The sequence below is a fragment of the Cnephaeus nilssonii genome (genome assembly GCF_951640355.1).
Source record: "Cnephaeus nilssonii genome assembly, chromosome: 2".
Classification (NCBI taxonomy): domain Eukaryota; kingdom Metazoa; phylum Chordata; class Mammalia; order Chiroptera; family Vespertilionidae; genus Cnephaeus; species Cnephaeus nilssonii.
The window spans coordinates 26,209,555-26,353,733 of record NC_137073.1 but is presented as its reverse complement, the minus strand read 5'-3'; the positions used below and the strand labels follow the sequence as shown (position 1 = coordinate 26,353,733).

At 45.5% G+C, this 144,179-nt stretch overlaps 1 pseudogene across 1 annotated transcript; it reads left to right on the top strand.

Annotated features, from left to right (window-relative positions):
- Positions 1-42,119: 42,119 nt before the first annotated feature.
- LOC307110438 (small ribosomal subunit protein uS5m-like) lies at positions 42,120-96,019 on the top strand (annotated as a pseudogene). Its single transcript has 4 exons — positions 42,120-42,218; positions 94,260-95,068; positions 95,795-95,864; positions 95,959-96,019. The product of its transcript is annotated as a small ribosomal subunit protein uS5m-like (transcript).
- The last annotated feature ends 48,160 nt before the right edge of the window (positions 96,020-144,179 follow it).

Here is a 144,179-nt window from a genome sequence, read left to right as displayed (position 1 = left end):
TAATGAACCAATATTAGCTTAACTACATGTTAATCACAAGCTGAGTTCTATGCAAACTTTTTTTCTGGGAGGGCGGGAGAGGAAGGAGGACTGGGGGAAAGAAAAAGAATATTGTACTTGCAAAGTTCCTGAAACAGATAGTAGTTCTAGAATTTATGTTCCTCCTAATGGATGTGGTAAAATATCTTTCAAGGGTGTCTTACCCTTAGGGCTCTGATTCTCCTTCCCAGTAAGATCTGACCACAGATAACTCTCAGTGCCCAGGTCATGCAGCTTCCATGCCTGGGAGAAAACCTTTCATCCGAGGTTCAATCCTTTTCCTTTTCAATACCAAACCATTTTCTTGACAAGTCAACATGAATTGTGTGCACAAGCAAACAAAAGCCACATCTCCTGGTGGTTCCAGCTGAAGATTTAGGGAAGTGTGTTTGTGTGGGTTCCTCCAGAAGTAAACCCTGAAATAAGGATTCAAGTCAAGTAATTTATCAGGAGGTGATCCAAGGGCAGGTGAGTAGAGTGAAGACAGTGAGGCAGGGAAGGAAAAGAAACCAATAAAAGGGTGTCATAAGTCCCTACTGTGGGCCACTGGGGCTTAGCCACACTGTCCCACTCTGGGACCAGTGCCAAATATGCACTTTGGATTCACCCAGCAGAGAAACCCAACTGTCAATCATCATAGGTTGGTGGCTACTCCTGGGAGTGTTATGTTCCCAGGACTTCAAGGCTCCCATGAGCATGGGCAAAGTGGGCTTGAGTGACTACAGAGAGCTTTCAAGCAGAGACACAAGGGCTAGCAGCTGAAAGTTAGGATGACTTCCACGGAAATGGTGAGAGCTGCAGGGATGTGGGCAGGGCACCTGCAGGAACAGTGGGTCAGAGCAGAGATGGGGATGGAGACCAGCCTTCAAACTGTGTTGGGTAAACCCCATCTCTTTCTTTGGCAGCAAGAGAAGAAAGCCTGCTGCCATTTTCAAATATGTGGTAGTTAGTCTGGCTCCAGGTGCCTGCTGGGGAACTCGGGGTGCAGTGCCCCGGCTTTCCCTCTTCTTCCCTATGGTCCTCAGAAATGGCACAGTAGACAGATGACTGAGCCACCAGGGCAGGTTCTGCCACTGATGGTGACCTTGGAAAAGGCTCTCACCCTCCCTGGACTCACTTCCCTCCATCTGCAGGGTGCGAATAGTAAGAGCTATCTCATTAGTACGTATCCTATCTAATAAAGATGGAATATGCTAACTGACTGTCATGCCCTCACAAGATGATGGCACCCAGTCCCCTCAGCACCTCCTCATCCAGCCAGAGTCCCCCAGTCCCCTCAGCCCTGCCTCATCCAGCTGGAGTCCCCCAGTCCCCTTAGCCCTGCCTCATCCAGCTGGAGTCTCCCAGTTCCCTCAGCCCCACCTTATCCAGCCTCAGTCCCCCAGTTCCCTCAGCCCCACAGGGAAGGGCAGTTGGAGACGATCGGGCCGGCAGGGGAGGGCAGTTGGGGACGATCATGCTGGCAGGGGAGCAGTTAGGTGTCAATCAGGCCAGCAGGGGAGGGTTAGGGGGCTATAAGGCTGGCAGGCAGAGTGGTTAGGGGCAATCAGGCAGGCAGGCAGGTGGGTGATTAGGAGCCAGCAGTCCTGGATTGTGAGAGGGATGTCCCAGTTTGGAGAGGGTGCAGGCTGGGCTGAGGGACCACCCCCCCCACCCCACCCCCGCATGAATTTCATGCACCAGGCCTCTAGTTTTGAATAAAAGCTAAATATTATCTCGAGTCTGTAATTGAGGAAACTGGGGTGCTCAGTGTTGCTGGGAGAATCAAATGAGACAATATACTCATAAGGAAATAGCATCCTAAAAAGATAAGTTAGTGTTAATGAGAACACCAGGAGAGAAGCCTTTTCACGACAGTATTTTGGAGCCAAGTTGGTAAAAATATAGCCATCCCCAGGCTGTCCTTGGGTTATTAAGAATTTTGTAATTGCCCTAACCAGTTTTCTCAGTGGATAGAGCATCAGCCTGTAGACTGAAGAGTCCCGGGTTCAATTCCAGTCAAGGACACAGGCCCAGGTTGCGAACTCAATCCCCAGTGGAGGGCATGTAGGAGGCAGCCGATCAATGATTCTCATCATTGCTGTTTCTATCTCTCTCTCTCTCTCCCTTCCTCTCTGAAATCAATAAAAGTAAAAAATAAAAAGAATATTGCAATTGATGTATGAAAATGGACAATAGTTTTAAAGATTATAAGACACATAAAAACCAAATGCAACCCATTATTCTTGTTTGGATCCTGGCTTCAAAAAATAGTTATGAGACAAATGGAGAAATCTGAATATAGACTAATTTATTAGATGATATTAAGAAATTATTATTAATTTTTGTTGTGTGTGATAACTATATGGTGATTATGTAGAAAAATAATCTTATTCTTTGGAAATGCCAATTTGCATACTTAGGTGTGAAGTGTATGTGTCTGTATTTACTTTTAAATGAGTGAAAAATGGCAAAATGTTAACAAATGCCAGGTGACAACTCTATGGGTGTTCATTATACTATCTTTACTATGTGTTTGAAATGTTTCATAATCAAAACTTCACAATGTTTTTAAGAAATGTTTAAATAAATACTTCAAACATCAGAAAAATAGAGAATACAACTGGATTTTTACTTAGTTGTTATATTGAACCCTAGTTCATATATTTTGTTATTGAAATTCTTATTGATATAATTGTAGATTCACATACACTTGTAAGAAATAACACAGAGAGTTCCTGTATAGATTTTTCCCAGTTTTCCCTAATGTTAACATTTCGCAAAACTATAGTATACAGTTGGCCCTCTATATCCATGGATTCTGCACCCACTAATTAACCTACTGTAAATAAAACAAATATTTTTAAACTCCCAGAAAGTTCCAAAAAGCAAAACTTGAACTTGCCATGCACTAAAGCACTAACTACACTGAATCCACATGAATGAAGCAATGTGTACCAACCACGCTGTAGCCTATCTGCAAATAGAGGTTATATGCAAATACTACACCATTTTATCTGAGACCTGAGCATCCCTAGATTTTGGTGTCCACAGGGGTCCTGGAATCAATTCCCCTTTGATACAGAGGGACAAATGTCATATCATAACCAGGACATGGATAGTATAAAATCTATTGATCTTATTCAGATTTCCCCATTTATATCTATGCCCATTTTTGTGTGTATTTTTAGTTGTATACAATTTTCTCACATGTGTAGGTACATGTGTCAACTATCATATCAAGCTACACAATATTTTTTAAATATATTTTTATTGATTTCAGAGAGGAAGAGAGAGGGAGAGAGACACCAGTGATGAGAATCATTTATTGGCTATCTCCTGCATGCCTCCTACTGGGGATTGAGCCAGCAACCTGGGTGTGTGCCCTGACTGGGAATCAAACCATGATCTCCTGGCTCATAGGTCAACAATCAACTACTGAGCCACACCAGCCAGTCAAGCTACACAATAATTTCATGACCACAAGTATCCTGTTGGCCTTTTATATAATTGCACCCACCTCGTTCTCTACCTGCACCCCTCCCCATCTCTAAACCTTGGCTCATCTCTTTCTAAAACTATATTATAAGAGTCATATTGCATGTAACCTAAAAAGTCAGCATGCAGTGATGGGTAAGATGAGACTACGAACCAGAAGACCTATGTTTGAGCCCAAGCTCACTGATGTGGAAAATTTCTGAGCGTGGGAGGTCCTGGACCATGATAAATCTATCCCCACAATACAGGCCCCTGTCAATTAAAACTCTCCTGATCACATCCTGACTTGACTGCTAACTTATTTTACGTTTCAGCAGATGGTCTGACCTTCTCAGGGTCTGCCTTACACTCATAAAAACAGTCTGTGCAACTATTAGAATTCCGCACCACCAGAAGAGGACTGATACCGCCGCAAGAGGGTGCTTTGCACTCTTAGCGTCTAAGTCGTGACACATGCACCTGTCTTCAGCCAAAGCGGCTCCAACATTGCTCAATTTATGTCCAATTATTTATTACGCGGTAATGTCTTCTCCAATTACTAATAGATAATTGCATAAGAGGAAATGAAACCCAGCATGCCGGGCTAATGTGACATCATTTTATGGGCCCATTCCTGCCTTATAAACACTTGCTGAAAAGGGGCCCAAGTGATTTAGTACAGTGAATGCAGGTAGACAGGGCCCCCCTTTAATTAGTTTCTGAACTTATTTAATGAGGCATCGTGGGTCCTGAAGGCTGTTATTGCTTAAGAATTCAATGTGCCATACAATTCAGGGAAAGGACCTAGGAAGGAAAAAAGGCAAACTGCTGACTGATGGCTCAAGTTCCTGGTGTGACTGGCTCAGCACCACAGGCATTCATCTAGGGTAAAAGTCAGAACCAAAACCGATGGGCAAGAAATGTGATTATTTTCTAAAACTGAACTTACTTCGCATTTCCAGAGCCCCTGTCACAGGGAGGGTAGAAACATAGTCCCAGTGGCTGTGGGGTTGTTCTCCGCTGGGGGTTACCTGGCTACCGTTAAGCAAGTATGGCTTCACCTCTCCATGCATTGCCAACCTGGTTCCAGTCTCTGCTTTTCTGGGTGAGGCCTGGGATGAAATACAGCCCTCCCATCAGCACGTGCATCGATTCTCAGTAAGCGGCACCTGGATTCAGGGGTCTCCCTTTCTCCTCTCTCCAGGGAAACCTCCGTCACCAGCAATGTCCCAGTCAGTTTCCCCTGCCTAAGCTCAGCTGCTCCTTGTGTTTCTCCTCTCACTCAAGTTATGCACCTTTTGTGGCCTTTTCCACAGCAGCCAAACACTGGGGATCACAGATCAGAGAGTTTGAAAGCTGACAGAGAACTCATAAATAACTTAATACGATGCCCTTTACAAGGAGGTCAGGCAGGAGTGGGGGTGGAGTAGGACTTTAAAACAACAGGATGAGAGAATTGTCTGGCGTGATAGAACTTGCCCGTGTCCCGACTTTGGTTGTGGTTATATGACTATATAACTGTGTTAGAGTATACAGAACTAGACACAAAAAATCACTTTTACTATATGATAACTTAATGGAAATTTAACTAAAAAAACCCAACAACATAGAACCAGCATGGTTGAGGGTTGGGATCCAAATCTTGAACCCTATAAAACTACTTCCTAAAACAACTACAACTTAGTTGACAAAGCATATATACTTATATATGTCCCTGAAATCTTGACTTGTTAAATACTTATATCATATCCATGTCTATCTACCTATCTATAAGCATATAGGTAGGTAGGTAGGTAGGTAGGTAGATGATAGATAGATAGATAGATAGATAGATAGATAGATAGATAGATAGAAAGAAATGGAGATGGAGATGGTGATGGTGATGGTGATGGTGATGGTGATGGTGATGGTGATGGAGATAGAGAGATATATTCTTCTCCCAAGAGCTTAGCATAATGTCTGGTACATAGTAAGTGCTCAAAAAACATTTGTTGAATGGAAATAAATTAGCAATCTGCATAAGAAAACACCATGAAAGAATATCAGTGAGAGACCAGGTACACAGTGGGGATAGCTTGAACTTTTGGCCTCCCGTGCTGTTTGCTTACTTGCTCAAAGCCCTACCAGGTGGGGACTCCTCTAATCATCTGTTCTAATAAAAAGTCAGTGCTAACAGCAGCTGTCACATTCTGTCGTCAGCTGAGAGACTTTCAAGTGACCCGCAATGGTTTTTACACCGACCTGTTTCTTAAGCTCCGGGCTCATATTGACCTGCAGTTTCAACAGCCCAATTTCAATGATTTCTAGTCACCGTGAACTCCGCAAAACCCAAACAAACTGTTGAATTCCTAGTCCCTAGATAAAACTCCAAGAAAAACCAAATTGTGTCTTTCCCATTTCAGAAAATGACACTACTAGGCACCTAGTTGCTCGAGCCAAAACAAAACTGTCTCTCTCGATTCCTGCCATCCCATCAGCCATCCCAATGCCAGTCCTTCCACTGCATCGGATCCTCATCCTCTCTCCATCCTCACTCCACCCCTCTCATCCTGGTCGTCATCTCTCACTTGGAAAACTGCTAGTCTTCGAGCTGACCTCCAGCTTCCAGGCCTGCCCTGCTGCAGGGCATCCTCTGCAGAACGCACTGGTCTTTTAAATGAAAATCACATCTTGCCCAGAAAAGCTTACAGGGCTTCCTTTCATGCACAGAATACAATCCATCGCCGGGCCCTCTGTGTGTTGACCCTTGCCCCTCTCTCCAATCTCATCTCTTTGTACTGTCCCTCCTGCTCATACTTCAGCCACTTTTGCCTTTTTTTTTTTTTTTTTTTTTTTACTGTGGATCAAATAACACCAATCTCATTCTTAGGGCCCCTCTCCTTGTTTTCCTTGCCCTGGACTGTGGCTGGATGCTTCTTTTCATGAAGGTCTCGCTTCAGGTTTGAACTCTTCCGATGAGACTTCTTTGACCACCCAACCCAAAAGAGCCTCTTTCCCATTAAAGAGTATTTGTTCTTGTCATCACAGGACCTGATATTTTTATTTATAAAAATAAGTTGTCTATTGTCCTCCTCTGGAACAGAAGTCTCATAAGTGTAAGGTTCTTTCTACCTTATTCTCTGCTACAGGTACAAGCCAAGAACAGTGCACCTAGTCGGGATGCAGCAAATGCTTGATGAATGAATTAACTGGAGAGGAATCGCAGGCACTGCATGCAAGGAAAAGTGATGGGTTATCCTTGGAGAAACTCTGAAAACTGCACAAATGGGCTGATAGATTCCAGAACACGTTTACAGGAACCATCTCTAAAGTACCAAAGAGTTCAGTGAAGAAAAAAAACTACAGCCCAGGGGCAAGAACGTCCTTCTCTTTGTGTTAAAACGTTAACACTCAACACTCAGGAAAGTCTTCCCTCAGCCAGAAGGGCACTTTCTCCAGGGTAAAGAGCATGGCCAGTATTCAGAGCATGAATTAGTATGTTTGTTGGGCCACATCCCCAGAGACAGGCCACTTGTCTCCTCAAAGGTACAGCTGTCTCCAAAACATGGTAAAGCTCTCCCATCGGTAATTTATATGGGCAAACTTAACAGATTGTACAATGTTGATTTATGGTGACAATTAGGAACATATTACCAAAGTCTATTTCACCATTAACATCCCTGGGGACGGGATAAATTTTAAATCTTCAGGCTGCTTCTCCCCTAAAGGCTGGGATCTTGGCTAAGGACTTAGAGATTATAAATTTAACAAAGGATGAAAATTGCAAGAAGAGAGTCTTGATCAGCAAATAATGAGTTTAACCAGCATTGCAAGTTCTCGGCAAGATTTACAACGCCTCCCTGCCTAAGGCCAAGGAATCTTTCATTTTGAAGTTTATAGGCACTATCACTTACTGTGTTTGCTCCAGATGTGAGAGTCTGGCCCTTGGATGGCATTCTTTATGGAAGCCAGTGGTCATTGTCTCAGCAAAACTTCCCTTCTGAGGACCTTTCTGAAGAATCCGTAGCTGTCATTTCCAAAGACCAAAAGGGGCATCTATGGCTTGAACAAGATGCTTAAAATACAGACCATTGGTTGCATAATCATCTGATCAGAAAGCCCAATGGGTAGTCTTCTACCACTCTAGCTTGAAAGAACCCTGGGGCTAACAGAGGTTGATTCTCACCTCTGGTGGTGCTACGTCACCTTTGAGATCTCCAATCACAGCAAAAGAACACTGGCAAAAACCAATCACTGTCTACCTGTGGTTGAACTGACACAGTCTGAAAGCCAACCATACTTACTTAAGTCAAACTTTCCCAAAGTTCAATCCAAAGGTCGCCTCTATCGGAATCACCTGAGGTCCTTTTAAAGAAAGTAAAAGTCCCTAGAGAAGAAAACACCACACCTACAGAACCAGAATCTTTGGGGTTGAGGTCTAGAAATCTTTATTCTTTGCCTGCTCTTTAGATTATTCTTATACACGCTAAATTCCAGAGAACTCTGATCAAGCTTTTTGGGAATAGATGACAGCTGGACTGGAGGAATCCCAGGCAAGCTCTCACAGTAAGCACTTCTCTTGCCTTTGTTTATTTTCCTCTGAAAATGCAAACATCATCAGGGCCTTGTGGGGAGAAAAGGAAGAAGATTCCTGAGGAACGTCCACCTCTTCTGAGACATTTGCCCTTCACTGGACCACCCACTAGCATGACAATATTTCTATATAATCCTGCTCACTTGTCACTTGAAATATGAATCTACAATATACTTGGCACTCCAATAGGAACTAGAATATTTTTAAGACTAAAATAACTTGAGTACTCAAGTAATGACTATCCAATAGAAGAATTTCAGGTAGCATGAAGGCTAATGGGGGAAAATAGTTTAACTATGACTATAGTCAAAACTACCTTATTCCTACCCTCACTCCCTCCCAAGAGAGCCATATAAAGATTGGCTCCCTCAATTATATATTGGAGACTGGAACCTAGAGCCATTTAGGAGTCAAAATTCCCAATGTTGTTTGGTCCTGATGCTTTCAAATCATGGCATTTTTATTTATTTTTTCTTTTTCAAATCATGGCATTTTAAAAGGGAGAATCATCCATCAAATGCAATGAGTATTATGTACACACACACACACACACACACACACACAAATAAGCCTAGAAAATATAGTGTTCTGCTTGGCAGAGAATGGTGGCTCAGTGAGTATAAAGTTTACCCATTCTTGTCACCAGAATCTTAACTACAATAATCAAAAAGTATCCAGAAATACCAGATAGCCATCTATAATAAATAAATATTTCTCTCACAGAATACATTTTCATAACACGAAGTGAATATGATATGGCCTAGTAGGATGATAACTGTGATAACCAGCATTTGTTAGGAACTCACTTTGTGCTTAAGAATTTTACATGCGTGAGAACTGGAATGCATACAGTCTTATGCCAGGGGCAACTTTTCTACAAAACTCTAGATAGTAAATGCGTTAGGCTTTGCAGGCCATATGGTCTTTGTCGCAGCTCCTGAACTCTGCCACTGTGGCATGAAAGCGGCCATCAGACAATAGGTGGCTTATGCAAATGAGCATGACTGTGTGAGAATAAAACTTTATTTATGGGCACAGAAATTTGAAAAAACAATATATATATATTGTTTTTTCCAACCATCTAAAAATGTAAAAAACTTTTGTTATCACATGGCTCATACAAAAATGGGTGATGAGCTGGATTCGGCTGGCAAGCTGTAGTCTGCAGATCCCTGGTCTATACCACTTTCAGTTCCTCACTCTTAGTCACTAGGCTATGACACCTTGATTAACAGTGTGCAGTCCGTCATTTGCTCATTCACACGTTCTTATTTTCATTTCAGAAATATGTACGGAACCACACACTTGGCTAGATGCTAACTAACAATGCCAGATTCGGTCCCTGCCCTCACTAAGCTTGTATCTCAGTGGGAGGAATAATAGACAGACAAGCAAGTGTTCTACTCTGTGACAAGTGTCTGAGGGCAATACACAGAGTGTACTGGGATAACTAGCTTGAGAATGAGGAGCTCAGAATGTCTCAACTTGTCATGGGAAACATAGAGACTTTTTGGACGTAGGGAGTCCCATTCTGGAAAGAGTCCTCTACTCATACTTTCACTTGCCCTTCTTGGGTTTGGCCCTTGGAAGACTGATGAATTGTCTTAATCATAGAATCTAGTCCATTGCTCTAATTCCTCCACAAAAGGTATATTTGTTTTTTTTAATTTCTGTATAACAAATTACTATACAGTTAGTAGCTTAAAATCACATGCATTTATTATCTCACAGTTTCCATGGGTCAGGCATCTGGACATGGCTTAGCTGGCCCCTCTGTTCAGGGTCTCACTAGGCTGCAATTAAGGTATCAGCTCAGCTACATTCTCATCTAGAGGTCTGAACGGAAAAGAATCAGCTTCCAAGCATATTCCTATTATTGGCAGAATTTATTTTTATGAGCTGTAGAACTTGTGGTAGCTTGCCTCTTCAAGGATAGCAGGAGAATGAAATTGTCTTCTCAGAATCATAGAAATGTAAACATTTATAAGTGCATATATGATAACATAATGAAGGGAATTGCTGGGGTGTTTCTCAGTATCTAGAAGGGTTCAGGAATCTGGAGAAGGGGCTGCGTGTAAATTAATAAAGAGACTAGACATGAAACATAAATTTGGAAGGCATTTTGGGGAGCCAGAGGAGACCTAGCTTCAGTAACCAAGTTCTCTCAATCTCTGGACCCCTAGCTTTTTATTAACACAAATTGCCCTAAGATAAAGCAGATATACATATCAAAGGTTAAGGTTTGGTATGCAGTAGGCATTGTCAGTCTGGGGGAACTGCCCTCGGCTGCTCCAGTAGCAGGCAATAATATATGCAGACTTTCAGGTTTGGGGAAATGCTTTCGGCCATTCCAGCAGGCAACCATATGATTCAGCCCTGCTGAATATAGAAGCCCATCAACCTTTTGAGGACTTCTTGCATTTATTATGACATGCTGGAGTTAGCTTCCAGCAGGGAGTGACATCACCCTTGCCACATAACATAGCTTTATCAAAGGTGTGACACTCCACCCTTCACTCCTGCTATATTCTATTGGCTGGAAGCACTTCACAGTACCAGTAAAAGGGGAAGGATCATCCACGATATTGTACCAGAGATTCCGGGGTCATTTTAGCATTCTGCTGCCACAAAAGACGTCATCTGAAACATAGGGCTGAGAGTGGTCCTTGAGTTATGGGGTTGTCTGTACAGTTAAAGAGCTTACAACACTGCCTGGCACACAGGAAAGGCTCATTATCATTATCCTTATCATTTGCCACTGTCGTTATCAAGAAGGTCCCAGCCATACTTCATGCAGCTCAGAGCATCACTCAGTCACTTCCAGGTGACCTGGGATATTACTATGCAGAAAGCAATGTCTCTTCTTTATCTCCAGGGACTTCCATCCTGAGTCCACATTCCCTTTGACGTCTCGGCATCTTCGAGCTGGACCTAATGGCTCTGTGCCATCTCATTTTCTAGGTAGAAATGTTTCTGTCAGAGATGGGTTATGTCAACTTTTGTCCATAACCTCTGAGCTCCCGGATTCCAAATTCTAATTTGCTTTGATTCAACGAATTCATCTCGCAGTCTATTATTGCATGCCTTCTGAATGCCAAGCATCATGCTTTCTCCTCAGTGGCTTTGCTCCAACTCATATCCCCAGAACTTTCTCATTTTGCCTGTTTTAATTTGGATTCAGTGTCACTTTTCCCTCCATTCTATTTAAGATTGAGCCAGTTTTTAAAAGCAATATCTACAGCTTTGAGGTACTGGAGAAATAGTGCACCACACTGACCCTCTCTTATACTGCATAGCAATGCATTAACTAAGCTTTTCTCTCTGCCTCTCTTTTCCTACACCTTTTCCTATTGAGATTCAAAATTGCTCCTTGCCTCCTCAAAAAAAATTTTTTTACCCTCTGGTACTTTAATTGACTGCCCTTTATTTTCTTTCTTTCTTCACTCCCTGCCCTCTGATTTCCTAGGAGTCCTTTCTGAAAGATTTCCGAAATCTTTCAAAATAAAAGATCCAAGCGGTTATTACTATATCATTAGTAATTATAATAATGTTATTAACAACAACTAAGATTGATAAAGCCCTAATTATATTCCAGGCTCTGTTCTAAAAGTAGCCCATTAAGCCCTCACCTCAGAAGTCAGAACGCTAAAGCACAAAGAACTTAAGTAACTTGCCAAAGGTCACGCAGCACATAAGTGGCAGCAGGATTCATGCCCAGGCTGTCTAATTTCAAACTCTCCACTTTTGACTGGTATGCTATTCCGCCCCTCTGCATAGACTATGGGGAAATTTTTGCGGAAATGGAATTCCATTTTCCAGAAATAAACTTGGACTACAAATGAGAGGCTGAGTTGATAAGAAAACAAGAGGGGTACGGGGAGTATACGTCTGCACTCCTGTGAAATGCGAGTGAGGGCCCTTTCTCTAACACCTCAAAGCTCTAGAGATTGCTTTTAAAAAATCAGTTCAAATGAAATTGAATGGGACAAAAGGTCACACTGAATCCAGATTAAAACGATGAGAGAAGGCAAAGATACAGTGGGAAAAGCGTTTGGGGATGAATTCCAGCAGAACTGGTTCAAATCCTGGCTTGAGACTTAATATCCAGCTGAATGTTGGAGGACAAGAAGGTCAGCCCCAAAACTGTTTGATTCAATAAATGTTTATTCTTTAAAGCAAGCTAGTAATCAAAAGTGGATTCCTTGATAGTCATTAAAACATTCATTCCTGCACATTCCAGAAAGTGGCATTTAATTACCTTAGTCCTATTGCTTTATACTTTTCAAGACAACAGAATAAAAATATATAGAGCCATAAATAATATTTGATCATTAAATCTCTATATATAAAAGAGTAAGTGTCCGTCTGACCAGTAGCTATGACGCGCACTGACCACCAGGGGGCAGACGCTCAACACATAAGCTGCCATGACGTGCACTGGCCATCCTATATAATAAAGAGGTAATATGCAAATTGACCATCACTCCAACACACAAGATGGCCACCCCCATGTGGTCAAAGATGGCCGCCCACATGTGGACACAAGATGGCTGCCACAAGATGGCCGGCAGGGGAGCGCAGTTGTGGGTGACCAGACCTGCAGGGGAGGGCAGTTAGGGGTGACCAGGCTGGCAGGGGAGGGCAGTTAGGGGCAACCAGGCCAGCAGGGGAGGGCAGTTGGGGGTGATCAGGCCTGCAGGGGAGGGCAGTTGGGGATGACCAGGCCGGCAGGGGAGGGCAGTTGGGGGTGACCAGACCTGCAGGGGAGGGCATTTAGGGGTGACCAGGCTGGCAGGGGAGGGCAGTTAGGGACAACCAGGCCTGCAGGGGAGGGCAGTTGGGGGGGACCAGGCCTGCAGGGTAGGACAGTTAGGGGTGACCAGGCCAACAGGGGAGGACAGTTAGGGGCAATCGGGCCAGCAGGGGAGCAGTTAGGCATCGATCAGGCTGGCAGGGGAGTGGTTAGGGGGTGATCAGGCTGGCAGACAGAAGCGGTTAGGGGCAATCAGGCAGGCAGGCAGGTGAGCAGTTGGGAGCCAGCAGTCCTGGATTGTGAGAGGGATGTCCCTCGAGGGGTCCCAGATTGGAGAGGGTGCAGGCTGGGCTGAGGGACACACACCCTCCCCATGTGCACAAATTTCGTGCACTGGGCCTCTAGTTTAAAAATAAACAGCACCACGGACCTGGTGCTGACAAACCAAGTGGGACACAGGCCCCGCCACCATCCCGACCACAAAGAGTTGAAGCTGTTTTCTGTGATCCCTGAAGGTTTTTACTCATTGCTTTACCTCACTTAATTCACTTGACACTCTATGAGGTTGACACTGTGATAATCCCCACCTTACAGATGGGTCAGCAGATGCTTAAGAAGGAGTCAGTCAGTCTAAAGGCCCTCAATGAGTAAGTGGCAGATCCAGGACTTGAACCAAGGTAGCATGATTCCAGATTCTGTCCTGCCCTAGCTAGTTTGGCTCAGTGGACAGAGCATCAGTCTGTGGACTGAAGCATCCTGAGTTGAATTCAGGTCAAGGGCACATACCTCAGTTGCAGGCTTGATCCTCCGCCACAGTTAGAGCGCGTGCAGGAGGCAACCAATCAATGTGTCTCTCTCACATCGATGTTTCTAGATACTCTTTCTGACCTTCCCCCTCCTTTCCACTCTCTTTAAAAATCAATGGGAAAATATCCTGGAGTGAGGATTAACAGAATCTGTCCTGTGAGCACTAGTATTAATTAGTGCTCTTGGTATTAACTTCCAAGTTACAAACAACAGAAATGGACTCTTTAATTAAGCAGAAAAAGGATTATCAGAAGAGTCCTCAACAGCCTTACAGGATCAAAGAAGAAATTGAAAATTAGACTATGAAAATGGGAAAAATTCGAGGGAACCTAGATGGTAAAAATTATAGCTAACATCTCACCCCAAGAAGAGTTCACTAAGAGTGCCCGTGCCTCCTCCATAGCCCACGTCTTTGTGTCAGTAGCTCTCAATCCAAGGTCTTAGGAAGGAGCATGGGATTGGCTCCACTTCGGTCTAGAGCTCATACTCTGTCCTCCGGGAGTCGTGGAAAACACATATCTAGCCTTTAGCTTCTGTAGCAGAAGCAGTGACCAGGCATATCTCTGAGATAGCCTGCAGCTGATGCTCAGCCAGGGGGAAGTACCGCCTTCACATTGTCTGTCCTATCAGTGCATCCCATGCCCTATTTGCTTAACAATTCTCTTCAAACTGACTCTACATTTTATTTATGTTAAAGGGAAACTTTATATAATGCTGAGAATATGGTTCAGTGTGCTAGCTATATTTTGTCTCCTAAAAGTCATGCAAATAAACAGAAAACTCTGAAAGTTTCTTAAGTTCACCCAGGAACCACCCAAGAGTACCCTGCATTCCTGGAGATGCTGCTCTAACATAAGCACCACCTCTCATTTGGCATGAGGTTGAGATGATAGAAAAGAAGTGATGGTGTCTTCAGAGACCACAGGAGGCTCACTGTGTGTCACCAGAATTCAGAGCCGGGACCTCTGGGAAATCCACCTTGGCTGTCTCTCTTCTTTCTTATTTGGCTGTAATAATGGAGCCCCTCTGCACCGCTGCTTCTTGGCCCACTCGACACTGGCACTGAGTGAGGAAGAAGAATGCAAGCACAGCCCCTCCTTGGGTGGCAGACGTGAGTGCCCTTCTCTGCATTTCCCAAAATGCTACTTAGGCTTAACATTTACTTTCTTTTAAGAAACAGAATTCAGCGCTATATATCCTATCTAATAAAGAGGGAATATGCTAATTGACCCTCATGTGGTTGCAAAGATGGCGGCGCACACAGCCAATAATGAGGGAATATGTTAATTGACTTCCCCGCCCTCAAAGATGGTAGCACCCACAGCCAATAAGGAGGGAATATGCTAATTGACTGCCCTGCCCTCAAATATGGCAGCATCCACAGCCACAAGATGGTGGCACCCAGTCCCCTCAGCCCTGCTGGGGCATCAGGCACGCAGCAAGGCCTGGCCCGCCCTGACGCGGGCCCGGCCACTCCGCATGCCTGCCTCCGGAGTCCCTGAGTCCCCTCAGCCCCCCAGCCGCCCAGGGCCACCCGAGGCTCAGGAAACCAGGGCTGGCTGAGGCTTGCGCTGCCAGCAGTGGCAGCAGCAGAGGTATGATGGGGCATCGCCTTCCCCTAATTGCTGGATCGCCTCCCGCCCCTGAGGGCTCTCGGACTGTGAGAGGGGGCAGGCCGAGCTGAGGGACCACCCCTCCAGTGCATGAATTTTCATGCACCGGGTCTCTAGTGTGTGTGTATGTGTGTGTGTGTGTATATATATAATGGGAAAATCATTTCATCTTACACCCTCTCTATTTCCTCTTTCCTAGGCCAACACACTGACCAAATAAATAGCAAACACGAACCGTACCAAAAAGGGGGGAGAGGGAATGGGAGATAGAGGCAACTTTGTTCAGGGAATAGATACTCTTTGGCTTGCAGTTAAAGTGATGAGCAAATTTATTTACATGACATATATCCATCCACCGAGGACTACCCTCACACCACAAGAGCATAAATGCTGCATAAAAACTACCTTCCCTCTGCACAGAGAGTCCTGTATACAGATCTGCTGTGAATGCAAAGCAGGCCACCCAGGTGGAAGGAGAAAGGCCTTCAGAGGAATCTGAGGAGGAGACTACATATCCCTGCACATATTCGTTCTCTCTCTCTCTCTCTCTCTCTCTCTCTCTCTTCCTCCTCTTCCTCCTCCTTCTCTTCTTCCTCCTCCTCCTCCTCCTCCTCCTCTTCCTCCTCCTCCTTCTGCTCCCCCCACCCCTTCCCTTCCTTTCTCCCCACCTCCCCTAGAGGAGGCGGATGAGCTGGTGGCCTGGAGAATCCTGAACAGAGAGCCAGAGGGGCAGCCTTGGAAAGAGAGCTGCCTGGCTGGCTCCCCTGCACAGAGGGAGCTCCTCTCGGCATCTCTACTCTTCCTCCAGGAAGCGAGCAGGTCACAGGAACTTATCTCAGAGCAGTTAGTCATGAATCCTCCTCCTTAATATAGTTGATGGAATTAGATAATCAACTAATTAATAAGTCACGCTGCTCTAGACTAATATCTATGCCAACACAGCAAGACACTGGAAAAGCACAAGGGAAACGAAGAAAGCGCAGAGGCTTCCCCTGCAGATACGAGTATTTACTCTGAGAGCGGCATCAGTTCAGCAAACATCTGTTTATTCAGAATACAAGCAACCAGGGAACTCAGCATAAGCAGAAAGGTTTCTTGGAAATTTAAAAGAACAGTAGGCTCTTAACACAAAGATGCTCAGGCCTTGTAAGATCTCAACATGCTCTCTGAACCGAAAGGAGATATTTTCCCCTCTAGAGTTTTATTATAAAACTAGTGGCCCGGTGCACAGATTCGTGCACATTGGAAGGAAATTAATTAGAAGAATCGCAACTTGGCAGTAAACCAGATTCAGAGCCCACAGTGCCCCAACAACAACATAACCCATGGCCGAAGGTGCAATCAATCGCACAGCCCCACGAGGAATCAGGCTCCCTCCTCTCTGGTTCCGGGGTGCATCACCCAAGAACCACTACTGCCAAGTCATCGCAGCTCGGCAGCTCCTGTGTTGAGCGTCTGCTCCCTGGTGGTCAGTGTGTATCATATGTACCAGCCGGTCGGCCGGTCACTTAGCCTTATATAGATGTGTTCCAACTTTCTGAAAATTAGCTGTCTGTGTATTTTCTCAGGGCAGTTCTCAGTTAGTGTGGAGATTCTGTCCATCAAGTGATCTACTTTGCAATGATTCCAGGGCATGAGGGCAGGATGGGGAGGGAAACAGAATGTAAACCATGTCCTGGGTTTATACCAGGAAGGCTGTTACTATTTAAAGAACACTGAACTTGGAGTCTAGAAAAGTGGGTGCGAAACCTGGTTCTTCAGTTTATTGGAAGTGTCACTGCGAGGGCATGAGCCTCAGCTTCCCCATCTGCATAATGGGAAAATCATTTCATCTTCCCCAAAGTGGCTAAAGATGAAATACTAAAGGGTGTGTGTGCATGCTTCACATGTTATAAGCATATTCAAATGCAAGGAATAATGACTGTCATTTATAACTGCAGACTCTCACGTTTGAATTATTCCCTCATTCTCTCTCTCCTTCCCTCCCACTCTCCCTCCTAGGGAGCATAATGATATTTGTGATAACTACTGCTCGTGGAAATTACATCTCTCCATTACTTCTTCCCACAGAATAAATTTCATCGAAATCCATTAAAATATTTTAGGCAATATGCCTGCTTTAAAAGTGTGATTAATCACTATTTTATTTCAAGATGTTGGTCTAAGAACAAAAAAGCTAGACTTTAGACATTTTGTGGTGCAATTTTATAGAATAGAGGTAGATTTCATTAGACTTAGCCACTCCTTTTAAATTGGCAACAAACAGAAAGACAGAGGGAGAGAAAGTTGGACAACCATGAACCATCCAGCAACTAAGCCAAGGTCACGATCTCCAATGTGCTTATAAAGGCTGTAATAAGTTAAGAAGAGAATGTTTTGCCCACAAACTCAGTATCCAACCAAATGACAAATTTATGGTCTGCTTAATGTCAAGGAATGGAAATGTTTTAAAACGATTTCCTATTATTCCTTGAGTCCTTATGGAATTGGCATTGGAGAGATGATTGATTGATTGATTGATAGAAGATGATAGATAGATAGATAGATAGATAGATAGATAGATAGATGCAGAGATGGATTCCACTCAGATTCTTTCTTCTGTACATGAGGAGACACAAGGCAAGGGGACATAAGAAGAAAAATACGTAATATGGCTGACTTAGAAGGAACCTAAAAAATAACCTTTAGCCCACCTTTTAATTTGTAAAAAGTAAGACACACAACAGGTACATGAGAAGGTGCTCAACATCACTAATCATCAGAGAAATACAAGTCAAAGCCACAAGGAGATATCATCTCACACCTGTCAGATGGCTATTGTCAAAAAGGCAAAACATAACAAATCAGATGCAGATGTGGAGAAAAGGGACCCCTGGTGCACTGCGGATGAGAATGTAAACTGGGAGACCCACCATGGGAAACAGTATTGAGATTTCTCAAGAGATTAAAATTAGAACTACCATATGACCCAGCAATTCTACTTTTGTGTATATTTCCAGAGGAAATGAAATCATTACTTCGAAGAGATATCTGCATTCCCATATTCATTACAGCATTATTCACAATAGCCAATGTACAGAAACAACCTGCCTGTCAATGGGTGCATGGGTAAAGAAAGTGTGGTATATACATACAATGGAATATTATTTAGCCTTAAAAAAGGAAATCCTATCATTTGTGATAACATGAATGAACCTGGAGGGTATTCTGCAGAGTGAAATAAGCCAGACAAAGAAAGGCAAATGCTGCATGGTGTCACTTATATGTGAAATCTTTAAAAAAAAAAAAAAAAGTCAAACTCACAGAAATAGAAAAGTGATTGCCAGGGGCTGGGGAGTGGGTGAATAAGGAGAGGTTGGTAAAAGGGTACAAACTTTCAGTTATAAGATGAATAAGATCTGAGATCTAATATAAAACATGGTGACTAGAGTTGATAACACAGTATTGTATAACTGAAATTGGCTGAGAATAGAATGTAAATGTTCTCACACACAAAAAGGCAAAATATGAGATGATAGGGGTGTTAATTCAATGGGGGATTCTTTCACAATGTATATCAGGTCAAGTTGTACACTTTAACTATCTTACAATTTTTTCAATTATGCCTCAATAAAGCTGGAAAAAAAATAAAATCTAAAAAATAAGAAGGAATTCATTTCTCCCAGGTCACAAAGCCAGTCCTGCAACTGTGATTAATAATAGCTAACGTTCCTTAGGCACCTACCACATACCAGGTTTTGCACTAAGCTCTCTATGTGTGATATCTCATTTAATATTCCCAGAACAATCAGAATGACAAGGACACTGAGGCTCAGGAGGAGAAAGCAACTCACTCAAGGTCACTCAGCTGGCAGGACGCAGAGACGGGGTTGGAATCTGAGAGGTACCCTGAGCTACACAGAACTCAAGACTCCTGGTTTCCAATCTAGGACAAGTTCCCTTTATGTAGCTTAATCTGAAATTTTAATTTAAAGTGTTTCTTTCATCCCAGTGGTAACTGGAAAATTCCCTTTTTAAATGAACATATGGAAAAACAATCATTTCCTCCAGTTGCACATTCCCCCTTTTCTAGTAACATCTACGGCAAGCACTGAAGACTGGTTCAGCTGGGGCCGGCTGCCCATAAATAAGTCATGCCCTGGTTGAGTCTGTGTGGCTGTCACTGTAAATATAACAGAGGAGTCAGTGTCAGGAGCAGCCAGCACTCACCTCCATGAGCACCTGTTTCCAAATTGCCCTTGACAGGCTCTGAGCAGAGTGCTTCGAAGGGATGCATTAAATACTGACACAGGTGCCCTGAGAGTCTGCCCTGCCACATCCTGGGGCGGGCACTTTGATTTCTTCCAGTTCCATTAGGTTTTGCCTTCACCACCTGAAGGAAGGAAGCCGGGAGCAGCTCCTGGGGCCGCTGGTCTGGCTGCAGGGCTACTCTCCCGGCCTCTGAATAGGAGGAGAACAGAACTATGAGTTGATAAAATACATGGTCTCCAAGGCTAAGAGATGTGGGTTTGAATCCCAGCTCTACCATTTAACCATTTACCAGCCACAGTGGCCCTAGGCAACTTCCTGAGTGTAGGACGTTTTCAACTACGGAATGGTTGCAGTAAGGATCACGTAAGTGTGTTAATAATAGCTAATGTTTCTTCAGTACTCGCTATATTCCAGGCCCTTCAATAAATACTGAACATGCATGTTTTACTCATACACCAAGAAGCAGGCAATATTATTACCCCATGTCACAGATGAGGAAACCGAGGCATTGAGGTCATATAATCAGCCCACTGTCTCACATCAGGCTTTGCACCAGACCACCTGGCTCCAGGCTAAAATCCTTCAGCAAACACACTGTTCACAGGGTGCCTGGCACATAGAAACTGCTCAATAGATTGCCGTTACATTTTGCCACTGAGCTGCCTCCTAATTGCTCGTCTGTTCAGAAAGGGCAATCATCAGTGTCATAAGGTAAGAACCATAGAATTATCATTTATATACCACAGGTCTGTGCCAGAGGCTTTGCTGATATTTTCTTATTTAATCATCACAGACTACTACATGCTAAGTCCTATTGTCCCCCACTGAATGTATGGGGAAGCCATGGGTCTACATGGCCAAGATTCTTCCAAGGCAAATTGGGGCACTGGGGTCCAAGTCCAAGTCTGTCTAACTCTGAGTCCACACCACCCTGGCAAGCCCTTGTAACATACACCATGTAAATCAAGCAGATCCTGTCCGCCTCCCTACTCCAACCTGGTCTCCTAAGACAGCGCTTCTCAAGTACACTATGCACGCATACCACCTGGAGATCTTGTTAAATGCAGGTTCTGATTCATCTGGTCTGGAGTGGGAACCGAGACTCTCTATCTCTAACAAGCACCCAGGCGATGCCATTGTTCTTGGTGTATGGACAACTCTTTGAATGCCAAGGCGGTAAGAGAGCCCTTCAGCTCCTCCATGTTTTCTCTCTCCTCACCACTTGAGACTCAAGAGGCTTCTAAGGTTGTAGAAGTGCGACAGATCATTAGTTTTGCCTTCCTTAGCTCTACGGAGTCAGATTTTCCAAACCACCCATGCCAGCCTCACCACCATCACTATAATGCACAAACACACACACACACACACTCTCTTAATTCTCTTAAATTTATATGTTTTTTTGTTACATGGTTACTGTATACATTTCACATTAAACCGTGCCAATGTCAGATGAGAACTAAAATTGTTCCTGGGAATATTTAACTCCAAAAAGAGAATTCCACCATAAGGTAAAGGCAGCAGCACCATCAATTTACAAGTAAATAATGACTTTAATGAGGATAATGAGCCTGATGACATTTGGTTGTACTACATGGTTAAACCTCCCACAAAAGACTCCCTTTCCCATCCTCAGAGTTAAACCCAAGAGAAGTATTTACGGGGTTCTTCATAAAGTAGCCCTCCCTTGCCAGCCCATGATTTCATAGCTTGCGGTCCTTCCGGTCCAGCCTTATTTCCCTATATGTTTCCTAAGATCCTCTTTGCCCAACTGTGCAGCTCTTTCAGATCCTTCATTGCCATGCTCATTCCTACTTCGGGGCCTCTGACTCTTTCTAAATTCTCTTCTCCCATCTATAATCCCCTGGGGTTCCCTCTGTCTCCAAGTCCAGACTTTCCTTCCAGAGGGCAGAGTCTGTGTTCAGGACACACTCATTGACCCCGCTCCTCATTCCAAGAGGTTGACTTCATAATCCCTCCAGGTGGAGTAACCCTTTTTGGTGACTTGACAAGAAGCAAAGAAAGCAAGCAATCGAGGTGAGAGAATGCCATAATGGCTAGTAACCCTGGCCAACTCACAAAAGCCACTAAATGACCTCCATCATCACTTAGTCAAGGATTTCCTTCATGAGTCAATGCCAAGAGGTAGGGTGAGTGAAGCCATGTGAACTCACAAGCATTGCATTCGTATATGCTGATGGCAGTGATTCCAGGGGAAGAAATAATAGACTGGTGCCGCCACCAAGAAGACCTTGCACATGACACTGAGTGCATCCCCTTTGGGTCACAGTTCAGACCTATTGGATGATCTCCATATTGTCCTCAAAGAAACGTCTCCTGGATTCCCCTCAATGATTTTCTCTTTCCTGTGATTGTGACAATGTCAAAACTGCGACATTACTGACTCTTCATCGTGCCTGAGTCTCCAAGTATCTCTCTGACAAAGACTTAGTCTAGCTGACCAGACTGTGTTTGCCTAATTCTACTGATTCAATACATGCTGTTTACAGTAACAAAATAAAATATACAAAATGATCCCTAGCACATAGAATCTCTCCCAGTTATAATTTACTTCCCAATCATAATTATTATAAGCAAACACTTACTATGTGGCAGGGGCTGATCTAAGCACTTTACATAGACTAATTCATTGAACTTCAAAATAACTCTAGAGGAAGGTACTATTATCTTCCTCACTTTACAAATTAAGAAGTTGAGACACAAAGAGGTGAAGCAATTCGCCCAATGTCACACAGACAAGAAGTAATAGTGTTTGACTATGAGCGCCAGCTGTCTGGTTCCCACACTCTTAGACCGCTACACAATACTATTGTTGTTTACAGGATACATATCCACACTTATTGCTTAACCTAATAAATTCTCCTTATTTTAATTCATTTCCCTCTCGGGCAGCACATTCTGTCATATATGATTTCAAACACCATGGAAATTTGAAGAAAACCGGACAGTGTGCTATGAGAAAGAGAAACAGCGGGAATCTCATTTCAATCAGGAGAGTAAAGGAGGCGCTCACTGGAGAATAAAACTTGAACTGGGGCCCGAAAGATGAGAAGAGATCAAGAAGGCGAGACCTGGGGGGGTGAAGAATGTCCTCAAAACATGGCCAAACCCCAAAGGCAGGAAAGTGACTGGTGCCTTCAAAGAACCAAATTAAAAACCTTTGGGGTTGGAATAGCGTAAGAGGAAAGTGGTGGGTGTGTGGGCAACTATTTCAACAAATGTGAGAGTGAACAGGGACAAGCGCCAGGAATCGGAGGAACGTGGCATCCGAAACTATTGGGAAGGGGGAGGGGGCATGTGCATGTTTAATGGGTGACTGCATGGAGAAGAGACTTAGATGAAGACCAGAGAAGGAGTGGTGTAGTATTGAGAGCTCCCAGGTGACTCCATTGCCTGTGCTTCAGAGGTGAAATGAGTCCTGGCTGGTGGGATCCTCAGGAAAACCCGCCGAATAATAGAAAGTTAGAATGAAAGGCAGGATAATGGAGAGCAAAAGGAAAATGAGGGATTCCCTCAACCCTAACACCAAACCTGTTGTTTTCTCTCCATATCTTCTTCCCACCTTTTCCTTCCCTCCCTCATCATGGAAGTCCACTGAATGACGGAACCGCAGATAACAAAGCTGCTCATCTGACATTGGAGGAACTCAGGATCCGAATGGATGAGTCACCAGCCAGATGGCCACGTGGTTGGCTGTCCCTGCCCCTTCTCCCCTACAGGACCACCCCTAGGAAACGCTGAAGGGATGTGTGGCAGAGAAACATCACCCATTCAGCCACGGGCCTCAGCTCACACGATCCCTTGAACAGGTCTTACTCGGGCCACCTCGTAAAGCTGCAGAATATAGCTCCTCTTTCTTTTATACTGGAAGTGTCAGGAGTCTCTCGAGCCATTTATTTGATGGAGAGGTTGCTAAATGTTACGGCAAACGGCCACATCAATCTGGGTAATAGCTGAGTGTTGGTGTCTGCTGAACCCTAAGACCTCACCAACCTGCAAGGAAAAGCTTTCCTGACCTCCAGACCATGGTCTGCATACATGCCGGGAACAGCAAGGCCACAGGGCACAATGGGCCCTGGCCTGGAGGTAAGGGGTGTTCTAGCCCTGATGCTGCTGCCAACTTGTGTGGGCTGGAGGAAATCACTTATTCTCTGGGGAAGCTTTTACTAGAAGGGAAAAGAGCCTAATATAAACAGCCCCAAGCATGGGCTTTAGAAGCAAGTGCATCCTTTCAGAACTGGGTGATGCCAGTGCATTCCTTCACTCCTCTAGCAGCTAACGATGGCTACCATACTGCTTATTGCTGTGTAACAACCACAAAATCCCAGGGGCACGTAGCAATAAGAATCTACACAGCGCGTGCATCTGCAATGCTGCTCATGTAGGCTCCGCTGTGCTGGCTGATTTAATCTGGGTTTGGCTGGGGAAGCTGGCTCTGCTCCATGGATGTCTCATCGTCTCCTGGCTCCAGCAGCCCAGCCCAGGTGTCTGCTTCTCGTGGCGATGGCAAAGATGCAAGAGAGCAGGCAGAAATGTTTACACGAGGTCTCGTAAGGCTTAGGTTCAGAACTGGCATGCTGAGATCTTCACAAAGCAGTCGTCTGTGTGGCCAAACCCAAAGTTAAGGGGCAGGGAAATAGACTCCATTCCTTTAATGCAAGGAGCTACAAAGTCATGTGGGACAGGACATGCTCAGAGGAAGGAACCAATGAATTGCTCCACTTGCCTAACCCAGTTGTCGGCAAACTCATTAGTCAACAGAGACAAATATCAACAGTACAACGATTGAAATTTTTTTTGAGAGCCAAATTTTTTAAACTTAAACTTCTTCTAACGCCACTTCTTCAAAATAGACTCACCCAGGCCATGGTATTTTGTGGAAGAGCCACACTCAAGGGGCCAAAGAGCCACGTGTGGCTGGTGAACGGCGGTTTGCCGACCACTGGCCTAACCCAACCTCCAGGCCACTGTTCTCCCAACTACAGTGTGCCTCCACCTGGAATGAGCCACCATCCACCTATCTAAACTCTACCTATTCTACAAGCCCCAGACCCACATCCTCCACCAGGAAGCCTTCTCCAGCCCCACAGTTGGCCACTTGAGCGTGTTCACCCTTAGGTTTTAGGTCCATGCTTCCTATCCCTCTGGCCAGCTAGTGGCTGCCTCCTAGAAGACCATGCGAAATGTGTCTGCCCAAGATGCTAGCCCCTCACCTGCAGCTCACTCAGCAGGTGCCGGCTGGTAGGTTAGGCTTGTGTGAAGGGGATGCGGTGCTGGTTCTTACTTTCCTAAGAAGGAGAGGAAATGTTGATTGTCTCTGCTATAAGCGCCTTACCCGAAACCTCTGGGGTGCAAAGTGGTGTGAATCTCCGCTGGCCTCACTGAGTGGGAACCAACCTGTGGCTCACCTGAAGAGGGCGCTGTGCTTTCTCGCGTGCCCCATAGCAGCACTGCTTGTGCGACGGTTGTCACCAGGCCCCTTTCAGCTTGCACAAAGAACCTTCATCCTCCGGAGCCCAGACCTAGCCCAAGCAGTAGGGCTGAGCAGCAGACCATATAGGGTCCCTCTCGGGGATCCTGAGTGTCTCATGTCAACCACAGTACCTAAATGTTTCTCGTTGAAAACACTTTGCTCCACAAAATCAGCTGCTGCACAAAGACACTGTGGGTTATAAACCCACACACTCAGACCTCAATTTAGATGTATACGATCCATACTCAACTACAAATTTAATTTTGTAAAAGTGAGAAAATTCGGCCGAAGAGAAATCAAATGTAGGACAAAACAAAACAAGATGAAGCCAAGAGCATGACAAACACAATCAATTACATTGCATCCTTAGTAACACCTAGCTTCAAGGTGCTAGGAGGAGTCAGTGATGAAACATGTGTGATGGGACCAGTCCAGTTTCTGCCATATAGCCCAATGAATGAGCTCCTTTCTCCCATTCTATTTTTAAAATATATTTTATTGATTTTTTATAGAGAGGAAGGGAGGATAGAGAGTTAGAAACATCGATGAGAGAGAAACATCAATCAGCTGCCTCCTGCACACCCCCTACTGGGGATGTGCCTGCAACCAAGGTACATGCCCTTGACCGGAATCGAACCCGGGACCCTTCAGTCTGCAGGCCGACGCTCTATCCACTGAACCAAACCAGTTAGGGCTCCCATTCTTTTCATCTTCCTTATCAGGCTCCTTCATTCTATTTTTATTTTTTTAATGTTGTTTTTTTTTAATTTCTTTATTGATTATGGTGTTACATATGTGTCCTTATTCCCCCATTACCCCCCATTACCCCACCTCATTCCCTCACTCCCCTGTTGTCTGTGTCCATTGGTTAGTCTTATATGCATGCATACAAGTCCTTTGGTTGATCTCTCCCCCTTACCCCCACCCTCCCCTACCGACCATTAAACCTCAGAGGGAAGGTAGGCTCCTTCATTCTAAAGATCTCCCTCACCTCTGGCTACAGGATCATGCCCGGTGGGTCTCAAAATAAATACAGTCTGCCCTAGCCAGTTTTTCCCAGTGGATAGAGCATCACCCCATGTACTTAAGGTTCCCAGGTTCGATTCCAGGCCAGAGCACGTACCTAGGTTGCAGGCTTGATCCCCGGCCCTGGTCGGGGCACATGTGGGAGGCAACCAATCCATATGTCTCTCTCACATCGATGTTTCTCTTTCTCTCTGTCTCTCCTTCTCCCTTCCACTCTTTCTAAATATCAATGGAAAAATATCTTTGGGTGAGGATAAAAATAAATAAATAAATAAATACAGTCTGATCCCCACACAGATGCCTTATCATCCTCAAGGGCCACCCAAAGTTCTGTTTTTGCAAAGTCAGTGGGAGCCCCGCCCCCTGCACACCAGGCCGGAGATCCTTCCTCCTCTCTTTACTAAGTGCCTGGGGACTGTTCTACACACACCTCTCAGCAGCAGCTGTAGACGTGCGAACAGAATTCATTAGCTCCATAACTGGTCCTGGTGCTCCCCCTCCCTAGCACTCCTGCTTCGCCAGACATCTGTGGGCTCTGGCAGAGAAAAGAGAGAGTGAATCCCACATCCCCTGATGCCCCGTGGCGGCTCCGTGGTCACCTGGAGCACACCGAAGTGGCTTCCTGCTTTTGCAGGCACGAACCTGAGCCTGGCAGAGGCCCTTCAGGCCTGGCCGTGCCGCTCTGCTCAGAGTGCAATTTAGCACATGTTTTCCACACTGTTCTGGAAAGTGGGGACCTAAAGAGATTAGGTAATTGGCATCCCAAGTCCTAGCAAGCCCTGATTCCCACAGAGCGCCTTGTTACTCTAATTGCTCGGAGACCCATTTTCATATCCCAAGACCAGGAGTCAGACTGTAATGACCTGAAGGCAACATATACTACACTTTCTCATTGCCTCTGCTCTGGCCAGAATGAAGTTTTCTATTTTAGCTGTGGTGGCAGGGCCGGACCATTCTAGGGACACCTGTGATCCAAGAAGGACCCTTAGGTCAGGGTCCACAGGAGGAAGGGATTCATCAGGGTTATCCCAAAGTGGAATAGGCTGGATTTGGGAGGTTATGGGCACTCAAGGGTCCAAACTGACCCCCTTGGTCAAGCTAGAAACCTGGGCATTATGTATAGTTCTTCCTCTCATCCTCACGGACTTATCAAATCTACAAATCCTGACTATGGTAACCTGCTAAATAGCTCTTGAATCTCACCCATCCTCTCTATTTCCCTTACCACAGCCTCAGCTCTTCCCTTACCACAGCCTCAGTTCATCTCTTACCTAGACTATTATCTACACTCACCCCCCTCCCCCACATACACACACATAAACCACCAGATTTGAGTCTCCAGTCCTCTACCCAGGGATCAGCAAACTACAGCTCATGGACCAAATTGGACCTGCCATCTATTTTTGTAACTAAAGTTTTATTGGAATGCAGCCATGCCCATTTGCTTACATATTGTCTTTGGCTGTTTTTAGGCTACAGAGTTGAGTAGTTGCAAGAGACCATGTGGCCCACAAAGTAAAAAATATTTACTATCTGGCCCTTTAAGAAAAAGCCTGCCAAGCCTGCCCTAAACCACCACCAGTGTAAATTCAAGTCACTTAATCAAGATTCACCAACTGTTCGCCCTGCCAAATAGGAAAAAATGTAAATTCCTTGGCATACATAACAGCATCTTTTATGAATCAGTCCTTAGTTAGCTCAGGAATTATAAATTGGCAGCCCACAGGCTTCTTCTAGCATATATTGTGGCCCACACAAAGTTTAAAATATTACATTAATTGCCAACTTTTTAAAGATTATACATAAAATTATACATAAAAACACAGACTCTGACTTATCTTGAAAAATAGGGAACTCTGGCAACAATTGAACCCCGTTTCCAAATGGCACCTATCAGCCAAAATCAATGGGCATCTGCCCCCATTGGATGGTGCCTGTGCTCTGGAGTTACCCAGACTCCACCACTCCCTACTGCCCTACATCAGGCCTGCTTCATTCATATAGGCATGAATCTCACAGCCCCTGGCCTTCCTTCGTTCTTTACCAACCAGCCCTCTTTCTAGAACTATTTCCTGTAGTTACACCAAAAGACTGAGTTCCCAAAGGAGCCATGCTCTCTCCCACCAACACACTTTTGCCCATGCGATCCCCTTGCATTAATCTTCTAGGGCTGCCATAACCAAGTACTGCAGAATGGGTGGTGTAAATAATAGACATTTATTTTCTCACAGTTCTGGAGGCTTGAGGTCCAAGATCAAGGTGGCAACGGGTTGCTTCCTTCTGAGGCCTCTCTCCTTGGCTTGTAGATGGACATTTTCTCCCCACATCTTCGCGTGGTCTTCCCTGTGTATGTCTGTGTCCTGACCTCCTCTTCTTATAAGGACACCAGTCATATTGCATCAGGGCCAACCGATGTCCTCATTTACATTTAATTATTTTTTAAGGACCCTATCTCCAAATACAGTCATATTCTGAGTTACTGGGGCTTAGGACTTAAATATATGAATGGGAGGAGGAGGGCACGATTCAGCCCATAATATCTCTCCTCCAGGAATGCCCAACCCTACTTTGGTCATCTAACAAACGCTCCCTCTTTCTTTAAGAATCTGATCACGCACCGCCTCCCTGGTGAGGCCTCCTCAGAAATCCCTTGCAAAAATCCATCTTATATTTCTCTGCAACTTGTGCACACATTCACTAGAGAACTATCACCTTGCCCTGTAATGATTAAACCCCCTTTTCCCCACAGTGAACGGTGAGAGCCCATCTCTGGGTCAGACAACGGGCAACCAGACCTTGGCTCAGTGGATTTTGAGCCCTTGGCTCTACTTCTAGGGGTAGTAACTATTCCTTTTCACCTCTATTCACTCAATAAACATCTACTGGGGCCTTGCCACATGCCAGGCACTACTCAGCCCTGAACAAGAGGGACAGAGTCCCTGCCTGCATGGAGTTTATGTTAGTGAGGGGAAAGAACAACAAACAAGTGCATGAACAAAAGTGGCAAATCTCACAGCACCAAGCTTATCTCATGTAGGTGTTCAAAAGCATTCAAATGAATGCCATGGAGGGGGGAGGGGGGATGTACGAACAAGGGGTCTGGATATCTTAGAGCAATTCCAGATGTGGAATGCTGTGATTTTTTTTTTTTACTCTGAGTTGCTGAGGCAGTTAACATGTAGAATGTTAGGTGGCCTACCCCTTGTCCTGAAAGCTAGTGTCGCTAGCTAGGTCACTGCATCCCACTATCCCTCCTTAAATCATGGGACCCCAAACCATCCCTAGGAAGAGACATGAGACAAAGCCCACCGACGTTTCCCACGGCCCCTGACTCAAAATCCACTGAGCCAAGGTCTGGTTGCCGGTTGTCTGACCCAGAGATGGGCTCTAGTTTCCTGTGTGCAACTTTTTGGGTAGATTTGTGAAGAAAATGGAAGCAGGGCAGGTGACTAGGCCTAAGATGACCCTCTCCAAGTAAATGATACTCATTTTAGGTGCATCACGGACTTTATCAGCTTGTAAAGAAGTGATGGGCAATTTCTAGAAATTCTCTAGTAATATCTGAGAAGTGGTACAAGCCACACAGGGATCCCCACTCTGATAAAAGCACAAAGCCAGTGGGAACTCAGTATGGCAACCCATAATGTCTGCTCTCTTCCTATTCTCTATGATTTTTTTTTTGAAAATGCTATTTGGACACTTATGGAACAATTTAAGTAGATTAGAATATGGGCACAAAATTTACCCATGGAACTCTGTGTCCTCAGATATTTATTCAGACATAAAATTTAGAATCATTTCTGTCCCATAAAAATTTGTTAAATTTACAGATTAATGTTAAATGTATAGGTTAGTAGGAATTGGCTTAAAATTTGGGGCATCCCATTCTAGAATACACCTGGTGGCCTTTTACAGTATTTAGAACATTTTATAAGTATATTCCAATATGTCCTGCATATCAATTACCTGTTGCTAGGTGTTTTATATTGCTGGTGACCACTCTCAATGAAATCTTTTTAAATTATTTTCTACTAGATTATTGTTGGTAAAGAAAAGGGAAAATTCAAACAAACTAGTGAATTCTCTTATTGCTTCTAACAGTTTTTAGTGGATTCTATTAGATTTTCTATGCAGACATGCCTATGCCTATCATTTTATGTAATGATTCCTTTGCCATGTTCTTGCCAATATTTATCCTTAGTTCATTTTTTCCCATCACTGTATTGGAAAGCAATCCAAAGTGCTTGTAAATAACGACAGAGAGAGTAGTTTCTCCATATTCAGTGGAAATGCCTTTAGTATCTCTCTGCACCAACAGCCATAATGTTGGCTGGCTGTTGGTTTGGTACAGATGATTTGGGGGAAGGGGAGGGTGAGTTATGTTTTAAATATGCATTTTCAGATTCCAATTGTCCTATATCAGTAATAGACATCAGGCTTTATCAAATAGTTTTAGGGATCTACCAAGATGATCTTAAGACTTATATGAAACTCTCTTCTGTGCTATAGATGTCCATAATCCTTTCTTTTCTGGTGTTGCAGGCCCAGCAGTGGAATTACTGGGTCAGTGATACAAACATTTGAAGTCTCCTCGTGCATCTTATTAAACTGTAACCCCAAAGGATGGAGCCAATTGACACTCCAGCAGTGGATGAAAATGCCTGTTATACTAAACTCTCACCAGCACTGTGTTTTATCAACTACAATATCTGTCAACTGATACAACTATTGAATGTTGGCTAGAAGATACACACTCTCCTACTGCAACTACTGGAAGGGCCCTTAAGAAATGCCTAGTGCAATGACTGAGAAACATTTTGAGGTCACAGAACTATAATTATCTGAAAAAGTTATATACCCTCGTCCCCCCTACCACCCCCCAAAAAAAGATGTGCATACACGGAATTTTTTTCTATAAATTTCCAAAGATTCCAAGATCTCCAAAGGCTCCTCAGTGGAGTGTCACAGATGCACAACGCAGACATTTGACTATCCCAACACCTCCATTTTACAGGTAAGGAAAACTGAGGCCAGAAAAGTATGGTTAAAAACTAAAATGAAACCTTTTTTTTTAACTTGTTTTAAAATATTTGAGGAGAAAAGCTTATATTGGTTTTCTACATTTAAATAAAGAAGATATTTTTCACTTTGAAAAAGGAAAACCCTTTGGGAACCAGCAGCATTAGCGAACTAGCTGTGAAGATTCCTGAGGCGACCACTTTAAGGGAGTCCACGTGCATTCTCATGGGGCCAGTGGAAAATGCACCTGAGCGGGAAGGAGAAGACCCAGGGCCTGGTGCCGACAGGCCAGAGAGTGAGGGTCCATCCTCAGGTAACTCATGAACCCTGTGAGCCTCACTTTTTGCATCTGCAAAATAGGGAATAGCATTGTAGGTTTTGGGGGGTTGTGTGTGTGTTTGTGTGTGTCTTGAAGGCTGCACGTGTGTGTGTGTGTGTGTGTGTGTGTGTGTGTGTGTGTGTGTGTTTTCGGTTATGTTGGGGGGGTAGGTTGCATGGGAGGGAGTTGTGGGTTGTTTGTGATTCTGAACTCGGGTTGTGTGTATGAGCTGTGTGTTTGTGTTGGAAATGAAGCTCGAGGCTAGGCTGAGCCGACTGTGGATGGAATAGTAGAGACTGTTGCTGCCCCACTGATAGCCCTTCTTCAATGCAAGACATGAGGCCTCCAAATGCCAGAACGGGTGCCACTTTGCCTGCGGACCTTCTCTGGGGCTAAGTCCCCCTGTGGCCCCTCCCTCAGCAGGCTAGCAGTGCCACTGAAATCATGCTCCCCATCTTCAGAGGTCCCCAATCAACAACTGACGAGGAGTAAATATCCTGCCCCCCTCACCCTGGGGAAGATGACTCCAAAGTTTGTGTTCTGTGCCCTCCCTCCAGCTCCCAGCAGGGTCCCCCTCCAGTTGCCTGTGGTGCTAACTCAGTGCTTGACAATGACCCTCTGTTGGTTGCTTTCCCCTCCTTGAATCACTCCCATGCCCCTATGAGGCTGTTTCCTGAGATCCTGCCCAAACAAATGACCCGTTCTCACTTCCATGACCTCATTGGTCCATGTCTGGGTGAACCCAAGCTACCGTGCTGAACCTGACACTGGGCATCGCACAATCTGGAATGTGTTTGAAAATTTAAATAAATGAGACCAACAGCTCCAGCAACATTTTAGAACTCACAATTCATACCCCAAGGAAGGTGCATGAAGCCCCCCAAACAAGGAAGGGCATCTGCCTCCCTGCCAAGCAGGGGTGGACACCCTCCAGGGGTCCTTGAGATTCAGAGCATATAGGTGATTCATCCTCCCACCATCCAACAGGCAGCTGCAGGTGGACCTGCTTTAAAGGCGAGAATCTAGGCCATTCCCAGCCTCTGGTCCTGCTGGGGTGGTTTTCCTGGGGAGACCATCACTGCCAGGCGGGTGAGGCCGGGGAACTGTCGCCCGCTAAGCATGATGGACAACACGGCCTTCCTGGCTGAGGCGGCTTTGAGATGGTTCTGTGTCAGTCTCGTTCTTTAGCATGAATGAGAAAGGATGGAGCTCGGCCCCAGGATGCCGGGAGGAGGGCCTCAGAGCAGCGCGTGCACAGGTGGGAAGGAAGGAAATTGAAGGAGAAGCCTTTGGGCCCTCAGGATGGATGGGACCCACCCTCTGCTGTTGTTGGGCCCTCAGTCTCTCCAAGGAGCCTGCTTCCTGCGGATCCTGGCGGGCTGGCATCGCCAACATAAAATGGGGCTAATCATACCTTTCTCGTGGCATTGCTGAGAGGGTTAAGTGCGACAATGTATGTGAAAATCCCAACACGATTCCTAACACATCCTGTTAATTACAGACACTCCTCAACTTATGATGGGGTAATATACCGATAAACCCATCATAAGTGGAAAGTATCAGAAGTCAGAAATGAATTTAATACATCTAACCCAGTGGTTGGCAAACTCATTAGTCAACAGAGCCAAATAGCAACAGTACAACGATTGAAATTTCTTTTGAGAGCCAAATTTTTTAAACTTAAACTTCTTCTAACGCCACTTCTTCAAAATAGACTCGCCCAGGCCGTGGTATTTTGTGGAAGAGCCACACTCAAAGGGCCAAAGAGCCGCATGTGTCTCGCGAGCCGCAGTTTGCCGACCACTGATCTAACCTATTGAACATCATAGCTAAGCCTAGCCTACCTTAAAAGTGCTCAGAACACTTACATTAGCCTCCAGTTGGGCAAAATCATCTAACATAAAGCATATTTTATAATGAAGTGTTGAATATCTCGTGTAATTTATTATGCGTATCATTTTTTGCACAATCATAAATGTCGAAAAATTGTAAGTTAAACCATCATAAGTCGGGGACTGGTTGTATTCCTTTCCTCCCCATTATAATAACTAGCACTTGGGGAATACTTACAACAAGCCAGGCACTGTTGAGTGGACGCTGTAAATGTTATCCCCTTTAGCCCTCTACAACCCTAGGAAGAAGGTCCTACAATTCATCCCATTCTATAGATTAGCAAACTGAGTCAGAGAGGTCATTTTAAGTGCCATGAGTTCCCACACTTGCAGGGGTGGCACCAGGGTTGGAACCCAGCAGCTGTGGTTCCAGAGCCCAAGCTCTTCACCATCCCACTTTCTCTCTACTTACAGGAGGGCCGCTTTCCCATGAAGAACACTATTACTAGGCATTGTATCGATTGTATTACTCTCTTGTGTACGCTAGCTTCAAGACACAAGTAAGTCCACAGTAGTGTCATTGGTGTTATATTTTATAACTCTGGCTTTAAAATCAAACAAGCCAAAATAACGATGCTGAGCAGCAGCATCCTTACCCAGGAACTTGTTGGAATGCAAATTCTTGGGTCCCGTCCCAGGCACCTGCGTGTTACCAAGCCCTGCAGATGCTGGTAGACCCTGAAGTCCGAGCACCACATGAAGATGTAAACAAATATACAAAGAAGCAAACAGATCATCCCTGTGGCTTCTAGTTTCCTCTTGATTCCTACTATTGAAGCTCTCCTTTCTTTCTTCCGAGCTCAGCTACATTCCTTTTCTCTTGTTATATTTTGCCTAGACCAGTGGTCGGCAAACTGCGGCTCGCGAGCCACATGAGGCTCTTTGGCCCCTTGAGTGTTGCTCTTCCACAAAATACCACGGCCTGGGCGAGTCTATTTTGAAGTGGCGTTAGAAGAAGTTTAAGTTTAAAAAATTTGGCTCTCAAAAGAAATTTCAATCGTTGTACTCTTGATATTTGGCTCTGTTGACTAATAAGTTTGCCGACCACTGGCCTAGACTTTCTCTGTAATTAAAGAGAAGCAGTAAGAGTGGATTTGCCACATCAACTCCATCCACTCTGGTTACTTTTAAGTCTCCCAGGTCTGCATTAGGTTGCACTGCAGTGCACTTCCTGAGTCTCGTGGGCTCCGCATCGGAACCAGAACCACAGGCGAATGTCATCTCACTGTGATTTCCACGCTCAGCATCTTCCTACCAACCTGCACAGGCCAGGCAGGCACGAGCATTCTGCTTGCTCACCAGTATTCCCGCACCTAACCCAGCCTGCGACATGTAACAGGTGCTCAGTAAATATTTTTGAGTAGATAAATGTGTTCGTTGTTAACCTTCATCCAATCCTACTGGTACAAGACGAATTGCATCGTTCATCTTTTAAAGATGAGGAAACCGAGGATCAGAGTGTTCGGTAGCTCACCCAGGGTGGATCAGAAAGTGAGCTGCAGATTTTGGATTCAAAATCAGAACCGCTGGGTCCCAAAGACCTCTCTTCTCCGTGCCTTATACCGCCGCTTCAAGAGCCCGGGAAGTCCAGAGGGCGAGGTTTTGCAGGTGATGCAACTGGAAGGAAAACGGCGCTGCTGCTTTCTGCGCTGGGTCAGGACGGTGTTGGCATGGCTGGGAATGAAGGGTGTAGCCCAGGGTCAGAAAAAGCAAAGGGATTGCTGAGAGAGTGGGGTAAGGCGCCATCCCTGCACTGCGGCAACTGACAGGCGACGCTGTCATCCTAACAACAAAGGTTAAATCCCTCCTAAAGATCGCATCGCACCTGCCCTGAAATGTAAGGATCTTCCAAGCAGAAAGTCAGCTCAGACGGCCCTCATACCCCCGGAAGCGGGAGCGGGGCTCTGAGACCCTCAAAGCCGGCCCTGAGAGACCGAACTGTCACCAAGAAAATCACAGGAAGAGAGACCAGCAGCTCCCCGTGGCTTCCAGGCCGGGTGACTCCCCTTCACTCTGTGGGACCTTCAGAATGTTGAAACCTTAGCGGATCTGAAATAGTGGTTATTACCTCAACGTCATAAAAGTCGAGTGAAGAAAAGCTGGGCATAAATTGTATTTCACATTGATTTCAACCTTGGTTAAAAGCCAAATAAAAAGAGGTGCAGCATGAAAAAGACAAAAACGAAAGGCAATCCACTAAAAGTTGCAGGGGTAGGACTCAAAGTGGTTTCTTTCCCTTCATTTTCTATTTTGTCCTAATTTTTCACTAAGGGACCTATCTCTTTTGAATAAAACAAAGTTCCACTTTAAAGGACTGTAATGATGCTTGCTGAGTGCTTGTTAGTGGCCTATTTTGTTGCATTTTACATAGCCTGAGTGAGCCTCCTTTTATAGGGGCAGGCATTAGGCGCTGCTGGGCTAACCTGACAAAGCTGTAGCTGGTACGTGCAAAGCCAAGGTTTAAAAATAAAGTGGTACCACCCAACCTTGACTGCACGCTAGCATCATATGGGAAGCTTTTAAAAATCCTGATGTCCAGGCCACACCCCTTTAAATCCAAATCATTCTGTGCAGGACCCAGGCATCCGCACTTTCACAATGTCCTCAGTGACTACAATGCGTAGCAGACTAAGAACTACTAGTATTACTCTCAAGGCTGTGAGTTTAACCAGCATGCTCCATACTTGCTCGGTCTATGGGAACATCTGTCTCCAACAAATGAGAAATATCAACAGCGTTTTAGGAACCCTCAGCACCATGTGGATTTCAGAGCCCTGTCCACGTGACCATGTCAATGCATTGAAAGACCTAGTCATCCGACAGCAGCGACGCTCACCAAGCTCAGTGGGGACGATGATGACAATGATAATAGGCTCCTGAAGGTGGAGCCCTTTTAAGTGGTTTACTGGTGGACCAGACCCTGGAAAGAAGGGGAGGACTTAAGCAACTAGAGAGTCGAAGACTAAAGGGAAGTTCCAATGAACCAAGACCAGAGTGAATTCAGGTCAACAGCACCTACCATTTAAAAGCTAATGTGATGCCCTAACTGGTTTGGCTCAGTGGATAGAGCATCGGCCTGTGGACTGAAGGGTCCCAGGTTCGATTCCGGTCAAGGGCATGTACCTTGATTGCAAGCACATCCCCAGTGGGGGGTGTGCAGGAGGCAGCTGATAGATGTTTCTCTCTCATCGATGTTTCTAACTCTCTATCCCTCTCCCTTCCTCTCTGTAAAAAAAATAAATAAATAAAAATCAATAAAATATATTTTAAAATAAATAAATAAAAGCTAACATGAGCCCTGGCGGATGGCTTAGTTGCATGGAGCATTGTCCTGTACACCCAAAGGTTGTGGGTTTGATTTTGGTCAGGGCACCTACCTAGGTTGTGGGTATGACCCCAGTTGGGGTATGTATGGGAGGCAACCATTCAATGTTTCTCTCTCACATGGATGTTTCTCTCTCTCTTCCTTCCTTTATCTCTAAAATCAATAAACATATTCTCAGGTGAGGATAATTTATTTTAAAAAAGGCTAACATGTACTCCTATAGGGTAGTGATACTGTTTATCATAGGTAGCTAGATATTAATAGAAAGAGAGCAAAGGGAATCACATGACTGTCTCACCAGTAAGCTATAGCTTCATACACTCCAGGGGGTCACAGCATTGCCCACCAAGGAATACATCCCTCCTTACCCCCTTACCCCCCCACCCCCTGCTCTGGAACCGATTGTGGAGGGAGCAGGGGGAGGTGAGCACATATGCAATAGAAGTCAAAATGGCACAGGGGGAGGTGCTTGAACATAGAGACATGACAGTCTAACCTGGGAAAGAGATCAATTGGCTAGGGGGTGGACCCACCAGAAGCCCGAAAGCGTGGGAAGTTGATGGGTTATTTTGAAAAAGATCCTGGTTCTTCCCAAACCCGAGATAATATAATCCCAGGGAAACGAAGAGGAGCTCTCTCTCTCTCCAGCTCCATGACCTGTGCTGGTCCCATTTGTTCTCACATTTTCTCTCCATAGTCATGTGGCCCTAGCAGCCTTGTGGCCGATGGGCGGGCAGAGTCCAAACGCACAGCTTCAGGTCGCAGATGGGAACACAAGCTAAGCTAGTCGGATGGTAAGAGAGGTCAGACGGACTGAGCTTTAACATGGCACAGGAACTTTGGACACGGATGGAGATGGGACACTGGGAACCCAGGAGGGACAGCCTTCTATTTTCACCCAAATAAATCTTACCACCAGACCTCATCCTCCCTGTGGGTCCCCCAAAAAATGCCTTTTCTAGCAACAACGCAAGAACCCCACTTCCATCAGCAAAAACACCAGGAAGTGACAGAGGGTGAGCTGCCTATTTACACAACTGAACACGAAGGCATGGAAGAGAAAACTGAGGCCCCAGGGAGGGCCAAATGAACTGATCTGAGTTGGTTCACAGGCAAGAGGTTTAAGCTGATTCGCACATAGATCCATTGGAGGTCAGAGCACCAGGCTAGGGAACAAAGACTGAGCTAGTGCAGAGTAAGGAATCATAATATCTAGGACAAAAAAAAACACATTTGTGGAGCCCTCACCATGCGTAAGTGGTGGTCTGGATTACTGTTCCTCTCTCCTTGTTACTGTGGGCAGCGTATGCTTCCCAGCCCCACCAACTTGAGGCTCGGCCATGTGACTCACTTTGGTCAGTGTGGTGGAAGCAAATGTTGCTTATGCAAAAGCTTGTACTTGCAAGGCTGGGCTTGCCCTCTCCTGCTCCTGCCTTTCAGCTTGCAAAGAACATATCATGGGTAGCTGCTGGTCCACGGAGGAAGAGAGCTGTGGAATAGGCCTGGGTCAGCCCACAATGTTGGAGGCAAAACTAGTCTAAACAGCCAAATCACAGCACAGCAACCTGCAGGTGCATGGGCAGAAGATGGGTGCTAAATTAATCAGGGTTCACCAGAGAAACAGAACCACTACGATATATATTCCAAAGGTGTGAGAATCAGGAGAGTCAATGATGTAAATTCCAGCCCAAGGACAGAAAACCAATGTCCCAACTCACACAGTCGGGCAGCAAGTTTCCCTGACTCAGCGTTTATGTTCTAACCAGGACTTCAGTTGATAGATGAGGCCCACCCACATTAGGAAGAACAATCTGATTTACTCAGTCCATTCATTCAAATGTTAATCTCATTCAGAAACACCTTCTCAGACACGCCCAGAATAGTGTTAGACCAAATATCTGGGCACTCCACCCATGATCCAGTCAAGTTGACACATAAAATTAATCATCACAGCTCAGACAGTGTGGCTCTGTGGTTAAGTGTTGGCCCATGAACTAGGAGGTTTCGGTTTGATTCCCAGTCAGGGCACATGACTGGGTTGCAGGCTCTATCCCCAATAGAGGGCGTGCAGGAGGCAGCCGATTGATGTTTCTCTCACGTTGTTTTGTTTCTATCTCTCTAGCCCTCTCCTGTCCTCTCTCTAAAATCAATAAAAATATATTTTTAAAAATTAATTATCACAGAAGCTTACCGTGGTATACCACTAAAATTCTGAGGGCATTTGTTATATGGTGTTATTGCAGCAAGAGCTGACTGAGACACATGATTATCTCAATTCATCCTCTTCACAACCCAGGTAGGTAATGTAGAAGGAAGGGCCCCATTCTATAGAGACAGAAACAGAGTTTTAGGGAGGGTCAGTAACTTGTCTGAGAGCAGTAGGTGGCAGAGCTGGGTTTCTAATTTAGGTCCCCCTTTAAAGACCATGCTTCAACCACTATGCTATGCCACCCCCTTGAACCTCCAGGGCAAGAGAGCCAAGGGCTGCCCCAGCAGGGACACTTTTCCAGAGCTTTCATCGAGGTCTGAGTCCTTGTCTGAGCAGGTGCAATTTCAAGGCCAGAGAAGAGAAGCCATCCGGTGGTCACAGTGGCATCGCTCTGGAAAGGACAGCATGAGCCTTGGGGTTATGTTACAAACGGACAAGATTTAAAGAGGGACTGCTGGTCCACGGAGGAAGAGAGCCGTGGAATAGACCTGGGCCAACCCACAACGTTGGAGGCATCTCCAAAGCTCTTAATGGGAACATTCTGTCTGGATGGGAGCATTAACATCTCTGGAAGAATGAGGGTGTAGGGTCTCAGCAAAAATGAGCACCCTCTAACATAGGGTTTCTCAACCTTAGTTCTGTTGATACACAAGGCTTTACAATTATTTGTTAAGGTGGCCTGTCCTACGTACTGTCGGATGTTCAGCAGCATCCCTGGCCTCTACAAATTAGATGCCAATAGTATCGCCTAGATGTGAAAATGAAAAATATCCCCAGATATTGCCAGATGTTCCCTGGGGGACAAAATCACCCTTGGTTGAGAACTACAGCTTTAATATATTATCTCCTTGGGATCTTTTGTGTGTCAGGCGACCTCCACACTCTTGACTCCTGCAGGAAAAATTTGAAGACACACAGTCCAGGTGAACGTGAGAGTAAGTTAATTAAAGCCTGGCACAGTGAGGCGAAGGAAGGGCCCCTGGAAAGAGGATGAGGGTAAGCTTCCCATTGCTCCCCTGGGTGCAGGTCTTGATGGGACCTTTAGTGCTTAGGATAGAAGAAGCAAAGAACATGCCTGAGGAAAGGGGGTGCAGGTGTGCTCAAAGAGGATCCGCGCTGGAGTCCTTTGTCCTGAGGGTTTTATCTATTTTTCTATAGGCAGGAATTTTAGGGGAGGTCCCAGGGGAGGATCTCAACAGAATGCTCATTAGATTTCTGGGTGTGTTGTTTAGTATGCTGAAGTATTAAAATGAGCGTGTAAGAGGTCTGGGGTCATTTTCTGATTAGTTTTACTTTATCTTAGATTAGTCTGACGCTAATTGGGTGTTTTGCTTTGTTTTGTTTTGTTTTTTTTTTTGTTATCTATCTCCCTAAGGTGATTTACTAGTAAACCACCTGCTCTTAGGTATCTTTGGTTAGGTGGGGTAGAGAATTGTGATTTATCAGCTGTCTGTTAATTGCTCAGCCATTCCGGGCCATTTGTTCAACCATTTGTCTCAGTTTCCTCATTCCACTTGCCAGGGAATTTTCCTAGTTTCTTACTAACCTGCCTCATTTCCCACTCTTCCTCCCTCGCAAAATCCATGCTACTATGTCCCTTCTCTGAACCTACATAGCATCTGGCGATCCCCAATGCACGGCTGTGATCTCAGCATTGCATCCTGATGTGTCCTATCTCAACAGCTCCACTGTAGACTTCTCCAGGGCAGGTCTTGGTCAACTTCACTGGGCTGGGCACTTAGGAGGAGAGAAGTGAAAAAAACGAGTCCTATTGAATTCAACAATTCAACAGATGCCAAATCAATGTCGGGTCACAGGAGCAGGGGAACCTGGGCGGGCAATGGAGCCAGGAGTGGGTTCCAGGCAGCCCTGAATTCTGCTCGGTGGAAAGACGCCGAGTCTGTCTGGTAATTTGCATACCGATGACATTCTACAAAATGCAGGTGCCTGCCTTTTCACCACGGAGGCCAATTAAATGCTTTACGTTTTAGAAGCAGACTCTTTAAGAAATGCCTGTGAGAACAATTAAGAACACAAAACACAGTAAATGAAACTGGAAGTTATCAAAAGCTACTGAACAAAGTTGAAGAAAATGGCCTGTGGCCAAATGGGAGGAACCGGAGTCCAGGGGATCAGATTACAGACCACGGAAGCCAATAGTCAAAGGTCCCAGTCCCAGCAGAGCCCCTCTGGGGTCAACAGTAAAACAGCGATAATAATAGTACTTGCCTCAGAGGGGGGTTGTTAAGTTGAATGTATTAATATATGTAAAGTAATTAAAACTGTGCCTAGCACTTAAGTGCTCCATGACTGTTGGCTGCTATGATTATAATGATTATTAATATAGTATTATGTATGCTCCAAAATAGCAGGGACCTTTTCCGCCTTGTTTTCCCAGCACCCCCCACTTCCTGCACACAAGAGGAAACTCGATAAATGTTTGTTGGATGGTTGAATTAAATGGCAAGCTTAGCTGGTGACAAATTATGATCCTGAGCAGCCTACAGACTGCTGCCAAAGTGCTTTTCACCGCGCCTTCCTTCCCACGCAAAGTCTCAGGAGCCCTTTATTACTTCCCATCCTGGTGTGACAGACTCAGGGACCCCCCCCCCCCCCCACTCAGCTCACCCACTCAGTCTCTCCTGGCCCAGGATCCATCTCCTTCACAACAGATCTGGCCCTGCATGTTGCCCAGCCCCCTTTCAACCTGCACATTCTGGCCCTCCCAGGGCTCCCAGCTGGGATTTTGGAATCTTACAGGCCTGGGTTTAAATCCTGACATTCAAGAGTACTCCTGCTGGAGCAGAGCTAAATGCCTGGTATGCTAATTATCAGAGGAATTCTGCTTGAGGCTTGAGTTTTTGTAAGAAAGTGCCTCTCCAGAAAATATGTACAAAATAATGACTGTTTATGAAATATATGCAGGAGTCTATATGCAAACCAGACTCCCATCAGCAGTGGTCAATGACCAGGAACAAAGGGATTTAGAGATGTAGAAATCTAAATCTGCCTTTCCTTGAATCCCTGTTGGCACCCAGAGGTCTTTGGTTATCGATCCCCTCTTGCCCTGCCCGTTCTCTCTTCCCTTGACATAAAAGAAGCCTGAATTCTGGGCTGTCGGAAGATGGGTTTGAGGGACCTCTACGGCCCCCACCTTCTTGAGCTGGCCCCTTCTCAATCAACAAACCTTTCCTTACTCCAAACTCTGACATTCTGAATATTGGCCTTTTGAAGCATTGGGCACATTGACTTTGAACCAGTAACATTGCTAACCCGTATCCTTGGACCATTTGTCATCTCTCTGACCTCAGTCTCTTCACCTGAAAAGTGTAATAACAATACCGCTATGGATGTAAATACCTGTAACAAGCCCCAGCACACCATCTGCACACAAAAGGGATGGCCCAATGCTAATGCCTTCCTGGCCTGCTACTTCCACAATATGGTGAGATCTCTAGAGCCCCATAAAAACACTAGATGAGCCATTTGGCCAGCAAGAGCCTGGTGATTGAAATCATAGGCATCAAGTCTATTTTTCCAAAAGAGAGCAAAACTTTGTAATAAAACTGAGTTGTGGTGGAATGCTAGGAAAAGCTGTTTGCTGCAGCCTTAACGGGCAAGATATAAAGGGCACATCCTCAGAGGCCAGGGGACAGGTTTATTAATAGGATTAAAGCCTGGGGAAGCTGCTGGAGAGTCAGGGTGGCTTATCAGAGTGAAATAGTATGTACTCGCAGATAAGATCACCCACAGAGCAGCCAAGAGGCCACTTCAGAAATAAAAAAATAATGTAATGGGCTACTGGGGTAGGAAATGCCAGTGGTCCCCCAAGCACTGGTCCGTGATCTTCTTCTGCAAAGTTGGCTACATTGGGATCACCAGGGGAGGTTTCCCAGTATAGAATCCAGACCCCATTCCTAGTAGTTTCTATTATAGTGACTGTATGTGGTCCCTGGAAATCTGTTAGCAATTGTTAAAAGGTTCGCAGGTGATGATGCTGAAGAGGCAGCCAAATTTGGATTGAGTTCCCATGCGAGGATTGTTTTATAACTAGTTTAGTAGCAATCCAGACACCTGGATTTATCCATTTATTTATTTAACAAATACTCAATACATGTTTTTGCTAAGAAAGAAACCAGAAGAAAGAATGGTCCCATTCCTCATTGAGCTTACAGTTCACTAGTGGAGATATTGATCAAAGAACCCAACATTCAATCATTCATTCATTCAAATATTAAGTACCATGATGTGCCAGGCTCTGTGCTAATGACCTGGGATTTTGACTGGGCCCTAAAGCTTGGCCCTAAAGCAACCAGAAACTTGGGAGAAAGTCATATTTTAGATCACAACCTACCCAAGGGAGTATCACTGTTTCTTTTTCAGAATTATGTCCTGAGAGGAGAGAAGAACATTTCTTAAAAATTCAGAGGAAAAAATCTGTTTCCTAGATCACAGTCCCTGTGCTTGGCGGAGAGGGTTGCATAATGGAAAGACTGACAGTAGGTTCTCAAATGATACTAATGAGGCAGAAAAAAAGTGAGTAGAGTAAGAGAAAAAAAATAATAATAGCAGCAGTAATAACATCTGACATATTAAGCACTTATTATGTGGCAGGCACTGATCTTGGTGCCAAACAAACATTAAAAACACACACATGCATAGCGTTTTCATTTGCGACAGGAAGGAGCAGCAAGGGTGGCCGTCCTTTGGCAAGGTAATTCCACAATGGCACCGGGGGCTGTAAAAAGGGTTCCTGCCATTTGACCCCGTTCTTTCTTTTCAGACAGAGCATCCTTTGGAACTAGCACAAAAGCTTCGTGCACAAAGACGTGCAGCACTGGCTTATAATGGCTCAAAACCTGCAAACAAACTAAGCGCCCCACAAAAGGGGTTTGCTTCATGATCTCTGGCGCATCCACAGCACAGAGGAAGAAGGCGGCTCTCTCTGAACTGACAGAGAAACCTTTCCAAGACTAACCACTGAGTGGAAAATGCCAGGTGCACCAGAGCCCGCGGTATCTTTTACATCTTATGTCATGTGCATGTATTAACTTTGCAAAAACAATCTGAAGCAATATGCCAAACTACTTGTAGAGTGTAATCCAATCATCTGTGCAAGGACAAGAAAAGTTGGGAGAGAATTTAGGGGAAATGTTAACTAGTTTGGGTCAGATAGGACCTCACTGGATTTTTTTCCCCTCATGTTTTCCTGTATTTCTAAATTTAGATTTCTGGCAAAAGGAAATATTTCAATACACATACACACACACACACACACACACACACACACACACACACACACACACACAAGATTTTTAAGAAGAGAAATCATGGGTCCAGGCTAAATATTTGCTTAGATTTTTGAAACCTTACAGCATATGTAAGAAAGGACTCATGATCAAGAAACAAACATCAGCCCGGCCAGTGTGGCTCCATGGCTGAGTGTCGACCTACAAATCAGGAGGTCATGGTTCCATTCCCAATCAGGGTACATGTCCAGGTTGCGGGCTTGATCCCCAGTAGGGAGCATGCAGGAGGCAGCTGATCAATATTTCTCTCTCATCATTGAAGTTTCTATCTCTCTCTCCCTCTCCCTTCTTCTCTAAAACATTTTTTAAAAAACGTTTATTTAAAAACATTTATTTAAACATTTATTTAAATATTTTTAAAATATTTATTTAAAAACATTTTTTAAATAAATAAACATCAAAGAATAGCAGAAAATGTCAAGAATATGAATCAGAAAGGCATAAACCCTTGAATAATTTGTCCAAAACCAAAACCCCAAGGGCCCCTCAAAATTAAGTTATAAAGCATCATTCAGAGGTTTTTTGTTTTAGAGTTGAACGTGTATTGGTTAGGACTCTATTTGTTGCAATTGATGGGAACCCCAACTCAAAATGGATTAAGCAAAAAAATGAGATTTATTGGCTTACAGAATTTTGAAAAAGCTTGGTTCTGGGGCTCACTTGCATCTTATATATTTTTTTTATTGATTGCTTTTTAGAGAGGGGGAGTGCTCATAGCTGGTGGCTGCTCTATGAGTTGTCAGCATTATCCCAGAAAGAGCCCCAGTGTGGCCAGCAGCCCTGCCTAGTCTCTGCAGCATGCATGTGGCATTACTGTGGACTCCTCTCAGAAACCACACTTACTGCCCCTTTCATGTATTCCTCTACTAGTCAACAAGTGTTTAAGTGCCTACTATGTGCCAGCTGCCATGCGAGGTGCTCAGAATACACCTGTGAACCAGAGAGAACCACAGTGCCCTTCCTGGAAACAAAACCTGGGCTACAGGATGGTGGGTCTAACGCAGTTCCAGAAATGCATTTACCAAGCGCCTTCTGTGCACCAGCCCTTGTGGAGGGTGAGGAGTGTCACAGGGAAATGAGACACGGGCCCTGCTCAGAAGTGCTCATGGACCAGTAGGAGAGACATATCAAAAAATGAGACATGTTATCTTTACTCTTTTATTAGATTTTTATTATTAACTGAATTTATGGAGCACTTACTATGTGTCAGGCACTACACTAAGCATGTTACAGGCATTAACTCATTTAATCCTCACACAAACACCCTTTGAGGTAGGTACACTGACTCTCCCCATATCACAGCTGGTGAGTGACGGGGCTGTGGCGCATGCACGCATGCCCCAAGTTCTCTGTCTCTAAGACTCTTTCCTTTTATTCACCATGCTGCTGCATTCTACAGCATCCACTTCTCCCTCATCAGCAGACTGTTCCAGACCCCACAGGACCCTACTCTGTTCTCATCAATTTGTGCCTGAGTCTCCAAACGTTGGGGAAAACCCTGACTTGAACTACAGTCTATCAATAGCTTCATGGACTGAAAATTGTGTCACGTACAACAAAGAATATCAGTTCCCCGGGCACCCAGTGAGACGGAAATGGGTCTGTTAACAGTCTTGTATTCCCCATTCCACTTGGAAGGTTAATATTCAGGGTCAGATTCCCCGAGCTTAAACCCAGGGGCATCAGAGTAATGAGGGGTGCGAGTACTCCAGGAGTTTTGGACTAATGACTTGTGAGCTTCTGTTCAGCCCTGAGCTCCTGTGATTTTGGTCAAAAGAAGTCACGACCATTTAATGGAAAAGGCTAACTGGTCAATATCCCACTATCAGTTTATTTTTAGACCAAGCTAGGTCATAATTCTACCCATTATTTTATCCCGGCCCCTCCCTGTCCCTGTCACACACCCAGTCACTGTCAGCCCTCCCTGGGATGTAAATCTTCTGCAAATGTCTCCCTGCCCTGTAAGATTCCCTAGACAGTTTTGCCTCGACTGCAGATGTGTCAGTATCTATCTCCACAGAAAGGTCTTTCTGCTTACGGAGCTGACAGCTAGGTGGCTCCATCAGGATCCCTCCTTACCCTGTGACATCCCTTCCCCAGGCTCCTGCTCTCCAACCAGACCCTTCAATTCACTTCAACAATCTTCTCCTGAGCCTCTCCTCTGGGCTGGGCACAGGCTAGGCTGGAATGGGAAGGTGAATGGGACCCAGCCCTTGCATAAGATCCATATACTCACAGTCAGAAAGAAAAGGTAAAAGGACTTATAACCAAATCCAAAATAAAAGCATTAATGTGTTTCCCATGCAGTAATATAAAGAAAAACAAGATAAAGAGGAAGGGTTGTTGTTTTTTTATATTCCCTGTGGGGTAAGTAGGAGATGACAAAAAGAAGTTTTCACAGATGAGGGCTTTAAAGGTTGAATAGGAGTTTTCCAGGAAGAAAAAGAAAAAGAGAAAACAAATGTAAGAAATTGTGAAAAGGCATGTTGGTGAGTTGGGGGGATGGGAAGAAGAGAAGAGGGTTGGTTACACATAATTCAGTCAAGCTTCAGTGTTGAACAGGGAAGAGCAGAGCGGTGAGAAATGAGCATGAAAAATTGTGGTGGCCCCCAACCATTTTGCTGGCTTCGTTTTGTAAAATGTTTAGGTTTCGAAATAATTTCACACTAACCGGAAAGTTGTAAGATTCATATAAAGAATCCTCATATACCTTTTTCATCTAGTTCCCCAAAACAGTGAAGATTTTCCCACACAAGCTATATCATCTTTCCTCTCTCTCTCTCTCTCTCTCTCTCTCTCTCTCTCTCTCTATATATATATATATATATATATATATATATATATATATATATATATATACTTGTATTTTTTTCTGAGCCACTTGAGAGTGAGTTGAGGTCATGATATTCCTTTACAACTAAAAACTTCGTTGTCTATTTTCTAAGACCAAAGTCATTTCCTTGGATAACTACTACATGAAGTCAGAAAATTTATGCTGACTTAATACTATTATCTAATCCATAAACCTTATCCATATTTCACCAATTTTCCCAATAATTTCCTTTGTTACAACAAAAATGTTGACCACCCTATTTTATTACTCTATTAAATTTTTCAATTACAATTGACATTCAATATTATCTTACATTAGTTTCAGGTGCACAGCACAGTGGATAGACAATCATATACTTTACAAAGTGTTTCCCCTGATATTTCCAATACCCCCCGACACCATATAGAGTTATTAAAATATTATTAACTATATTCCCTATGCTGTACTTTACACCCCCGTGACTATTCTGTAACTACCAATTTGTACTTCTTAATCCCGTCCCCTTTTTCACTCAATCCCTCTAACCCCCCTCCCATCTGGCAACCCTCAGTTTGTTCTCTGTATTTATAAGTCTGTTTCTGTTTTGTTTATGTGTTTATTTTGTTCTTTAGATTCCACATATAAGTGAAATCATATAATATTTGTCTTTCTCTGTCTGATTTATTTTACCTTAGCATAATATACTCTGGGTCCATCCAACTTATCACAAGTGGTAAGATTTTTTTCTTTCTTATGGCTGAACAATATTCCATTGTATATATGTACCAAATCTTCTTTATCCAATCATCTTTTACTGAGCACTTAGGTTGCTTTCATATCTTGGCAATTATAAATAATGGGGCAATGAACAGGGGTGCATATACTAGTATCTTTTCAAATTAGTATTTTGCATTTCTTCAGACAAATGTGCAGAAGTGGAATTGCTGGGTCATAGGTAGTTCTATTTTTAATTTTTTGAGAAACCTTCATAGGGGCTGCGCCAATTTGCAATCCCACCAACAGTGAGTTCCCTTTTCTCCCCATCCTCACCAACACTTATTGTTTGTTGATTTATTGATGATAGCCATTCTGACAGGTGTGAGGTGCATCCCTCTCATGATTAGTGATGTTGAGCATCTTTTCATATATCTTTTGGCCGTCAGTGTGTCCTCTTTGAAGAAATGTCTACTTAGGTCTTCTGTCCGTTTTTAAAATGGATTGTTCTGTGGTTTTGTGTTTGTGTGTGTGTGTGAGAGTGTGTGTGTGTGTGTTTTGTTTTGTTTTTGGTGTTCAGATATATGCATTCTTTATAAATTTTGGATATTAACCCTTATCTAACCATCCTATTTTAAATTGGAACCCCACTACTCCCAACATGCCCTGGCCCTGTTTTCTTTTTCTTTTTTTAAATAATTCTTTATTGTTGAAAGCGTTACATATGTCCCCCTTTTTTCCCCCATAAATCCCCTCTGGCCCACCCCATTTTCTTTTTCTTCACAGCTCTTTCTACCATCTAACATATAACATAATTTTATTTTTAAATTGTCTCTTCTTCCCACCACCCTACTAGAATGTAAGCCTATAAGGTCAAGATTTGTATCTATGTTGTTCACTGTCCTATCCTCAACACCCAAAATAGCGTCTGGCACATGATAGTTGTTCGATAAATTTCTTCCCACAACTGAATGGCCAAATTACTGCTCTCCCTCCTTTAAAGTACTTTGGGTTCTTCATACTTTTATATGTATGTAATATACACTGCAAGGGAAAGAGCTATGCCAGAACAGTTAGGGCTTCTCTGAAGGTTAGCCCAAGTAAACTGAATCCCCATGGGGCTGTTCATACAGATGCGTAAGTCTTTGAGGTACAACAGTATCTACTCCTCTGCAAACAGAGTTAGCATCTTTAGATCTAATGGAAAGATTAAAAGAAAACCCCCCAACTGAAAGGTCAATTTATAGATTCAACAGTTAAATCAAGCCATTTCCTTAAGCACATAGGACACAAACCTTGTATTAAATCAAGGACTTAATCTGAGTTAAGCCACCCTGGCTGGGAACCTGAGCTGGAGGCATGTAATACCTGCCAGTCAGCACCAGCTGCTTCAGCTGACAGTGGCCAGACTGGACAACCTTGGACAGTTTCCAGGGGGCTTTGGGGATGCTCACCTTCAAGGTGCAGAGATGGTGGGCTTCTTTCTGTCAGACCTCATCTCTAAGACTCACCCTGGGCTCATGACACTCCAGCCCCACCAGTCTCTTGGTGCTTCTGAAACATGTCAAGGTCGCTTCAAGGTCATTTATACCTGAACTCCACCCAATTTCCCTTTGGACTTTGCTCAAATGTCACCTTCTCGGTGAGAACTTCTCTCCTGCCCTATTTAATTCTATGAACACCTATCCTCTCTGCTATCCCCCAGTACCCTTTCCTGCGTTATCCTTTCCCACAGCACATACCATCTAACATACTGCACATTTTACTTAAACATTTACTCTCTTGCCTGCAGTGATATGCAAGATCTATGATGGCAACATCTTGCTTTTTCATTCAATGCTGCATCCCCAATCACCTAGAACAGTGTGTGATATATATTAGGAACTCAATACCAAATTATTTAACTAATTGTTTAGTTATATGATATATTGATTGATTAAGTAATTAATTAAGTGGTTAGTTAATTAACTCCATTCCTGTGGCTAGCCTGGTGTGATCACCTGGCTAATAAACTCCATCAAAGCCTGTGGTTGGTACTTGGGTTACGAAGTCAAATAAGATCCACATAGAAAAACCCTAACCCTGGTGTCTTCAATATCCCACCTGAGTCATTGATGCAGATTAGTACCCTTAGGATAAAGTTCAAATTCTCTGTCCCTAGAGTCCTTATCTCCTGCACCCCCATCCTCAACCACCCCCAATAATTCCTTTACCCTCCAAAGATCTATTTCTTTCTGCTCCTCAAAGTCATTAGGTTCTTCTCACATGCAATGTCTCTCTTCATAGAACAGTCCTCTTCATCATCCCCTACTCTTCCAGCCTGGCCAAGTCCTACTCACCAGGTTCACCTCCTGTCACAGCACTCATCACATTCTATGGTCATTGTCTCCTTGCAGGTCAGCCAATCTGACTAGACTGTGGGTTCCATGAAGCCAGACCTTTGCCTTCTTCCTCCACACTGTGTCCAATGTCTAGGGCATTGCCCAACTCCAAGTTGAATATTTGCTAATTTGGACAAGTTATCATCCATTTAACAGATGGAGGTTAAATATAGTATAATGATAAGACCATGACTTTGAAGACATGACCTCTGAGTTCAAATCCCAGCTCTCCATTTAATTGATGTGTAATCTTAAGGAAGTTTCTTAAGCTCAACAAATTTCTTTATCCAATAAATGATGAACATGGTAAATTCATAACCCATTTAGCACTGTTCTCATGGCTGTGAATATGGCAGTAAACAATAGGTCTATAATGATAGCTAACCCAAGTCCTAAGTGATAAGAAGGATCTGGCTATCTTGAGCACTAAAGGAAGAACATTTGAGGCAAAATAAACATAATGTGTCACAGCATTGAGGCAGGAACAACCTCATAATGTTCAGGGAAGAGAAAAGAAGGCTAGTGGGGCAACTGGCATTCTCAACAGCAAGCCTCCCAGGCCCTTAAGAAGTGCAGGGCCACTTTCCCTGCCTATTTCAGGCTGCTCACTCAAGGCTCCGATCCACCCAGCTTTGCACTCTGAGGCCATCATGGGCTCTGATGGAGTGCACTGCTTCTCGACTCACAGCTTTCTCATTGCTCCTCAACCGCAGCTGGAATCTCCCTCTGGCTGCCCACCCTGATACTTCCCACTAACCTGGCCTCAGTTCCCTACACCAGTGTCCCCTGCGTGTCACTGTTCACCGGGTTGGCCTGGTTCTCAGGCTGAAAATCTCTAAATCAAAATCAATGGGCACTGGGAGATAAGTAGAATGTGGGGGACAGCAACCCCAGATCTTGATGCCACTGGAATCTAGTTAGGTCAGAGATTCCATATGCCTGTAACCAGATTTCCATCTGCCTCTAACTCTGAATGCTCAACTCTGTGGCCTATACCTTTGGATATTTTACATTTAATTAGTGTCTGCTTCACTCTGGTCCCTTTACAGCACTGATTCTCAACTGGGGGCACTTTTGCTGTCAGAGGACAATGGTCAATGTCTACAAACACCTTTGGTTGTCACAACTAGGGGGAAGGTGCTACTGCTACATAGCCAGGGATGGTGCTAAAAATCCTACATGACCAGGACAGCCTGCCCCCGACACAAATAAGTCAACAGTGTCAAGGTTGAGAAACCCTGATTTAATGGAACCTATGGCTCATACACATAAACATTAAATATACAAAGAGATGCTAAAATGTATTTGTATGCAAAGAAATGCAAATTGAAATATTAATGAGATATTTACACCTACTATGCTGACAAAGTTCAAAAAGGACAAGTATTGGCAGGAATGTGGGATGCAGAACCTTCAGGAACAGCTGGTGGGAGTGGACACTGGTATTGCTATTTATCAGAGTAAGAGGCGCAGACCCAATGACCAATGGTTTTGCAAGAAATTCTCACCAGACTCCTTACCAGGACATTTACGAAGATAATCACTGCAACGTTACTGTGGTTGCAGGAAGTCAGAGGCACAAGGGTGTCCATCACTGGGGAAGAAGGCAAGTAAAGGTGGATGAATGAACACTATGGAATGTTAGAAGTGACATACAGCCGTAGAGATGGACCTACAACTATAATGTGAGGGGGGAGGGTAAGTGAAAAACAATATGCGGTCATTAGTACAATTTCACACAAATCAATTTTTTTTTAAGTGTACACAATAGGAGAGTACATTGATACAAGCACTTTGGAATATTGTTTGGTAGTATATACTAAAGCCAAATATAAAAACTATGACCCAGCAATTCCATTCCTGGAAGTGTATTCAAGAGAAATGAGTGTGTCACCAAGACACATGTACAAGTATGTTCACAGCAGTTTAATTCATAATATCCCCCAAATATGCAACAGCCAGTTGTTAACAAATAGAGGTATATCCATATAATGGAATACTATATAGCAATGAAGATGGAAAAACCACAACTATATGCAACATGGATGACCTCTTAGACAAAATATTCAGCAAAAGAAACCAGAAACAAAGAGAACATACTAGGTGATTTCTTTAATGAAGTTCAAAATCAGACAAAAGTAATCAATAGTTTTAGAGATCATTACAGTAGTTCCCTCTGAGGATGACAGACTTTAAGAGTCCACAAGGAAGATTTCTACAGTGCTGGAAATGTTCTTCATCTTCATCTCGGTGGTGATTAAGCAGGGATCTGCACATATATCAAGCTGTCTATGTGAGATTTGTGCTCTTTATATTATGACTAAAAATAAAACTTGGAGGGGGCACCCTCAAAAGACACAGGCTCCCCTGACAACACTCAGTGCTGGCAAACACGCAGCACAATTAGAAATTCTCACACATTGCTGATGGGAATGAAGAATGGCTCAGCCACTCTGTAAAATAGTGTGGCAATTTCTTATAAAGTTAAACATACATTTATGATATGGCCCAGTAACCCCACTCCTGAGTGTTCTAAAGAAATGAAAACTTATGCTCATACAAAAACCTGTACATAGATACAGAAATGTGTATAGCAGTGTCATTCATAATCACCAAAAACTGGAGACAATCCAAATATCCTTCAGTGAGAGAGTGGATAAACAAACATCCCTTCCACAGAATACTACTCAGCAAAAAGAGAAAAAGAAACAGCTGACATAGGCAACAACCTGGATGAATCTCAAATGTGTTGTCCTGAGTGAAAGAAGCCAATCGCAAATAATACCATATGAACCCATTTATATGACGTTCCTAAAAAAAAAAAAATTATAGTGGGGAAGACAGACAGATCAACAGTTGCCAGGGTTTATGAGTGGGAGAGAGTGTGACAATAAAGGAAGAACTAACACAAAGAAGTTCTTTGGGGTGATGAAAGTGTTCAGTATCCTGATTGTGCCGGTAATAGTTACATGAATCTACAATGTGTTAAAATTCATGGATCCATCTACCAAAACAAAAAGAGAGAGACAACTGTACTGTATGATAATTTAAGATATAGAATAAGTAAGATATTGATTCAAAGTCATATTCCATCCTATATAATAAAAGCCTAATATGCTAAATGTCAGGTCGTCTGTTCAACCAACCAAAGCATAATATGCTAATAATAAGCTAAGGCCGCTCAACTGCTTGCTATGACGTGCACTGACCACTAGGAGGCAGATGCTCAACGCAGGAGCTGCCCCAGTGGTCAGTGCACTCCCACAGTGGGAGCACCGCTCGGTAGACTGGGATGAGCGGCTGCTCCCACAGTGGGCTGATCCCCACAGGCCATGCCCCCGACCAGTGCACGAATCCCGTGCACTGGGCCTCTAATAGCTATACTAATAAAAGGGTAATATGCTAATTAGACCAGACATCTTTGGGACAACCTTCCAGACGTCCTTCCAGACAAAGCCACAGTGGCAGGGCAGAAGCAGAGATGGTTAGGGGCAATCAGGTTGGCAAGGGAGAGCAGTTATGGGGATCAGGCCAGCAGGAGAGAGCAGTTAGGGGATCAGGCCAGCAGGGGAAAGCAGTTAGGGGGATCAGGCAGGCAGGGGAGAGAAGTTAGGGGCATCAGGCAGGCAGGCAGAGTGGTTAGAGGCAATCAGGCAGGCAGGCAGTTGAGTGGTTAGGAGCCAGCGGTCCCGGATTGCGAGAGGGATGTTCAACTGCCGGTTTAGGCCCTAAACCGGCAGTCGGACATCCCCCGAATTGGAGAGGATGCAGACCGGGCTAAGGGACCCCCCACCCGCAATGCATGAATATTGTGCACTGGGCCTCTAATATATATATATATATATATATATATATATATATATATATATATATATGAAAGAAATGGCAATTATGTGACATGATAGAGGTGTTAACTAACACCATGGTGATAATAATTTTGTAATGTGTAAGTGCATCAAATTGATGTGTCCTACCTTACCTTACACAATGTTATATGCCAATTATATCTCAACCAGAGGCCCAGTGGGGTTCCTCGGCCTGGCCAACAGGATCGGGCCGAAACTGGCTCCCAATATCCCCTGAGGGACCCCACTGGTGCACGATTGGGGCCAGAGAGGGATGCAGGAGGTTGGCCAGCCAGGGAGGAACGGTGGGAGGGCTCCAGGGTGTGTCTGGCCCATCTCACTCAGTTCCAATCGGCCGGACCCCAGCAGCAAGCTAACCTAATGGTCAGAGCGTCTGCCCCCTGGTGGTCAGTGCACGTCATAGCGACTGGTCAACCAGTCAACTGTCTGCTCCCTGGTGGTCAGTGCACGTCATAGCAAGCAGTTGAGCGGCCTTAGCATATCATTAACATATTACGCTTTGATTGGTTGAATGGACGACCCGACACTTAGCATATTAGGCTTTAATTACATAGGATAGGATAGAAAAATAGAAATATACATATGTATATATATTGCACCAAAAAAATTACACATGCTGCAAGAACATACACAAACAAAAAGATATATGTTAAGCACAAAATGGTGGCCCCTTTAGTGAATATGAATGAATGGGAGTGAGGTGTGGGGATAAAAGGAGATGAAACTCACAACAAATAAATAAAACAGACAGTCAGTGATGTGCTAGGAAGACCAGCACCTAAGACTGAGAGGCAACTGTACTCACTGTAGTTTATGACAAGGACCAATAAGGGGGAAAGAGCACACCAGCCATGATCGGAGGAATCCATGCACAGGCCTGCAACATCCCCCCGCTCCATCTCCGGGGATCACACTGAACATGCTCTTCCTCCAACAAAACTCAGCGACGTGTGTGCAGTGCTTCTGCTAGGGAAGCCCACTTCAGACTCACAGTGCAGAGGTTTTATTGTGAACTGGTTATGTATGCACAACAACCAGGTGTAACTTTTGAAATTCCAGGCTCCTTTAAAAAGGAAGCCAGTATTCAATGCCTGCTACGTCAACTCTTTCTTGCACTGGAGCCCTGCATAGACCAATGTTGATGTTTGATGAGCCTGACAGTTCAAAAGAAAAAGTAAAATAAAATCAACACTGTGTGAGCCAAACAAAAGGATGGTTTGATCAGATACAGCCGTGGGCACCTGCTGTGTCTCTGCTCTCAGGGCTGCAACCACAGAGAAGGAGCCCCAGGAGGCAGATTACAGCTACCAGTGACTTGAGGTAGAATAGAGACCCCTCCCCATTTCTTACCTTAAACCAGCACTGCCCTTGGCAAATGATCTGAAAGTATTTTTCTCTCGCTTTGCCTCATTGAGTGACAACCAAAAGTCACACACGCACACACACACACACAAACACACACACACAAATCCCTCAGCAAACATTTAAAAATGGAGAAGTGTACAAGGGCAGAAGACAACTCACAGATCTCCTCAGGATGACATAAAGGTGGAATGAATCTTACCCTCCTGCAATGACCCTCCCAGCCCCCCAACTCTAAAGCATCTCAGATTAAAATAAGAAATTCTCTAATGTTCACGGTTTCCGCTTTTTAAAGCTCTAGGCATGAAAGAGTTTTTGCTCCCTAATGATACCTCTCAGATGTAGCAGGACCTGGGCTCTGTCTAGCTGAGGAATTGCCTTTATGTTCACCACAGACTTCCCTCACCTCAAAGATAAACCCTCAGCAAGAATGAGGAGCCTGCAAAGCCACAGATACTCTGATATTAATTGATCTGCTCTGAGTTGTCAGTTCTTCTGGTCATTATTTAAGCCGTACTATGTGTTAAACAGGCAGGCTCACTAGATTGATGGATGGGTAAATGAATGGGTGGGTGGGTGGGTGGGTGGGTGGGTGGGTGGATGGATGGATGGATGGTTGGATGGGTAGATGGATGGATGAGTGGGTGGATGGATGGATGGATGGATGGAAGGGTGATGGATGGATGGATGGATGGATGGATGATTGAACAGATGGATAGATGGATGGCTAGGTGGATGGATGCAAGGATGGATGGATGGTAGATGGATGGATGAGTGGGTGGATGGATGGATGGATGGATGAGTGGATGAATTGGATGAGTGGGTGGATGGATGAGTGGATGCATGCATGCATGCATGCATGAGTGGATGCATGGATGAATGCCTGGATGGAGATAGGCAGATATAGACAAAATAGAGATAGATATGAATAGTTCAAAACAGATAGAAGTGATTTATCCATTCATTTAATACATATTTGTTGAGTTATCTACTATGAGCCAGGCACTTTTCTGGGTGCTGAGTCTATGACAGTAACCCAAACATACAAACACTCCCTACCTTCATGGAGCTTGCATTGTAGAAGAGAAGAGACAGACTATAAACAAGTACAACATATAGAATGCTAGTTGGAGTTAAGTACTATGGAGAGAAAAAATAAAAAGAGGGGGCTGGAACTGGCTGGAGGAATTTAAATTTTAAATAGTAGGGTTAGGGAAGGACTCACTAAGAAAGTGATTTTTTAATAAAGATCTAAAGGCGATTAGAGTACTCGGGTTTAATAATACTTTTTAAATAGATAGACCTAATTACCTGCGGAAAAGCCGGCTAATACCAAAAATACTAAGACATTGAAAAATCATAGAAGTTGGTGTAAGACCAATAGGATCTACAGGAGATCACAGTATGTAAATATTTACCGTATTTTCTGGTGTATAAGACGACTTTTCAACCCAGGAAAATCTTCTTTACGCCCAGTCGTCTTATACGCCGGAAAATACGGTAGTTGTTTGCCAGATGTGGGTTGGAGATGCACAGTATGACTTGGGCACAGTTGGAAGAAACCAAGGGACTATCATGAAGAATGGCCTGCCCAGGACTAAAGTAACCAGGAACTCTATGACACTTGTGTCGTAATAATGTAGTAACACAGAAAGACGGAGAGAGGCAGAGAAATAGGTAGAAGTATAAAAGCAACCAGGGCTAATGCAGACACCCTTGGGACATACCAGCTGGGTCAAAAGAAGGAACAAGGACAACGAGGAGGCTGAATTTCTATATATGCATTATGAAAATGCAAATTAGAGGCACCTGAGAATCTCAGGGGATTTTGCACATCTGTGGCTTCTCCCACTGATCCATCACTAGCCACATAAATAAGCCCATACAGACAAAGTCACTCTTCACACTGTCGCCTGTTCTGCATTGCCACAAGGACTGCCTGTGGACTAGAAAGTAGCAATGATCAGTCTTGAGAGTACTTGTGAGTTACAAGTACGAATTACAGTGATTCATCCCACCCTGACAGGCACACCCCTTTCTAATCCGACTTTGCTGTTCTTCCCAGTAAGGAGTCTATTTCTCCACCCTCTTGAATCTGAGATGGCCATGTAATTGGTTCTGTCCAATACAATCTCAAGGAAGTGATATTCCAGGAGTTCGAGCCTAAGTCTCAATAGGCCGGCAGACTCTGCCTTCCCTGTCTTGAAATGCTTCCCTGCAGGGTGAGTGCAACTTCCATTTTGCATCCCAGGTGCCTGCTTGCCTCAGCACTGCCCCGCCCTGCACCTGCTCCTCCATAGCCCTGAAAGGCGGCAGGGAGAATCCTGAGAAGGAGGATGGCCCAGTCCTCTGGGTGGGCGGCATGATCGGTGCCATCCGTCCGTTCCTGTGCAGGTGGGCTGACTAATGGCACAGTTAAAGAGAGCCAGCTGCTGCCTTCAGCTCCCTCCTGCAGAGATCCTTAATTACTGGGCTTCACCTGTTGAGTCTCCTTAAGCGACATGTGTGTTTTTTAAGTTGGCAAACAATTCATTAGGAAATGCCGGCATCTTAGAGGAGGGATGGATGGTAGATGGATGGATTAAGTTCAGAACAATTAAGTTCAGAACCTCACTGCTTCCGCTGGGTAAGAGCAGGCCAAGGAGGCTCTGCTTTTATCTGAATGCCACCCAGCCTAAAAAAGATGACAGGGACTCAGAAGCCCATGGGGAGGGGCCGTGAGGTCAGGCCATGCCCTTCTTAGTCTGCCTCCATCCTTGAGCCTCCTCCCGAGTCCCCCCTTTAGCTCAGCAGCCTTGTAATGACAGCACTGTACAGGCATTCAGGGACCGCCCCCACAGGGCCAAAACTGCTCGAGCATTTTGTTAAATAAATAAAAGCCTTGCGAAAGGCTAGCCTAAAGTTATTAATAGATATTGTGGCCTAAAATAATGTCTTAAGGTATTAGAACACAGGTCCTCAGACAGTGTTCTCAACCCTCACATTAGGAAAGATTCTTTTTAAACTCAGGTGCCCAGACTCCAGATTCAGATTTAGTTGGTCTGGGGTGTCTCCCACCCCTCCCTGCAAGCCCCCAGCATCAGTAATTGTGTAAAGCTCCCGTGGCAACTCTGATGTGCAGCCAGGAATGAAAACCACACCAGTAGTTTGTATTGCACTTTGATAGATTACAAAGTACTTTCTAAAGGATGGGCCCTGGGTCTCGTCACTGCATCACCCACACCATGCACAGTGCCTGGCACAGAGTTTGTCACTAATACATGTTATGTGAATAAAAATAACATCACTTAATTACCTTATGGGGTTTTTTCAATTATTTACCTTACACATGTGTCCATGCACATGTTAATCCTATCTAATAAAAGAGTAATATGCAAATTGACCATCACTCCAACACACAAGATGGCTGCCCCCATGTGGTCAAAGATGGCTGTCCCCATGTGGACCCAAGATGGCCACCACAAGATGGCCAGCAGGGGAAGGCAGTTGGGAGGGACCAGGCCTGCAAGGGAGGGCAGATGGGGGCAATCAAGCCTGCAGGGGAGGGCAGTTAGGGGTGACCAGGCTGGCAGAGGAGGGAAATTGGGGGTGACCAGGCCTGCAGGGAATGGCAGTTGGGGGGGACCCAGGCCTGCAGGGGAGAGCAGTTGGGGGGGACCAGGCCTGCAGGGGAGGGCAGTTAGGGGTGACCAGGCCTGCAGGTGAGGGCAGTTAGGGTTGACCAGGCCTGCAGGGGAGGGCAGTTAGGGGCAAACAGGCTGGCAGTGGAGCAGTTAGGCATTAATCAGACTGGCAGGGGAGTAGTTAGGGGGTGATCAGGCTGGCAGGCAGAAGCGGTTAGGGGCAATCAGGAAGGCAGGCAGGCGAGCAGTTGGGAGCCAGCAGTCCTGGATGGTGAAAGGGATGTCCGACTGCTCGTTTAGGCCCAATCCTACTGGGATCAGGCCTAAACGGGCAGTCAGACATCCCTCGAGGGGTCCCAGATTGGAAAGGGTGCAGGCTGGGCTGAGGGACACACACCCCCATGCACGAATTTCGTGCACCAGGCCTCTAGTCTATATATAAAAGGCTAATATGCTAAGTGTCCCTCCTACCGTGAGACCAGTCGCTATGATGCACACTGACCATCAGGATGCAGACGCTCAACACAGTGACTTGGCACCGGCGATTCTCGGGTGATGTACCCCAAAACCAGAGAGGAGGGAGCCCAATTCCTCGCACGGCCACGCAATTCCACCTTCAGCCATGGGTTATGTTGTTGCTGGGGCACTGTCGGCCCCGAATCTGGTTTACTGCACACTTGCATTTGAATTCCACACCCTGTATAATAGCAACTTTGCAGAGTGCCCTCTCGCACTCCAGGATCCCTTGGGGGATGTCGGAGAGCTGTTTTTTGGCCCAATCCCCGCAGGCCAGGCTGAGGGACCCCACCTGCCGGGGGGACCCTGCTCACTCCGCAGATACCAGGGAGGGACTGCAGGAGGTTGGCTCCAGGGTGCAGCCTGTCTCGTCCAGTCCCATCTCGCCGACCACCTTCTAATTAATTTCCTTTCAATGTGCACGAATCTGTGTACCAGGTCACTAGTTTTACATAAATGCAAAAAAGTGACCAAATCATGCTGTGTGTGTGTGTGTGTGTGTGTGTGTGTGTGTGAGAGAGAGAGAGAGAGAGAGAGAGAGAGAGAGAGAGCAGTTCCATTTCCTAATCATTTTTACTTGCTTTCCCTGACCCCCTCTCAACCGCAGTGCCCAGTGACCTGTCCTGTCTGAAATCCCATACAAAACAGCCCAGTCTGTGATCCTCCATATATTCTCCATCCTCATTTAATTCTAGACAGACATATAGACATAAGGGGGCATGGTGGTCACTGTCTGTTTTGTAGAAATGGGATCTTATACACATCAATTCCTTGCAGAAAGCCCCCCACGTCACCTGCTGGAACTCGACTTCACTCTCCGTGACAGGCACACACGAGTCCATGAGCAGATGCACTGTAACTGACTCAGGTATTGCCCCTCGGAGAGGCAGGCACTTTGCTTCCCATTCCTCCCACATGAGAAACCAGACAGCAATAAACACAAGGTGGTTTGATGCTCGAAACCGCCCTGCAAACCACAAATACCCACACAGATCTTTCTTCCCATCCCAGAGACCCACCAAGTGTCTGGCAAGCCTGCCCTGACACCCTAAGCTCCATCTCTGGCCGAGGAGGACGGTAATGATTTACACTAGATCATGCACACAAAAAGCACTTTACAATCTGCAGAAGGCTTTGTGTCAGAGTGGGCCATTCACACAGCGTGGCCCGGTTCTCCATGGCCAGCCCATCCACAATGGCGGAGAGCTGCTCAATAGCATCATTAACAGCCCATTGATCCAATTACATTTCTTTCTGTTCCACTTCAGAATTACAATCTCTTGTTCCCCCTCGAAAGAGCCCAGATAGATTCCCGATGACCAGTGGAAGAGGTAGCTGCCATCGGGACTCGCCTGAGGGACCCAGACACTCATCTAATTGTGGCGTGGGATGAATTAATCGGGTTGACACATCAGACTTCCCCATGGGAACTTGTCATGTTCTCCAGCCTCTTTGTTTTCTGGGAGATTTAGGGTGCAGCCAAACTTAGGTCAACTCAGGAGCATCACTGGGCTCTCCCGTCATGTGGTGGGCACTCAATAAGTAACTGTTGGATTGGAAAATGCCCAAGGGATCATAATTGGGGCTCAAAGCAGAGCAGGTTGGCTGAATAAATGGGATTTGTCCAGATGGTCTCTTTGTGGGACTGGCCAGTATGGGAGCTGGAATATGAATCCAAAGGTAATGCACTAAATGAGGATATATTCTAGAATAAGGCAAAGTGAAGACTTTGAGTGACAGCAAAGGGCAAAGTATAAGGAACTAAATACACGTTCTAAGGCCAATGGGCAGGATAATGAAGGAGAGAAATAGACAGTAATAGGACCAGAGTAGGAAGCATTCACTCACTTGACAACCATACATATATCCATACCTACCAAATGCCAGCACTGAGCTACACATTAAAGATACGCTAGGATAGAAGTTATAATGCTAGCCCTCAACTGCTCATGGTCTGATGGAGGAGACCAAGATATAAACCCACAATTACAACAGAGTCATGAAAATACAGGACAGAGAGAAGATCTGCGACAGAGGTAAACCCAGGGAAATCTGAGAGTTCACGGAAGCGCCTACGCCAACCAGGGGAAGTACAGAAGACTTCTTGGAGGAGGAGATGGAGGACAGAATTAGCAAAGATGAAGGGAAAAGAGGAAAGATTGGCAGGTAAATAGTTTATACCATGAAGGGCTGTGGCCTCAGTCCCCTTGTCCCCTCTGTCTTTAACTTCTACAGCTAGACTCCTAGACAATGACAATCTATGCCCATAATCATGTCCCTGGGTGTGACAAGCCCAGTGCTCTCCCACCTTTGTCCATGCTGTTCCTTCTCCCTGGACAGCACTATCCTCTCTCCCCAACCTGCAAAGCCATCACGCTTCCTCCATCAAGGGACAGCCCCAATGTTCCTCCTCCATGAAGCTCTTCCAAATTCCTCTACCTGGAATTAATCTCCATCTCTCTTTCTGAATTCCAGTAACACTTTGCTTGTTCCTCTCTCTTTTTTAAATTTATTTCTTTATTGATTTCAGAGAGGAAGAGAGAAGGAGAGAGAGAGATAGAAAATCAATGATGAGAGAGAATCATTGATAGGCTGCCTCCTGCACACCCCCTACTGGGGATTGAGCCTGCAACCCAGGCATGTGCCCTTGGCTGGAATCGAACCTGGGACCTTTCAGTCCGCAGTCTGACGCTCTATCCACAGAGCCAAGCTGGCTAGGGCAACTTGTTCCTCTCTTATATTACACAGCACTCTTGACATCCTATATAATAAAAGTGTAGCATGCAAATTGTCCCCTTGACCGGGAGTTCAACCAGGGGGCGGGGCTGGCCGGGGGTTGGGGGGAATGGAGGGAGGCTCTGACCAGCGTGGCAGGCGACGGGGGGGGGGGGGGGGGGGGAAGGAAGGGAAGCCCCGGCCAGCAGCTGGCAGCCGAGAGGGACCCTACCAGTGCAAGAATTTCATGCACTCGGCCTCTAGTTGTATTATAATTATTTGTGTATTTGTCTTATCTCTGCTTCTAAACTAAAAACTCCACTGGGGCAGAAAACCTTGTCTTAACCACCTTTGTATTCCCCACAGTGCCTTATCCAAGGCAGGAGCTCAATACATGTTGAATGAAGACTGTGTTTACCAGATTCCAGGTGAATGGGAGAAAGTTAACGGACAGCACAGCTGGAATCGGTGGACTGGGCCAACTTGCTAACAACTGGAATTGGCCGCTTGCTAAAGCAGTGAATTTTCCATGAATAGAGAGGTTCTTAAAAAACAGCAGGACAAGATGATTTTTAAGCTCATCTCATCTTTGCCAGGTTACTAGGATGAAGAATAGTTGATAAATAAGCAAAGACAGCAGAATCCCATTAACAGGTGAGATAGAAATAGATGTAAGTTCGTGTCAATGTTATAGCACTTGGGCTGGCTGACAGGTGCATGGACAGTTATTAGATTATTAAATATTTAATCCATTGAAGTAAAATAACAGATTCGTTCTTGGAGGAATGACAGTGTCTCATGGACAAGGACTATAATTAACCTAAATGTGAACAGCTGAGATCTATTTTAAAAGCTTGACCTATCTGATCCCCAGATCTGATTTGGTGTGTCGGTGGGGTCAAGTGATGGGGGCTCTCTAAAGCACAAATTTCACGTCATCCTGCCACATAAAGCCTTCAGTAGCTCCCTAGTGCCCCAGGACATACTCCTCGGTCCTCAGCATGATGTTTGAGGCCCTGAGTGAGGTAGCTCTTGCCAGCCTCACCTTCCACCACTCCCCTGTCACACTGGATCATGTGTCCCCATCTCAAAGGCCAGAAGGGACACAGTAGAGGGTGCTGGGAGAGGAAACCACAAGTGCACACCCCAACTCCAGACCTGAGCAGTTTCACTGTCCAGCTCCTTTTTCCAAGAGGAATACAGACTCAGTATTGCAAGCACTTCCAAGTTGTCAAAAGAATCAGGAAATCCAGATTTTTTGGGGGAGGATCTGTCATTTTTCAATATTGGCTCAAAAACCTTTATGCACAGGCCAGTAAAACCCCATCTGTGGCCCATGGATCTCTACCTACCGTAGGCTTTACTTAGAATCTTTTTTTTTTAATCTACTTAGTGTTACTATAAAGTGATATGCTCACTCACGTCCGTAATTCCCTCCCTGGTGTTTCCTCTGCCTACATCATTCCTCCCATCTCCTTCTCCCGGACGCACTGCTAACCTTTACAGTTTGCTTCCAGTAGCTGTTACTCTTGCAGAATTCTCCATTTCTTCATACTTTCCTACATTTTAACAATTTTTATAATACACATGAGTAGCAGATGCCGTCACTGCTCTCCCATGTCCCCCAGGATCCCTTTGACATTTTCATGCCTACAAGCCCCCCATGGGCTTCCACTCTCAACAGCCTCAGTCTCTTGGCACCCACTTGCTCTTCACCCTTGGAGAGCCACAAATTCCTGGGAATTTATGTCCCCTAAGAGCAGTACTTAGCCAACGAATGGCAGGTGTGAGGGGGGGGTTATAAATACTCCAGGTCCCTTGCCCCTGATAACTCCAATAATGCTGTCTCCCCATCTCCCCTGCAGACTGAGCCGATGTCTTCCTCTGTAGGACTTGGCTTGTTACCACACACTTGCGTGTGTTATTTCCTGGAAACTCGTCCTAACAGATCAGTTTCAAATGAGTCCGCAGTCCAGGAGCTGCTACCGGGAGCTGTGACAGACAGCTCCGACGTGGCATTCAATGACCTCCGTCTCCTTGTGTTCCTGCCCTTGTGCAGTCCTCTCTGTTGAGTGTGGCTTGCTTCTAAGTTTAAAGCTGATGGGTGTCACTTCCGTGATCAGGTGAGAAATGATGTATAACTCCCATCTTACCAGCAGCCTCTAACAGACTTCCTAGGTGTCTTCCCAGCTTGCATGTTTTGACAATGCAAGCTGCCAAGTGGCACAGATCTCTGTGGCAAGGAGCTGAGGGTGGCCTCTGACCAATGGCCAGGAAATAGCTCAGTGCTGCCAACAACCAGTCAGTGAGCTTGAAATGGATACTTCCCCACTCGAGTCTTCAAATGAGAGCACTGACGTTGGGCCTTTTGCAACACCATGAAACAGAAAACCCAGCTAAGCCACAACCCAGACTCCTGACCCACAAAAATTGTGAGTTAATAAATGTGTGTTGTTTTAAGCTTCTTGGTTTTGGGATAATTTGCTATGAAGCAATAGATAACTAACACAGCATCTCAACTTAACACATTGCGTTCCAGTAGTTTTATTGCTAGCTTTACCCAGTGGCCAGATAAGTTTCTATTGACCAAGTACAAAAAACGTTTTACATAAATGTTAAAGGCATGCTTTAAAGTTAAATACCCATTGCATTTTGAAGTTATTTATTACATGTTCTTACAAGCTAATGTCTTTTTAAAGTATGATACTTTGTATTAAAGTGAGAAGTCTCGTGATCTGTCCGTAATGTGTTAAGAAAACATATACTAAAAATCCCATCCCAGACATCTTCTTCAGAAAGCCACCTCTGAGTCCCCAGGCCAGAGCCCTGTGTCCCCTCTGTCGTGGTCCTCATCACTCTGAACGTCCCAGTAATCATCCATGTCACCTGCCTCTCCCCATTTGTCTTCCCCACTCATCACATTGAGTGCAGGCCTTTGGGAGAGAAAAAGGCCTAATATGTTTCTTTATCTTAACACTTAAGCATAGTATCTGGGATACAGTAAATGCTTAATGAATTTTTATTAAAGTGATTTATTTATTTGTTAACTAGAGGCCTGATACATAAAATTCATGCAAGAGTAGGCTTTCCTTTCCCCATCGGCCGGCACCGGCTTCCCTCTGGCACCCAGGACCCGGACTTCCCTCCAGCCACTGGCAGGCACCTGGGACCCAGGCTTCCCTCGCAGCCCCAGCTTCATCCGGAAGGTCATCTGGAAGGATGTCCAGTCTAATTAGCATATTACGCTTTTATCATTATAGACTAGAGGCCCAATGCATAAAAATTCGTGCAAGAGTAGGCCTTCCTTCCCCCAGCTGCCGGCACTGGCTTCTCTCCAGCACCTGGGACCCAGGCTTCCCGCCTCCAGCTGCCCTCTGGCACCCGGGACCCGGGCTGGCTTCCCTTGGGCCACCCTCAGGGACCCGGGACCCGGGATGGCTTCCCTCAGGCCACCCACAGGCACCCAGGACCCAGGCTGGCTTCCCTCTGGCCCCAGCTTGGTCAGGAAGGAAGTCCGGAAGACATTCGGTCTAATTAGCATATTACCCTTTTATTATTATAGATTGTTTCTGCCATGAGATTTTGGCCAAGTGTCTCCCTATACCTGTCATTCTCTAGATGCCAAATCAAGGGTAAAAGCAGACCTTTGGGATTCAGCAAGATTTCCCCTCTCTGCGCCACCCCCCCTCCCCCACGTCATTTTCCAAGTAGTGTCTTCTTTTCCATCACCAGGGCACATATCAATTTCACACTGACACCTCCTCCCATCTGTTCAATTCATCTGTTGGACAGTCAGTTGCTGCCACTTCAGAGCAACAGGGAGTTCACTCTTCCTTTCACAGCCCTCTGGGAAGTTCAGCGAAATTATCTCTGATTGATGTGATTTCTTCTCTTGGTCCTAATGACAAAATTACAGCAAAATCCAGCTCTATTTTGCACCACACTTGGAAAAAAATCTGCTCAGCTTTTGTCTGCCAACCACAACAAAAATTTGATTAACCGGGGTTCAAGCACACATTGGTTTTATGTTTCTAGAGTGTTTTGGTTTTTTTTTTCTGGTTAGCTGAGGAATAAAACTGAAAATGCCATTTACTTCCCCCCTTATTACCTGGAAAAAGGATCGATAGGTTCGCCCACGTTGCTGCCCACTGGGAATAATTTCCCCCAAAGAAATGGAGTCTCTGACAGATGAGCATCCTGCAGAACTGAGAATCAGGAATTCTGGGGCTAAAAGTGGTGTTAGAAATTAGGCAGACTCAGCAGAGATCTTTGGCATGTGGGATTTTTATTTAAAATTTTATTTGCTATCACTCATTTTATTTGCTATTCCTTGTTTTTACCCTTCTCCTAGAAGCCAAAGACAGAGCCTGTGTTCTGGTTATTTGAGGACGCAGATTCTTAAAGTCCAGCTTGTGTAAGTGGATTGTATTCTAAGGACTATGGTAGAGACTTTTACAGATATGTAAATCCAAGCTTATTAAATGAATGTCTCATGGCCCATCTACTCAGTAGTTACTCGTAGTCTCCTAAGCATCTTGGATTCTCGTCCCCCTCCCTCTGAGATACATTGAACTCCCAGCTGGTACCTTCCCTCGGTCTATGGCCGTGGTCGGCAAACTGCGGCTCGCGAGCCACATGCAGCTCTTTGGCCCCTTGAGTGTGGCTCTTCCACAAAATACCACGGCCTGGGCGAGTCTATTTTGAAGAAGTGGTGTTAGAAGAAGTTTAAGTTTAAAAAATTTGGCTCTCAAAAGAAATTTCAGTCGTTGTACTATTGATATTTGGCTCTGTTGACTAATGAGTTTGCCGACCACTGGTCTATGGCATTGTGAGAAAAGGGAAACTTTCTTGTTACTAAACTAACAGATCCTTTTAGCTCTAGAGGAGGAAGAAGCAGCCAGAATGGTACTTTGATACCTTGACCAAAATTCAACCATACTTTAAGGGAAAGGAATTATAAAGAAAGGAAATAGATTATTGAGCACTATCTCTGTGCCAGGCACTGGATTGAGATTTTTTTAACTGATAGCCTATGAGGCTCTCTACATGATCTGCCCCCTGCCTGCCTTCTTGACTAAATCTCTGCCCAGGCCTTCACATCACTAACCATGCTACAGCCATGCTGGCCATTTCCTGCCTCAGGACCTTTGCACTTACAGCTGTCACTGCTGGCAATGCTCTTCTCCAGATACGTGTGTGCCTCCCTCTTTTCTCGATTCATTGTCATCTCAGAGAGATCCTCCCTTGCTAAGGTGCCCGTCTTCCACACCCAGCTATTCTCTATGAAGTTCCTTTATTGTGTTTTCTTCGTAGGCCATCCCCACTTTTAGTTAACTCATTCAATTACTGCCTGCTCCTCATGAGAACAGAAACTTCATGAAAGCAAGGAACGTTCCTGTCTTGCCATTGTGAGACCAAGAAGCCAGTACATGCCTGCCATGTTACAGAAGCTCAATACATTTTTGTGGAGTAAGTGAATAAACAACTTTCTAATCCTCTGAGATAAATATGTTTATTACCCCATTAATACATGAGGAAGTTGAGGCTCTGAGCAGATAAGGAAACACCGCAGGTTTACAGAGCTGGCAGGTGATAGCCAGACTTTTGAGCATAGCACTGTCTGAACTCCAAAGCCTGAGTCCCCCTCACTACTAGAGACTGTGCTTTCCAACTTCTGTTCATGAAAAATGTCTGAGCAGCTGTGACAGGAAAAGAAAAAGTCTTTGATCAGCCCACAACCAGGAGTATGTCGTACCAGGGATGTATCTTTCAAATCAAGCATTGCTACTCTGTCAAAAACCTGGATAGAATGAAACTTCAAGAAACCATTGTGTCTGGGCTTCTCTCATGCCCTCTCCCCTTTTGGGGGATCTTCAAAATTAGGCAGATGAGTCCAAACAGTGGAATGGGTGATGCGGGCATCTGTCTAGGATAGTTGGAGTGCATGGATCTGATAAACATTTATGTTGGGTGTGGGCTGTCTGCCCTCACGCCAAACCTTTTCACTCAAGTAACCGCTCATGGAAGCCAGTGGTACGAAATCGGGGGACACGGGCCCCATTGGTAGCCATTGTTCTAGGAACCTCTCCTTTTATTAACACCATCACTTACACTCCCATCTTTGTTTCAGTTAATATTCACCCAGGTATCCCACCCTTTACTTCTTGTCTCCAGCTCAAAAGCCTCACAAAAAAAGGACTACATTTTATTTTCTGGATCTTGAACCTTGGGGCACCCTAAAGAAGGGCCTGCATGCCACTCACCCATCTTCCAGTCATCTCTGGGCGTGACTGGTTTAGGAAATTACTCCAACCAGCTTCAGAGCCGCAAACAACGCACCCAACTCTGGATGTTTCCATGCAACAAGTGTCACTTGACCGAAATTCTCTGCCTCGAAGAAAAGAACCCACTGGAGGTGGCCTGGCCATAGAGAGCACTCTCAGCTCCCTGACTAACGCCAGAATCAAAGAGAGGTTAGAGCTCAAAGGCAAAACTTGCACTATCTTCTCGTTCCTGTATTTTCTTACTTTGTCTTTTTTATTAAGAGAATCATAATGTTCCCCATCTACATGACACTCTCCATCTTTTAACGTTAACTAATTAATTGACTGAAATGGTATCTCGGGAGCATTTATCATCCATCCCATTAGCCAGCGAGCCAGGCGACTGTCTATAAAAACTGCCGCACACTCAGCGGAGGCTGTCTTTCCGCTTCCCTTCCCAGAAACGGCTTTTGTGTGTGTCTGTGTCTGGACGTGTAATGGAAAAAATAAAAGGAGAGGATTTTGCTTCCACCAACCGCCATAAAAATCTACCTCTGGGAGACATGGAATTTCAATTGTGAAATCATCCGTCTTGGAAATTGTCCTGTCCTCCAGGAAAAGAAAAAATAAGTAGTTTAACAGCCATTGCCCTTCAAAACAATTACTAATTATAATGTCTATAAAGAAAAATACCCTTGGTACTATTACTCCTAAGAAAGCCAGGCGAATCTATAGCAAGGAATTAGCTAGCATGTCTAAAATCTGACCAGAGCTCTTGGGAGTGGGTCGGAAGGGGGGTATTCCAATTGGTTTATAAACCCCAATCCAACGCTTTAGGAAGCTTACCACCTGGGGCAAGCCCCTTTCAGCAAATCCAGAAGATTAACACAGGCCTCAAGGAAATCAGGCCAGGACCATTACAGCTGAGAACCTGGTCATTTTTCCTGACCTTCCTTTCAGAGCCTCCCACCCCAGGTTCCCTCCCCACCCCCTTCACCGCCTCAAGCAGTTGCCATGGTGCCTGGGATTCATGCTCTGGGGTTCATCATCACACTGTCCACATAGTCCTCTGCAAAATGCAGAGATGCCTGGGGAGGGGTTACATCACATCCCTGTAGCCTTGGAATGAATTGACTATCAGATCCCATCTGACTGGAACAAATGTGCTGTGGGGGAAGAACACTAGAGGAAATAACGTGAGAAAGGGGGCCCCGACAGGAGACCTTAGAGGCAGTACTAAAGGGAGACAAATGAAGAGAGTCAAGTTCTCCATCACTTAGGTGCTCTGAAACTGGAGTCAAGCCATTTGAACTCTGATTCTCAGACCTCAGGCCCTCATCTGTAGAATGAGGCAAGGGGCCAGGGTATGGGAAGCCTACTGTTCAGTTGCAGACAACAGAAACCACTCCAGTTACTTTAAGCAGAAAGGAATCGATGACTAGGTGTAAGGTGACTTAGAAAAACCAATGGAAGGGCTCAAAGAGTTGGGCCTTCCATGAACAACTCCCTGGCCCCCCAAATCTCCCTGCCTCTACAGTGATTAGAAAACAGCCACCACTGCTACAGGAAGTCACCAAGTCAAGGAGGTAGTGGCTGAAGAACCACCCCAACTCTGCCATGACCCGCAGCAGCAAGGTGGGTCGTATTATACCTTTCTCCCGTCTAACTCATTTCTGAATTCAAGACTCAGGGGTGAGTCTGATTTGCAGAACCTAAGTCCTAGCCAGGATCCTAGCTGCAAGAGAGTCTGGGAAGTGTACTTTTTATATTTCCAACCTCTGCAATATAGATGACACAGTCAATAGGCTGGAATGGAAGTTGAAGGAGACCATCTACAAAGTGCACTGCCCACATGTTTCAAGAGTTATCAAAAGAATTAAGTGAGATGGTATTTATCAAGTACCTCACACAGTGCCTTTGAGAAAATGTCTAAGCTAAGACCTGAAGAAGAATAAAAGTTAACCAAGTTAAGAGTGGGAGAGAGGTTCAAAGGCTGCATGTTGAGAAACCGGAAGAATACTGGCATGGCTGGAGTATTCTGAGAAGGAGAATTGGGTAAGGATTACCATGGCTATGTCCCCTAGACAATTATCTGGGAGTAACATTTCCCCTGAGGTTGAAATCAGACGTGTTCAGCAATTAACATTTCACAAAAATAACATTTGAAGCAATTTTAGTCTACTTTTCTGCATCTTAGTAGTCTCTTCAGCAAAAGAAAATAATATTAACCTTTCACTAGGTGATTGTGAGCATTAAATGAGCTAAAAAGTATAAGTTATTAAAAGAGGGCTGGCCACATCTTGAGCACCATCACCATCATCATCACCATCACCATCATCATCACCACCATCATCATATCATCATCATCATCATCATCATCATCCTTGGTGTCTAAGCATACCACTCCAGAGAGGTCCACCAGTTATTTCCCATTTGCACACCTTCTCAGAGACTCTCTCTAGCCTACACACAGCAAAACACCCATGTGACACCCCTGACCACAGCTGATTGAACAACAATGATATCACCGCCTGCACCTATCAGATTCTTATACTTGGAAATGTGAAAGAGTAAGAGGCTGAGTTGGTCAGAGGGTGTTAGAAACTAGAACTAAAAGCTTATGAGGAGGAAGAGCTAGAGCTCTGGGCAAGCGGAAAGTAATGAAGAGCAAAACTTGAGATCTGGATGGCAGATGTGAGTCTGTAGAGAGAAGAATGGAGCAGATGTGGTAAGATAAGCCCCAGAGAGAGAGATGGAGAAAACGGTTGGTTAACAACATTCCAGTCCCATGAGGTCCAGCTGTTACACTGGATTCCCCGAGTACCTTCTGTGTCCTGACAATAAAAATTCCTATTCACTTTAATTTCTTTGAATGAGTTTCTGTTCCTTAAAATTAAACAATCACTGCTGAACAGACTCGTCACAGTGGAAAGCTGAGACTAATGTTCCTTAAATCAGACCTAAAATGCAACCCCATCTTGGAAACAGGTCACAATGACCACGACCGTGTGCCCCACCACCACGACGAGGCTTTGGAACAGACTCGTCACAGTGGAATAGACATCCTTGGTGTCTTAAGCATACCACTCCAGAGAGGTCCACCAGTTATTTCCCATGTGCACACCTTCTCAGAGACTCTCTCTAGCCTACACACAGCAAAACACCCATGTGACACCCCTGACCACAGCTGATTGAACAACAATGATATCACCGCCTGCACCTATCAGATTCTTATACTTGGAAATGTGAAAGAGTAAGAGAAACCTCTTCCGATCACTTTTCGCAAAACTATCTCTCACGCACCTTCTAGACTGCTCCTTGAGGATCACTTCCTCAGACCCTTCTCTAAATGGGCCCTTGTTGTGATTTCCATAGCTCTCAGAACTCCCCTTTGCAGCATGCAACTCACTTTTGTCACCTGTCCAATGGCTGCCAGCCCACCAGAGGTTACACCCCACATGTGCTTGCCTTGTTTCCTGCTATGTCTCCAAGTCTTAACACAGGGTCAGGCACATACTGGTAGTAGTAGCTGCTCGATAAACATTCAATGAATGAAGGACCAATAGTCTAAATGGACCAAATTGACTGTGAACTCTCTTAAAGTTTTATTTTAACCTCTGGGTGCTCGACCCTCTGCAAGGTGTTGGAGACACAAAGATGAATTAGATGTGATCCCTCTGTTTAGGAATTCACCGTCTAGGAGAACACATGGATGTGTAAATAAATACATTTATCATAATGTAACATGAATATTAGGAGGCATGGAGAGAGGAAGGGAAACACTATCATAGGAGTATTAAAATACCTTGTCTGGGGTTCTTGGATGAGAGAGGAGGCGAGGGGTGGAGGAGAGGGGTCCGACTGTCCCCCATACCACCACCCTTCTGAATTTCCCAGAAAATAAATGTAGTGGACATGTGTTGCTTGGCTGCTCAGCATATACTCTCCCTTATTCCAGAAATGCCTGCCCCCCCGCCAAATTTTTCCTTTTGGAGAAACACTTTGTAACCCTCTCAGTCCAAGTGTTTTATATGGAACCAATCTAACATCCTACCCCCACCACATGTCAAGGGTGGATGTGTATCCCAGGTCTAGCCAATATTCTAGCCCCACTATGAGTGGTTCATGGATGACCATATATAAAGACTAGAGGCCTGGTGCATGAAATTTGTACACAGGAGAGGGGGAGTGTGTCCCTCAGCCCAGCCTGCACTCTCTCCAATCTGGGACCCATCGAGGGATTTCCGACTGTTCATTTAGGCCCAATCCCGCCTAAACGGGCAGTCGCACATCCCTCTCACAATCCAGGACTGCTGGCTCCCAACTGCTCGCCTGCCTGCCTGCCTGATTGCCCCTATCTGCTTCTGCCTGCCAGCCTGATCGCCCCCTAACCACTCCCCTGCCAGCCAGATCGACGCCTAACTGCTCCCCTGCAGGCCCGATTACCCCTAACTGCCCTCCCCTGCCAGCCTGGTTACCCCTAACTGCCCTCCCCTGCCGGCCCAATTGCCCCCAACTGCCCTCCCCTGCCAGCCTGGTCACCCCTAACAGCCCTCCCCTGCTGGCCCAATTGCCCCTAACTGCCCTCCCCTGCCGGCCTGGTCACCCCTAACTGCTCTCCCCTGCTGGCCTGATCACTCCTAACTGCCCTCCCTTGGCAGCCTGGTCGCCTTTAACTACCCTCCCTTGCCAGCATGTTTGCCCCCAACTGCCCTCCCCTGCTAGCCTGGTTGCCCCCAACCGTCCCCCCTGCAGGCCTGGTCCCCCCGCAACTGCCTTTCCCTGCAGGCCTTGTCCCTCCCAACTGCCCTCCCCTGCAGGCCTGGTCGCCCCCAACTGCCCTCCCATGCTGGACTGGTCACCCCTAAATGCCCTCCCTTGTCAGCCTGGTTGCCCCTAACTGCCCTCCCCTGCCGGCCTGTTCGTCCCCAACTGCCTTCCCCTGCAGGCCTGGTCTCCCCCAACTGCCCTCCCCTGCAGGCCTTGTCCCTCCCAAAGGCCCTCCCCTGCTGGCCCGGTCACCGCTAACTGTCCACCCTTGCCAGCCTGGTCACCCTAACTGCTCTCCCATGCAGGCCTGGTCGCCCCTAACTGTCCTCCCCTGCAGGCCTGGTCTCCCCTATCTGCTCTCCCCTGCAGGCCTAGTTGCCCCCAACTGCTCTCCCCTGCAGGCCTGGTCACCTCTAACTGCCCTTCCTTGCAGGCCTGGTCCCCCCCAACTTCCCTCCCCTGCTGGCCATCTTGTGGTGGCCATCTTGTGTCCACATGGGGACGGCCATTTTGGGTGTTGGAGTGATGGTCAATTTGCATATTACCTCTTTATTATATAGGATTAGCCAAGTGAGACTCAGTCTCCGGATTCTTGGGGGAAACCAACGAGAAAGACATCCCTTTCTCCACTAAAGTGGCTAAGCTAGTAGCACCCTTGAGCTGCCAAAGCCCATCTTATGACCGTGATAGGGAAACCTCCCCGAGAATGAAGCTCACAGGAAACATGGCAGGCCCAAGAGGAAAAGGTGCTTCTAATGAATATCTGAGTACAACTAGATTTATCCTGGATTTTCAGTTATGATTCAATAAATTCTACTTTTGTTCTTAGACCAGAATTTCTCCACCTCAGCACCATTGACTTTTTGGCTGGGCGGGGCTGCCCTGTGCATTGTAGGGTGGTTAGCAGCATTCTTGGCTTCTACCCACGAGATGCCAACAGTCACCCCACAGTTGTTACAACCAAAAGTGCCTCCAGTCATTGACAAATGTCCCTTCGGAGGCAAAACCACTTCCCACTGAGGACCACTGGATAAAACCAGTGTCTAGGGCGTGTAACCAAAAAGAGGCATGACCACATAACACATCGAATAATTTCCTACCTCCTTTCCGGGAATCATTTTCACTCCTACATTTCTTTACTTCCCATGGTATCTGAAACATTTTTCTATAGGCTTTGCTTTCCAAAGCCCATCAGTCTAGTTCACATTTTTTTTAATATTGGAGTAAATGAAAGTCAGTCAATCAGATCAAGAACAACTTAGATTTCAGTTCCAGCACTACTTTTATAAGCACCAGGTTTGGGTACATCGATTGCACTCTTTCCCCCCTTTAAAAATTTAAACATCTTCCCTTATTTACTTTATTTTAGAATTTTCAGCAGTCAATTTTCTTTTATGCACAGACCTTGCCTTCGATGGGAAACTAATCAATAAGAAATTATTTTTTGCCAGGCTATTTTAAAGTAATGTAGCCAGCATATTTCTCTCTCATTCATGGTTTTATTGATTGTGAAGTGAAAACAGAAAGATAGTGGAGGAGTCCACACTGCATTCCTGAGACCCCATTTCATTAGGCTCCATCACGCCGGCTTTATCCATCGGAGCCCTTCCTCCTGATGACATTGCTCTGGGAGAGCTTGGGTTTGATCGTCAACCTCATATTATAAATTGAAGCTCACCTGGAGATGAGTTAGTCCCTTAGAGTCGGGGGGTGGCAGGGTGGAAATTAATAGCAGATGAGCTGCATCCACTAATTCTATCTGAGTTTTTCATTTCATTTTATTTTTTTGCCAGTTAGTACTCTTATGGAAATGCTGCCCCACCTTTTGGCTCCCAAACTGGAATATACCTTTCAAGAAGACATCACATTGCCCTGATGGGGTGGCTTGGTTGGTTAGAGCCTTGTCCCATACACCAAAAGATCGTGGGTTCAATTCCCAGTCAGGGCACATATGGGAGGCAACCAGTTGATGTCTCTCTCTCACATAGATGTTCCTCTCTCTCTTCTCTCTCTCTCTCTCTCTCTCTCTCTCTCTCTCTCTCTCTCTCTCTCTCTCTTCCCCCCCCCCCTTCTCTCTCCCTCTCTCTCTTTCCCCCTCCTTTCCTATTTCTCTAAAATCACCTCGGGAGCATTTTAAAAAAAGAAAAGGACACCTTGTGTTGAATAAGAAAATCAAAATGAAAATGGAATTTCAAGAGAACAGCTACCATCTTTTTCAATTATCTTTAAAACACATGCGGGAAAGCTTTTGATGCACAGGCACAGTCAGATGTGCGGAATCGTTTCATAGATGCACTTGTGTGTCTGAAAACAGCCATAATGTCTGTGAAGATGCAGAGGGAAAGATGGGCAGCCAGTGCCCTTCATCCCATGCACACAGTAGGTGCTTGGTGACCTGACTTGGTTTCTCAGAGTGAGGGAGGGGGAAGAGAGTCTGCTACTGGGAGTATTAGTAATTGTAAAAATGTACTGATTCTTTATTAGAGGGAGAGAAATCCATCTCTTTGGGGGTAGTAGCTTGACTATGGCAGGTCACCGATGGAAGGCACATGCCTGGGTCAGCAAGACATGAGAGCACACTGACCACACACCTCAGAGCACATACACCCTTCCAGCCATGAGACCCAGAACTCTCGTCAAATGAAATTAGCAGTAAATGGGCCTCCCTGGATGTCTGGATGTCACAGAACTCCACTCCTGGTTGCCCTGGCTATGCACAACCCTCCATGCCAATGTTATTATAGCAAACGCGGGCACGTGCAGACAAAGAAAGAATAGGATTGAACAACACGTAATCTAGCTAACTCCATGCTGAAGGTAAACAGGGATAGAGGTTGGGAGGGATTTGCCCATTTATTCTTTCAACAAAATGATTGGGCCCCTATTCTGCACCCAGCACTGTCCTAGGCTTTTGGACTACAAATAAAACACAGATGCCTGCACTTGTGGGGCATACGCTGAGGCAGGAAAGGATGAAATCTTGAGTTTATGGTTCAGGGCTGCGGATCAAAGGGATTGTATTAGCCTGAAGACTTCCTAGATCCTATACTCCAGTAACAACCCCACTGTCTTGGGATGAAGTGAGTGTAAAGAAAGAAACAAAGTGTTTCCTGCACCCACGTGTTCTCCTCTATCTTACCTGCCATGGAAGCAAACTCCCACCTCCAGGACAGGAGGTGGAGAAGCAGGAGGCGGCGTGGCAGCAATGTGAGCCAGCTTGAGCTGTGGCCAATGTTGCAATTCTCTGTTGAGATAACACCCATCCTTGGCTGCCATCAATGAAGTTGGAGCCTCCATGAAGCAGTTAGGATTAGTTCATAGGAGAGTCTGCAAACATCAAGAACTAACTCACGTTGAGTCTGCTCTGCCCATCCCTTCCCAGATAGCCTGTCTCCTTTCATTTTCACAGCAATCGGATGAGGCATTTTGCCTCCATCTCACAGATGAAGAAACTGAGGCTGAGAGAGAGTAGGTGACTTGCATTGGGTCTGACTGACTCCAAAGTCTATGTCCTTTCTGTGTTGCTATGCTGCCCACTTCACTCAGTACAACCTACTCATTAGTATATGAGTGTTAACCTGAGTCTAGCTGGCTCTGTACCTATCCCCAGGGAGGCATTGTAAGGGGTATGGAATTAAGGTGTTCAGTCTTTGCTCTCCTGGGACTAACAGTTGATGAGACAAAGGGGAAAAAAATACCCATTCAATTTTTAGCAAACAATACCTACGTGCCACCACACCCACCTTATCCTGTACAAATCACTGGGGGTCCCCGAATGTGCTATACCTTTGCACAAGCCTACAGTGCCTTCTTTTTCCTCCTCCCTCCATCCACCAAAATCCTCTTCATCCCCCAAGAGTCAGCTCCTTTAAAAGGTCTGTTAAACCCCCAGGCTGATCAGTTACTTCTCTTCTATGTACCCCAAACCCCCAGTGCTTACCTCCACCAGGAAACTTGTATCTCTAAGAAAAGGAATATCGGTGAGAACTTTAGGAGTCAGGGAACCCAGTGGAGAAGAGCCTGAGATGGGGAGATGAAAAAGAGAAAGGGGATGAAGGATGTATGCTGTGGTCCAAGTGTGTGGGGGGGGGCATCTATGAGTGGAAACAGATAGCCAGATAGCAGTAAAACAGAGAGGTCAGGATACTCAACACCCAATTAATCACAATGTGTTACTTTCTAGGAGCTCCCACCTCGGGAAGCATAGCTGATCACCACAGGAATGAGGTAGGTAGTAGATATTGTCATCCCCATCTGATGAAAGAAGAAACTAAGACGCTCTGAGAGGTTCGGGGAGCTGCTCAAGGTCACGCAACATGAAGACCCCCAGGCAGCAGCCCCAAGTGGTTAAGATCATACCCTCTGGTGTCAGGCCAAAAACAGCTCTCAGCTTCCTCTGGCCCTGTGACCTTGAGCAAGCGACTAAACTTTTCCCTAAGACTCAGCTTCTCCATCTATAAAAGGGGATGAAAACTCTACTTCATAGAGTTGTTGGAACCATCAAATGATGACAGACCTTAGTCAGCCTGTGACATCTGTGACCACAACTTTATCCCACCCATCACTGCTGCTTTTGTTTCATCTGAGTCGTCTGCAAAACCACGCGTGTCAAACTGGTCCCAGTTCTCCGGGAATATCAAGGTTTCCTCTGCACACGTGTTGGACAAGACAACTTTGGACCCCAAGTTTCTGAGCTCTTGTCCAAATGCAAGTCCTCTTCCTCACAAAGCCACGGACTTCGCTTTTCCTTTCTAAGCTGTCAAGAAACAAAGGCCAAGGGCTGGCTTCACAGAATGGTTTGGGAAATAATTAGTCTGCCTTCCACAAAGGCCAAAGTTCACTGCTGAGATATTTAAAACTCTGCTGATGGCTTAAAATAAATATCACAATGGAGATGTCAAAACAGCAGTGTGTTCTAACACATGGCATTTGGGTGTGGGGGAAAGCAAAAAATGTTAATGGATTTACCAAAATAATCTCAAGGTAAGACCTTTGAGGTTTGATACCTTAGAAATGTCATATTGTTTCAATTTTCTTTTTGGTTCTTTGTAAGTTTGTTTTCCTCCTTTGAGGGCACTGAAAGGTCTGTCATGAAAAAGAAGCAAGAAGTTTTCTCAAAAAGAAAAAAATAAGCATAATTGTATTTTTTAAATCAATGATAACAATTTTCAAATTTTTAAGTCAATTTTTTAAATCCATCATAACAATTTTTCCATGCTTAAATCCATTCTAATAATTGTTTCTTTAAGAGCTTAATGCAATTCCCAAATGCAAATAACTGATTCCTCCACATGGAAGATGTAGTGAGTACCCAAGGGATGCCATGTTCTGGGCTGGGAATTTTAAATATTTCTTTCATCTTAATCCTCCCAGATGCTCAGTGAGGAAGGCAATGGAGACCTCAGCTACTTGCCCAGGAACATGGGGCCAGTGAAGTGCACAGTCAGGATTGAGCCTAAGTCTTTTCTCCTGGCTCCATGCTCTTTCCAGCATATTACCAGAGCCCAATACTCCATCCAGACCTATGAGAGCTAAACACCCCACATGATCAGGAAAGGCAACAAATGCAACCTTATAAACTGGAACTCATGGCCAGTATAAAGCAATAAAGGCTAAATGTCAAATGCAAGCAGTTCTAATACATACCCATAAACTCAAGAATATGTCCTCTTTCCCTGGCCTGCCTGACAGAGCCTTCTTCCTCATCTCTAGCACTTCCAACCTTGCACTTCATGCTCTGTTGAACACCAGATCACATAGATGGCCCAGCACTATCCATGCCTCCTGTCACTATGCCTTTGCAAATGCTGTTCCTTTTTCCACATGCTCTTCCTCCACAATACACTTGGAAAACTCCTATTCACCCATCAAAACCCTGCTGGAACATAATCTTTTGGAAGAAGTCTTTTTATCTCTCTCCTACTCTTACACCCAATGGAATTCATCAGTTTCTTCTCAGTCCTTTCTCTATACCAGGTACATGCTTTCATTTTTGTAATCAGCACAGTGTTTGGGTTTTTCTTCTTTTGATTGGTTGGTCAGCGGTTGGTTGGTTGGTTGGTTGGTTGGTTGGTTCATTGGTTTGGCCAACAAACCTGTTCCCCCCACCAGAGTGACTTTCGTGCAGGCAGGAGCTATGCCTTAATCCACTCTGTATCCCCCATGCCCAGCTCAGTGTCTAAGTCAAAACAAGCATCTAATTGAATTGAATGGAAATTGAAAATGAAAACAAATATCATGGAGCACCAGAAGAAAGGGAAGCAAGCGCTAATGTTGTGAAAGTCTATTACAGAGCAATCAACCAGACCATGTTTTCCTAATACAGATTACAGAACTGGCACAGAGACAGACGGGGAAGCAGTGGGGACTCTGACTCTCTGGACATCTGCTGGGCGTCTCATCTGATCAATCCTCGCCTTGCCGTGCTGACGATTTCATCTTTCCGAAGTCAGAGGAAACGGCGAGGGAAATGGTTGCTTGGCACCAAGTTCTGGCAACAAAGAAACACTGGTTGATGAGAAAGTGGTGGAATCTTTGGGAGAAAAAATATCAGGCACGTAAGCTGAGAGTTACTCACAGCACAGGAAAGGGGGAAAGCATTCATTAAACACCTACTGGATACTGCCTACCTTACATGTGTTACTACATGTAACTCTCATAACAACCCTAGAAAGTGGGTATACGTCGCTTCTATTTACAGAATAGGCAATAAAAAAACCAAAAACAGAAAACGGAGAAAGGTTAAAGTGACTTGCCCAAGGTCATATAACAAGGTCATGTCTGTCTGCCTGCAAATCTCAAGTTCTGACCTCACACTAAGCTGCTGAGTAAAAATCAGGGCATTGCCTGACTGGCCACCTGGACTGGAAGAAAAAGGATGTCAATCAGTAGAGCCTATATAATGCTACAGTAACAACACACATACCCCAAAATCACAGAACTGTGACACAACCAAAGTTATTTCTTCGAGGCTGGGCAGCGTTCTAGGGTAGCATCTGCTGTCTTTTGTGTGGTGGCCCCGCACTCATGGAACTCATGGACCCTCCATCTCAGCAGGGTTTGCCTCAGCTGCAGAAGAAAGCCCTGGAGGACCTCACACCAGGGCTTTCTTCCCCAATGCCTAGAATTAGCACACGTCACTTCCACTCACGTGACCCAACCCAATGCCTAATGGGCACAGAGTACAATTCTCCACCAGAAAGGAGGAAGAACCAGAGAGGACCAGGCACCAAAGTCCCTATGGCAACAGCCTCTGTCAAGTTGAGAAAGAAAGCTGCCTTGCGCAGCAATGGACACCTGACGAATCCTGCCTCTGTGTGCTCCCAAGAGAGAAGAGAGAACACGAAAACAAAAATTAATAACTACATAGCAGTTCTCGAAAGAAGAGAGAGGGCACACTCTTGACAGGAGAAATTGATTATGAAAGATGATTTCACAACCAAGAATCACCAAGCATGTGGGAAGCTCGGTCCCCTATGAACAAGGTCCCATGGCCACAATTTCAGAAAAAAGTGAACTGCAAAATGAAAGGGGGTATTTATAACATAACTAGAGGCCCGGTGCACAAATTCATGCACAGGTGGGGTCTGGCCCATCCGCCCCATAGGGGCAGATGGGACCGCAGGCCGGGGGGAGGGGCCGCAGGTGGTTGGTTGGCTGGCCCCGCCCCCTGGTCGAATTTCCAGTCCAACGGTCGAGGGGACAATTTGCATATTAGCCTTTTATTATATAGGACACTGTAGACTGAGTGGCCTGCACAATAGGAATTTATTTCTCACAGTTCTGGGCTGGAAGTCCAAGATGCTTGGTGTGCCAGCTTAGTCCGTTTCTGGTGAGAGCCCCCTTCCTCGTTCAAAGATAGCAATCAGGCAGAGCATGTTTTCCTAACACAGACCACAGCCTTCTTGCTGTGTCCTCACAAGGTGAAGACAGAAAGCTCTGGTCTCCTTCTCTTCTTATAAGACCACTGATCCCACGAGGAGGCTCCGTATTCATGACCTTATCTAAACCTGGTCACCTGCCCAAGGGCTCACCTCCCAAAGGCCTCACCTCCTAATACCATAGCGGGATAGCACTTCAATGTATGCATTTGGAGGAATCACATACATGCAATCCATAACAGGAAGGCCCAGAGAACCTGTGTCTGCTCAGTCCACATTTACCATTCCCAATGAGAAGGAAGATGAGGCATCAACAGCAATTGACAGGAATGTGCAAGAGCTTCCTAAATGCTCGTATTCGAAAAGCTATGAGCAAAAGCTGGAACATGGGACACAAATAAGTGTGCCTTTGGAAATGCATGCAAGGTAGCATGATAGAAAAAGTACTGAGCCTTTGCAACTGGGGGAAAGGATGTTCTCCATTTACACTAGAATCAGTTCGTGTAATTCTGTATCATTAATAACATGAAAGCATGTGTACTGGGCGCTATCAAGATTCTTACTCTCAGTTAGAAGCAATAGTTTGCAAACACTTATGATATCTGAATTCCTTGGACAATTTCTGATTACTTCTGCATCAAAGTGACAAAACATGAGGGCCATTATAACATCAGATTTTATTTGGATGAAAATATCAAAATTCCTAGAGGCAAGAGAATAAGTATCCAGGTACAAATTATCTAGACGTACATCCTCCATTTCCAAAAGGGCCTCACATACACTGAGCCCTTTTACAGTACCAGGCCCATGATGAGCACCTTAAATATCTTATCCATTTCATGTCCACAGTAAGGGTTATGACAAGGTAAGTTCTATTAGCCCCATTTTTCAGATAAGAAAACTGAGGTTCAGAGAGGTTAATTTCATTGCTTACGTCCACAAATTTAGCAAGGAGCAGAACTTGAAGTCAGAGCCTTGGGTGCCTGACCCTAAAGACTGTGCTTTTTTCACTACAAGGGATGGAAATTGGGGAAAACAAGCTCCTAAAAAATGGGAATACTGGTAGACCCTCTTCTTTATGATTCTTGAAGGAGCTTCTCTGAAGCTACCAAAGCCAGGCATGGTGATGTGCTCAGTCCACATGGGTCCTTTGCCCCATTTGATAATTAATTACTGCCCCCAGTAGTCCCAGCTCATTGATAGCCTTTAATTGAATCCATTCATCCACAATTACCACCTGAGCTCCATGAGCCAACAAAAGAAAGAATCTGTTCACCCAACTGACCTTGAGGCAGGCTCACCCTTGATCTCAATGCTCATCCAGATGGAGAAAAGTCCTCCAGGCCGTCATTGGAAAGCTGAGGACACCCTCCCCCCGACCCCCAAGCTGGCAAGTTAATATCACATGAGATGACTTTTGGAAAGCCATCAAGTTAATATCACATGAGATGAATGGAAGCAGATGGCAGGTAAAGTACCTGGAACAGCCTAAAGATACACTGGACCAATGTAGCAACTTCTATTTCCCACATTACTCCAAACAGCAGCATCCTCTCAACCTGATTACCTCATGAGTCAAAGCACCTCTTGCAAAGCTCCATATGCTCAACCTTGATTTTTAAATGAGTAGAAACCTAGGAGACAAAAAAAGTGATGAAGAGTCTTGGCTCAGAGTCAGCCAGACCTGGGTATGCATTCCAAATCCACCGCACACCAGCTGTAGGACGTAAGCCATTAATGTCTCCACACCTCCATCTCCAGACAAGGAATAAACAGAGCATATTCCTGTCATCCTGTGCTAAGTGAAGAAATACAGGTCAAGTCCTTGACACAGGACCCAGCACACAGTAGATAGACACTCAATAAATGTTGGCTATTGTTCCTAAGAAAGAAAACGTTTAGCTAGTCTACACATTTTGTAGGTCAACATCAGTACTGAAAATAACTTTCTGCCATACCCTGAATCTTCCTCTCTTGATTGGTGTGCTTATGATTCTTGAATTTCAAGTGTCTCTTAATTAGTGACTTGGGGGGAGAGGTCTGTGGGTAATTAATGACCCCAGGATGCCTTCCTCTGCACCCTGCTTGACTCGTGTTCTTCCTGGGGAAATCTCATCCACATTATGATTTACTCATCCCCTCAACAAATACTTATTAACCTTCTACTAATCACCAATTACTATGCTCTCTACACGGAACTAGGCACCTTGTATCCCACTCAGCTCCACTTAGATCCCAGGTACCTAAACTCAAAGGGTCCAAAACTCGACTTTCCATATTTCAAAGCATGTTCTCCCCCTGCCTCCTTTCTTAGTCAATGGCTCTACCACACTGGAATCACCCCAGACTTCCTCTCCTTCCTTCACTCTGCACATCCAATTGATGCCCCGTTTTTGTGGATTGAGGTCTGTGCCTCTCCTGTCCCATTTTCCCCCCTTCACGACTGATTCACACTCATCCCCAGCAGCTTCCACCATGGCCACACTTCTTCCAGTTTGCCCCAGTACAGCCCCCACATGCAGGACAAAGTCATGTGAAACATGACTGTGAATCTGCCACTTTCCTATGTAAAAACCTTCAAGGATTCACAAAACCTCCAAAATAAAGTCTGCTCCTTAGTCAGGAAGGCCCATCATGATCTAGCCCTGCCTCCTGACCCAGCCCTCTCCCTGGCCATTTCTCACACAAGCCCCTTCCCTTCAGATGCAGCAACCTACTGGCCTTCCCCCCGTAAGCCCTTGCACGCATCCAAGCCTCTGAATATGCTGCTCCTTGTCTCACAATTCCCTTCCCACTCTTTGGCTGCCCAGCTGACATCTACTCATCCTCTCTCATGAGTTCAAATCCCCATCCTGGCCTTTTCTGATGCCTCCCCTCCCCCAGACCTTCCTCTGTGCTCTGACATTTTCCTCCTATCATAAGTAGGACACAGTCTTGTGATTTGTTTTTTGTTTTTTCTTCTTTCTCTGTCCCTCCAAAACCAGATGGTCATCTCTTTGAGGATAGAAATCCTGTCTGATTTGTTTCCAATGTCATACATGTTTTTAAGATAAAAGTCAAGACAAAAATAAAGTTTTTGCAACTGTGCTGATACCAGAAATGTCTGAAAGTAAATGTTTTATGAATACCAGGGGAATCATTATAATAATAATAATGACAACAACTATTTCTAAGTGCTTAGTCTGACTAAACACTTTATAGGCATAGCTCATTTAATCCTTTTAACTGCTCTATAAGGAGGTACTATTTCTGTTCTCTTTTTTTTTGGGGGGGGGGGGGGAATGAAACAGCACACACACACACACATTCATTCATTCTCTCTCTCTCTCTCTCTCTCTCTCTCTCTCTCTCTCTCTCTCTCTCTCTCTCTCTCAGGGTTTTGGAGTCTGAAAGACACAGTCCTAATGTGGTCCTGTCATTGACCTTCTACATAACCTCCTGGCAGTTCACCTTGCCTCCATTTGTTTTCTCATCTCTGGAATGAGGATTTATTATGATAATTTAAAAATACTTTTTATAAAATTATTGGCTCATTATAGATGCTCAATGTTAATGTCTCTTTCCACAAACAATGACCCCTAGCAACTTGTCCAAATTCTGACTCCTTAGGAATATTATTAAATTCTTAAATCAGAGAAGTAGACCTCTGGTTGGCTGGCTCCACTCTGACTTACCAATAGATCAGCTCTGAGCCTCTCTCGTCCTCGCCACCACCCCTCCATAGCCCCCACCAACACTAGCTTCATGAATAAGGTGGGTCTCAGGGCAAGTGACCCGGGATGGGGCTAGAGGGAGCATAACTCCTATACAGTTTACTTGATAATTTTTAAAAAGTGGAAAGCTTAGCAACTTGGCTTTGGGTTGTGAAGCACATGAGAAAGTGTTTCATGTGTATTTCTGTCAACCACAGCAGGAAGACCACGTTCAATGTCACGGATGCAGGTGTGGAAGCACCTGACAGAGTGGGAATTTGCCACGACAGGATTTAAAGGGCAGCCTGTTGGCCTGGTGACACTGAGGCTGTCTTCCCATCAGCTCCGCCTTCCCCCCCTTCCACCACCCTCCCCTCCTCTCACCCAGAATACATTAACATTTCAAAATGTATTGATTACAGAAGCAGACTCGGTTTGGGCAGGGGAGGGGGAGAAATGGATTGATTCTATTATTTGTGGGAGGGGGGGGAAATAAACAAGGGTGCTTTTGTTTGGAGGACAAAACCAAAATTATTGGTTGAATGGGACTGAATTAAGCACTTAAAGTTCAGTCTTTCCAGAGTGCTGACAATGCAGGTGGTGATCAATATGGAAACAATCTGCACCGTGGGGAACCCGGCCCGGTTATTAACAACTAATTATACCAAATATTCTGCAGGATTCGGTTGTTCTCTGAAAGGCTGTGATACAGCAGGACTCGTCAGCAATGTCAGGTTCAGGAAGGGATTCAGTTCCTAGAACAGCAAGCCCACAGCTGGGATCAAGGAACTCCCAGAGACCTCAGCTCCGTGGAGCCCACTTCAGAGTCTGCCACTCACCAAGCAGGGTAGGGGCAGCCCACCATTTTTATCTGCATTTTCAAGGATGACTACCAGCAGCCAGACTGATACTGCACCAGGAGCATCAGTACGGCCACACCAACTGTTAAATAAATGAAATCTTTCCATACTAGTTGGTCAACAGCCGCCCTTGGGACTTCCCAGACCCCCACCCCTCATGATCTAAGAACTGAAGAGTCGACACCTGGCATGGGAAGAGGTCTCCAGAACATGCCCCAGTAGCCATTCTGATGAGTCAGTGCTCATGCCCGACAGGTGGTCAAAAATCTGAGTATGACCCTGACTACAGACAATGGCTTTCAGCCAGTCACCAGCAGCCAGTCTACAAACCCAGATACCTTCCTTTGAGGGAGAGGGTACTTAGTGAGAATAAACAAAATCACACACAAAATATATATATATACATGTATACTTACATACATATACACACATATATAGTTGTGTATACATATATAGTAATATGTGTAGCTACATATACAGCTATATATAGTTGTGCATACATAACTAACATACATGTATAGTTACATATAATTATGTACATATTATGTATAGTTTTACATATTCAGATAGATATATAGTTTATTTAAACCTGGTGTGTTTTGGAGATATTTCCATGTTACACATATAAATTTATCTCATCTTTTTAACAGCTGCATGGCACTCAATCATATGGATGTACCATCACTTTGCCACTCCTACTTTTTCACTAGTATAAACAATGCTGTAATAAACATCCTGAACATATGTCATTCCACGTACATCTGAACATTTCCGTACGGTAGATTCCAAGACGTGGAATTGCTGAATCATTGAAAATGTGCCTTCCTAAAGTTGACAGATATGCCAAACTCTTTATACATTCTTTTATATGCAAATGACAGCAGCACGTGCCCCTTTTACCCGGATGGCTTTGCAGGAGTCAGCCCCCCTCAAAGTGCTCTCTGGTCTAGTTGAAGAGCCTGGTTGTGATGTGATGTGTTCATCTGCATTTAAAAGTCAGAGTCCACCGGGCATGTTCTCATCTGCGCTGGCACACGTTTGCCCACAAAGAGGCAGAGGGACTCCTCGTTGCTATTTCTAGCCAACAGATTATTCCAGATGCCCCCACAGCCTCCACTCGGTTGGGTTGTCGGAGAATAGCAAACAGCAAGTTTGCCTGCAGAGCCTGGGAGAATGACACTCTCGCCAACCCAGCGTCACCACCTGTCACCCAGGCCCTGAAGCTGCTCTGCTTGTGTCTAGAGCCACAGGAAGTTCCTTTGAGAGTTCTTCCAACCTCTGGCCACATCTTGCCTGGGATGTTTCCAAGCAGCTGATGAAAAGCAGCTGCCAGTCTGTGGCCCTCTAACACAGGACCTCAGGCCCAGCGCAAAGAGCTAAGTGGAAAACAGATGCTAGTCCGCCCTCCCTACCTCCCACCTTCCCATAACAAAACCTTCTGGGCCTGGGAGGGGGCAGAGGAGAGAGAAGTATTGTCCACGGTAAAAAGCGTCTAGACCCCAGCTCGGTCTGCCAAAATGCCACGCTACACAAGCAATTTTATTCATGCCACAAAGGACTTGAGGGAGCTTTTGAGAAGGGACATAACATAATAAAATTGGAAAATGTAATTAAAAGACAAAGCCAGGGAAAATATATATGGGACAGGACATGAAGGCCAAGGGGGAAAGCATCTATGCAGTCCACTAGGTTTTGCACAATTGTTAAGCATGGGAACTCGAGCTGGGCTCCAAGCTCCCTGGTGACCAAAGGGGAAAAAGAGGGGATGGGGAGATTTGAGTTGAGTTAGTATCCAGCTCAGCCAGCATGGCTCAGTGGTTGTGCGTCAACCTATGAACCAGGAATCATGGGCACATACCCAGGTTGCAGGTTCAATGCCCAGTGTGGGTGGTGCATAAGGTAGACAATCAATGATTCTCTCATCATTGATGTTTCTTTCTCTCTCTCCCTCTCCCTTCTTCTTTGAAATCAATAAAAATAATTTTTTAAGTTAGTATCCAGATTTGAAATGTGCATGAAGAAAATCCCCACATTTAGACTTTAAGAATAACTGCAAAGAGGAAAATAGGATATAAAGATGACACCATTCTCAATTTCTCAGAACAGTTCTGTTTCTCTTTTGAACACGGGTCCCAGCAGCTGACCAGAGCGCCCCTCCACCCAGCCTGGCAAGACCTTTCTGAGCTGACCTGAGGCTCTGTGCCCTTTCTTAAGCCCACCCCATCCCCTCCTACTCCTCTCAGCTGCTTCCTGCCCATCCCCCCTTGGGGTGCAGCCAAGATCCTCCCACACAACCCTCCAAGGTCCCAGCTTCTAGCGAACATAGCCCTTCTTCTCCCTGGGCACCTAAGATAACCAGGTGTGTTTCAGGAGGATTTGGAAGGAGGCTATTCTATTTTTTCTACACCAGAGACCATGATTAGCATTTTCATTCCCCCACACCTTTTTTACTTGGTAACTGTTAAACATTAGAAAATATATAAAAATCCAGATCTACCACTTTTTACAAATCAGGCCAAAAAAAAAATATTTTTAAGTAGATAACATGGCATCTCCTCTTAGCTGGAGCTGAGAACCAGTTGCCTCCTTACACAGAGAAAGGCACCTCCAATCTGCCACAGTCCTCACCCTCTATTGTTTACACCCAACCCACTTCCCTCATCATGTTTACAAAACCCAGTCTAGGCAACAAATACTTTATCTTAACAAAGGAGAGAGAGAGAGAGAAGGAGAATGAAGTGAGCAAAACTGACCCGAAAGGCCTGAATTCGGACCCATGGCTTAGCCATCCATCTTCTAGATTCACAAAATGAGGGGTCAGACACTGAAGGAGAAATTCTTCCCACCTCTGACAACATTCCTCCTTGTGAGGGGCAGAGGCCCTGCTTCCCAGGGTGGGGTGATTTGCTGACATCTTCAGACCATGGCAATTGTGATAAAGGGGTCAAGAGAGGGGCCCTGTGCGAGGGGGCCATGTCACTTTATTTTCTGCTTGAAATGTTCTCACTTGCCAGTGCCTTCACCGCCCCAACCCTGGGGTTTTGCCAGCATATTAGGCTCGGGTAGCTACAAAGATGAACTGCGGACGCAGAGTCAATAGATTAGTTTTACAAGCAGAAACACAAACAAAACAAAGGCAAAAAAAAAAAATTTATTTTAATCTCTTGCTCTCCTTACAATAAATTGTATGAAACCAGTAGCCTGTTTATCAGAGGCTGGAGCCCAGGTGTGTCCCGGAAGCCAAGCCTCGAGCGCCATCTAGGTGCAGAGGGCAGCACTGCAGGCGCTGATCCTTGAGCAGCTCCTCCCAACTCCTGCAGACCCTTCCTTCCCTTCCTTCGTCCCTTCTCAGGCTGCCTGAAGGTCTCAGTGGAGGCGATATGCTATAGTGGGGAGCCAGGGGCTTTGCAATCACACCCTGCCACTTCATTAACTGTGCGGTCTTGGGCAAACTGTTTACTTATCTGCAAAGTGGAGATAATCACGCCATCTTACTGGGTGACTGGAACTCTAAGAAAAACTACGCAATCTGGCATATAACATGGAGTCCATAAACTTTTATCCTCTTCCCCCACTGCACCGAAAATTTACTCAGCCACAGACAACTCCCCGGGGTTGGCTTTGTTCATCGGCAAACCGGGGATGGGACCCTGGGAGGGCGGCTGGAAGCGGACAGAACATAACCAATATATACAACTCCTGGCTCACAATGAGTGCTCAGCCATTAATAAGGGGAAAGGAACTGTAAATCTGGCCCTGATCAGTTACAGGCACCGAGGTTATACAAACACACGAGACAGTTATAAAGATAAATAAGACAGTCTTGTAGCGAGAGAGCCAAGTGTAAATAATAATCCAAGGTCATAAATTAGATGTATAAACAAAGTGCATGTCGATACAGATCTCCAGGCTAAATCAATTACCTTACCTACTCCTCATACACACCCTGCAACCAAGGATTGTCACCCCAACTCAGGGATGAGCCAGGGGCGGCTCGGGGAGGGTAAGGGGACGTCGCCTGGACTTAGGCTGTTCATGTCCCCACCTCCTCTTTGCTTCTAGTTTAGATCTGACCCATTCCCCAAAATGGATTCCTCATCTCTGCCACTGAAGCAGAAAACGCTTGAAATCGGACTCTTGCTTCCCTCTCTCCCCTCCCCTGCCCCAGTACTCTATGGGCCTGAAGTCTGGGCTATTCCAATTCTCCATCTCTCTCCCACTCAGCCCCCTCTTTACGCCTCCACTCTTCTCTCTCCAGTTAGACCTCCCTCACTCCACCCCTGCAGAAGCCTATCAGGGCTCTCTCTTTGTCAGCTCTTCTCCCTCCAGTCCCTCCCGCAGCGGCTCCCAGGAGGATCTCAGCAAATCTAGTTGCAAGTCTAACCTCTCTAGGCTGCTCACCTTCCTCCAGGAAACTTTTCCAACTACACTGCCCACAAGCATCTCTGCTTTCCCTCAACACAGACAGGTTGTCGACAACTCTGCCTGCACATTAAAATAACCGGGGGAAGCTTACACATTGTTCAACAGTAAGCACATGATGCCATTTGCCATCGGGGAAATGCAAATCCAAACCACATTGAGATACCACTTCACACCCACTAGAATAGATATGGAGTAATTGGAACCCTCTTCTTCAGAAAACAAAGCTGGCAGTTCTTCAAAAGATTAAGCAGGGAGTTAACCATATGACATATCAATTCCATTATGTATAATATCCATGTAAAAACTATACACATGCTCAGCTGGCATAGCTCAGTGGCTGAGCATCAACCTATGAACCAGGAGGTCAAATTTTGATTCCTGGTCAGGACACAAGCCCTAATTGCGGCTCAATCCCCAGTAGGGGGTGTGCAGGAGGCAGCCGATCAATGATTCTCTCTCATCATTGATGTTTCTCTCTCTCTCTCTTCCTCTTTCTGAAATCAATAAAAACATATTTTTTAAAATTAACTATAGACAGCCTTGGCTGGTGTGTCTCAGTTGGTTGCATGTCGTCCCATGCACCCAAAGGTCACCGGTTCAATTCCCGGTCAGGTCACGTGCCCAGGTTACTGGCTCTCTCCCTGGTTGGGGTGCAAGCAGGAGACAGCAGATCAAGGTTTCTCTCTCTCCCTCTTCCTCCTTCTCTCTCTAAAATCAATTTTTAAAACAAAAATTTTAAAAAACAATATACAGATGTTCATAACAGCATGATTCATAATGCCCAATCCTCCTCCATTAAAATCCCTGGGGGTGGGGCCCAGGAATCTGCCAGCATGTTTAACACGTGTCCTTTATGAGACATCCTGAAGGTTGAAAAGCACTGACCTACAGAATCTAATTCATCCAAGGTCTGGGCCACAGTCAACACGATTTTACAGCCTGGATCTGTGGTATCTCTGATTCATTTTTCATCATTCCTGCATCAACACCTGCTGCTCCAGGCAACAGAAATGATCTCTCCCTTCCCCTTCGTTTGGCTCCTCCAACTGGCCTCCAGGGCTCCATTCCGGTGCCACCTCCGGTAGCAAGCCATCCCAGGCTCCTGACCTCCCACAACTGGACTTACTATAACCCAGTGGTTTTCAACCAGGGGTGATTGTGCTTCCCAGGGGACACTTGGCACATCTGGAGCTATTTTTAATTGTCACAACTGGGGTTGGGTGAGACTACTGTCTAGTAGGTAGAGTCCACAGATGCTGTTAAATACCCTGCAATAGACAGGACAGACTCCTCCCAACGCCCCCCTCCACACACACACACAACAAAGAATTATCCAGCCCAAATGCCAGTAGTACTGACACTGAGAAACCCTGCAGTAGCCTACTGTCATGTGAGGTCCTCAATCGCAGGGAATGTGTAAGATTCAACCATGTAAGCTCAGAACCAGCTATAGAGCCCAACACACAATAGGTGTCCAGTAAAGGTTAGTGGAATGGATCATCTGTACACCTCATCTGGCATTTGGGTGTTCACTTATTCCCCACCTTATTCAGGAAAAGAATTGTAGCTGCCGACAAAACACACACACACACACACACACACACACACACACACACACACACAAACCTATGCAGTAGAACAGGATAAAATAAATGAGGTTGTCTTAGGAGAAAAAGAAGATAAAGCCATAGGTGGGTCGGGATCAGGTAAGCATCGGGAATAGTGATTCCAGTCCCAGGTAGGCATGAGCTGACATTTGACTTTGGGCTTCCTGCTGGACACAGCAAAGAGGGAAACATGAGATTCATGGCATTCATCCAATGAAAATACCCAGTTGCTCAAGGGAAGCACAGCTTTCTCTGATGCAGTGACATGACAGGCACGGGAAGGGGGGAGGAGAGGGAGGAGAAGGCAACCCTCTGAATAGCATCAACACACCAGGAGTCTTTCATGACTATTTCTTATAACTTTCTCTGAGTTACTTTGACCTCATTCTCTGCCATGTAACTTGGTAGTTCCTCCTCCCTCACTGAGTTTGGACTTGGCCATGTGACTTTCTTTGATCAATGGGATGAGGACAGATATGGTGCAAGCAGGAGACTTAGATGGGTTTGTGCAGCTGGATATGCTTTCTTGCATCTCTGCCATCACCATGAGAAGGACGTGCCTGGCTACCCCCTAGTCCAAACAAGGTGAGAGATATGTGGAGCCCAGCTGACTCAAGTTACCCCACAAACATGAAACCTGTACCACAACCACCCAGCTGAGCCCAGCCTGGCTCAGCAAATCCCAGTTGCGTGAGCAAGCCCAGCTGAGTCCAGCAGAGCCTCCCCTGCCATCTCCTTCGATGCACAATCTGAGTACATGTCCACTGTTACGGACCACTGAGTATGGGGAAGGTTTGTTATGTGGCATCATTCTGGCACTAGCTAACACATCTCCCAAGTGCAAAGTGAAGGGATAAACAAATATAAGCATGCTTTTTCAGGGCTAAGACGGAGCGAATGGGTCCACGATAAGTTTTCCAAATGAACTAGGTAATAACTCCTTGATGTTGGAACACAGGTCCCCCTAAGTGGCCACCACAGACCTGCGTACTTAAAGACACTTGATGCAAATGTATCCATCGGTATTTGAGTGGGAAAATAAGCAATCAGGGCATTTCAGCACAATGCTGAAATGAACCGAAGTCAAAATGCTTGCAAAAATGGATAACAATTGAGTTAGACAGTCTATAGGTTCAGATGCTCTAAATGCCCTGTCAGATCAGACCCACAGGGGACCTAAAATAGGCAGGTTTTCTAGGCTTGGCCCTCACGTGGTAGCCACCCTCCTGCATATGGCTGGGTTCTTTCTGGCCACCTCAGACCCCTCAGAAATGGGTCCAAAAACTCTCTTCATCTCCCATTCTTGCACATGGCTCCACTTCCAACTCAGAGCGACCCTTCATGTACTTCCCTCCATTGGGTAACTGGCCTGGGACCTCTAGCTTGAGCACTCAGATATTAACCTTTTGCACTCGGATGTCGAGATTAAAATTACTCTTTGAATGTATCAATAATTTGAAATATAAAAAAATCCAAATAAATAAGTTTGTATGAAAAGAAACTCCAGTTTTTTATTCTACTGCCGCGCTTTGTAAAATCTGGGGTATTTAAAAAATTAAATCCCGAGTAGAATAAAGGAATCGAGAAAAAAGCAAGCGAGAGCAAAGGGTTAAAAGGCTCGGCCCCATCTATACTTTCATTTCCTCAACTCATGTAACAAAATGGTTAAAGGCATGGGCTACGAAGTTGGTTGATCCTGGGTTTCTACCGCAGCTCTGCCACATATAAGCTGTGTGACTTTGGGAAGGCACTCAACCTCTCTGAGCCTTGGTTGTCTTAACTGTACAATGGACATAACAACATTTACCTGCCTTAGGGCTGTTGTTAGGTTTGAAAAAGGTATGGCATATAAAGTACTCAGCATAGCCCCTGGCACACAGTCGGTGTTTAATAAATGTGAACTATTATCATTTGGCTTTGAACTCGGAGAGCAAACTGGTCAGATAGAGTTTCTGTGGACTGGAATGGAGAAGTCTTGTGCCACAGACAGACCTGCTGGCGGCAGGAGTAAGGTCAGATACGCTACCCCCAGGTGGCGGTGAGGGCAGCGGGCTGCCTCCCTGCGATGTAGGGCGCACTGCCTCCCTGCGATGTAGGGCGTCACTTATGGTCCAGGCAGCTTTACATAAACACCTTCGCAACAGCTTCCACTTTCATGTTGAAGACTCTTCTCAGCAATGTCCCTCTGTCACCTCTGGGAACCATTCCAGCAGCTGGATCTGTGTGCTACAGTCACAATGCTGGATGTCCTCTCCCACCAACCTGACGGGCCAATGGTACAGATCCTATTGTTTCTTCACTAAACTGACAGCTGGTCAGCTATGCATGAGTGCGTTAGCAGAGACTGGTGCAGGAGCAAAAACAAAAGGAAGAGGCACCCTAGCCGGTGGCTCAGTGGTTGGAGCATCGGCCTGTGCTCCAAAAGGTCATGGGTTTGATTTCTAGTCAAGGGCACGTACCTTGGTTGCAGGTTCAATCCCAGACCCTGGTTGGGGCATCTGCAGGAAGCAACTGATCAATGTGTCTCTTTCACATCGATGTTCCTCTCTCTCACCCCTTCTCTCCTTCCCTTCCACTCTCTCTGAAAAAAAAAAAAATCAATGGAAAAAATATCCTTGGGTGAGGATTGACAAAAAAAAAAAAAGAGGCAAGAGAACTAAAAAAGAGAGAGAGAGGAAAGGTTCTGAACAGGGGTCAGTTATCGATGGAGTGCACAATGGCCTCCCATTGCCTGGTCTGAATGTCCCTCCTAGGGGGGATGGAGCTGTGCAAACCATTGCCCAACGCAGCAACAAGAGCAGAAGGCGGAAGCTGACATGATCCAGCAGAGAGAAGAGTGGGACAGGAAGAGGAAGAGGAAGGTCAAGCTGGAGCGAAGCTGGAGTGGAAACATGGTTCAAAGTCTTGGCCCTCCCGCCCCAGGTCCCGGTGGAGAAACACATGATGAGTTTGATACTAGGATACTTGAGGTAAGAAATGTTTTCGGTATGACAGCAAAAGAGGGAAGAGATCAGTCCGTGTCCTGGTCGCTGTGGGGAATGGCAAAGGACCCACAGGTTTTGCCACTGGAAAAGCCACTGAACCGGGGGATGCTTCCAGAAAAGCAAGGAACAGAGCAGTTCACTCTTTGCATGATACGGAACGCTACGGAGACCGTGTGATATTCCATGGGATCTCTTTAACATGTAATAGGACACATATCAAGATGAAGAAACCACCCAGAGGCCATGGCCTCTGCTGCCACCCGGCCATCATCACTGTCTGCCCCTCGCTGGCATGGAAGACAGGTGCGCCAAGGTCTCGGGGTCCCTCACATGCTCACCTCACCTGGGCCTCTTCCACGAGCTCTCGCACCAGGAAACCCACCAACAGCTGGCTGGGAAGAGTGCCTGCGTTGTAAAGTCCAAGGGGAGTGCCGCCCTCTGCCCAGCGTGGCCACTCGCCGAAGGGGGCCTTGAGAAAGGACCCGGAGCCAGAACAGCCAATGGGACTGGGAGGAGGTGAGGACCACCCAGGAACAATGTGCTCCATACGGTCAGGTTTAAGGAGAGCGCCAGCTGAGCTTCCCGGGGCCTCATCCACCATAGTGCCGGGTGGGCCAGCACCGGGAGGAGGCTCAGCTCTCACGCCTTAGAATGTCGGGGGGGGTGGGGGGGAAGGGGATGTTTTAAGGAAAGAATAAAAAAAAAAGTGTTCCATGTTTGTACCCCATGGAGTTGAAACTTCTTCCCAGACAAATTACCTGCCATTTATTATCTATATTATGCTAAGAGCTAACCCCATCTAACAGATGGAGAAACTGAGGCTCAAAAAGATAAAGTAACATTCCCAAAGGACTCCAGCTAAAAAACTATCAGAGTGAAGATTCAAGCCTGTCCCCCTCTGCCCCCCAGGCCTGGCTCTTGCCCCTACATTGAGCTGTTTCCCCCATATCGTGGCCCCCTGCCTCAGTTTGCAGACATCCCCAGGGCCGCCTCAATTCCACTTTGCAGGCCGAGCCTGTTAAGTGGTACACGGCCTCTGTGGGAGAAGATTCTAATTGTGTCTGACCACAAGGTCTGCAGGGAGTTAATAAATTATTCCAAGAGAATATCTGCACTGAAGGCCTTATTGACTGGAGTCCATTTCCTGAGCTGGCATAAATTTTCCCCCCAGCAACGGTTGCAAAGCAAGTTCAAGTGCAAATCTTGATGCCTCCTCTATAGGACCCCTTGCTTATCTCCAAGGCTACATCTGCAAAGCCTGCCTGCCAGTCAAGGCCATTGCAAAAGGACGATCCCTAGAAAACACAGAGAGGTAAGTTTTAGGGGTTCCAGGTTTCCATAAAAAATGGACTTCGGTTCTTTTCTCTATGCTTTTTCAAATGAATGATCCCTTTCCTCCCTCACAGACTCATCTTCTTCCTGGAAAGAACCACAACTGATTCACTGCAGTGTTGTACTACCCCATAAACAGAAACAACCCAAGCGTCACCATTAGGGAACTGGTTCAGTAAGCCCTCCATCCAACAGAACGCTGTGGAGGCACACGAACGAATGAGAAGAGCTCTATGTCCCCAATACAGAGTGGCCTCCAACTTGTATCTTTTAAATGAAATTATCAAGGTTTAGAAAGAGTAGATAGCTTTGTGTAGGAAAGAGATGGGAATATGTATTTACTTATAGTAGCAACATGAAAAAATGGAAGGATAAACCAGCGGGAAAAGGTTCCCTTGGATGAGGAGAGGACAGCGGGAATAGCGAAAGTGAGGTTCCTCTGAGGCAAAGACAGGGGGGCAGACATGGCAAGAAAGGAGGAGTGGCCGAAACCGGTTTGGCTCAGTGGATAGAGCGTCGGTCTGCGGACTGAAAGGTCCCAGGTTCGATTCCGGTCAAGGGCATGTACATTGGTTGCAGGCTCATCCCCTGTGGGGGGTGTGCAGGAGGCAGCTGGTCGATGTATCTCTCTCATCGATGTTTCTAGCTCTCTATCCCTCTCCCTTTCTCTCTGTGAAAAATCAATAAAATATAAAATAAAAAAATTTTAATTTCGTGCACCGGGCCTCTAGTTTAAAAATAAATAAAACAAACTACAGACCTGGCCAGTGTGGCTTAGTGATTAGAGCGTCAGCCTTTGCACCAAAGGGTCACAGGTTCAATTCCAGTCAAGGGCATGTACCTGGGTCTCAGGCTTGATCCCTGGCCTTGGTCAGGGCGCCTGCAGGAGACAACCAATCCATGTGTCTCTCTTACATCGATGTTTCTCTCTCTCCCCCTCCTTTCCTCCCTACTAATCTAAAAAAAAAAAAAAAAAATCAATGGAAAAAATATTCTCAGGTGAGGATTAAAAATAATAATAATAACTACAAAATGTAATGTGGTGTCATGGATTGGATCCTGGGTCCAAAAAGGGGCATTCGTAATAGAAAAACCAGTGAAATCTGAATAAAGTCTGTAGTTTTGCAAATAGTATATTGATGTTAGTTTCTTAGTATTGAGAAATGTACCAAGGTTATGTAAGGCACTATATTAGGGGGAGTTGGATGAAGGGTAAAGAAAGGAATTCTCTGTGCCGTCTTCACAATTTTTCTGTAAACCTAAAATTATTCCAAAATAAAAGTGTATTTTTTGAATAAATGAGATGTGCTGAATGGCATATGAATAAACAAGCATGGTGAAATGGGGGTGGGGATAACTAAGGGCCATCTGCTTTTTATTATTACCACTAGAGGCCCGGTGCACAAAATTCGTGCACGGAGGGGGGTTGTCCCTCAGCCCAGCCTGTACCCTCTCCAATCTGGGACCACTCGAGGGATGTCCGACTGCCCGTTTAAACGGGCAGTCGGACATCCCTCTCAAAATCCAGGACTGCTGGCTCCCAACTGCTTGCCTGCCTGCCTTCCTGATTGCCCCTAACCACTTCTGCCTGCCAGCCTGATCACCCCCTAACCACTCCGCTGCCAGCCTGGTTGATGCTTAACTGCTCCCTTGCCAGCCTGTTTGCCCCCAACTTCTCTCCTCTGCCAGCCTGGTCACCCCTAACTGCCCTCTCCTGCAGGGTTGATCACCTCCAACTGCTCTCCATTGCAAGCCTGGTCCCTCTCAACTGCCCTCCCTTGCAGGCCTGGTCCCTCTCAACTGCCCTCCCTTGCAGGCCGGGTGCCTCCCAACTGCCCTCTCCTGCTGGCCATCTTGTGGTGGCCATCTTGTGTCCACATGGGGGCAGCTATCTTGTGTGTTGCAGTGATGATCAATCTGTATATTACTCTTTTATGAGATAGGATAGAGGCCTGGTGCACAGGTCGGGGCCAGCTGGTTTGCCCTGAAGGGGGTCACAGATAAGGGTGGGGGTTCCCTTGGGGTGTGGAGCGGCCTGAGCGAGGGGCCTGTGGTGGTTTGCAGGCCGGCCACGCCCCCTGGCAACCCAAGGGGAGGCCCTGGTATCTGGAATTTATTTTCCTTCTACAATTGAAACTTTGTAGCCTGGAGCAGAGCCAAGCCTGGGGCTCCCTCAGAGGCCGGCAGCCATTTGTGTTGGGGTTATAATTGAAATTTTGTTGCCTTAAGTGGGTGGGCCCAGCCAGGGTGTGTGGAAAGCTTTCCTTCCCCTGTTGCCGGCGGAAACCCGGGCCTGCTCTCTCAAGCTCCATTCTGCCGCTATTTGTTTGAATTTGTTTACCTTCTATAATTGAAACTTTGTAGCTTGAGTGGAGGCTTAGGCCTGGCAAGGGCAGGTGGAAAGCTTGGCTTCCTCTGTTACCTGGGAAACTTTGCTCTCTGTGGCTGTAGCCATCTTGGTTTGGGTTAATTTGCATACTCGCTCTGATTGGATGGTGGGCACGGCTTGTGGGTGTGTCGGAGGTATGGTCAATTTGCATATTTGTCTATTATTAGATAGGATGGACGGCAATGATGAACAGTATCAGTGATACAACACCCCCTCTTTAGAGTTCTGTGCTCTAAAGATACTTTTTAATACCATTCTTAGTTTGGAATTATGTAATTATTTTCCATACACAAAAAAGTACAACAAATTTTGAAAACAAAAAAGAAAGAACCACGATGCTGGGCATAAATAACCCAAATCTGAGAACCACTGCCAAGGGCCTCCGTCCAGTCCAGGTTATGGCAACTCTCACCGAAGTCCCACAGGAGTAAAAGTCACGGCGGGACTCAAATCCAGGTCCATCCGAGCCCAGGTCCCACAAGCTTTCTGATGGACCTTCTTGGAGGCAACAAAACATGCACCACAGATCAGAATGGGAACCTGCAGTTCTCCTTCTGCCCTTTTTAGAGGCGTCAGCAGGGACATGAAGATTTTGTCGATAGGATGGGCATGTTGCCCTCTATCAGGACTCTGCTGCTCCCAGGAAGTCAAGCTGGCAGAGCCTCATCACTGAACCTAATGCTGGAGGCAGTGGGCAGAGCAGACAAAAGCTGAGGTCAAGCCCTTTCCATTCAAATCAACAAATAGTTCCTTTGAGCACACCTGTCTCAGGGTTCCTCCCTAAAGGGAAGGCAGCTCCTCATGGAAACCCCCCACGCCTCAGCTGCGTGCTTTCATATTTAATGGTGACTTCTTTTGTTGCATGTTTTCTGATTACAGCCATCATTACCAAGACCTGCAGGTGTTTGCTCACCTTGGAGCCTCCAAAAGAGTCCTTCTTTGCTCTGTTTGCCCCAAGATATATGCATGGCTCACCTCATTCATCCAGGTCTTTGCTCAGAGAGGTCTTTCCTCACCATCCTCTCAAAACTGAGGCACCCTCTCCTATCACTCTGCATCCACTTACACGACTTTACTTATCCTCACAATGCTTGCTGTCTCTTGGCGTTTATCCACGTTAACTTGTTTGCTATCGTCCTTCTCTGAAAGCTCCGTAAGAACAGGGTCTATCCAGGATGCATTCCCAGAGCATGTGACCTTTCAGAGTAAACCACAGGTGCAAAGGCCCTGAGGTGCAAATGACCGTGTGGCATGCTGAAAGAGCAGAAAGAAGGTCGGTGTGGCAAGAGGGAGAGTGCTAGGAGATGAGCCAAGAGAGGCAGGCAGGGGCCAGATCACGAAGGCCTTTGTAGACCATGGCAAGTGGTTTGGCTTTAATTCTGAGTATAATGGGTAGCCTCTGGAGAGCTGTAAGCTAGATTCCATTTAGTCTAAAGATCATTCTCGCTCCTATATGAAGAAGAGACTGTACAGGGCAGGAGGTAACACAGGGACCAGTGATAAAGACTACTGGACCACTCCAGTAGCGATGGGATGGTGGCTGGGATTAGGGGGTAGCACTGAAGGCGGACAGAAGGAGATAGATGGCTTGTGAATGTTTCCTGGCCATTGGCTGATGAACTGGATGTGGGATGTAGGAGAAAGGAAAAATCATAAAACTTGGCAAAGATGATTCCAAGTTTAAGGACCTGAGCAACTGAGTGGATAGTGGCGGCATTTACTGAGATGGGAGAGTCTGAGAGAACTATACCTTGGGTTGGGGCAGCAGTAGAAAATGAAAAAGTGCTCATGTTTTGTTCCATGAACACCAAAGAGCCGAAGGGGCATAACACAAGCTTTTGGAAACCACTGGCCACTCCCCTTCTTCAGAGTACACAGTCCTTTCCCTTCTAGCAAAAACTTCTTCCAGGCCCAGGTTCCCTGCACAGAGAAGAAAGGAAAGGGGTTGCTGTGATTTGCAAAAGAAGATGGGTCTATATTAGACTTTGCACCAGAATCCACTGGGTTCCTAATTTCCAAAGATGGCCCCCAGCATGCATGCCCTTCTTCTTGTGGAGAAGTGGAGGCAATTCCGCCTCTCCTCTAGGCTGGGCTGGCCTTTTGATCAGCGATGAGCAATAGAGTATGTGATGGAAGTGATGTGCCAGGTCTTCTGAGCCGTAAGAGGACGGACAACGTTCACTCCCTGCCCACTGAAGACCAGCTGCCAAGCTGGGAGAAGCCCAGGCACATGCAGAAAACACAGGGAAGAGAACGGAGGCAATCTGGCAGAGCTCCCAGTCAACTGCAAGAACCATCACCAACCACGCAAGAGCCATGCTGAAGTGCTCCAGCCGAGTCAAACTCCCAGACGACTGCAGCTCTACCCAACGTCATCTGGACCAGAAGGTCTGACAGCTGAGCTGAGCCAACTTCCAGAGCCATAGTGACAATGAATCAGTCTAAGTTTGTTGTGGGTTAATAGTCAGCAGTTGATACCATTCAATCGAATCACTACCATGTTTTCCTTGATTCTAGGATTCTTTTGATGTTGTAATAATCACACACTAAGTGCACATATAAATAAAAGAGACATCAGGATTTCAGAAACCTTAAAAATCTGCTCAATGTTTGTCTTGGAATCAAGAATATGGCCACTAGATGACTCCGAGTTCTGTACCCTCTGGACTCCCACACTCACTTCAGTTACATGCAGACAACAGAACGAATCTTTAGACAACTCAGGTTGCATCTGGCTTATCACCTGGTTTGTCCCTAAATGTACTGCTTCTTCAGAGTGTGCAGACGTGTCCCACCCTGTCTCCCTCTCAGGGCGTATTTTGATAACAACTTCTTTTTTATGAAGTAAGACACAGAAGCAGTCCTAAAACTCAATGTCTGGAAGTCCGTGGAGGCCAGAGTTTGGATTGAAACTCCCAATCTTGCCTAATTAATGACACACGTTATTGCCCCGGGTCCCCTAACGAAAAGCAGCCTCGGGAGCTTGATGTGTTTTCCCAAAGATAAAATGCAATAAGTGAATTAGTGGCCGGAGGGACTGTAGTGGGAATAAAGGGAAAGCCACGAAAGATAGATGATGTCTCAACTAATTTTATGATTTATCGATCTCCACTTCGTTCATTTTGCAATGTGGGAGAGCTCATTTTTCTGTCTAGCCCACGGTGGTGTCACCCTTGCTAATAGATATGATTACCATCCCCAAAACTGTGTTTGTGAAACAAGAAGTGTGGCTTCTCTCTGCTGCTGAGCTCAGCAGCTTTCTTTTATTGTGTGTGCCGGACCTGCCAGGAACCAAAATTGATGCACTTATCCAGAGACTTGTTGGACGGTCACAAGCATTTTTCTCATTTTTCTTCCAAACAAGTTCATCTTTAAGCAAGTGCAGATTCGTGGTTTAAATTACTGCGTTGACACCTCATCTGTTTCCAGTGTGTGTAACCTCACACGGAGGCGAGAGAAGGAGAGAGAAGTGTCACCACTAACCATTTTTGGCCCATGTGACAACTTGAGTTTAAAGCTGTATTTGTCAGGACCCAACACAAACCAATTTGGATGGCTCAACAATTCCGTCCAGCAAGTACTGATTGGATCCAGGTATTGTGCTAAGTATGCTGGTGGTAGCCGGTCAGCCTGTAGTCAGTAAATATTCATTTGGCACCTACTGTATGCTCAGCGCTGGCATCACAGAGTGAACAAAATGGACATTGTCGCTTTTCTCATGGAAACTGTGGCCCAAAGAGAAAAGATTGAATTTCAAAAGCAATGACTATGAAAAGAGTAGAATGGGATGTATTGGTCAACTATGCCACAGTTGTGCTATGCAGCACACAACCAGTGGCTTACAATGACATTTATAGCTGCTAATGCAACTATGATCCGCTTGGGTTTGGCTGATCTAGTCAGGGCCTAGTTCTAGGCCACCAGTTCAGTTCAGGTCTGTTCCATGCATCTCTCATTCTTCTGAGACCAGCAGGTGGCCCAGGGCATGTTGCTCTCGTGGCTATGGCAGAAGTGAAAAATGTGAGCCCAAAACTTAGTCATATTTCAAATCTCTGCTCACTGATGTCCTATTGGCCAAAACAAGTCATAAGGCCACACTCAAAATCAAGGAATGAGGGCACAAATTCCATCCATACTGGAGAGGGAAGGGAGTGAACGTTTGACGAGAAATAATCCAATCTACCACACAGGATAATGTCATAAACAAGTGATTTGTGAGGGATCAGAGAGAGTAGAGCCTAGTGACCAAGGGGTAAGTTTATTGGGATGATGTCAGGGAGGTTGGCAGGGGACAGACCTTGTAGGGCTATTGGGCATATCTGATTTGTGATTTCCAATGATCACTTTCATTGCTATGTAGAAAATGGATTGTAAGGGGCACAAGGACAGAAGCAGGGAATCCCATTAGGACACAGGTGTTCCAGGTGGGAGACGGTGGGTGGCATGATCTTGGGTGGTAGCAGTAGAGATAAAGGAAGTGGCTAGATTGAGAAACAGAAGCAAATGGTCAGGGTAGTGAAGTGGATAACATGTAGTCCATGGCCTTAAAGAGCAAATAATCTATTCGATGAGACAAGGAAGTACATAAATAGCCATGGTATAGTAAGGTCTGATATTTATGGGGCCATAAACAATGCCCTTAAGAAAAATAAAGAGCCTTGTGAACTTCGTCTGAGGGCATCTGGAAAACATCAGCAAGGAGGTGACATTTGAGCTGGTCTTCAAACGTGTCGTCTTCAGTGGCACCAAGCTGGAGAAGAAGTACCATCTCAATCAGATGTCACCAAGCCACACCTGTGACGGGCACACAGGAAGTGCAGCAGCGGAACAGAGAGAGGACAACTTCCCATGCAGACAAGCGTCCATAGGTAAAGAGTACAGGCTCTGCAATGCTTTGACTGGTGCATATACAGGAAGGAGGCCACCAGGCGGTAAGATGAGGAACAGGTAGGTACTCTGCCCCACTATTCAAGGAGACCTGCTATCACTTCATACCCATTAGGATGGCTATTAGCAAAAAGACAAGAGATACGTGCTAGTGTGCATGTGAAGAAAAGGAAATCCTTGTGCATTGCTGGAAAACAGTATGAAGGTTTCCCCCAAAATAAAAATAGAATTACCATATGATCCAGCAACCCCCTTTGGGATATATATCCAAAGAAAATGAAATCACTATCTTGAAGAGATATCTGCACTCTCCTATTCACTGCAGCATTATCCACAATAGGCAAGACATGGAAACAAACTAAGTGTCCATTGATGGATGAATGGATAAGTAAAATGTGATATATACACAACGGATTATTATGCAACCACAAAAATAAGTTAACCCTACCACTTGCAACAACATGGATGAAACTTGAGGGCACATGCTCGGTGAAGTCAGACAAAGAAAAACAAATATTGCACGATCTCAGTTAATGTGGACTCTAAAAAAGCCAACTCATAGAAACAGAGAACAGAGTGATGATTGATAGGGGTTGGGGGAGAGGGGCAGAGGAAATGGGGATATGTTGGTCAGAGGGTAAACGTTTCAGTTGTAAGATGAACAATAAGCTTTGGGGATCTAACATTCGACATGGTGACTATAGTTGACAATACCATATTGAATACTTGAAAATTGCTGAGAGAGTAAATCTTAAATGTTCTCACCACTGCCACCGCCACCACCTACAACAGGAAGGTAACCATGTGAGGTGATGGATGTGTTAACTAACCTCCAGGGCTAATCATTTCACAATATACATTTGTATCAGATCACCATACTGCACACATATCTATAATAAAAGCGTAATATGCTAATTAGACCAGACATCCTTCCAGACAAAGCTGGGGCTGCAGCCGCGGGATCCAGGCAGCCGCCTCGGCTGCGAGGGAGGTTATCCAGGCAGCCGCTGTGGCTGCGAAGGCCTACTCTTACACGAATTTCGTGCATCGGGCCTCTAGTAATGTTATATGATGTTAAACTTACAAAATGTAATCTGCCAGTCAAATCTCAATAAAGTTGCGGGGAGAATGATTTGCCACCATTCTGGGAAAAGGGGACAGGAGACTTGGGGGAGGCAGTCTGGCAAAGACAAAGCTTCGGAATTGGCTCTAGCCGGGTTGACTCAGGGGATAGAGCATCGACCCGAGGCCTGAAGGGCCCCAGGTTCGATTCAATTCAAGAGCATGTACCTCGGTTGCAGGCTTGAGCCCCTGCCCTGGTCTGGGCTCGTGAGGCAGGCAACCAGTCAACTCTCTCACATCTATGTTTCTCTTTCTCTGACTCTCCCCCTCTCTTCCACTCTCTCTAAAAATTCATGGAAAAATATCCACAGGTGAGGATTAACCAAAAAAAACCTCAGAATTGAAACTAGCAAAGAAATCGGTAAGCTAGTTGGGGGCTAGATGGGTCTGTATTTATAAATGTAAAAATGTAGAAATTACCCAAATGCTCTCAATAAAGTAATAATTAAATAAACAATGGTGTCCATACCTTGGAATATTGTTACTATGCAAAATTTTCTCATTATAAAAATTCATTATTGAGAATGTGGAAACTACAGAAAGACGCCAAGAAGAAAATGAGACCCCCCTCCCACAGAGCTTCTGTTAGCATCTTGGAGGATGCTCTTCCATTCTCTGTGGTGTTTTTGAGTGTGTGTGCCTTCATGCACTCATGTGTGTTTATCTAACACAACTGAAAGTTTATTGAACTTACCAGTTAGAATCCTGCTTTTCTCCCTGTAATATCAGTTGAGGTGTTTTCCCATATCTATAAATTTTTATAAAGAGGATTAATGGTGTGAGAAATTGGTACTGATTTTATGAGGGCAGAAAACGGGAATGCTAAATTATACATTCAACATGATTTCAATTACATAAACATTTCACAGGGACAGGCATGTGTGTGTGTTGCATATGGGAAGAACCGTATGAGTGACAGTAAAGAAAGAGGCCCCATGTTCAGCATGGCTGTCTTTGGGTTGTGGGATTGCAACCAGTTCTCATTTCATTATTTACAATTTTCTGCATCTTCTTCATGTTATACAGGAACATGTACTGCTGTTGCAATAAAAAAAATTTTTTTGCACAGAGACAGTGGATTTGAAAGAAAATGAGGGTGAGCTGGTTCATCAACTCTGACATCTACGATGCTGGGGTTCCATAAAACAAAAGAAGTTTATGAAAGCTCCAGACTCACCTCATGCCGGAAGCCAGTTCCAGCATGTCATAATTGCAAGAGTTTCATCAAAACGTTGATGGAACTTGGGGACTCAACAAGGGCTGAGTCACATATGTTATCACCTGTTGGAATGGCTAAAGGCATTTCCCCCAAACCTGAATAGGATGATTGTTTGCTGCCAGACAGCTCAGGGCATCTTAATCTATATGTTATTGCCTCCTACTGGCCAAACACCTGAACAGCCGTAGGCTATTCCCCATTCTGACAATGCTTCTGTACGAAACACTACCTTTTGAAGTGTATTTCTCCACCTTGCCTTAGGACAATTTGTGTTAATAAAAAGCAAGGGGTCCTGAGACAAGAAGAACTTAGAACTTAGCTCCTTCAGCTAGGCTCCTCTGACCCCCAATGCCTTTCAAAATTATCTTTCATCTTTGGATTCTAGTTAATCTACACACAGCCTTTCTCCAGATTGCTGAACCCTTCTTTATGCTGGGACAAGAACCCTGGCAACCTCAAACTTCCAGAGTTACATCTTCTGCTCAGGCTAAGCTTAGAAGTCAAGGAACAGACTGGAGAGGGGAGGTCCAGGCTGGGAGTTCATGGGACCCAGAGGGTCTGCCCCATTAGCTTGAGGGTCAATAGATAAGGGGGCAGATCTGGGTGGTCTGGCAAAGCCAAACACAGAGAAAACTAGGCTGAAAGATGCCAGATGTTGGGAGGTCAGAGGGTAAAAAAGAGCTGCAGCAGCCAGCCCTCATCCAGGCCACAGGCTCTCCAAAGCTCCCTACATGGCAGGACTGGAAGAAATCCTACAGCCTGACCCTTAGGACGTCCCCTCCCCTTCACTTCCTGACCGGGATGGAAGGGCAATCTTCCATGTCACTTTCCCCAAGAAGATAATGGAGAAAAGGGAAGTGGAAACCTAACAGCGGACTTGTTAGGGCTTCAGCGAATGCTGGCTTAGAAACCTTCAACACCCTGCAGTTGCCTGGGAAGAAGAGCCAACACTCTGTTAGCATGGCATTCAGGGCTCCCCTGCTTCCCTCCAGCAGTCGCCTCATTTCCCCTATCTCCACTCACACATGCACACACACACTCGCATGCACACACACACACACAAACACACACATGCCCACACTTGCCAGGGCTTTGCTCATGCCGTTCCCTCTGCCTGGAATGCCTTTCCCTCATTTCCACCTCCTGGATTTCTTTCTCTCTCCAAAGTCGTCTTCCCAGAAGCTTTTGAAAAGCTACTGCGTGAATAAAGCAAGAGACAGGTTCTGTTTCAATCCAGGCCCCTCTCCTTGCTGGTTGTACGACCTTGGGCAAGCTGGGCCATCCTTTGGATCACAACTTTCTCATCAGTAAATTCAGATTATGAAGTAGATGCCTCAGGATTAAACGAGAAAATGTATTTCTAGTATCTGTCAAAAAGTAGTCAAGTCGATTTCTGCAAATGCCAACAAACGTCAGGGGCCTTGTCCTTCCTGGTATCAGTTCTCCACCTGTTTTCTGGGTGGTACTTTGCCTATATATTCACCATCTTCTGTCAATGCCTCCTTTTGCATCTCCGGAGATGAGGATGGTGCAATTGCCAAGAACAGCACCTCCAAATTTAGATGGAGTTGGGTTGCATCCTAGCTATGACATCTCCTAGCTGTGTGATCTTGAACAAATTATTTCACCTCTCAGAGCCTCGGTGTTCCCATGTGAAAAACGGTTTTAAGGTTTAACCTTTTGCACTCAGATGTCGAGTGTGACTTGACACGGTTAGCATTAGAATAAAGGAATCGAGAAAAAAGCAAGCGAGTGCAAAGGGTTAATATTGGGAGTGTTAAGCAGGTTAAGGTACCCAGAACAGGGCCTGACACACAGGAAGTGCTGGGAGGTTTGTTATTACTGCCTCATGGGGTTACGATGAAGATGGGGTTACGATGAATATCCTGAGTCCTGGCTGGAATGTAGGGAGCCCTCCATAAACATGAGTGGGATAATCTGGCATTTGGTAAGCACATCTAATGCCCCTCTCTCCAGCTCCTGAGCAACTGTAGAGATGTCAGTCAATTCCTTTTCAGACCAAAAAGGCCTGTTCTCTCCAATTCGCTGGGGTCCCCGGACTCATTTAGCCATTTCCCCACCCAGGTCCTAACCAGGAGGACTCCTGGAGTTGGTGGGATCATCCTCTTGCACCAGGAGAACCTGAGGGTGAGGTAATACACAGGCTGGCTCATTTGAAGCCAAGCAGAAATGCTCTGGAGGACATCCACCGGGCTTATTGCACTTCCTTCCCCATAAAGGAACCCTACGGTCCAGCCCAGCCAGCTCCTCTCATCAACCAGCTAATGGGGTCACAAGATTCCACTCCACAGGAAGCCGCTTTAGTGATGGCATGCCCAGAAAGAATGGTGCTAGCAGGGAAAGCGAGGGGGGCAGGTGAGGGTACGACTGTGCGTCTGAGTGACACATCCTATATGAAGTTGATTCATACCGGAGCAAATCTGGGCAGGGACCAGCTGATTCTGGCGCTGAAGTTATTGCTCTGCCAGTTTAATATTTCGCCATCTGCTAACTGAAGGCTCCGCTGCCTGCTGGGTCCTATAAAGACTTTTATTTATTATATTACACATGGCAACATCTGCCACGGGATGAGGCTGTACTCAGCGCCCTAATTAAACAAGCACGCACTCCTGCGATGGCAGAGGGCTGGGGCCCACCGTGAATTGGCAGAACGATAGCGGGTAGTTAAAACTTGGAGTGTCTCGGCCGGGGGAGTTTTCCTGAGAAAAGGCAGTGTGGGGGGCACTTGGCTCCCCTCCTGATGTCACTAAACACATACAGCTGATTAAGAGTAGGCTGAAAATAATCACTTTATAAAACAGGCTCACTCCCAAACAGAACTTGAATCTTAAGACTTGGGGTAGCCAGCAGTGGTAATTCCTGGTCTGCTTCTCCCACTCTCTCACAGGACCCCCTGCCACGTTTCCTGTCTGTCTCGTGTGCACGCCCAGAGATGCTAGATGTCCTTGCTAACACAAGGAGCCCTAGAGATGGGGAAAAGGAGTTCCGGAAGTCTCATTCATTTTTCCATGCATTCACTCAATAAATAAATACTGATGCTATTAGGTGAGCTGGCATATGAGACAGACTACATCTCTGCCTTCATAAAACACACATTTGACCGGAGTCTTCAAATGGACAAGCAAATAGAAAAGGTGATCACAGGCTGTGATGTGTGAGAGACTGCTAGAAACTGGGCTGGTATGTGACTGTATTCGTTTTCTATTGCTGCTGCAACAATCACCACTCGGTGAGTGGCTGAAAAGAACACACATCCGTTACCTTACAGCTCTGTAGCTCAGAAGTCTGACGTGAGTCACGCAGGGTTAAAATTAAGGCATTGGCAGGCCTGTGTTCCTTCTGGAAACTCCAGGAGAGAATTCATCACCTGCCTTTCTCAGCCTCTAGAGATCACCTGCATTCCTTGGCTCACAGCCCCTCCTCCACCTTTGAAGGCAGCAGCACAGTATCTCTCTGCCCTGCTTCCACTTTTTTCTCTGTCTTGTGATTACAGTCACCCCACCCGGATGTTCCAGTACACTCTTCCTAGTTCAGGGAGATCAGTAACCTTGATTCCATCTTCAGTCTTAACTCACTTTTGCCAGGCACCATAACATAGTCACAGGTGTAGGGATTCGGCTGTGGACCTCTGTAGGGAGTTGGTATTCTGCCGGTCACAATGGGCAAGGGGCTGCTTTAGATACAGTGGCCTCAAGAGGGCTTCTCTGGGACGCCACAGTGAAACAAGGTTGTGAGCAGAAAGAAAGGGAAGTTCAAAGACCCAGAGGCGGGAAAGAACTTGGGAGTGGTCACGGTACAAAAGGCATGGACAAGGGAAGGTGGCCCAAGGGAAGCTGACAAAGCAAAATGGGGTCAGATTACGTTGAGTCTTACATGCCTTTCCGAGGCAGCCTGGTGCAATGATTAAAAGGCCAGACATGGGAAGGGGACGTACTTTCACTAAGCACCTAATGTTTAACCAACTTTGTGCTAGGGCCTTTAAATATATTGCCTTGTTTAATTCCTATAACAAGCACATAAAATATGCTTTGCAATTCCCATCTTTCAGATGAGGAAGTAGTGACTTGTACAACTACGTGGTAGAGACAGGATGTGAAGTATCTGGCTGCAAAGCCCACACTCCCCCACCACGCGAGGCAGCTCTCCACATGATGTTGCCTTCTGTGCATTTGTGATTACGATGCCAGGACACTCTGTCTCCTCTTCCGCCTTTCATTCGATAGACAGGCTTCAGAACCCAAAAATAACATGCAGTCAAGTATCCCACTTGTGCTTTGCTTGTTTCTGCTTTGTGGAGAGAGGTACATGAAGTTCCTCGTTTGTGACCTGAAGAGGTTGGCTCACTGGGGAGATAGAGATGACACGTTCTCCAATCGCACCAGGGAGGATGTGTATGAGGACAGTGGCTGAGTTGCTAGAACAAGAGACCCCAAAACAAAACGGCTCAAATAAGGTAGGGGTCTATTTCTCTTTCACATATCAGGCCAGAGGTAAACAGAATGGGGCTGTCATGGTTCTTCTGCCCTTCGCAGCCATCCACAGGCCCAGGTGCCTTCTTTCTGATTGCCCTTCTTTCCTCCAGACTGTTACCTCATCCTCCTGGCTGAACGAAGCAGGCTGACCAGAACCCCCATCGGATTCCAGCCTGTAGGAGGATGGAGGAGAGGATGGAATGCATGCATTTTCCTTTTAGACGACGACCTGAACTTGCACGCATCACTTCTGCTTACCTCTCCTCGGCTGAAAGTTGGTTGCATGCCCACACATAGCTGTGAGAGAAGTTAGGAAATGCACTCTCTAGCTGGATGGTCACATACTCAGCTCCAGCTTGGGAGGTTCTATGACTAACAGGAATAAGGAGAAAATAAATGCTACAAAGGATGACTTCCCTTTCTGTTGAGCTAAGGTCTAGTCCTTCCTTTCCCACTGCATATTGTTTTTGGTTTGTGGTGTGTTTTTTAAGGTTGTTTTAAAAAACAAAAACAAAAACACAAAACAGTAAATCTCTATTTTCCAGAAGAGGAAACCCAATTAATTCTTTTTTTCTTTCAGAGACTTAAATAAAACATGACCCAGCCCTTAGTTGATCTCCCTAAGCCTCTGTGCCTGGAAAAGCCACGGGAGTTATGGGCCCCTTGGTGGATGGATCTGATGCGCAAACCTGATCTGGAACAGGTCCTCCTGAGGGGAGAGTCTCAGGAACAGAAAGCACAAAGAGCTGTAGCTGGGGGAGCACAGTGCCTGAAGTGTGGACTTGAGGGAGGGAGGGGTTACTCTAGGAGTTATCAGGCTGCATTGAAACATAGCCCAATGGTGCTGATGGGTGTTCAACAGCGCCATCTGTGGCAGAAAAGGACATAACAGGCCGACAAATACCAGAGCTTTTCCCTAGTGGGAGTACAAGAGGTAAAGACCTCTTTTCCTAACTATGTAAGAACCTTAGTCTTAGAGGAAAAGCTTGCAGTTTCTCGCCAGTGAGTGTGATGTTAACTGGGGCCTTGTCCTCGAACCCTGGGATTCTTGCATGAACCCCAGGAGAGGAAGGCCCCAAGAAGGCAGTACAGAACTGCTGGCCAACCCAGAAAGTAGGAACTCAAGCAATTTTTATTTAGTTTGGGAAATGAGTAAATAAAACATGTGACAGTACTTGTTCTTGTGGTGTTTGTGGAAATGCTTGTTCTGCCAACGAAGAGGTGGAAATAAAGTCCCTGAAGATTTCTTTATATGAGATGCAGAAATGACATGCGTCAATAAGATGTCAAAGATGTGGCTTATAAGAGTACAGAGAAATTCACAAAGACCCAGGGTGAGCCACTGAAAGCACTCCAAGTGCAAGCTCTGAACAAAATCCCACCTAAATGACTGTTTGCCTGAGATCCGTGGAGGACCAGGCCAGGCCCCGTGAGGAAGGGACTTTCCATGGATCTTTGGGGCACATATAAACAACAGCAATTCCCTGATCCGTAAGTTGTGGCCTGTTCTCCACAAATGCCCACTCAAATGCTTCATCTGTGAAATGGGATGAAAAGTCTAATAGCTGGTCTAAATTGAGTGTTAGAACAAATGGAAGGGAGCAAGAACCTAAGATCAGTTCTGTGACTCAGGGATGGTGAGTCGCCGATGAGGCAACATGTGAGGTTCCTGCTGGAGGGAGGAAGGGGTCCTGATGGGTAAGGCTGTGTGCAAGTGCAGGACAACAGGAGCAGTCCCTACCTCACTGAGCCTTTACCTCATCAGTGAAGTGGGTTTCAAGGTTATTGGGAAGGTTAGAAACAGTGTTAATAGAGTATCCAGGACAGTGTGTGGCAAAGAAAAAAATAAGTGATTATTGTTAAAGTAACAACCAATTAGTGACTATGGCAATGCGGGGCACAGGAAACGGGGATTTCCACATTAGGTCAGTTTTCTTCAAAAAAGACAAAGGACTCTCTTGGCTCCCCGCAGAAGCCAATGCAAATCCTCTCTGCTGGAAAGAATCTCCTACTTAGGCCCTCAGCATTTCCATGGATGAAACCTCTATCAGCTCACAGCAAAAGGCTAAAAACTCATTAGGAAATAAGCCACCCTGAGTGAGAATCAGCAGAAATAATAAACATACTTTTACCCCCACTGACTTCAGATACCAAGACATAGAAACAACCACCCTCGCTGGGTAGCACAGTTGGTTAGTGTAGTCCCAATAGGCCAAGGTTATGGGATCGATTCCCAGTCAGGGCACACAGAAGAATCAACCAGTGAATGCATAAATAAGTGAAACAATCTCTCTCTCTTCTTCCTCTCTAAAATCAATAAAATAAATAAATTTACAAGACAGAAACAGCCAGATATATGGATACATAATATAAAATAATTGTGATTAAAATACTTAAATAAAATATGAAATTAGAAGAACAAGAAGGTAATCAAAGAATATCAAAATGATCAGGTGTCATTGAAAAAGAACCAAATAAAAATTTTAGAAATAGAATATATAATTGTTAAAGTTATAAACTCAATTGAGATATTTTAAAAATAGCAGAAAAGAGAATTAAAACTTGACGATATATCAGAAAAAAATATTTAGAATGTAACACAAGCCAGCTGGCGTGACTCAGTGGTTGAGCATTGACCTATGCCAGTCAGGCCATAGGCCCTGGTTGCGGGCTCAAATAAAATGTTAAATGATTCAGCAATTTCACTTTAGAAAGTAACACAAATAGTAGATGAAAACTCTCAAAGAGAGTTTAACCTATTAACTATTTAATAGAGAGGTTAACCTCTCTATTAAAGCTAGGTTTAATCTCCATAGAAGTGTCTACACAGAGGATAGAAAGAGACAGACTAGTACACGTCTAATTTGAGTCCCATGAGAAAAAAATAGAAAGAATTGATGAGAGGCCGTATTTAAAGTAACACAGGATGAGAATTTTCCAGAAATGGTAATATATAAAAAATTTTAGATATAACAAACACAACATATATAAGCAAGATTATTAAAAAGAAACCCATACTTAGACATATTGCAATGGAACCACAGAATATCAAAAACAGAGCAAAAATTGAATACATATAGTGAATAATACATTTGTGATAAATGTGCTATCACAAAAAAAAAGGTAATGTTAACAGGGTAGTGGATTTTTGTATAAGAATGGAATTGAGGGGGGGGCAGTGGGAGAGTAATCATGCCCACATAGATACAGCAGTATTGTTGATTTTAGTGGATAAGGTAAGCTATGGTTTCATTGATCCTCATTTTATTAATATGCTTTATAACTTACATACCTTGTCCATAGTCTGTGTTTCAAATATTATATTGAAAATATATAAAAATAAACTAAACAGATGAAACAATAGGAGGATAAGTTTCCTGAGGACAAGAGCAAAACCAAAGCGTTGCTGTACCCCTCTCCCCTTTATTGTGCACAGTGAACCCTCAACAGAGATTTGCTTGCATTTCATCCAGAGAGTCTGCTCCCCTTAGTGAATTATAAAACGATGAAGAAAACCAAGGCTTCTCATAAACAAACGGTACTGGAGTAGAAGGGAGTCTAAATTATATTATAATATAGTACTTAATATAGGATAATGGGCATGATCCAGGTAACAGTAACAGAAAAATAAGCCCGTTTTCCAGCCATCAATTACACTGTCTCTTAGCTTTGAGAAGGAAGCATGCCTGCAGCTACCCTGGGTTTCAGGTTGTTAGATCATGATGGATGATCCCATAAGGAACCAAACGAGATGAGTGGAATTCATTCATTTGCCTGGTGCTCCGGGAAGCCTTTCATTTCTGCAGTCCTGACTCCCTCCTCCCATTGCCAAAGTGGTCCACACCACACAGACTCACAAGGAAGTGGGAGAGAGAAGCAGGACCACAAAGCTAGCCAGCATCCCAGGTCTCACCACAACAGTTGGAAACTAAGTGTCTCTCACATGCAATCCAAAGGAACAGCAGGGCAGCTGGGGAGAGCAGGAGGACACACCTACACATCAATTTTGCACCTATGTGTCTGGGGCAGATTATTTTCCCTGCATGTGACTCAGTTTTCTCCTATGGAAAATGGGGATAATGATGTGTAATTCAGGGGTTATCGGGAAGGCATCTGCTCGCACCAATTCCAACACCTGGCAGGTGCCCCCAAAATATCACTTTCCTTTCCTTAGTTAGTTCCTCCCACATCTTCACCTCTGATCCCCAACTTTAAATAAAGAAGAGAGTGCAATCAGGAGTGACAGAGGAAAAATGTTATTCAAGACTGCTACCGACTGCAGCTGCTCCTGCCCCTAAGGAAGAGACATTATTTCTCTCCAGACTAAATATATTTCCTTTAGCAAAATACTTTGGCAGGCAGCTTTGGTTATGAAATGTGAGTCCTGCCCCCACCCCACCCCCACCCTCCACCCCAGGGCACAGTTTAAAAGGAGACAGTGAAACAAAGAGGGAGCTAAACAGCTCTGCATTAGAAAAATGAACAGAAGATGCTGGGGTTGGCGGATGGCTGAGAAGTGGGGTGACAGAGAAAACACATTGCAACAGCACCCCCATCTCTACCTGACAACCATCCCATCCTCTGCCCCTGCTTTATTTCTCTCATTAGGAACTATCAGCACCTTCCATACTGCGAATTCTACTTATTTGTTTACTGTCTGTCTCCCCACCACTAGACTATAAGCTCCATGGGGGAGAACTGTTGTCCATTTTGTTCACTGCTGTTTTCCCCGAGCCCAGAAGAGAGCCTGGGAAATAAGAGGTTTGCAATACAACTTTTCTTCAGTAAATGAGTAAGACATGACTTACGGGGGATTTTGAAGCAGAACTGCCACCGCTGACTGGCAGATCGATGGGAATAAATGGCTATGTTGTATGTCTGCATATAGGGATTCTTGTTTGCATAGCTTATGGTGGCAACGGCTGACTAATACAAGTAACAACACTGGTTGGGTCAGTGATGGCGAACCTATGACACGCGTGTCAGCACTGACACGCGTAGCCATTTCTGATAACACACGGCCGCATGCCGAGGATGAAACATTTGCTGCTCCTGAGGATGAAACATTTGCTGCTCCTGAGGATGAAACATTTGCAACTAGAGTCTTGGAGTTAGTTTTTTCCTCAAAGTGACACACTACCCGAGTCATGCTCAGTTTTTTGGCGAAGTTTGACACACCAAGCTCAAAAGGTTGCCCATCACTGGGTTGGGTTCAGATATGAGGAAAATCACATCAAAGGTGCAGACTGAGGATCTGGACTTAGGCCAGCTTGGATTTCATCCTGTCCCATCATCTCTTAGCTTTTGTTTCCTCCTCTGTAAGGACTAGAAGTAATCAAAGGACACCTTCCCCATGGATAACTGTAGGATTAAATTGCCACTTTCTCTCAGAACAGGCACTCAATAAATGGTAACAATTCTGATGCTTGGTGGGTTCCCTCAGCCTCCATGAGGGATTGGGCCTGCTAAGAAATCAACATATGATTTGGATCCTGTACAATGTGAAATTAAAGGTGCGGAACTGGTGATAATATTTTTGCCCAGTAAGTTAAAAATATATAATTAATTATAATATTCAAAGTTTGTAGAGCCAAATGGTTATTCTTATTCATTGAAAATTGGTGTGACTTCCTTTTTAAAAAAAGAAATAGGGCTACATTCTATTAAGAACCATGAAATGCTATAGGTATTTTAGCCCAGCATCCACCTTCTAAAATCTATGCTAAAAAATTATCATAAAAATCACTTTATGAATGCAGATCTCTAATGAAGTGAAACACACTCTATCTACTTCCCATACAGAAACAGAAAGTCACCACTGAATGCCATTCTTACCAAAAAAGCTAGATAAGCTACAAAATCAGTTTTTTAAACCCAAATGAACTGGATTCCAGAAAGTATTATTTTAGAGGAGAGAAGAGATTTACCACTGATTTTTATCCCTGGCAGAACTACCGAAGGAAGAACAGCTGCAGATGAGATAAAGAGAAAACTCCTACCAAACCGGTAAGGGGCATTTGTAGTCTGGATGACAGATTAGAATCCCAAGGAGTCCCAGTATCTCCCATCTTTGAACACTGTCTCACAGGTCTATACTAACATCCGGGGATGGTCGTCCCACACTAGGGGTGAGAGAAGGAGAAGTGAGAGCTTCCCTGAAATACGTGGAGCCTCCACTGGAGGTGCAAGGCAGCTGTTTGTGGAGTGAGAGAGTTGGGCGGGCAGGAGAGCTGAGATAAGTCCACCGAAGCATCTCAACACGCAGGGCAGCAGTGGCGCTCCAGAGCACGAAGGCCTTCCCCAACAAAGCCTGGGGGAGGGCAGTAAGGACTTCACGGGGCAGAAATGCCCTCTTCGGAACACCCAAGGGCAGAGCATCAGAGCTAAAATAGATCTTAGGGTCGAGAAAGCAGGGAGCGAAGAGCTCTCCAGTGACCCAAAAGGCGGGTATCCAAGTGTTACAGCATGAGAAGTTCCTCACAGTCCCCAAAACTGGTGGCTCAGCTTGAAATAACAGGCAGTTTTCTGGACTCTCACCAGTGCTCAGATCCCAGGACCTGCTGAAGAGAAAGTTCTGATCCAACCACCAGGATATTTGAGACCAGTGATAAGTAAGGTCAATGAACCCAAAGCTGCAGCAAAGCCCAGCCTGAGGTCCATGGCAGGTCGGTGCGCTCAGCTCCCACTCTGGTGCCTGGCATAAGAGAAGGCGCACCCTCTAGTGGAAGTAAATATTTTTTACGTGAGTCTCTACAGTTTTTTATATAAAATGTCCAGCATACAATCAAACATTAATAATTTTTTAAAAAGAAAAAAATTGTGGGCCACAGTTCGAACAGAAAATAATCAATAGAAACAGATTGAGAAATAACCCAGATGTTGAAATTATTAGACAAGCACTTTAACTATGATAAAACTTGCTTTTAAAAATCTCATGGGAAAAAAATCTAATGGAAAGGATAGACAACATACATAAAAAGACAGTAAATTTCAGCCAAAAAATGTTCAGCAGGAAATGTTAGACATGTTAGATGGAAATCAAATGGAATAATAAGCAATGAAAAATATAACATTAGGCATCAATAATTTGTTAAATCAGCTTAACAGCAAACTGGAAAATAAAAATTAAAAAATAGAGAAACGTTTCGGTAAACTACATTAAACAATAGAGTATCCAAACTAGATAACAAAGAGAAACAGTTATAAAAAAAAAAAGAAAGCATGAATTATTAACATTAAGAATGAAAATAAACATCACTACAGATCCTACAGATATTTAAAAAGTATAAAGAAATATTAAAACATCATTATATGACAGGAATTTAGCAACTATATTAACTAAATGAAATCACAATTTACCAATCCTCAAGACAAAAAAATAATAATAATAATCCTGTGTCTATTAAAGAAATTAAACTTGTAATTTTAAAAAACTCACAAAGAAAACTTCAAGCACATATAGTTCACTAGTAAATCCTACAAAATATTTAAGGGAGAAATAATGTATCTGCACAAACTCGGAAAGCAGAGGAGGGGGTAGCACTTCCCAACTTAATCTGTAAGGCCAGCATAGCCCTGGTACGAAAGTCTGACAAAGATATTATGGGGGGCGGGGGGAATAACAGGCCAATATCTCTCATGAACGTAGACACAAAGCTTCTAAACAAAATATTAGCAAATGGAATTCAGCAAAATATAAAAAAGACAATACATCATGACCAAGTGGAGTTTATTCCAGTTTAACAGGAAAATCAATTGGTGTAATTTATCACACTAACAGAATAAAGGAGAAATCATTTGATCATCTCAAAATATGCAGAAAATGCATTTAACAAAAATTACCAGTCTTTCGTGATAAAAAACAATTAGTAAACTAGGAATAGATTGGAACATCTTCACCATGATAAAGAACATCTATGAAAAAGCTACGGTTAATAAAATAGTTAATGGTAAAACATTAAAACTTTTTCTCCTAAAATCAGGAACAAGGCAAGGCTGACCACTCTCATCACCTTTGTTTAATATTTACTGAAGTTCCTAGCCAAGACATAAGGCAGGTAAAAGAAACAAAAGGCATAAATTTCGAAAAGAAGTAAATAATTATTTACATAAATATTTATTTAAAACCTGGAAGCAAAACTAATTCCCCAAAATAATGGATCCTTTGAGTACATTTTGGCCAACTGGTTCACTATTTTATAGTCATTTAGAATGAGAGTCTATAAAGAGTGCTAATCAAATGAGAAAATGTTTGCTAAAATCAGCTGTAAAAGAAACTCTAGGGGACTTTTGGGGAGATATGAACTTGATATTGGATGATTTTAAAGGATTATGTTAAACTGTGTTAGAAATGATGGTAATATGTGACTATAGGAAAATTTGTATTTTTAAAAAATGCATCCTTAATAATTTAGGGCAAAGATTTTCAACTCAGAACTACGGACATTTAGAACCAGATAATTCTCTATTGTCAGGGAGCAGGGGGGGGGGGGAGGGGGGAGGGGGATGTGCATTATAGGATGTTTAATGGTATTCCTGACTCTACCCAGGAGATGAGCATTTCCCATGTGACAACCAAAAATGTCTCCAGACATTGCCAAATATTTTCTAAGGGGGTCAAAATCACCCTCAGTTGAGAACCACTGCTTTAGGGTTAAATACCATTACATATATAATTTATTTTAAAACACTTCAGGAAAGAGAAAAAAACATACAAAATAAATGTAACAAATACTGATGTTAATTCTAAATGATGAATATGTGGGTGCTCGAAAGTTTCATAATGAAAGTCACAATAACTACAATATGCCATAGGTAGCCAATGCAATACTTACAATTGTATGTGCAATGGGATTAAAAATGTGTAAAATCGTGTACAGAAAAATATTTTAAAAAATACATTAAAGTGGTTGTGGATGAGTTAGAGTGTGATTCATGGTTGATTTCCTTTTGCAGATTTTAAAATAATCTATAATTATAAGCTTTTGGATTGAAGAAATTGACAAATCTAAGAGTGCTAAAATGCAATATTATTAGTCATTCCTGGTCTAATGTTAGAAGAGAAATGGCAGTCAACACAGCAGGGACAGAAAACTTTCAGCTTTGGAAGCTCCCCTCTGGCTCCCTGCAAAGGAAGGCTCTCCAAGCAGAATGGCTCTGATGGGCACACATCTGCCTAAGGACCTTGCTTTGTTCTTCCCTGGCTGGCTAATTGAGTCATGTCAAACAAACATGCCTCCAGACTTCACAACATATTAGAGCCCTTTGTAAACAAAATTAGAGTTGGGAACATGCCTCCCCAGGCTGGTAAATAAGTTTAGGAATTTAGAGACCTGGCATTGTATGCTAAAATGGCTAAGTAAATATTACATTCTTCCACATTTACAAATAGAAGCTAAGGCTCAGCAAATGCCAAGAGCTTACCTCACTCTGCATCAGAGACCCCTCCAATCAAACTGTCCCTCCTGAAAGTGGCCTCTTTTTCTCCTTCCCACTCACATTAGGGGTCATCACTGCTGTCTCTCTGGGCAGAGATTATTGCCTGGTTTCCAGGACAATGAGGACAATAAAATCACTTAGGATTCTGTGGCAAACAGTCTCTTTCTCCAGAATTCATGCATTGATCCCCGTCTCCATCTAGCATGAGTGCCTCCTATGGTGCCAGGCATTTTTCTGATCAATCTCGTTACAGTAGTGAGCAAAAGAAAAACCCCTGCTCTCACAGAACTTCCTTTTTAGTGTGTTTTTATTCAAAATTTCCCCAAGCCCTGAGAGTTGTGATGCTGGGTACCGTTTTTACCTACAGTGAAGTTGTCTAGGCTATGTATCTACTCTTCACGTGTAAATAAAAATCTGATTTTGTACTCATCACACAGCGTAAGTCTGGACCATGTGAGAAGAAGCTGACCAGGAAGTGCCCTTGAACCTTTCAGACAGGAAGTGAGGAAGCTGAACTTGGGGACCGGGGATGAGAAGGGAGCTGCCTGCTCTGGGGGTGAACACTCTGCCCACGGTGCCCTTTTCTCCCCGATAACTCCTTATCCTGCACACAAGGATGGCGAAAAGAAAGTGGGATCGGAGGATCCTCCTGAGACAGGCTGCCTCTGTTCAGATAAAAAGCTCTGCCACTTACTAGCTGTGTTTCTCTGAACAGCGTACTCTATGTTCCCACCTCGACCATCCTCATCCATAAAGTGAGGATAGCAAGAGTACTGCACAGAGCTGCCGTGAGACGTGAGCAGCACATTTCATGGGAAGCAGTAAACACAATGCCGATCACATAGTGAACAATGAATGTTAGCTATTCCACACTCACCTAGTGTCTGCCACATAAAGTACAATGCCACAATGCTGGTTAGTTGTAATGCCGTAATGAGTCATTACAGTCTTAGTTACTCACCCAGAAACCTTCGTTACATACGAAGCACCCACTATGGGTCAGGCATCATGCTAACTGCTAAGTGCTCTCCTTTCATCTTCCCAGCAGCCTACGACAGACGTATTATCACCTCCACTTTACAGGGGAGAAAACTGAGCTCAGAGGAGTGAAGCAACCTGCCCCCATCCACACAGCCGTGAGCAGCAGAGTCACTGTATGTCATTGAGAATTACAAATGCACTCATCCTCTGACTCAGTAATTCTGAAATTACCCTACAGGCATACACTCACCCATGCAAAATGACACTGCAATGTTGTTCGTTGCAATGTGGTTTGTAACACAGAGGATTGCAAGTAGCCTAAGTGTCCATCAAGAGTGAAATAATTAAATAAATCACACTATCCTATATAATAAAAGCCTAATATGCAAATCGACCCAACGGCGGAACGACCAGTCACTACAATGAGCACTGACCACCAGGGGGCAGATGCTCAATGTAGGAGCTGCCCCCAACCCGCAGGCCCTAGGCCAGCCAAGGCAGGTGCCAGCGCCCCTCCCACTCCCCACCCCCCCACCCCCCGCCGATTAGCCCACCGGGTCGCCCTGCAGAGGGAGGTGACCAGCAGTGGCAGCGGGGGGCAGGGCCGGCGAGCGGGTGGCGCCAGGCCCCAGCCAAGGCAGGTGCCAGCGGGGGCCCCCTGATCGCCATGCCGATCACCTATCGGCCCTTATCGCTGGCCAGGCCTAGGGACCCTACCCATGAAGGAATTTTGTGCACTGGGCCTCTAGTCTTCATATAACAGAAAAACATGTAACTAGAAGACTAGAAGAACTCTTTCTACAATGATTTGGAAAGAAAACAAGATACATTGTAATTTTTAAAAAGGCAGGATATAGAACTATCTCTGTGTATATTTGTAGTTGCTTATATCTGCCTGAAACTCTACAAAGACAAAGAAGAAATCACTACAATGGCTGCCTATAAAAGAAGGTGTCAGAAGTAGGAGGGACACTTCCCACTGGGTGCACTGACATTCTCTTTTTAAAAAAGTGTTTTTTAATCATATGAATGAATTGCCCATTTTAGAAATGAAATAATCAGAAAACTGTTTGAAGAGCAACATAGTGGGACTCAGAAATCTGAGTAACGTGGCAAAGCCGGACAGCATACTTTATCTCTGTCCGCCTCCCTTTCTCCATTGGTGAAGTCCCCAAGCCCTAAAATGCTATTGTTGCCCAATAATAGCATCACCATTGCTACCAGTTCTTAAATGCTTCCTACGTGCCAGGCTCTATGGTAAGCCCTCATTGAATCATCTCAAGCAACTCTATGAGGTAGGAACTACTGTTATCCCCATTTCACAGATTAGGAAACTGAAGTCCAGACGGGGAAGGTAAGTTGCCCAAGGTCACACAGCTAGTACATGGCACTAGAGACCCAGAATTTGAATCCAGGTCTCTCTGCATCCAAGGCTTCTGTTCTGACTCTACGGTTTACTGCCTCCATCCAAAGTGGTAATTTTCTTCCTTGCACTCCCTGCCCCTCCCACAAATCCCATCTACAAAGTCCCTAGGGAGCATGTCCACATCCCCAGGCCTGGCCCTCACTCATTCCCAATCACCCTTTATCCACGTAGCTTTGGAAATGAACTGTTACTAATGGCTAGTCATATGTCAGCCTAATGAATGGGATTCAGACTTCCATTAACATAATGAAATTAGTGAGCTTCGAATTTGGTTACATCGCGTGGCACACAGCCTTAAGTAATTACCACCCCACACTCTTTCCCCCAAATTAAAGCCAGTTTATTCGTTTAAGGTCTTTGGCTGGGCCATCTCTATTAAGCTCACACTGTCTATTTGGGGAGGGAATGTTGGGGGGTTGTTTGTTTAAATGATGTTTGGGCGGTTCCCCTGATTAATAAAGTAGTAAACACAGCCAGAAGAAGCTTCTGAACCAGGCGCGGAAGCCGAGAATCTAAGTCAAAGAATAATTCCGTGGGAGCTTGGGCTTTGTTTGGTTGGTTTTTAAAATTCTTTTTCCAAAGGATGGAAACAATAAGAAAGAAGCTCTTTGAGCTCCAGGAACTCCAATTATGCTGACATTTCTGCAGCAGAAATACACCAGGATCCATTCTGCAGGAACCCAGTGAACTAGCTAATCAGATTTCCTTGGATAATTTGCTCCAAAGGTCAGTTGCCTTGAAAGAACCCAGCGCCTCGTTATCGGTGAAGCAGGCTGCACACGGCTGGGATTTGGAGCTCAGCCTCCATGGCAAGGAAGTAAATCGGGAATTTTTTTAGCACAGATCCTACTGCCGTGGCCTTGCCAAAGTCTCAGCCAACTCTGTGATGAGCCTACGGATAAGATCACCCGCGGAGAAAGCACCTGAGTGTATGACATCTCTGGCCCCAAGACGGGTCCCTCCTCTGTCCCGGGCACCAAGGACTGGCTCGTCTGCAATGTTCATGCCATGGCGAATTTCAGGGAGCCTTTCACTGGTGTGAGAGAGGGGTGGCCAGACCTTGATTAAAACCACCAAATCTGTTCTACAAAACACCAGTTTAAGATTCCCCAGGACTACCAAGATCGGGAGGGGAGGAAAGACTGAGAAACGGTCACAGACCAGAGGAGACTAGGGGACATGAGACTAAATGCCTTGCGGTGAAATCCAAATAAAACCTGCAATTTAATTAACAGTCAGGATCTAATGTCGGTGTCTCGGATGTGACAAATGTTCCATGGTAACGAAAGATGATAGCATTAGGGGCACTCTGCATTGTCACTGCAACTTCTCTATAATAAAATCATTTCAAAATTTAAAAAAGTATATTTTAAAAAACATATACTGTAAAAAACTGCACTGTGCATTATACATATATATACACACATATATATATATATGATGAAAATAATTAAGTTTATCCTATAATCAACTTAAATAGCAGTCTAAAAACAAAATGAGCCATTAAGTCCAAAGAGGAGGGCAGAGCCAGTCCTAAAACATTTTTTAAAATCTCTTTTAAAATCCCAACAAAAACATAAATAAGCAACAAAAAGTAAACTAAAACGAAATTAGAGTGCAATGGATGTTCACCCTCTACCAACCAGGACGGGGAAACCCTGACAAAAGAAACGGGTTTCTCTGTGTTTGCTGGCCGCTCCCACCGAGCCCCACTGCCCAGAGGGATTCCTTCATAACAACCCCAGATGCAACTCTCACCCACTGATCCTCTTCTTCCTGTGAGCCACTGCATGGGAAGAGTAGATGGGGGCACCCTTGTGTCCTATCAAGTCAACTGTGACCACGTCCTGGCCTGGAGGGATCATGGAAAGCTCAGTGGAGGAGTGTCCGAGCTGAGTCTTGAAGGAAGAGCAGGAGGAAGTTGGATGAAGAAAGGGAAGAGGACCAGGGAGGGAGCACAATGCATGCCAAGGCACCATGCAGAGAAGTGGACACCAGGCGGGAGGAATTAGGAAGGCTGTCTTAGTCCATTCACACTGCTACAGACTGGGTGGCTGAAACAACAAACATCAATTTCTCTCAGTTCTAGAGGCTGGGAAGTCCAAGATCAAGGTGCCATCAGACCCAGTGTCTGGTGAGGACCTACTTCCTCCTCTGCAGATGGCCATCTTCTCACTGTGTCCTTGAGTGGTGGAAAGGGTGAGAGAGCTCTCCGGGGCCTCTTTTATCAGGGCCCTCATCCCATTCATGAGGGCTTCCCCATCAATCACCTCCTAAAGGCCCTAATACAGTGAGGATTCGGCTTCAACATATGAATTTTAGGAGGACACAACCATTCAGTCCACAGAAAAGGTGTTGTGTGCTAAGGAATTTCACTTCATCCTGAAGGCCATGGGGAGTTTTAACCAAGGGAATGAAATGGCAACATTAGCATTTTAGAAAGAGTCTACAGATGAGGCAAGGAGGGCGGATGGAAGGTAAAGCTGTAAGCAGGAAGGCCGGATGCCCTGTCCAGAGGCACTGGGATGGAAAGATTTCTCCAAGGCTGCTGTGGGGGCGATGCAGAGAACAGGGGTTCTTGCCACACTGGTAACTGAGGTTACTGGTTCTCCCGTAGCTTTGAAGCTCAGCACCCATCCCCATTCGAGCCGGAAGATATCGTCTGCCATCCCTGCCCGGCCTGCACCACGCACCTTTGCAGCCAACGTCTCTGGCTCTGTGTTATGCTGTATCTTAAATCATCAACCTAAAGATCTCAGTTTCTTGCAAAAACAAACAAACAAGGGAGTTGTGTGTCTTTAATAATATTAGTAGTGGTACCAGGGTATGAGCACAACCCCAGCATCATGCTAGACTTTAACCTGCCAAGGATGGTGTAGTTATCCCCATTGCACAGATGGGAAAGCTGAGGCTCTGCCTAAGTTAAATAACCACGTCGTGCAGCTTTGCCTGAGGGCAGATGGGATTTGGATCCAAGAAAGCCCGATTCCAATCACCTTTTCCAGGGCACCTCACTCTCTCACTTTCAATTTCTCTTTGCTCATTTATTACAAGTTTCCCTCTCCGTCGGGATCAAACACAAGACCAGATGGCTGCATGAGAATAACATCTGAAATGCCCAGATGTTAAAATGCCCGGTCTTCCCTGACTGAGCCCTCACATTCAAACACTACAGCCTCGGAGTGGCTGGCTGAGCAGCAAGGACAGGAGTTCCAAATGTCTTTTGTAATGGACCAGTGACACAAGGTTGGTCTGCCATCTGATATCAAATAGTGCCTGCCTCTTCCTTGTTCCTGAGAGCGGGGGGGAAAAACTACATGGATGGATGGGTGGACAAACAGACAGATGAACATGCGTTTACAAGAACAGAATACTTCTAAAAGAGAATATGGGAAACTATCTACAGTAGCTGTCATTCCTCGGAGGGGACACAGTGGCTGGGACGAGAGTGGGAGTGGGCACTACCTTTTACTGTACAATCTCTGGTATCTTCCACATTCTGAGCTATCTGTGTAATACCTATGTTAAGATAAACAGTAATATAAAAACAATTTTTAAACAACCTGTTAGATATATACGTGAATGGGTGGCTGGGAAAATGAATAAATCCTAAAAATGTTTTTTTAAGTGTCTTAGTGGATCTCTCTCTCTCCCCCCAGCGTGCCTGCCCTTTTCCTTTCCCCGGGGTGGCCCCTCTCTGTGGAGCACACCCACGCCTTCCCCCGGGGTGTGTATATCCTTGCCTGCTTTCTCCTACGTCCCAAAGGCTCTTCTTTTGCCTCAGTATCTTGTTTCCTGAGCCAACACAGCCCAGCTAGCTCAAAACAAGAGGGGGGGAGTGTCTTTAAAAAAATGTTTAACTGTTTAAAATTACGTTTTTCTCCCATTGATTTTTGTTTAATCTTGGCACCAACTTCTACTTTTCTGTATAATCACCTAACATAAATTGGCATCCAACTTGGCACAGGATCAATTACAAAATTTGGTTATTTTAAGTCAAATATGTCAATGAAGTTGTGGTGTTTTGCAAAAAGCATCTTGCCACCAAGGTTTTCTCCCTCAAACCTGCCCGAGGACCGCTCAGCGTGAGGGACAGCGGGGCTGAAGCTTGGACACGGGCCCAGCCAGCAGCCTTTATTTTAGCTGTGACTCTCCTCTGGCGCATCAAGCCCACCGGCACGCTGGGCCTCTGAACACCACCCCTGCTTCACGGGGGAGCATAAGGAAGGGCAGTGAGTAATCGGCCCCTGTGGGGGGAAGATAATGAGACAAATGAGTTCTCCAGCCCCCATCACCAGCGTTTCCAGGAAGAAATGAAGAGAACTGACTTTTAGCCATAAGTGATTTATTGCTTTCCTTCCGTTGGAATGGAAATGGAGCAGGACTGCTTCAAAGTTGAGGTTCTTAGCTACCCAAGGAGCTGTTTGCGTTCCAAATAGCTGACAACGTCCCGCAGACTCTATGGCGCTTCTGGTTATCGTGGACCCCAGTCCTGCCCTCAAGAGAGTTATACTCTAATCCAAGATATAAAATATTCCAAAAAATGGGGAAGATGTATTTGGATGTCAAGGGTCTAGACCAAGTACCAAAGTGCTTGCATGGATAGAGGATGGTGACAAGTGTGTGACATGCTCCTTCCAAGTCCCCGGGTGTGGGGTGGAATTTCTGACTGTGGGTGAGGTGATAGGAGTATCGGAGCTATTTTAAATCACCTGTGTTACCTGTGAGGCACTAGTCACAGTTCTATCCCTCTGGGGCAGTTTGGAAATCACAAATTTCTCATCAAGAAAGAAAATGAAAACAGAAAAATCGTGGCAGCAGGTTGCCCCAATTGAGAGCAATGACTCAAATAGCGCCATCTTGTGGTCATCTCTGCCACCATTCCGTGAGCGGTCCTCGGCCCCTACCCTGCCCTTGCCCGAGAGTTTTACTCTTGGCTACCTGAGTCTCAGCAAGCATTATAGAAGGGATCCTATAGGCTGGGACATAACAAAAGGCATCTACAGAGGAGACACTTGAACTGGGTCCTAAAGAAATAGATGTCGGGTCTCAAGGAGCAGGAGAGGCACTTGTGATGAGGGGAACGGCATACACAGTCTGGTGACTGGGAATGCCAGGTTCCCTGAGGCTGGAAAGTCAGTCTGGCTGGTGAGGACTCACTCTTCAGCTGTGGGCATGAGGCCTCACTAGGGAGGTGTGGACTTTCTGGGAGAAGCGAGTCATCTACAGCTTCTCTGGGTACCTATCACCCCATGATGATGGGGGAGAACGTTTGTTTCTCGTCAGAGCCCCACTTTCTCTGTGGCTTCCCTTGGAGTCTCCCGTTCCACCTTAGGACTGTCCCATGGACCAGCACCACGCTAAGCCACATGCCAGTACATGCATTATCTCATTCAAACCTCATCACCCTAACGGAGGGATACTATTGTTTCCTCCACCTGACAGATCAAGAAAGTGAGCCTTAGAGAAGTTAAGTCACTCTCCGAAGTGACTCAGCTACTCAGGAGCAGAGCTGGGATCTGAGCCAAGTTCTCTGCCTGGCTCCTCCAAAGCATGCTCTTGTTTTTCATCGGGATGCTCTAGCGTGCAGGCCTCCGCTATTCTTGTGACAAAGACAGCCGTCACACATGAAACTGCTCAATCCAAAGCACTTTTGCTTACAACCCAAGTGGTTGCCAAACAGTCTGTCCATATAAAACTGAAGTGTCTCCTCCGGCCCTGCAGGTCTGTGCCCGGGACCCTCTTGGCACCTGGCCAACAGACATGGCAAAAAGGGAGGTGAGGGGATTGGGAGGCCTAGGATCCAAATCCCAACTCTGCCCCTGATTAGCTCAAACAGAGCTTGTCCAAAACTGAGAAACTGACCTTTTCACCAAACCCATTTCTCCAGTGCAGACCTCATCACCTTCAACTCTCCTTCTCACTCACTTCTCTCCAGCTACGCTCCTCCTTGTTCTTCCTTAAACACAGGAGGTTCCCACCTCAGGACCTTTGCACTGGCCAGTCCCTCGGCCTGGAAATGCTTTTTCCTCAGATGACACACATGGCTGGCTCCCTCACCGCCTTCGAGTCTTTACACAAATGTCACCATCTCGATGAGGCCACACCCGACTGCATGCCCCAAGCCCTTCCCGAGCTCTGTGTTTTCCATAGCAGCTGCCACTTTCTACAATACGATATGACTTCCTTAGTCACTGTGATTTTATCTTATTGTCTCCTTCCTCCACTAGAATAAAAGTACCCCGAGGAATGGTGGAATCTAGGTAGTAAGTATATAGATACTCCCTATGAAACGATTTCAACTCTGCTGTATGTTAGAAGTTTTTCATAATAAAATGTTAGTGAAATATACCCAAAAGCCAAGAATTTGTCGGCTTTATTTACTGATGTATCTCCGGTGCCTGGAACAGAATCTGGCATACAGTAGGTACACAATAAACACTACCAAATGAAGGAATTCGTGAATAAATAGTGTTGCTTTGGGCAAGTAATTTCATCTCTCTCAAACTCAGTGTGTCAACTGCCAAGTGGGCAAACCAGCAGCTACTTTCATTTATTCAACAAGCATTTATTGGTCATCTACTGCACACCTGGAACTGTGTTAGGCACCAGGGATACAACTGTGAATGAAGTACACCAGGTCCTCCTCCTCACAGAGCTTACAATCCAGTAAGGATTACAGATGGGTAAACATAATCACAGTTTATATAACTTCAATGCCATCCATGAAATCTCCTCATACATGTACATTCCAAAGTCAGTCTAGGGGGTTCTGGAAGGAACTCTGAGCTGAGTGGCATTTAAACTGAGAGCTAAAGGATATGTAGGAATTACCTCACCAATATTCATCTCCTCCTTTTTCTTTACTCATAGAGCCCTGGTATTATGTGAGTTTGTTTGTTTCCTGAGGGTAACAATGAATCCCACTGGAAACCTTCCTTCACTAGCATATCTTGCAGCTGGGGCTGGCCACCCGGCCTAGTGCTGGCCAGTGAGAGAGAGAGGGCTGTACCTTGAGCCCTTTGGCTCTTTTTCCTTCTTCAGCCCCACACGTGCTGACGTGACACCTGCAACCATGAGGACAGAAGCTGCTGGACAAACAGAAGATGAGAGAGCTGGGGTCCCTACTGGCATCACTGACTCACTCTACCAGCCATGGCCCGTCTACCTCTGAGCTGATTATTGTTCAATCCAAATAAAACCTCGCCTACTCAAGCCGTTAGAGTTTTCCAGTATGTACAGCCGTGGGCAATCCTGTTGTCCTAGGCAAGATATCAGTGAGGTTAACAGGATGAAAGTGAAATGTTCTAAGCCCAGAGCATAGCATGTGCAAAGGCCCAAAGGTGCAAGTGAGCAAAGTCAATCCAAGCAACAGAAAGAAGTTCCGTGTGGCTGGGATGGAGTGGATAAAAGAAGAGGGTGGCCCTGGCCGGGTGGCTCAGTTGGCTGGAGAGTTATCCCGTACAACGAAAGGTTGCAGGTTCAGGTTTGATTCCTGGTCAGGGCACTTATGGGAAGCAACTGAACGTTATCTCTCTCTCTCTCTCTCTCTCTCTCTCTCTCTCTCTCTCTCTCTAAAAATCAATGAGAGCATATCCTTGGGTGAGGATTGAAAAAAAAGGTGGTGAGTAATGAGGTTGCAAAAAGTGAACAAGGGACCCCATCCAGTAGGGTTTTTTTTTTTTATCAAATTAGAGAAGTCCTGAGGAGCCATTGCAAGGTGCTAACAAAGATGAGTTTATTTATGGAACGTGTGCGCCCACAAATGATAAGCATTGTATCATTTTTTGTTAACCCTTTTTATTGTGGTGTAAATGCCATCTAAAAAGCTGTACATATTTAATAAATACGACACGGAGTGTGGGGATAATATACCCATGAAACCTTCACCACCATCAAGGCCTAAACATATCCATCACCTCCCGAATTTTGCTCCCTTTATTCCAGTTATTGTCATTCCGGGTGTGGCAAGGATGCTTTACGTAAGACCTACCCTCTTATCAAATGTTAAGAGTACAATGCAGCACTGTGAGCGACAGGCACTATGCTGTGTGGACCTTCAAAACTTACCTTGCATAACTAAACTTTGTACGCTTTGACCATCACTTCCTCTTCTGCACAGCAAAGGAAATAATCAATAAAATGAAAAGACAGCCTGTGGTACGGGAAAAATATTTGCAAACGATGTATCTGATAAGGGGTTGATATCCAAAATATATAAGGAACTCATACAACTCAGTGTCAAAAATATAAATAACCTCATTTTTTTTAAATGAACAAGGAACCTCAACAGATGTTCCACAGAAGACGTTCAAATGGCCAGCAGGTACATGAAAAGGTGCTCAACATCAGTAATCACCAGGGAAATATAAATCAAAACCATAGTGAGATATCAACTCATACCTGTTAAGGTAGCTATTATTTTAAAAAAAGGGGGGGCAAGTGTTGGTGAAGACATGGGGAAGGGGGATCCCTTGCACACTGTTGGTGGGCATGTAAATTGGTGCAGCCACTATAGGGAACAGTTTGGAGGTTCCTCAAAAAACTAAAACCACCACTGCCATCTGATCTAATCTGGGTATTTACCCAAAGGAATTGATATCAGGGTCTCAAAGAGCTACTTTCATTCTCATGTTAATTGCAGCATTATTCACAACTAGAGTTGCACGAAGATTCGTGCAACAGGCCTTCCTTCCCCTGGCTGCTGGCACCAGTTTTCCTCCGGCAGCCGGGACCCAGGCCTTCACTCCTGCCGCAGTGGAGAAGCCAAGCCTCTTCAGTCTTCAGTCGTCTTCAGTCTTCACTCGGGGCCGGAGCCTTCAGTCTTCACTCCGTGCCTGCATATGCAAATTAACCCTCCATCTTTGTTGGGTTAATTTGCATACTCACTCCTGATTGGCTGGTGGGTGTCATGGGGGTATGGTCAATTTGCATATTTCTCTTTTATTAGTGTAGATAGTCAACAACCTAAAAGTCCATTGATGGGTAAATGGATAAAGAAAATGTGATAATATCCATACAATGGAACATTATTCAGCCTTTAAAAGGAAGGAAATCCTGGCACAGTACCCCATGGATGAACCTGCAGAACATGATACAGGTGAAATAAACCAGAAACTAGAAGGACAAATACAATATGACCTCACTTATAGGTGAGTGTTTTCTAACCTCTTACTCCACACAAACAGTCCTCCAACACGATGGAGATGCATCACTTTTATTTGCAAGCCTGCCCGAGACCACGGACACATGCGGAGGAAATACAGCCTGGGGACACAAGGAAGAAAAACAGTCCCGCAGGTGGACAGCCCGGGCCCTGCTCTCTCCTCACCTGAGCGGCCAGGATTTATTCCCACACCGTGGCTCACCCACCGCACCAGCCCCCGGCCCCTCTCTGACTGCCCGTGTTGCCAGTGACGTTCAAGCTCATCTCAGAACGCAGCAGAAACTCCAAGGCAAGGGGCCTCCCGCAGCGGCCTTTTCCCTCCCTCCCTTGTCCCTGGGCCGTCTCCAGCAGACAGCAGCGAGCGCCTAAATGAGGGTTTGATCAATGGAGGCCAGGCTGATATTGATAAAGCGGCTGCGGTTTCTGCAAATCACCTGGTGCTCATAGATACTGAAGATTAATCTTTACAAAGACGGGGCAGAGGGGGAGAAAAAAACAAGTCGATTTAGTTTCCGATTATTACTTTCTCCAGAAAGCACTGAAGAGTCAAAAGTTTAACTGATGTACATTAGACAGGGAGACAAATCCAGAAATATCACCCAATTACCCGGTAGCTTCTAGAAGGTATTTTTCATGACGGCAGGTGGGTTTGCCTTTTCTAAATCAGGAAGGAGACAGGACGCCACTAAAAGGATGTTGACTTGGCCCACTGCACAAGCACCAACCTCCCTGGACAAACCTGAATATTTGTCCTCGCTCTACAGTGTCCTTGAAATCACACTTGCCCTGACTACCCCGTCAGTTTTATTTTATTCTGTATGTATCCTTAGGAATTACACTGACTGCTCCTTCCTGGAACAAGATGGATTTTATTTTTTTTTTTTTACTACAGAGAAATAACAAATGAAAGTGCTTAGCCTCCCGAGGCCTCTGATTTCCCCTCATGCGAGTGGTTATAGGCCAGGATGTGACGTAAGCACAGCTCACAACCGTGACACTACTGGCGTTAGGGGCCAAACAATTCTCTCCCTCTGGGGAGGGCTGTTCTGTGCACTGTAGGATGCTTACTGGCATCCCTGACTCCCCAACCCCACCCCCACCTCCCCACCCCTCCACTCCCCCCACCTCACCCCCGCCAACTAGATGCCAGTAGCATCCGCTCCTCCTTATCCCCACTTGTAACAACAAAAAACGTCTCCAGATACTGCCAAATGTCCCCTGGGTGGCAAAACTATTTTCCCATAGTAATGCTCCAATACATAGCATACATAAGAATTGGGAAAATGCCATTCAAAAAAACCTTCCATATTGTACTCACATAAGCAACAAATTCTGCAAGCGTTATAACCCCTTGATTTACATCCACGTCACAGTCAGAGAACCTGAGGCCGACTTTTTCAAAACATGGATCACAAAGCAATTTCCTGGGGTCAAGGCCGGCTCCATGGTGTGCAACCTACGTAGGCGCCTTATGCTTAGGGGGCCCCGCTCTGCGGCTGGTGTCTTGAAATTCCTAATAATTTTTTTTTAACAAGAAGCCCTGCATTTTCATTTTGCTCTGGGCCCTGCAAATTATGTAGCCAGTTCTGCCTGAGTTGCTTATTTTAAACTCATGTTCCTGAATAAAATGGCTATTTCAAAGGGATATCTGCAACCCCATGTTCACTGCAGCAATATTCACAGTAGGCAAGACATGGAAACAGCCTAAGTGTCCTTCTACAGATGAATAGGAAAAGAAGATATGGCCCTGACCAGGGTGGAGCATTGTGCTGTACACCAAAAGGTCACGGGTTCGATTCCCAGTCAGGACACACACCCAGGTTGTGGGTTCAATCCCCCGTGGTCAGGGCGGAAGCAACCAATTGATGTTTCTCTCTCCTCTCTCTCATCAATAAAAGCATGTTCTCAGATGAGGATTAAAATTAAAAAAGAGAAAATATGGCTTATACATACAATGGATTATTCAACCACAAAAAAAAAAAGCAGCCCGACTGGGTTGCGGGATTGATCCCCACTAGGGGGCATGCAGGAGGCAGCCAATCAGTGATTCTCATCATTGATATTTCTATCTCTCTCCCTCTCCCTTCCTCGCTCAAATCAATAAAAAAAAAAATTATTTTTTATTTTTTATTGTCTAAAGTTTTACATATGTCTTCTTTTTCCCCAATTGACACCCCCCCACCACCACCATTCCCACCCTGGGCAAGCCCCCACTGCCCCAGTGTCTATGTCCATTGGTTATGCTAATACTAGAGGCCTGGTGCACAAAATTCATGCACTGGAGGGGGTGTCCCTCAGCCCAGCCTGCACCCTCTCCAATCTGGGACCCTTCTAGGGATGTCCGACTGCCCATTTAGACCCGATCCCACGAGATCGGGCCTAAACGGGCAGTCGGACATCCCCCCTCATAATTTGAGACTGCTGGTTCCCAACCGCTCGCCTGCCTGCCTGCCTGATTGCCCCTAACTGCTTCTTCCTGCCAGCCTGATTGACATCTAACTGCTCCCCTGCCAGCCCAATCCCCCCAACTGCCCTCCCTGCAGACCTGATCACCCCCAACTCCCTCCCCCCCGCCCCGCTGGCCTGGTCACCCCACGTAGCCTGCTGTTCAGTCATTTGGTCGTCCCTCACTAACCCCCCTGCTGGCCTGGTCACCCCACGTAGCCTGCAGTTCAGTCGTTTGGTCATCCCTCACTAACCCCCCTGCCGGCCTGGTCGCCCCACGCAGCCTGTTGTTAGGTCGTCCGTCTGGTTGTTTCATTTGAGATGGCCTCTGGCTTTTTATATATTAGGATATGCACCATCTTATGTTAGTATGTTTCATTCATATTATTTATAATCTATAACATTCCACTGTATGGAAGGATCATAAATGTTATCTTTTCCCCTTTAGTTGAACATTCAGGGTCTTTCCAATTTTTTCCTAATTAAATGATGCAATAATGAATGCCTTGCATGAGAACTTGGTGAGGTTTACTCAGAATAGATCGGTGCACTGGGGACCTCTCCATCGGGGGAGGTGTATTTCAGGGGCTGCCTGGGGCAGAGGAAAACGTTCCTCACCAGCACCATATTAGGGGGTGATCAGGCTGGCAGGAAGAAGCAGTTAGGGGCAATCAGGCAGGCATATTTAGTTCTGATTCTGCCATACCCTAGGCTACATGACCCTGACAATTCACTTCATGTCTCTGGGTTAATGTTTCCTCGCCCATCAAATGGAGAAAATACCAGAGGAGGGTCCTTTGTGAAAAGCAAATTCATGTCATCATTTTCAAAAAAAATGTGTTTTCTGGGGCTGGAGTGTGGGGAAGAGGGGAGATGATGGTCAAAGGGTACAGAATCGCGTTATGTGGAAGAATAAGTCTAGTAATCTAATGTATAGGATAGCGACTACGGTTGCTAATTCTCTACTGAACACTGGAGACTTCTAAGAGAGTAGAATTCAGGTGCACTCACCACACACAAGAAATATGGCAGCTATGTGAGGAGATGATACATTAATTAGCTTGACTGTAATAATCAGTCACTCTGTATATCTAATCATCATATTGCACACCTTAAATATAGACCATTTTTCATAAGATATACAAAATAAGTGAAAAAAAGAGAGCTCTCTCTCTACCACGAGAGGACACAATGAGAAGTCAGCAGTCTGCAACCTGAAGTGGGCTCTCCTGACCCTGCTGGCACCTAATCTGTGACTTCCAACCACCAGAACAGTGAGAAATAAAAATCTGGGGTTTTTCTTTTCTCTTTTTAATATATTTTTATTGATTTTTTTTTAGAGAGAGAGGAAGGGAGAGGTAAAAAGAGAAAGAGAAACACTGGTGTGAGAAACATTGATGTGAGAGAGAAACATCAATTGGTTGCCTCTCATACACACCCTGACCCAGGGATCAAACCTGCAACCCAGGAATCAAACCCACGCCCTTCCGGTGCATGACTCTCAACCAACTGAGCCACACAGGGCAGGGACCTGTTGTCTTAACCCATCCATTTCATGGAAATTTCTTACAGGAGACTGAGGGGATGAAAACAATATGGATCCAGGTGGGGAGATCACTGGGTCTATCTAATTTGCAGTCACCTACCACACGGGGGCTCTGCGTGACCTACCCCCAGAACGGCCATGGAGCAGACCGTGAGGAGCAAATAAAATGAGGAGGTTAATTGTCATGCTTTGGGGTGGAAGACGCTAACAAGAATCCTGTCCCTCCAGAAGCATCTCCCATTGTGAGACTTACAGGTGCAGCATCAACGTGCCCTGAAGAACCGCCATCGATGCCTTCCGGAGAGCCTGATCTCCAAGCTGGACGACACAACCCCCAGGGCGGCCAGGGGTCCACCACTCTTTCAGGAGGCTGTATACCCTGTGCCCAGGGGGCGTCCTGAGCCCTGCCCGTCACCACAATCATGAGTGAGTCCAGCATCTGTTCCCACCTCTGCTTCCTCACCTTGTTGCATATTCTTTCTTTTAAGGACTTATTTGGGAGGAGCTGAAGCATTTTGCTTTAAAGAGAATTAAAAGTAACAGAACTAGTATTTGTTGGAAATAAGCTTGAAACACAGTCAACAGCCCTGCCAAAAACAAAGGGAAGAATGTTAAAGATGTTCATGTTCCTTCAATTGCTCCTACCAAGACTTCGGAGGATGCTCCAGGCGGGGACATATGCCCAGGGCTCTGGCACCAGGAGTCAGGAAACAGCCAAGCTTACCTCTCTATCCTGGGAGCAGTTTCACCAAGCCATTTCGCTTGGACCCTTCCCCTACCACCTCACACCATCACTCCCATTTAGCAACAAAATACAGCCTTTAGAAGAAGGAGAATAACTAGTTAAAAATAACACATGCCTAGCATTTACTCACCCTCTTCATCCTCACCCTCTCCCCTGCCCCCCCAAAAAAATCTCATTTATCATGTTGATTTTCTCATCTCTTCCGCACACCACACAATTGGGTAAATAAGTTCTGTGTTCAATCTTTTAACGGAGGTTATTCAATTTACTCAAGCCAATGTGAATATTTCCCCCTGGTTTCCATGACAACCTTTCTGCACATTCAGTCTTCATATAAATGAGTTATTGCTTTTATGTTCTCATACCCTAAGACAATGGGGAAATTAACATAATGTGGTCATACCAAAAAAAAAAAATCAAAACAATCAAAATCCTCATATCCTCCCCAGAAATTCATAGATAGCGTTCTGTGAAAAAGAACCAAAGAGAAATGAGGCCTTCACGTCTGACAACACTGTTAACATTAGAGATTTCATTTCAGATGCATTTAAATGAAGCCAGACCATAATGGGTTTTTTTTAAGTGTACAGTAGAGAAACAAAATGAAGAGAAAAGAGATATAAAGGCAGGGACCCAAATTCATCTTCATACAATACATCTTCCCAATGTATCTGACATGCTCTGCCTCCCTCTCTGCACTCTGGCCATACTAGCATTCCTGCCCCAGGACCTTTGCACATGCTGCTTCCTAGGCCTAGAATATTCTTCCTCAGGCCTGCTTTGCTTAGTGAATTGCTACTCATTCTTCAGGTCTAAGCTTAGAAAAACCATTTCCTCAACGAAGTCATGCTTCACCACCTGTCAACACTAGGTAGTCCTCAGTGTCAGGTGGGTTTTCCCAGAAGCAGATCCTAAGAGGAGGGTTGAAGGCAAGTAGTTTATTTGGGAAGCAATCCCAGGAAACAGTGGTATGATAGTGGAGAAGTGAGACAAGGCAAGGAAAGAAGCCAGTCTGGGGTATGCTGAACAGGTATATTGGACAAGTGGAGCTCAATCCCACTGGGGAGTTCCGGGAGGTAGCAGAGAGCATGCCTCTTCTGAGAGGTCAGAAAGGTAGGACAACTGCCTTTAATGGGTATCCTTTCCTGAGTGTGCATTTCTTGGCACTTCCAGCCTGTCCCACTAGGGCCTAGCCTGAGAAAGCCCCAGGCTTTGTTACAGGTGCATGCGGTAGAAATGGTGAGTACCAGGCACCAACAGCATCTGCCACATCCTCCAATGCAAACAACATAATTATTACTGGAGACTGGAGATCAATGGAATAGGAGACAAGAGGTTCAATTCAAAGCCAACAGGCAAGACATGATGGGAATACAAATGAAGACAGAGGCACGGAGGGGGGGATATAAACTCAGGTGCTATTGAAGACCTTAACTCTAGGTCTGGGTGACTGACTGGATGTTGGGATACATACAGGTTTTAGTCAAAGGGCTGGAGACTTTATGGAAGGAGATGTCAAGGTCTATCCTGCCATCCTAACCTCCTCTATCATTTCTTTTGCTGGCCAGGGGCACACTTGGTAGATGTCCAACCCAGGGCAATACCAGGTCACAGAGCAAAGGTCAACCTTCGGTTCCAGTGTAGGAGTGGCTGCTCCCCCAATGAACTTCAGAATGAATTCGCAGCCTCTCCTCTAAGCTTCCTGATTGTTACAATTAAAGTTAAGTAATTTGATTAACCATCAATAGTAAAGTGCATCACTAAGCAGTGATAAAAACATTCAATCAAATATTATGCAACCACTATAATGATGGCTGTTTAGGATAGGTATTCATAAAGATGTGTGTGTAATAAGACAATAATAGCCAACATGAGTTATGCTTCTTGTTTACTCACCATCTTTCCACACTAGTGTGAAAGTTGAGCAAAGGCAGTGATCTTCGTTTTGTTTCTGCTGGTTCCTTGGCACCTGGGACAGTTCCAGGTACAAAAATACCCAGCAGCCAACAGGGTAAAATTCACACTGTCTGGCATCCAATCAAAAATTACTCAGCCTACCCTGGGAGGGGGCAAGGACTGGCCTCCATCACACCCACACACTCCCTAAGGTTCTGGATTCCCCAGTAGCTGCTAGGAGGGGCAGGGAGATCAATGAAACGGGGCGGGAAGGAGCTGGCAGATAAATGGCTTACCCTTGAGCACCACAGACAGGCCTGAGATGCAGTAACTCTGCAGCACCTCTCCAGAGGTGGCCCATGCAAAAAGTCATGTTTCTGCAAAGCTGTGGCCCACTCAGTCCCATGCACCACCTTGCATTTGCTTTCTCTCTGTCTGCCTCCCTCCCCTCCTCCCTCCTTCCTTGGGATTACAGCCCAACACAGCGTTAGTGAATGCACTTTCTATCAGGCTCCAATGCTAGGCTGAGGAAACCCTCCCAAAATGTGTCACTCGCAGAGTGTCTCTGGAAAGAAAGTTAATTCCAAAACTCAATGGCTTAAAACCACCACCACGGTTATTCTATCTCACGATGTTGAGCATCAGGAATTCAAGCAGGACCCAGCCAGGGAATTCTGCTCCATGTGGTGAACCCTGGAGTCATTCCCTGGAATACAACTGGCTTCCAGACTGCTGGAAGGGTCCCAACAGCTTCAGTGACGTGCCAGGTGCTCTGATGGGGACAGCGGGAAGCTGGGCCCTCTCCCTCCCCATGTCCTCTCAGGGTGCCCCCACCTGTCTCTCCAGCAGGGTCATCAGACTTCTTACACAGTGGCTCGGGGCTGTAAGACCAAGAGTGCCAAGAGGCTGGGAGCAGAAACTTGCGACTGCTTAAAGGCTGGGACGAGAACCATCATGACCACACTCCTATGGCTTTCTCTTAGTCAGAGCAGTCACAGGCCAGCCCGGGTTCAAGGAGGGGAATGTCAGAAAGTTTGCAGCCATCTTAGAGCCTCCAGGCACAGACACTTAAGAAACTGGGAACGGGACAAAGTGAAGCCTGAAGCACTGGGCGCGGAGGCCGCCTTCACCCTGCTGGCATGACTTTCCATGGGCATGTGAATACAAAATGTGCAGCGAGAAAGGGAGAGGAGGAGCAATGTCAACACTATGAATCCTCATCCTCTGTGGCAGAGAGTCAATAGAAAATGTCTCATGTTGACACATCAAGAAACAGCTGTGTCAGCATCTTATTTGGAGTTACAGAAATAAACACCAGGAGATCTAAAAGTGGAAGCAACATCTCTAGCGGTTGCTCTGGGAAATAGGGACTCAGGGACTGCTGCTTTCACTAGAAGGCCTTCTGTCCTTTTACTTTTTACTACATGTACACATTACTTTGATTTTAAAATAATTAAATGGGGGAAAACGTAAGAAAAAGCGGTGATGGTTATTTTTAAAGCTATGCAATTAAACCTGGGGAGAAAAAATCTCATTTTTGCTAAGTGAAAAAAAAAAAAGTAGCGGGATATATAAGTATATTCACAGTATGGTTGCAAGTATGTTTAATTTTAAAAAAACACACACATATATATGGGGGAGGGGAAGACTAAAGAAATGTACCTGCCAAATGACAGTGGGTAGGTTTCTCTGTTTCCCAAAGTTTCAGCAATGTGATTCTCTTACTTTTCTAATGAAAAGAAATACATCCATTATTTTACATAAATAAACTAAGCAGTGATTCTAGCACAGAGAATACAATACGCCAAGGCTCAGAGACGGGAGAGAAGATGGTGAATTCAAGGAACTGCATAGTGTTCCTAAAATAAGATGACCTGTGGTCTGAAGGGTAAGCCCCCGACGACTGCTTGTTTGAGGGCTGTGGGGCTAGACTGCCTCAACTGGAAGCCTAGCCCTGCCCCTTACAAGCCCTGTGACCTCAGCCGAGGTACCTCACCTCACTGTGCTTCAGTCTCCATTCCTCGTGTCTTACTCCGTCCGGGCTGCTATAATAGAGTATCACAGACGCGGGGGCTTACAAACAACAGGAACTTATTTATCACGGTTCTGAAGGCTGGAAAGCCCCAGACCAAGGCACCAGCAGGTTGTGTCTGATGAGAGCCTGCTCCCTGGCTCGCAGACCGCATCTTCTCATTGTGCCCTCACATGGCGAGGGGACGAGGGAGCTCTCTGGCCCCACATCCTAATACTATCTTGCTGGGTGGGATTCCACATATGAATCTGTGGTTGGGAACACAAACACTGAGTCCACAGCACTGGGCTCTTTCTCGTTCCCCATCCTTTGTCCTTCACTTTCCTTCTCCAAAGAGCCCTCCCACAATAAATCATGCCCACCCAAATCCTGCGTCGGCCTGGAAGGAGCCCAACCTCGGTCACACACCTTGCAGGGACTCAGGCCCGGCATTCCCACTCCAGAGGCCTCGTGTAGACCACCAGAGAGCACCATGCGCACTTCCAGGTCTGCTTCATGGAATCCAGGAACAGCTGGGACGCCAACCCCAGGCCAGGCACGGAGCCCCCTTCTAGGAAAACAAAGGTGAGCCAGGCAGCATCTCAGATCTAGAGGGGCAGATCCAGAGAAGAAGAGGACAGAAATAGACGCAGCCAATTCCAGCACAGCCTGTGCCGTCCCTAGAGGCATTACTGAAGTTCACCAACGAGGCCTGGACTTGAGCTTTGGAATCAGACCCAATCTGAGCCCTGCAAGTTCTGGAGCCTCAGTTTCTTCATCTGAAACATAGTGATCATGGGTTCAGCTCACAAGTTAGAATATATATATATATATATATATATATATATATATATATATATATATACACACACACACACACACACACACACATACACTAGAGGCCCGATGCACAAATTCGTGCACCAGTGGGGTCCCTCAGCCTGGCCTGCGGGATCGGGCCAAAACCGGCTCTCCGATATCCCCTGAGGGGTCCCAGATTGCGAGAGGGCACAGGCCAGGCTGAGGGACCCCACCAGTGCACGATCAGGGCCAGGAGGGACGTGGGAGGTTGGCCAGCCAGGGAGGGACCACTGGAGGGCTCCAGGGGTTTCTGGCCCATCTCGCCCAGTCCCAATCGGCCAGACCCCAGCAGCAATCTAACCTACCAGTTGGAGCGTCTGCCCCCTGATGGTCAGTGCACATCATAGTGACTGGTCAACCGGTCGACTATCTGCCCCCTGATGGTCAGTGCATGTCATAGCGAGCGGTTGAGCAGCCTTAGCATATCATTAGCATATTACACTTTGATTGGTTGAACGGCTGGCCAGACGACCAGACACAGGATATTAGGCTTTTATCATACAGGATAGTTGGCTGTGTGTCTACTCCCTTCTCTCTTGTTCCAGGCCACCTAGTCCATGAATGGCAGAGCTGAGAGACCCTTCTCTTTAACCAAAATCAAAGAAAGTCTACAAAAGAGAAACTGCCCCATACCCTCTCCTGCTACCACGTTAATAGTTCATCTCTAAGTTATTGAATGCAAGAGACCAGCCCAGCTAAAATTATTCAAAATTGACCTTGAGATCAGGAACAAATTGGCTCCAGCGGTCAGCGATTGGCAAATGCAATCTAAATGCCTCGGGCGGCATTAGAGCCTTTGACATTGACAGGAAGAGTCAATGTGCATCTTGGAAAATTCTAGAAAAAAATTAAAGGTCACCACATTTGCAGGCAGAATGGATTTTCTTCAGACCATTACAAACAGACTGCCCACGCAGCAAAGAGTCTCAGCCTGACAGCTCCCAGAGGGCTTCAGGTGAAAAGAGCACCCCCGCCCCCAACTCACAAACATCCGAGCTGCTGTCCATGGGCATCTGAGGGTTCGCCCATCACCTGCTCTCCTGTTGAAACTGCACAAGCAGCCCATGATGCCCTGATGAACTGGGAGGACCAGACTGAGGCCAGCCCTGTGCTCCAAGGGTTTGACCAAGCAGGGAAGCCAAGAAGGCACAAATCAGTCAGATGGGTCTGAACGTTTCTATTGAGAGGGAGGCTAGGGCCAGAGCAGGGAGACCAAACCCTAAGCCAAGTCTAGAAGGAAAGAGTGTGGTCATAATTGGGAAAGAGACTGTGTCAGAGAAACGTAGGCTGGGAACCAGCAGGGGACAGCCTAGGAGAATAGCCTGGAGCAGCACGATTTGTGCTGTCGGTGTTTGTTATAGGAGCAGCAGTAACATTAACAACAACCGCTAATATTTGTCGGGCCCCTTCTGTAGCCAGGCACTATGCTAAACTTTTACAGCCATCTTCCTGCTTAGTCCTCACAGTGCTCTATGCGGAAGGCAAGTTGGTCCATCCCTAGTTCACAGAGAAGAAAACAGGCTCAGAGAGGCTTCTCCAAGGTCACCCAGGCAATCTCAAAAACCCAGAACATCTGGCTGCACAGCACAAGACCCTGTCCATGTCACTTTATTACATGGGGGAGCTCAAGAGTGTGTTAGCTTGACTCAGATAAACAGCAAAAGTTACTTCTGAACAGAAGCTAGGCATTTGCCTCCCACTTTTCAAACAAGCAAATTAATGCCCAATAAAAGGGAGGAGCATGACAGAGCTCTTCATGAAGCTGGGTTCTTGGGAGCAGAAAGTTAAAATTTGTGTGCATCCATATATAATGAGTGTGATGTATTAGTGTACGTTATTATTCAGCAAATATTACTTCTTCCATTCCTTCCACCTTGGGAGGCATAAAATCCCCCTCCCCATTCGTGCTGGGTTAGCTTTGGCCAATGGAACATGGGCAAAAGTAACTGTGCTCCAGTTTCCAGCTTAGGCCTTTAAAAGCATCAATATTTCCACCCACTCCTCTGGAAGCTACCGGCTTTCACCAGGAAACCACTGCTTCTCACTTGGGCCTCAGAAGGAACTGTAGGGATCAGACCTGAATGCAACCGACAGCCTAAATCAGTCTCCCCATCAAACCACAGGCCTATGGGCAAGAAATAAATGCTTATTTTTATAACCCACTGAGTTTTTGTGCTTGCTTGTTATACAGCTATAGGTGACTTGACACATTTACACATAGATATGTGTATATATTGTGCATGTACATATTATATAGGATACATACCTATGGATGTGTTTCTCACCCCATCTGAAATATAGATGGATGAATACTGAAAGTATATTTCCATATATAGGAGATAATATAGGACAATGGTGTAGGATTTGGAGAAAGAATTAAGTGTGCATTCTTGCTCTGACACTTACTGGTTGTGTGTTTGGAGAAAAATTACTTGACCTCTCTGAGTACATCCTTTCCTTTTTTAACAGGGGGATAAAAATTATGCCTGTTTCATAGGATGGATACTGTGAGATTTAAGTGAAATAATACAATGGGGGCTTAGCATAGAGTCCAAAACATACTCACTCATTTAGTCATTCAACAAATACTAGTTGGGAAACTACATTTGCCAGGCCCTTTTCTGGGTTTTTGGAATATAGTTAGTAGCTGTGCGCTGGGGGGCGGGGCCGGGGGAGAATGGGCGGAGATAGATCAGGGTAAGGAGACCCAGTAGTCAGGGAAGAGGAGAGAATCATTCCATGTGAAGTGCTCAGCACCTAGTAAGTGCTCGATGAACAGTAGCCATTGTTTATTTTCAGAATAATTAGCATACAAGAATAATGTATTCAGCTATAGACAGAAAGAAAATCAGCCTCTCCACGCCCCCAAGGACCCGGTCCTTGGAAGCTCAGCAAACCACAGCAAACAGAGCCAGGACCTTCCCTGTGTGGACACAGCCCCGGCGCTTTTGAAGCTGACACACACATCCTACAACTCGGGCCAGACTCCTGTGGTCGGGCTGAGCACAGGCAGCCAGCTGCTGCTGGGAGGCTGGAGCTCTGCTTCTCTATGAAAGAAGGAGGTTCCTGGGGCCTGAGCAACACTTCAAATGCACGGATCGCATCAAACACACGCTGCTGGGGGAAGTGAGCGAGACGCAGCTAATGGGGGACCCTTCTTGCAGGTGTTGGGGAGCCAGAGATGCTTCGGGGATCTTGGAGGGTGGAGAAACACACAAGCCTTTGCAAGCGCACTTAATGTGCTGCCAATGAGGCCACCTCCTGGTTTTTGGCTCTAATTGGCAGGTTTTTCCATCTCAGAAACAGCCACAGGAGACGTTACATAGCGGTACAAGTGTGGTCTTTGGCAAGACCACCTGGGTTTGCATCCTGGCTCTACCACTCACTGGCTGCCTCTGAGGGCTAGCCACTTAACCCAAAGAGCCACCCCCTCCCATTGCTGCCAGGAGTAAATGAGATAACCTTATAACAACTTATGTGCAACACCTCGCAGGCCAAGTGCTCAGCACAGTACCTGGTACAAAAAAAACTACTCCCAGTCGTGCTCTTATTAGCAACTCCTGCAAATGAGGATGCTGCTGCCTGGACAGGTTAAGTGATTTGCTCAAGGTCAGATGGGTACTTTGACCTTGTCATCAAGTCATAGGATTTTTCCTCTACCACACTATCC